Below are 142,395 nucleotides of genomic sequence, written 5' to 3' on the forward strand. Positions count from 1 at the left end.
ACTGGCTGCAGGCAACGCCACCCGCCATTTTGGCTCAACCGGATGACCTCTAGGTTTTTCCTGCAGTCGGTCATTTAGTTATACTTGCAGCCCTCTGCCTGTGCCAAGTCAGCAAACTAACATCCCAGGCCTACTTCCCAAAGCGTTTTCTGAGATTAAACAGCGTTTTGAGCTCATTGTCCACCTCTTGCTATTTACCAACATAGATCCAGTGGATCCAGGGTTGCCCCACCAGCACCTCTGGACTCGGTTCTCCCAACTGTCAGGGTTGCTGTCTCAAAGGAGGGGGAGCTTGAGACTCCAATGGTGATCTTGGTGGTCACTCCCCATGGTTTGGGGACAGGTGATTTAAAACATTTAATATACTTGTGCCAAATTCCTTCCCTTCATATCTTTAATTTTAAGAAACCAAACATTACAAAGAAATAGAATACAAGTCAAAGCAATACAATATAAATGCATAAAAGCTCAGATATAAATGGAATTAAAAAACCATTAAAAATTGCCCACTGCCTAACATACTGATAACCATTGATAAATACTCTCAACGCCTCTTTTACAGGACAGTTCACCAATAACCTATTTGCATATTTGCACAGTAATTGCTCTTCAATTTTTTAATGTTTGGCTTCAAACTTTTAAAATTAAATGGTTATTTTAATAGTTTAAACTTACGAAACAACAGAGTAATTTAGTGCAACTGAAATAAGCATTCATATGAGAACAATGCAACAGCTGAATCATAGAATTTACAGTGCAGAAGGAAGCCATTCGGCCCATCGAGTCTGCATCGGCAATTACCCTAATCAAGCCCACGTATCTACCCTATTCCCATAACCCCCACCTAACCTTTCTGGACACTAAGGGCAATTTAGCATGGCCAATCCACCTAATCCGCACATCTTTGGACTGTGGGAAGAAACCCACGCAGACACGGTAGCATTGTGGATAGCACAATTGCTTCACAGCTCCAGAGTCCCAGGTTTGATTCCGGCTTGGGTCACTGTCTGTGCGGGGTCTGCACATCCTCCCCGTGTGTGCGTGGGTTTCCTCCGGGTGCTCCGGTTTCCTCCCACAGTCCAAAGATGTGCAGGTTAGGTGGATTGGCCATGATAAATTGCCCTTAGTGTCCAAAATTGCCCTTAGTGTTGGGTGGGGTTGCTGGGTTCTGGGGATAGGGTGGAGGTGCTGACCTTGGGTAGGGTGCTCTTTCCAAGAGCCGGTGCAGACTCGATGGGCCGAATGGCCTCCTTCTGCACTGTAAATTCTATGATACTATGATACACGGGGACTACATGCAGACTCCGCACAGTGACCCAGCCGGGGTTCAAACCTGGGACCCTGGAGCTGTGAAGCAACTATGGTAACCACTATGCTATCGTGCTGCCCTAAATAGACACAAATTGCATTTTTAATAGTGTCAAACAACAACTTTAAAGCTACATCCACATCTCATATAAATGAGGAATAGAAAAAGGTAACGCCAGGCTTTAATGTCGGTCACACGCTTACACTGAGATTATGAAGGACTGCAGCCTGCGTTAACTCAGAGATGAAAGTATTAGGAAACCATTTTCTTGAAAAAATTATATTCCAATTCTAATAATTATTTGTTTCCTTCATAACACCTCTTACCAAAGTAGCATCAGAACAAATCATTATATCTTTATCAAATCCCTCCTTACAATAATTAGCAAAGTAACATAACACTCATAACATAACTGCCATGCACTTTTATACTAATTGATTTACACGATTGGCCTTTTCATGGAACTTTGACTCTGATTATTTGTTTAATTTATGAAGGTAGCTAACAGGAAGATTAATCAGAATTTAGATTTCAAGTGCGATTCCACACAGGAATACTTGTTTGCTTTGGAGCCACAGGTTTAGCACAAGAAGCAGAATAGTTAGATGATTTGCTACAAATTTGTTTGGTTTGAAGGCACGCAAAACAAAATTCCACATGACATCTTGTGCAAATAACATATTTGCACATGTCTTCATGCTCTATGAGCACCCCGCATGTAGGACATGCACGGATCTTGGGACACTTCTGAATATTGCTGTAGGGTAAGACCTTTGTGTCACAATTTCGTAAGGTTTCCAGTTGGATGTTGGTGCACCCTTCATTGTCACATCGATCAGAGCGTGGTCCTCTGCCCTTCCACTGCTTCATACATTGCCAGCAGAATTCATAATTCTTTCCGTTGACAGTCTCACAGATTGTACATCTCACAGACAGGTTTGTCAGATCTTCTCGTTCAACACAACTTTTACATCCAGGACACTTTAAACAAAAACATTAAAGTAATTAAGAAAATATTGTTATGGGCCAGGGTTTAGAAAACCCCAAAGTGTATCATGGAGTTCACTTGACCCACAACTTTTAATAGATTGTGGTATGGGGAGCACACGGCCCACTCTACAGGTGTGGTATAGCAAAAATCGAAAAGTATTTTTTAAAGCAAAACAATGTTTATTCTATGAACTCAATTTAACCTTTTTAAAACATGCAATGAACATCTTAGCAACCATCAATTCAAATACAACCCCCAAAGAATACAACACTAAGTAATCCTTAATAACTTCCGAAACAACATCCAGAAGACAAAAGAAACACCTTTTAACAGAAGCACATTAGGTTTACTCTCACTACTGAGAACATTTATAATTCTGAATTCACCAAATGATCAAGGGATAGTCTTTTCATGGCAGAGAGAACAGCAGTACACCTGCTTTGTCTGGCTTCAGCTCCAACACAGAAAACGAAACTAAAACACACCCTGCAGCAAACAGCCTAAAACAAAAGTAAAAAGCTGACAGACAGCCCAGCTCCACTCACACTCTGACATCATGTTAAATACCCATTTTTTAAAGGTACATTTCTTAAACACCCATTTCTTAAAGGTACTCTCACATGATAATATTGAGACAAAAAGTACATTGGAAACATGTCAACATTCGAAGTATCAATTCATTGGGGCCGATTTTGAGCTAGCACTCACCTTCCTCGGGATCGGCGTCATGGCGCAAAATTTCACAAGAATCGGGAAACGCACTTCTTGGCTTTTCCCAATTTTCCATGCCCCTCGTCAGCGATTTCACAAAACTCACACCCATAAGGATGTGAACCTCATTTTAATACATTTACAGGGATTTCAATATTATTAGCCCCCTCCCCGCCACATGTTTCTCCCCTCTCTAAATATTCATACCTCGCCAACATCAGCTTTGACCAGATGTGAGGCAGCCGAGGGGATGCCTCCAGGGACGCAGAAACACGGATAGTCCCCGGGGGTGTGGAGTAGAGAGAATGCCTGGGCAGTGCCCTGGCAGTGCCAAAATGTGCCAGGGGAAGTGCCAGGGGCTGGCCATGGGAGTCCCATTGGGGTAGGGAGATGGTGGTGGGCATTGATATGTGGTGCGGGTGAAGTGATGTTGGTGGAGGGGGGTTAAAATACGTTGAGGATTTTTCAGGAAGGGGAGGGAGCAGAGCGCCAAGAATTGCCGGGGGGGGGGGGGGGGGAGCGAGTGGAATGCCGAGGATTGTCGGGGAAGCCCCAATACCTCCGTGATGCAGACCATTAGGCAGCAGCGCGTTGATCGGGGCACCCTTTAAAGATGGCACCCAGATCCCTTAGAGCTGGCTGCCAGCTCTTTGAGGTAGCCCCATCAAAGTGAAGGCATAAACCATACCCACTCATTTTATTTGTCGAACAGGCTCAAGATTTGACACAAAAACTGGTCTGTGAAACTGGAAAGTTGCACGCTTGTTTTCAGAGTGAGGCTGGCACTTTGCCAAATTCCACCCATTAAGTTTCACAGCATATGTTAAATATTTTCATTTTTACACAATTGTTCCATTCAGGAGACTAAAAATAAACAGAATAATGAAATAAATACAAATGAGTATGTTGGTGGAAACAGTTGTTTGATAACAAAAACAACTTAGCATTCATATCCACTTCTGCAAAATTATATTTTTGCATCATTCCCCTTTTCTCCTACATTCCCAATTTTAAATCTGCAAAAGTTAAAGGATTGCTGCAATTTGGAGATTAAATTATTATAACAGCATTAGAAACTATGCATAATTTCAACAGAGACAAACAAAACCAAGAAAATCCTCCATAACTTTAACAAAATAGGAGGCGTCATTCTCCGACCCGCTGCCGTTGGCCGCCGTGAATCCCACCCCCGCCGATTGCCGAAGTCTCCGGTACCGGAGATTGGGCGGGGGCGGGAATCGGGCCGCGCCGGTTGGCAGGCCCCCCCGCTCGATTCTCCAGCCCGGATGGGCCGAAGTCCCGCCGAGAAATTGCCTGTCCCACCGGCGTAAATTAGAGTACCTATTTACCGGCGGGACAAGGCGGCGTGGGCAGGCTCCGGGTCCAAGGGGGGCGCGGGGCGATCTGACCCCGGGGGGTGCCCCCATGGTGGCCTGGCCCGCAATCGGGGCCCACCGATCCGCGGGCGGGCCTGTGCCGTGGGGGCACTCTTTCCCTTCCGCCTCCGCAACGGTCTCCACCATGGCGGAGGCAGAAGAGACTCTCCCCACTGCGCATGCGCGGGAAACTGTCAGCGGCCGCTGACGCTCCCGCGCATGCGCCGACATGTCATTTCCGCGCCAGCTGGCGGGACAACAAACGCCGTTTCCGCCAATTATCTCTTTTAATAACCCTGGGCGAAATTCTCCCCAAACGGCGCGATGTCCGCCTTTAGGGCGGCGCAATGCCCGTCTGATTGGCGCCGTTTTGGGCGCCAGTTGGCGGACATCGCGCCGTTTGGGGAGAATTTTGCCCAGGGTTATTAAAAGAGATAAAAATCATGAAAGATGTAAGCAGCTTTGAAACTAAGTTCTCCTCGTGTCTGCGTGGGTTTCCTCCGGATGCTCCGGTTTCCTCCCACAGTCCAAAGATGTGCAGGTTAGGTGGATTGGCCATTCTAAATTGCCCTTAAGTGTCCAAACTGGTTCGGTGTGGTTACGGGGATAGGGTGGAGGCATGGGCTTAAGTAGGGTGTTTTTTCCAAGGGCGGGTGTAGACTCGATAGGCCGAATGGCCTCCTTCTGCACTGTAGATTCTATGATATATAAAATCTTATAAAACAACAGATTTAGAATTTCAAATGCAAATTTTACCAAAAAAAGAATAACAGTGAAATCAGGGAAATTTCAAAATTGTTTGGACATAGTACGCAAGTGCAGAATAAGAGCCAATGCAATTTAATGTGGATAAGTGCGGACAGGAAATAAAAATGTTATTGAATTAACTGAGTTTGAAGCTAAATGAGACCTAGGAGTCTTAATTGTCCTGTTTTGGAGCTCAATATATCCAATCAATATGCTAAGCAGCAGCCAACTTACACTACAAAAATGTAAAACCAGCGAACAAAATAGAAGAGTATAAATCAGAGGAAGTCATGATCAAATTGTCTGGTGTCCTCATCAGACCCAACCTGAGTACAACATCCAGTTCTGGTCATCAAGATAGTGGAAGCCCTTCGGTTGACTGCAACTTGTGTTTTAAAATAATTTGCTTGTTGGCCTCGTGAATATTTCACTATTTAAGTGCTGTGACTGTAAAAGATATACAGACAGGTTTTCTTGAAAGTTTTAAAAAAGGAAATTACTGTTTATCGTCTTCTCCAACTCAACACTCACACAAACATCCAAGAGACTCACACACATACACAGAAAAGTTACAAGGAGGACAGGTTAAATTGTTTAAGAATGTCCAAAATAAAGTCAAATCATATCCACATCCTGTAGTTTGATGTGTTAGACGATATTAGGTCTTAGGCGGTGATATTTTTTTTCAGATTCTGCAGAATTGATTTAAAGTCTCAACAAATGATATCTGTCCCGTCCAATGAAGTTGGCAGCTAGTTGGTTTATATTGAAGATGCTGCCTACCTTGTTTGGCTGGTCATACAAAGGCAGGGCACACACTTTCAAACTGCTGGAGAGAGAAACAGAAGCCACAAATTCTCTTCCAGCTGTTAGAGCACATGGGGATGATTTTCAGCCCGCATTCGCCGTCAGAGAGAACAGTGGCACGGGTGGAAAACCTGGAGAGAATCTAGAAGTGCAGTTCTCTCCAGAGAGATCGCTGCCGGGATTCTCCACTCCGGCGTCAACAGTCCCCGATAATCAGGAATGCTCCCCTTCCTAGGGGGCTAGGTCGGCGCCGGAGTGGTCCCTGCAGCTCCAGCCGGCGCGCTACGGCCGGCGTGATTCCGCGCATGCGCGTAGGTTCCCGTCTCCGCGCCAGCCCCCGGGCAATATGGCAGAGCCCTACAGGGGCCTGGTGTGGTGGAACGTAGGCCCCCACGGAACAGGCCCACCCGCCAATCGGTAAGCGCCGATCGCAGCCCAGGCCGCTGTGGAGGCCCCCCGGGGTCGGATTCCACCCCCCACCCCCCGCCCCCCCCCAGGACGGCCCCCACAGATACACCTTCCAGGTCCCGCCGTGTGGGACCAGAGGAACCCATGCCGGTGGAACTCGCCTGAACTTGGCAGCCACTCGGCCCATCGGGGCCCGGAGAATCGCCGGGGGTCAGCTTTCAATGGCGCTAGAGAACCTGTAGGCCGGCGGCGAGACACGATTCTCCAACCAGGGTGTGGGGTCTGAGAATCTGAACCCGTTTTTCCCGATTTTCCCCGCCCGTCACTGCCGCCGACATGAGGTACACGCCCACAAAACAGTGAGAACCCCATTTTAATGCATTTGAATACATTTTAATATGATTACCCAGCCTCCGCTGCCACATGATTCCCCCCCACCCCTCACTGACTACTCAAACCTCACCAATGTGGGGCATCATTCTCCAACCCCCCAGCGGTCGGAGAATGGCCGTTGGCCGCCGTGAATCCCGCCCCCGCCGAAGTCTCCGCAGGGAGAAAAGTCGGCAGGGCGTTAATGGCGCCGCTGACGTCGAAGAATGGCACGGGTCTGCGCAAGGCAGCCGATTTTCGGCCTGCCGATATTCTCCCTTCCGGATGGGCCGAAGTCCCGTCGACGTGATGACCATTCACGTCGACGTAAATCAAACCTCCTTTTCATCGGCGTGAACCTGTGCTCCAGATTCACGCCGACCAGCGTGGAGGTGAGTGACGGCCTGGGGGATTGGCCGCTGGGCAGGCGATGGCGTGGCCGCAGTCTGAATGTGTGGGGAGAGGTGTGTCTCGGGTTGTGTGTGTGTGTGCGGCGGGGGGGGGGAGGGGGTTAGAGTGGGATGGGCTCCGGGGGAGTGCCGGAAGGGGGGTCCGTGCCGGGGAGGGGGGTCCGTGCCGGGGAGGGGGATGGGGGGTCCGTGCCGGGGAGGGGGATGGGGGGTCCGTGCCGGGGAGGGGGATGGGGGGTCCGTGCCGGGGAGGGGGATGGGGGGTCCGTGCCGGGGAGGGGGATGGGGAGTCCGTGCCGGGGAGGGGGATGGGGGGTCCGTGCTGGGGAGGAGGATGGGGGGGGGGGCCCGTGCCGGGGAGGAGGTTGGGGTCCATGCCGGGGAGGGGAATGGGGGGGGTCCGTGCCAGGGAGGGGAATGGGGGAGGGGTCCGTGCCGGGGAGGGGGATGGGGGGGTCCGTGCCGGGGAGGGGGATGGGGGGGGTCCGTGCCGGGGAGGGGGATGGGGGGTCCGTGCCGGGGAGGGGGATGGGGGGTCCGTGCTGGGGAGGAGGATGGGGGGGGGGGGGCCCGTGCCGGGGAGGAGGTTGGGGTCCATGCCGGGGAGGGGAATGGGGGGGTCCGTGCCAGGGAGGGGAATGGGGGAGGGGTCCGTGCCGGGGAGGGGGATGGGGGGGTCCGTGCCGGGGAGGGGGATGGGGGGGGGTCCGTGCCGGGGAGGGGGATGGGGGGTCCGTGCCGGGGAGGGGGATGGGGGGTCCGTGCCGGGGAGGGGGATGGGGAGTCCGTGCCGGGGAGGGGGGGTGCGAGGGCAAGTGAGTTGATCCACCTGGCCAGGTGCCAGCCTCCAACAGGTGGACCCATGCGGTCCATGCCACCCGGCTGGGGGTAGGAGGGGATATGGGCAATGATGACATGTCGTCCGTCCCCCCCCCCCCCCCAACCAGGCCGTCATGTTTTCCGACCATCCAGCGATGTTGGCCGCCGTGGCGGCAGCCGCTAATGTCCATGTTGCCCTGGATGAGGAGGAGGAGCGTGCCAGAGAGGCGGCGCAGGCTGCCGCAGAGGGGCAGGCGGCAGCCGCCCAGGCTGGAGGGACACCTGACCGACAGGACGAGGAGGGGGAGGAGGACGTCGCGGCTCCACGGCAACGGAGGCACCCGAGGGCGCCCCGTGTGTACCGGCCCCGGCAGTCATACCAGGACCTCACGGACCGGGAATGCAGGAGGAGACTCCGGATGAGGCGGGAAACCGTGGCACATATCTGCCACCTGCTGGCACACCTGTCACCGTGGCACTGGCGGGGGATACCCTCTCCCCGTGTCCGTCAAGGTTACGGTGGCCCTGACCTTTTATGCAACGGGGTCATTCCAGGCACCGAGTGGGGACCTGTCCGGCATATCGCAGACATCGGTGCATCCGGGCAGTGACAGATGCCCTATATGCCATGGCGCACCGCTACATCCGCTTCCCTGTGGACCGGGCCAGCCAAGATGCCCGGGCCGTGGGCTTCTCTGCCGTGGCCGGGTTCCCCATGGTCCAGGGCGCGATTGATGGGATGCACGTCGCCGTGAGGCCACCTGCAGATAACAGGGCCGTGTTCACCAATAGGAAGGGGACCTATTCGATGAACGTACAGGTGGTCTGCGACCACCGCATGATGATCCTGCAAGTCTGCGCCCGTTACCCAGGCACTGTACACGACTCATACGTGTTGTCGCGGTCATCCATCCCCAGCATGTACGAGGGACGCCATCCCCGGCTGAGGGGCTGGTTGCTGGGCGACAGGGGCTACCCATTGCGATCGTGGCTGATGACGCCTATACGGAGGCCACGCAATGAGGTGGAGAACCGCTACAATGATGCCCATGTAGCGACAAGGGGAGTGATAGAGAGGTGCTTTGGCGTGCTGAAGATGCGTGTCAGGTGCCTGGACCTCTCTGGGGGCGCCCTCCAGTATCAGTCAGATAGGGTCGGCCGCATCATTGTGGTGTGCTGCGTCCTGCACAACATAGCCCAGCAGAGGGGCGATGTGCCGCAGGCAGAGGAGGGCGGTGTGGAGGAGCAGCAGGAAGAGGCACAGTCCTCCCCAGATGAGGGGGATGGGGGCAATGGTCAGGGCAGACGGGGTAGACATAGGCGGGTGGCTGTCCACCGTTACCGGCTGGCCCAGCGGGCACGGGACAGACTGATAGCCGCCCGCTTCACTGACTAGACGGGCGTGGGAATCGGGTAGTATGGCCACAGACCGCACACCATGGCAACAGCCGTCCACCCACACCCCCCACCCATCCACCCACCCAGCACCCTCACCCCCCTCTCCAACCCCACCCACCCCACCCGCATGCACACCACCCCCCCCATTGCCGATCCACCTGCGGCACAACGGGCCGGGCTCACACAGTTGCGGGTGGACGCGTGTCTATTGCAGGCCATGGAGGATGATGACAACCCGCCCTGCGGTGAGGTCCTGGCTCCACATCGTTGGACTATGTCTGACCCATGGCCACAGTACCATCATCCACCCGGACCATCCCTGCATGCGGCTGTGACACTGCAGCGCACGGTCCCGTCCTCTGCCCGGGGGGATGTTGATGGCGGGCCAGGGGGAAGGGGGCAGACTCACCTGGGGCTGAGGTAAGACCATCCCTCACACACACACTTGCGCTCAACGTACATGACACCCCCACGCGCTTTGGACAGAGCACAAAGGCAGCTTCTGTTGGTGTAACATTGACTTTAATAACCAAACGAGTTCATGCACGTGCCCTAGCCCCTAAAACTCATCTGTGCCCTGCACCCGTGCCAACTTACTCAGTGTCTAATTGTTTGGCCTTACGGGCCCTTTGACTACGTCTACGTGGTTCCCCAGACGGTACAGCAGAACTGGAGGTGGACTCCTGTGATTCCTGCCCTCTGACACTGGATCCCTTTGGCAGCCGTTTCCTGGGGCGTCCTGGCCTAGATGGGCCAGGCTGCGGCCCGGGCGACTGGGATGGCGAGCTGCCAGCCTGTCCTGCCCGTTGCCCACCCGATGCACCTGGGACGGAAGGGGGGGGAGTCCGAGGTTTCGCGGTGTTCCGGGACCTCCCCTACAGGGGGAGCCGGGACGGATCACACCATCTCCTCCTCCCTCGGGGTGCCCGATGGCCCCCAGGCCTCTACATGGGTGGGGGATGCAAACGGACTGGCCATCCGACACCCCCCCGACATCTGGCGCTGCCAGTCCTGGAGGCCCGTGCTGGTATCGACAGGGGTCTGCAGGTTTGCAGCCATGGAGCCCAGGGGGTTGGCAAACCCTGTCTGTGACAGTGCGACACCGGCTCGCACATGGCCACTGGCGCCGATGCCCTCAGCGATGGCCTGCAGAGACTGGGCCATGGCCTGCAGAGACTGGGCTATGGCCTGCTGAGACTGGGCTATGGCCTGCTGTGACTGGGCCATGGCCTGCTGAAACTGGGCCATGGCCTGCTGAAACTGGGCTATGGTGTTGAGCGCCTCTGCCATCTGGCGCTGGCACTGGCTCATGGCCTCCTGTGAGAGGGCAGCCATGTCCTGGGCCACAGACCCCGCCTGCACGGAAAGCCCCAGGCCTCGCAAACCGTTCCCCATGTCTGACACCGTCGCACCCATTGCGTCCACCACGGATGCCACCCGTGCGGTGTCGGCCTGGGTGGCACGCATGATCGGCACCACTCCCAGCTCCTGGACGCGGGTGGACTCCTCCACCTGCGACTGCAGCCGCCGCAAGCCAGCCGTCACCCTCTTCGCTCGTCTCCGGGTCGGTGGTTGCATCGGATCTATGTGTGGGTGTGGTAACTCCAGGAACCCGGGATCCATCTGGGCGGCAGATGTACGCTTGGGCTGGGCTGCCCTCCGACCGCCCAGTCCCTCTGCTGCTCCCACCTCCACCTGCTATACCGGGACGGCTGTGTTGTGCGCACCAGTGAGTGTACCAGACGCCTCATCACTAAAGTGCCCAACCGAGGTGAGTGTTTCTGCAATGGTGGAGGGTGTTGGTGACAGCAGTGGCATTGTGTCGTGCTCTTCGTCCCACTCTGAGTCCATGGCACTTTGGAGTGGGGGTTCGCATGCTGGAGGGTCCGGGTCTCTCTGTCTCCCGTGGCCTCCGAGGGGCATCCTGCGGGCGTCGCATGCTGGAGGGTCCAGGTCTCTGTCTCCCGTGGCCTCCAAGGGGCATCCTGCGGGCGTCGCATGCTGGAGGGTCCGGGTCGCTCTGTCTCCCGTGGCCTCCGAGGGGCATCCTGCGGGCGTCGCATGCTGGAGGGTCCGGGTCTCTCTGTCTCCCGTGGCCTCCGAGGGGCATCCTGCGGGCGGTCTGCATCTGCGGGGATGGGTGCCTGGACGTTTGGTCCTGCGATACACAATGAAGCATGCATGGTTAGACACGCAGGCAGTGATCAGGTGATATGGGGGAGGGGGGATATGGGGACGGGCTGTCGGTGGCTCACTTGCTAGTACGCCCCCGACCTCTGCATCAGCAACCTCCCGGTCGTCAGGTCCGCCAGCCAGTTCCAGGGCCCTTTCCTCGTGTTCGGTCAGTGGTCTCTCATCAGCGGGGCCTCCTCCAGTCCTCACATGCTCCCTATTGTTGTGTGCGCGCTTCTCCTGTGGGGGGGGGGGGGGGGGTGGTGGCAGGGGTAAATGGCAACACTGTTAGGCAGGTATATGAATGCACGCCATCGGTTGCGAGTGCATTGCAGAGGTTAAGATTAGGGCTGGATCACTTGGGGATATGGGGGTGGGGGGATATGGGAGAGGGGCGATATGGGGGGGGGATATGGGGGAGGGGGGATATGGGAAGGGGTATATGGGGGAGGGGGGATATGGGGGAGGTGGGATATGGGGAGGGGGATATGGGGGAGGGGGATATGGGGAGGGGGGATATGGGGGAGGGGGGATATGGGGGAGGGGCGGATATGGGGGAGGGGTGGATATGGGGGAGGGGGGATATGGGGAGGCTCACCCTGCCTGCTCTGACGAGTTTGTTCACCTTCTTGTGGCACTGGGTGCCTGTCCGTGGTGTCAGGGCCACAGCGGTGACAGCCTCTGCCACTTCCCTCCACAGACGCCGGCTGTGGCGTGGGGCAACTCTGCGGCCGTGCCCGGGATACAGGGCATCCCTCCTCTGCTCCACTGCATCCAGGAGCGCCTCCACATCCCGTGACTCGAACCTCGGGGCTGAGCGGCGGCCAGCCATCCGGTCGGGTGTTCCGGTCGGGTGGGGGGAGCAGCGCGGCCTTATGAGCTGTCACGCCGTGCGGCGCGTATGACGCTGCACGGCGTGAACCACTGCGCAAGCGCGGATCCCGTTACGTCGCTGCTAGCCCATTTCGGGCCGGAGACTTTTGACCCATTTTTCCGACGTGACGCAAGTCGGATTTGCGCCGTTTTTTGCGCCGATCGGCGGACTTTGCGCCAATAACGGAGAATTTTGCCCATGATGTCACATCAGCAAGGTTTACAACTGCACTTTAAAAATTAGATTCATTCAAGGGGATCCCTCCAGGGGCACAAAGGTTAAGTATAGCCCTGGGGGGTGGGGGGGGGGGGAAGTGAGACATGCCCAAGCACAGGTTGGCACTGGCAGGTTGGCAGAACCTTGCAGTGCCAACCTATGCCAAGGTGCAGTGTCATGGGCTCAGACCCTCATGAGAGCCCCATTGGAGGTGTGGGGGGTGGTGGGGGGGGGGGGGGGGGGGAGAGAGGCATAGAGGGTTCTAGTTATGTGTGGTGGGAAGAGGGGAAGTGTGGACTGTCAGGGGGAAATGATCAGTCATGGGGAAAGGGAGCGGGCACTGAAGGCGGGGGAACACCAGCAATACATCAGCCAGTAGTGAGGGATTGACCCCGATGATTGTCCTGGGTGGGGAGGGTGTTCCACTTTAGTTCTGATCGGGGCATCCTTTAAAGATGGCACAATTTAAAAGTTCCCTGATTTAAAATATGTAAGTCTTCCGTTTTATCATTTTAACGGAAGGAAGGATGCTGGAAATCAGATTCTAATATCAGACACATGCATCTCTCTCTCTCTCCTTTTCACACAAACACTGATGTCTCACAGTCACACACACAAACACCCTCATATATACACAAAGACCCAGTGTGAAAGATCTGAGTTGCAAGGAAACTCTGAATAAGTTGAATAAGTATGTCTCCTTGATTCAATGAGCTGATTGGTTCCCCCAGCTGAACGGCATATTTAAGAGTAAGATTGAAACTAAACAAATCCACTCCCCCCAATGAGCAGATTTATCAACATTGTGAGCACAGATACAAAGTGACCCCATGCACCCCTCCCCAGCACACACACAATTTTGCCAAATAAAATAGAACACAGAACACTACTGACCGTAAATTGAAGTAGGAAGCCACTGAGCACATTAAGAATTAAATTAGTAGCTAAAACTTTAAGGTAACAGAGAAGGATCTATCATCTGTAGATGGCAATGGCAAATTAACATTAATACTAATTAACCTTAGGGATACCCCAGGGTACATTTCATGGTCCTCAATCAACTGATTCTAATCCTCTTATGAGAAATATCTGTGTGATTCTTAACTTTGTCCATTTTATTGCATTATAAAAATATTTTGCATACTAACTGATGCAGTGAGGAGGAGGATAAGACATGGGTAACATTAACCCCAAAAGACACTTTTTAAAAATTCATTCCTATGATGTGGGCATCTAGGACATTTCAGAGGGCACGTTACTGTGGGTCTGTAATTACATATAGACCAGACAGGTATGGATGGCAGATTTCTTTTTCCAAAGAACTTAAGTGAACCAGGTGGATTTTTGCAAAAATCCAGTAGCTACATCGTCACCACTATTTACAACAGCACTTTTGTTTAAAGTTTAATTTCTTCATTTATCTGGCTGAAATATTCCCCAGCTGCTACAGTGGGATCTGAACTCAAGATTCTGGATTGTTGGCACAAGATTCCTTTCGCCAGAGGTAGATAGATTCTTGATAAGCAAGAAGGTGAAAGGTTATCCGGGGTAGGCGGGAATGTTGAGTTGAGGATACAATCAGATCATCTATGATCTTATTGAATGGTGGAGCGGGCTTGAGAAGCCAAATGGCCTACTCCTGCTCCTAATTCATATGCTCGTATGTATGTTTGTATGTTCATATGTAATTACTGGTCTGTGACCCTCGTGATAAAGGTGCATTGCATAGCATAACACATCTGCTATGTAAAACATAGGATGGAATTTTCCCATCTGGAGTTGAAGTACAGTTGGTGCGATTCCTGTTGGGTGGGAGGGCAGCTGAACAAGTACGACCTTTGGCTTCCAGCTTATTAATTATGCCTGTACAAGAACACAACAAATTTTGTGTCATGGTGAGCAGTAAATCCCCTTCCCCACCATTACCTCATGGGATTGAAGGTGCTAGCACCATTTTTAAAGAACACCTGTACACACACACATTCATTCATTGCAGGCTAGGAGTTTCACGTTACTCCTCCAGTGTCCTTGCAGCCACAACTTGTACTGAAGAAGCTGGCAGCTGTGAGCAGTCACAACCCCGGACATACGAAGGCATATCTGCCGTTGTCTTTTGCTCATCTCTAGGCAAGAGGACAGCTATGATACACCATGGTCAAGGCCAATGCTCACCATTGTAGTGCTCCATGTGCGCCAGCTTGTTAACCTTGCCTCTTGCTACCCAGGCCCTTGCTTCTCATTTCCCTGTGCCAACCGGCGACAAGCTCTCCATATCCTCATCTGGATAAGAACCATTACCAAGACAGGGTTACCTGCAGCCTGAATCATCGTCATCTCAGTGTATGTGTGAGCAAATCGAAATGATACATTTAGTGAATGAGAGTGTGCTTTGCAGGTTTCTCAATGCCAGCAGACAAGTGCTGAGACCTTCACCTGGCCTCCATATAGACACAGAATCCCTACCTCACCCCTTTCAGTTAAAGGACATCCTGCAGAACAAGAGATGGATGTTCTTCCCATTCCTTTATGTATGCATATGAAGACATTGCTCTTTGACCAGGGTGATGAAAGCTATGTGCAAGAAGCTTCACATGGACACTTTTCTGCTTGTCTCCATAACGCTCTGAACTCTATTGAGAGACTATTGCCTTGGCAGAGCAGAAGATAAAACCACATGAACTCTTGACATCCAGAACCATTCACCCGAGAGGATGAAAGTTTGGAGTCACGAGTTGGTTGGCAACCATGCCCTTGGAGGGATCTACCTTGCTCCCCACTTCATCACTGGTCTCTGACTGCAGCCGATGGCAAATAGCATAGAATGAATGTCTGCTCTAGACCTTGCTGGGATCTTGATGTTCTGAGACCCATGTTTTGGTAACAAATCTCCTGCGATGTGGCAATCACCATAGAATGGGGATCACAACTGAACATTGTTCTTATACAGTTTCCCCATAATTACTAGATATCCCTCTAGTCAGCCAATTGTATTGACTTTGAACTCCACCTACCTGAAAAGTTCAAGTTTAAGGTATTGCACTTTTACATTCAATGTGTTGCATTGGTGTGACTGGAAATATGGTGCATATTACTTCCAGACATGCTCCACTATCTTTTACGGTCCCCGTCACCCACTAATTTCCAGCCCATTACCATTGACACAGCCAATGTCACCTTTAATCTCCTTTCTGTCAACCTATTACCCTGGACCATGTTCCCATCCCCCTCCAAATGCCTTCATTCTCCTCAGAGCCCACAACCATGCCCACTCTGACCCTGTCCCCTGTTATCCTTGCCACTTTTCTACTGCCCCTCTGCAAACAAATTCCCCAAATTTCAAATTCTGTGCCCCCAAATCCCGCCACTAATGGGAGTGGAAAATTCCACCCACAAGATTTACTTTCCTACATCTCCTTTACTGAACCCCATAATAATTTGCAAGACTTCAAATAGGTCACCTCTCAGTCTGCTATTTTCAAACAGAAAAGATCCACAGTCTATTCAATCTTCCTCACCATAAAACGTCATGAAAGATAGCCTTTTTCAATTTTTCCTCAAAAAAAGTATTCTTATAGGCAATACCTGAATCAACCATGCTGATTGCCTTACTCTTCTACAACCTCACACCATCCTGACTTGTCGTAGCTTTCTCCGTTCCTGTATTGTCCCCGATTTTTATTATTAACTATAAAGTAAATTGCTGGCATTGAATTACCCATTTGTAATCACAGTATTTTGCAGCAGCGAGTGTGGCAACCTTCTCTTCAAAATACCGCTGTTCCTCATCAGTCAGCAGCGCATGTCTGCGAACCTCGACATAAGACCATTCCGCATTACATTTCTCCTCAGTGTGGCCCTGTGCAGCAGGACAGTGGAATGTGAAATGGCCCTAGAACAGAATTTGAAAATTATATTTTAAAAATATCACTTTTAACAATCACTTAAAAAACGGATTAATTTTGTCCAAGGCACTGACCTGGTCTATTAGGCTCCGACACCATCCAGTGAGTGAATTGGGATCTACAGCATGTCCGCAGGACATTTCTATTCTCAGAACATCTGTGTCATCGTCTCCTGAAATAGACATCTTTCATTAGAAATTTGACCAAGAGAATCTATGGTTTTAAAATGTACAGGTCAGATTTTCCAGTCAGTTGTGAAGACAGGTAACTTGCTGCTGATCTTAAACAAAGGGATCCACAAAGATCTAGCAATCTTGTGATGTGATTTCCCCCATTACCCCACAGCAATTTAAATCTAGTGCCAGGTTAAGGGAATGTCTCAGTGTGCAGCAGCAGTGATGTCAGCAGACAGGTAAGCAGCCTATCAAACTCGGCAAATCAGGAAGTTAAAAGTACCTATTACCCTTCACTTTTATTTCATGTTTTCAGATAACAAATAAATCATTATGTTTGGATTCAGGTAGAAGCTAAAATAAAGTTAAGAATTGCCTCAGGAGAAGCATATGATCATAGGTCTTTAGATTGTCTGATGAATTATGCCTATGTATAGACTCCAGAAGTTGATACAGGTTCACTGGAATAATGACAGCGAATGCAGTCAGTTTCACAGCCATTTACCACTGCAAAGTATGGGCCAAAGAAAATGCTTCCCAAATATTTAAAAACAAACTTTTTATTTGAATTGTTCAAAGAAACTTGATCTAAATTGGGGAATAAACAGTTACAAATGTTGGTGATGAAAGGAGCATTATTTCCAATGGCAACATGACTGATAATTCCTTTTTTCCCATTGCTTCCAAACACCTTCGGCTGGGAATTTCCGTTTCTGAGTCTTTGGGAGGAATTCTCCGCTTGCCGACGCCGAAATCGCATTCGGTGATCGGGCGGAAAATGCCGTCATTTTGCTGTCGGAACCGATTCTCCACCCAATCGCCTTTCCCGATTTTGGCGTTGGCTAACGGAGAATCATGTCCATGATGAAATGATTAATTGGAGTTTATACAGGTATGTCAGTAAATGTTAAGACCATGATGAAAACACTCAGGGCCGGATTCTCCGCCGTCGGGGTGCTCCGTTTTGCCAGCGCCCGGGGGTGTCCCAACGGCGTGGGGCTGCCCCACAATGGGAAACCCCATTGACCGGCCGGCGCAACGGAGAATCCAGCCGGCGGGTCGAGGCTGAAAATTGGCGCGGCGGGACGGAGAATCCAGCCCTCTGTATCTCTATAGCTTTCCAAAAGCAACGGAGTATTTTAACTGAAAGCAACCCCCTTAAAAAATATTAGTATCACCTAATAGGGGGACTATTGGAGCTGCTTTGGGTGTTTGAGCTTTCTCGGGGTACAAATCAAACTACAGACAAGAGTGAGTATTTTGTGGTGTGTCAGCCAGGGGTGGGGGCAGGGGTGGGGGGGCTGACATTCCGTAGGGCAGGGATTCACTTTACGTGGGTGTGCAAGTTGCCCGGGCGTGTGGGGGGCTCCGCAGGTACAACATTTCTAGTTTGGCGGGGAGAGTGAAAGCTGATCTGGCAAGGTGGGATTGTCTCCCTCTGTCACTGGCGGGTCGGGTACAGGCGGTTAAAATTAAAGTGTTGCCGTGATTTCTGTTTATTTTCCAATGCCTGCCAATTTTCCTGCCAAAAGCATTTTTCAGAGAGATTGAAGGAATGATTACCTCGTTCATATGGGGAGGGAAGGTGGCCAGAGTTAGAAAGGTGCTGCTACAGAGGGGAAGGTAGGCAGGGGGTTTGGGTCTTCCGAACCTGGTGTATTACTGCTGGGCGGCAAATGTGGAGAAGGTGCGGAACTGGGTCAGAGGGGTTGATTCCCAGTGGGTCAGAACGGAGGAGAGTTTGCGCAGGGGGTCGGGATTGAAGGCGTAAGCAACAGCGCTGCTCCCGATGGCCCCGGGGAAATACTCAGGGAGTCCGGTAATAATAGCTTCATTGAGAATTTGGAGGCAGTTTCGCCAACACTTCGGGTTGGGGCAGGGTAAAGGGAAATGCCGATTCGGGGGAACCACAGATTTGAGTCAGGGAAGTGGGATGGAAATTTTAGGAAATGGGAGGAGAAGTGGATTAAAACACTAAAATATTTGTTTCTTGGGGGTTGGTTTGCAGGATTGAAGGAGCTGGAAGCGAAGTATGGGCTGGAGCAGGGGGAAATGTTTAGATACATGCAGGTTCGAGATTTTGCCAGAAAGAAGATACAGAGCTTCCCGGTGGAACCGGCCTCCACATTGCTGGAGGGGGTGCTGACGACAGGGGGGCTGGAGAAGGGGGTAGGGTCGGCGATTTACAGAGCTATTTTGGAAGAGAAGAAGGCACCTCTGGGAGCAAAGCAAAGTGGGAGGAAGAGTTGGGAGAGGGTATGGAGGAGGGGTTCTGGTGTGAGGGTATGGAGGAGGGGTTCTGGTGTGAGGTGCTCCGGAGAGTGAACGAGATTGGGCTGATACAGCTGAAGGTGGTATATAGAGCCCACCTCACAAGGGCGAGGATGAGCCGATTCTTTGAAGGGGTAGATGTGCGTGAATGTTGGGGGGGGGGGTGCTAATTACGTTCATATGTTTTGGTCCTGTCCGAAATTGGAAGATTACTGGAAGGAGGTTTTTAGGATAATCTCTAAAGTGGTGCATATGAAACTGGACCAGGGCCCTTGGGAGGCCATATTCGGGGCGTCGGACCAGCTGGAGTTGGAAACAGGTGCGGAGGCAAATGTTGTAGCCTTCGTCTCGTTGATCGCCCGAAGGCGGATCCTGATGGGATGGAGAGCAACCTCTCCACCCTGTGCCCCGCCCGGCGTGGCGGCGGGACCTGTTGGAATTCTTGACTCTTGAGAAGGTTAAGTTAGAACTGAGGGGAAGGATGGAGGGGTTCTACAATTCATGGGCATTATTCATTATGCACTTTCAAGAACTGGATAACATCGAACATTAGTTGGGGGGTGGTTGGGAGGGTTGGGGGAGGGGAACTGTGTGTGTTAATGGTGACTATGGGTGATTCCTGATTCCTTTTTGTCATTTGTTTATGTGAATATGCGGGGTAATGTTTGGGGTTTGGTGGGAGGGTGGGATCGTTGTTACTGATATGGGGATTGACATTATATTCGTTACTGATTATTGTTTATTAATGGTGGGTGCAAATTTGGGAGAAAAAAGGAGAATTAAAATATATAAAAAGAAAATATTAGTATCACCTAAAGTCAATGATAATCTTATTTTTCAATTGCAAACACCTCACTTTGACATTGAAAAGGAAACTAATACATCCAAATGGCAGATGAATGCATATTTGAATGGGCCATCTGTTGCTTGATCGGAGATTCTTTTCCAGAACTAAAAATGGATGGACTATGCTGAATTATATACTTGGAGATGGGTGTCGGGCACCCATCAGTAATAGGTCGGAACTGAGGACAGATTGACAAAGATGTCATGGACATGAGACAAAGGGGCTGTTAATGGTTCCATTAGGGACGGAAGAGTGGTAGGATAGCATAATGTATTCGGAGAATAGAGGTCAGTGCTCAGGTGGAGCAAAACTGAACAACAAGGGACACTGGCCATGTGGGGGAAGATTTAGGACAAACTTGGGGAACAGAATAACAGAAAACAAAAGGGGGGGTCAAGATGGAGAGGAAAGTCCACAGTCTAAAGCTGTTGAACTCAATGTTCAGAAGGCTGTAACGTGCCTAATCGGAGGATTGGGTGTTGTTCTTCCAGTTTGAGTTGGGCATCACTGGAGCATTCAGCAGGCCAAGAACAGACATGTACATATGAAAGCAAGTTGCTGAGTTGAAATGGGAAGCAACAGAAAGGTTGGGGTCAATCTTGTGGACAGACTCAAGATATTCTGCAAGGTGGTCACTCGAAATGTTAGCTCCCTTCTCTCTCCACAGACGCTGTCAGATCTGCTGCCATACTTCAGTATTTCCTGTTTTTGTTGGCCCATGAAGATACCCATCGCCACACCGTTTATTTGCAAAAGTGAGTCAAGTTAAAGGAGAAATTGTTGAGTGACAGAACCAGTTTCAGCGATCTGAATTCCTGCCCCCTCAGCAGTCTGCATGGGCCCCAAGCTCTCGAATTCCCCAAATCCTTTACCCCGCTTTCTGCCCTTAAGACACTCCTTAAATCCGACTTATTTGACAAAAGTTTTATCTGAACCCAATATTTCTGAAAGTGGCCTGGTATGCTTTGTGAAACCACCTTAAACGCTACAGGCACTTACAGTCGATACAAATAAATCTGTGTCTTTATTTTCCAGCTGTAACGCTGCGGCCGCGCACTGATCGGTATTTTACCTGTGATCCCGTCCTTTCTCTTTACAAATTTCAAAGTGGTGTCTTTGGGATCGTAGCGCTTCTCCACAGCTTCCATTCTCCTCCTTCGACGCCTCACCTCCGGCTTCTGAAAAAGAAAACCTCCGCATATAGTTTGAGCAAAACCAGTAAAACGAAAAGGTTATCCTACGGACCAATCGCATCAAACTAGCGACTGTTGCTTTGCCAGACTTTAAGTGTTTCAAAGAAGTCGGTGCTGGTTTCGTTTTCATTTTCTTCTGGCTGGGCACAATGACTTCCTGAAATTGTTGGTTGTTTGCCAAGTTCTGGGACTTTCCAGCTCTCTCACTTGTTTCCAACCACTCCTAAAAAAAATCCAGTGTTAATTCAGACTGGCTCGCAGCACGGAACCACCCTCAACAGAATAATGCGAGAAAACTGTATGTTGCTGTGCTGTTCCACATTGTTTGAACAATCTTCTGGATTTCAGATTAAGTACAGCAATTTTCCTGAGATAGTATTTTTTTTAAATGTTTTTTATTGGGTTTTGTACATGGCCTAACTACAAATATACATACACAAAAACAAAGGAAGAAAAAACAAGTAATGAGAAAGGGATTCTCCCCGCCCTTTTCTTTTTTTTTACAAAACAAAACAGGGTGGGAGGGGCACCTGGGTGGTGCCCCGATGCTGTTTACACTTTTTGGTTCGCTTTTTATCGCTGTACAGTTGTGTAAGCTTAGGCCATGGGTCGTTGCTTCTTCCTGTTCTTTCTCTTTTTGCCTTGCTGTGTTTGTTGTGGCCATTGTCCTCCTCTGTGCTCCCCCCCCCCCCCAGTTTGTGTTCCCTTCTCCTTTCTCCCTTCTGGTTCCCCTCTATTATTTCTCCCCCCTTCTTCCCTGCTACCCCCTTTCTTGCTGGGTTTGGCTACCCCTTCTTGTTCCCCCTGAGTCCTCCCTCACTCCTCTCCTATCATGTCTTGGCTACCTCTTCCCGGCTTCTGACTACTTAGTTGCTGGCCACAAACAACTCCTGGAACTATCGGGTGAATGGCTCCCATGTTTTGTGGAAGCCCTCTTCTGACCCACGGATGGCAAATTTGATTTACTCCATTTGGTGAGATTCTGAGAGGTCGGACGACCAGTCTGCAGCTTTGGGTGGTGCTGCAGACAGCCAGCCGAGCAGGATTGTACGGCGGGCGATCAGGGAAGAAAAGACAAGGGCATCGGCCCTCCTCCCCATGAACAGATCTGGCTGGTCTGATGCCCCGAAGACCGACACTTTTGGGCACGGCTCCACCCTCATCCCCACCACTTTGGACATTGCCTCGAAGAAGGCTGTCCAGTACCCAACAAGTCTGGGGCACATCTGTCCTCCACCTCCGGGAAGAACCAACTCATTCAGGTTCTTGTCAAGTTTTTAGTTGCGTTTGGTTGAGTCTTGCGCACGTGGAGGTGGAGTTGACTCTATGCAGTGCTTCGCTCCAGAATCCCCACACTATTTCAAACCCCAGGACTTCCATTTCCTCCTCGTTGCGTCCAGTACAGTGTCAGCCCTCTCTACCAGTCGTTCATACATGTCGCTACAGTTCCCTCTGCCTAGAATGTCTACGTCCAGTAGGTCTTCTAATAGTGTCTGTCGCGGTGGTCGCGGGTACATCCTTGTCTCCTTTCGAAGGAGGTTTTTAAGCTGCAGATATCTGTATTCGTTGCTAATTGGAATCTCTGCATCAGTTCTTCCAGTGTTGTGACCTAACCGTCAGTGTATAGGTACCTGACTGTCAGTGTCCCCCCGTCTTGTCTCCACCTTTTGAAGGTGGCGTTGGTGAGTGCCGGTATGAACCTGTGGTTATTGCAGATGGGGGCTTTGTCAGACCATTTGGTCAGGCCGAATTGGTTCCAGGTCTGGAGGATAGCTACCACCACTGGGCTGCTGGAGTGTTTTTTGGGTGGGGATGGGAGTGCCGCCATGGCGAGGGCCCGGAGCGAGGTCCCCACACAGGAGGCCTCCTCCACGTGCATCCACTCAGCTTCTGGCTCCTTTATCCATCCCACAACATTTCTGCCGTCGCTGCCCAGTGGTAGCAATGTAGTTTTGTGAGGGCTAGTATCCCCGCTTTGTTTTCTGTAGGACCTTCTTTGGGATCTTAGCATTCTCTCCCACCCCCCCCCCCCCGCCCCCTCCCCCCGATAAAAATGGCATGATTAGTTTGTCCAGTGAGTTGAAAAGGGCCTTGGGGATTTGGATCGGGGTGGATCGAAGTAGGAAGGGTACCTGGGCAGCACGTTCATTTTGATCGTCTGGACTCTCCCCGCGAGGGAGAGTGGGAGTGTGTTCCACCTCTGCAGGTCCTTTTTTATTTCCTCTGTCAGACTGGTCAGAGTCCACTTGTGGATCCCTGTCCAGTCATGAGCGATTTAAATCCCCAGGTAGCGGAATTTGTGTTGGGCTTGTTTAAACGGCAGTCCCACCAGTGCTGCCCCTTCCCTTTGCAGGTTCACCTTGAAGGTCCCGCTTTTGCTCATGCTGAGTTTGTAGCCCGAGAAGGCACCAAACTCTTTCAGGAACGCACTGATTCCTTCCATGTTGCTTTGTGGGTCCGAGATGTGAGGAGCGGGTCATCCGCATAGAGTGAGAATCTGTGCTCTCTGCCTCCTCTTTGGATCCCCCTACAGTTCTTTGCTGTTCTGAGTGCGATCGCTAGGGCAAACAGCAGAGGGACAACGGGCATCCTTGCCTGGTGCCCCTGTGCAGCTCCAAGTATTGGGACCTGGTGGTGTTCGCCATGGGAGCGTTGTACAGGAGCTTCAAACAGAGCCCAAACCGCTCCAGTACCTCTATGAGGTATTTCCATTCAACTCTGTTGAAGGCCTTTTCTGCATCTAGGGAGACGATCACCTCTGGTGTTCTTTCCCCGGATGGGGGTCATGATCACGTTCAGCAGGCGCCTGATGTTTGATGTTAGATGTCTGCCTTTGACAAAGTCCATTTGATCCTCTGCAACCACCTCTGATATGCAGTTCTCCAGCCTTTTGGCTAGGATCTTGGCCAATATTTTGGCGTCTACGTTTAGTAGCAAGATGGGTCTGTATGAACCGCACTCCGTTGGGTCTTTGTCTTTCTTAGGTATTAGTGAGATTGAGGCTTGTGCCAGCGTAAGTGGCAGTGTGCCCCGAGCCAGCGAGTCTGTGAACATCTCCCACAGGGTGCGGGGCCAGTACTGTTGCAAGTTTTTTGCAGCAGTCTGCCAGGAAACTGTCTAGACCCGTCACCTTCCCCGCCTGCATGGAGCTGATACTCTCCATGATCTCTCCCAGTTCTAGTGGTGCTCCCAGGCCCCGTTTTCTGTCCTCCCCCACGACTGGACTGTCCAGTCCATCGAGGAACTGTTTCATCCCCAATTTCCCTGCTGGGGTCTCTGAGGTGTACAGCCCCGGTAAAAGGCCTCAAAGGTTTTGCTGACCTTGTCTGGGTCTGTTTCTAATGTGCCTCTGCTGTCTCTAATTTTCGTGATCTCTCTTTTGGCAGCCTGCTTTTTCAGCTGGTGTGCCAGCAGGCATCTGGCTTTGTCTCTGTATTGTATAGGGTCCCCCATGCCTGGCGGAGTTGGTACACTGTTTTCCTCATGGAGAGCAGATCAAAGTCCATTTGTCGCTTTTTACTCTCCGCCAGGAGCTCTACGGTCGGAGTATTTACGGTTTCCCTCCAGTATGGAGTCAACCAGTTGTTGCCTAGCCGCTCTCTCCCCCCTGTCTCTTTGTGCTTTAAAGACGATAATTTCCCTTCTAACCACGGCCTTTAGCGCCTCGCAGAACGTGAAGGGTGAGACCTCCCCGTTCTGGTTGTTCTCCGTGTACTCTGCTATGGCCTGTGATACTTTCTTGCGAAAGGTCTTGTCGAACCAGCAGTGCACTGTCCAACCTCCATGTGGGCCGTTGGGCACTGCCTGTCTCCAACGTCACATCCATGTAATGTGGAGCGTGGTCGCCGATTACGATTGGGGAATATTCTGCCTTGACCAGCTCTGGAAGCACCGATTACCCCACCACAAAGAAATCGATCCGAGAGTATATGTTATGCACTGGGGAAAAGAAGGAGAACTCCTTCTCCCCTGGGTGGGTGAACCTCCGAAAGTCCACCGCCCCCATCTGTTCCATGAAACGATCAAGTTCCTTCGCCATTTTTGAGGTTTTTCCCACTTTGGGGTTCAACCTGTCTCTGTGGGTCCTGTACACAATTAAAGCCCCCCCCCCCCCCCATGATCAGTCGATGCGTAGCTATGTCGGGGATTTCCCCCATGGTCTTTATTAATGTTGGGAGCGTACATGTTAACGAGGACAACCGGTGCCCCGCTGAGACATCCCATCCCCGCTGGGTCCTTAACCATCTTCGTTGTCTTAAACATCGTCCTCTTATTAATTAGTATGGCTACCACCTGACCCTCGTCCCGTAACAGGAATGGTAGGTCTGTCCCACCCAGCCCTTCCTTACCTGCAGTTGATCCTTGTAGCCACGTAAAATGGCTGCGTTCCGATTAATCTGGCCAAATCCCAGTTTAAAATGGCTAACCCAAAAGACTGCTGGGAAAAGCAGCTAAGAAGACACAAGCAGGCAGCTGCAGACAGTATTGCATATTCGGCTCTGGGAAGTTAGCCCAGATCGATCCTCAGGGCTATCAACAGCCCATCAACCCAGGTATTTGCAGTTGCATTCAGGACTGTTTGCAGCCCATCTATCCAGACATCTGCAGTTAAATCGGCTATCCCCGGGAACAATTGCAACACATTAGCAATTGAATTCCGGGCCAGACCTGTCGCCGCCTGCAGTGGCCGAAACAAAGACAGGTGAGTGACCACCCCCCGATCGAGGAATCGCCTCACCATTGGACACATGGACCCCAGAGATTGGGGACAGATCCAATCACTTGGGACTCAGGGTCAAGGGCCGCCCCGGGAGGCGGGAAGCCCCTGGGCCCTATAAAAGTGAAGGTCCAAGTTCAGATCTCTCTCTCTCTCCTCTTTGCCTGCTCGATACCTTCGCAAGACCAGCCACCGGCAACTGTAAGTTTGAATCCAGCGATCGCTATCCGGTAGAGACACCTAGCCACCGACCTGTAGCAGCCTTTTGAATCCCGCGGGCCAGATCTGATTGGACAAGCCATTCGTTTCCCTGACCTGGTGGGCTCTTCCTAAGTTAAGTATTGGCCAGTAGTGATAGGTTTATTATATAGAAAGTAGTATTAGGGTATTAATATTGCTTGTTGTATATAATAAATGACCGTTGTTTTAATCCTTACTAGGCGGTGTGATGTATTATTAATCATAACCTGAACTTGAACCACGTGGCGGTATGATAAAGATACCTGGCGACTCATGAGCAAAGGTGTCGTAAACAGAGCAAATAGACTAAGGTTAAAAAGAGCAACATAATTGGCGACATCCTGATGGGACCCGACTTAGAAGTGGAAAACCACTCCGGGAGAACCCCAACATTTTGAATTATAATCCAAGCGGAAACAAAACAAAAAAAAAAACCACAAGTGTTCAAGCGGTTCTGGTTAATAATTCACAATCCGGAAGTGTGTGTATGCATGCGTAACTAACAGGGCTATAAGGCAAAACTGATAGATTTTTTGTTGCGTCAAAACTATCGGCAGTCGGTATTTCGGAAATTAGCACAAGCCGTACCCGTATCTACCACACCACCTTAGCCCCCTGTTCCAAATTCAAACGTAACGAGCAGCTAAGAGAGAGCCATGCAGGCAATGCAAGCGATGCAGCGCCTCATGAGCCCCGAAGATTCTGCTGTTGCACCAGTCAGCAGCATAGGAGCGGGACAGTGTCCCGTTTGGGAAGTGGAAATCCGCACATTTCTGCAGGGCAAAGGATGGCCCATGTGGAAGGATTTCTGCAACAACAACGACTCAGGTCCTGGAAGTATAGGGCATACTTGGTGGGAGAACCTGAGTGAGATCCACAAAAAGAGTTCAGCAAAAGCGTGCAAGCCGATGGCAATTGTGTCCTGTCTGGCACAATTGCGAGGCACAGAGGAGGTCGTCAGGACGCTCTGCAAGGAAATAGAAGGCATACATCGGATGAGTAAAACCGATGTATGCGAAATTGAGAAAGAGAACCTGGAGTTAAAAGGGAAATTAGCAGCAAAGGACGAAGAGGTGGCTGACACCAAACGGGGTCACCAATCTTGTCTGGCGCACTTGAGTAGTTTCCAGTCACAGTATGAAAAGGCTTATCAGGACCTGCAGCGTGCAGTTCTGGTAAAGGAAGAAACAGAAAACCAGTTAGAGAAGCTCCAGAAACAATGCAGTGATCTCAAGGCAGCCTTGAGAGCGCTCCACGCCACAACCACGGAACAAAGGCAGAGTACTTTGGACCATGCTAAGTGCCGAAAGCAGGTTGCAGACTTGAAAGCACTGCTTTCTGTCCAAAAGGGATTTCAAGAAACCTTTGGGGAAAATTTAGACCAGGAAGACGGCCCTGATTGGGAAGAACTGCAAGAGACAGCGCAGAGATATGTTCAGGGAGCATGTGCGCAGGGAAAACCCCAAAGGAGGAAAGCACCCCCACCCCCCACACAACAGATAATACAGGCTCCCAGGAACCCTGTAACAACCCACTGCACCGCCACAGCAGACGAGGCGGAGGTCTTATATTCCACCCCCCTCACAGTGACCCAATTACGGGACGCGTGTGCCAAAATCACACCGTTCCTCCCCGCTTCAGACCCACACCATTTCTTTGCCACCGTCAAACACCAGGCGACCATGTACGGCCTGGATGAGAAAGAGCAGGTAAAGCTCACGGTCCTCAGCTTAGACCCATCGGTCGCAGCAGCCCTTCCCAATCCACAGAATGTAGGAGGAGGCACCCTTGCAGAAATGCATGCCGCCATCCTGGATGCGATCGGGTACAAGCGGGGTGACCCCATAGACGGTCTGAATAAATGCAGACAGAAAAAGTCTGAACACCCCACAGCGTTCGCAGGACGCTTGTGGATTCATTTTTAAGCCGTTTTCGGCAACGTAGATCGGGCCCATTTGTCCCCAGACAATATGGCCAAGTGGACCCGCACTCTTATCTCCCATGCCACGGAAGCAGGACAGAATGCTTGTAGCAATTATGACCCCTCGGAGGAGGCTCATAATGAGAAGTGGGTGGTCAAGAGATTGTCCCGCGTTTGGGAACAAGCGGCTCACGGTAAATCAGCCACTAGAACCCCCGAGGAAAACCAAGCCGCCGCAGACGTGCAGGCAGTAAGAACCACTCTTCACAACCCCGCCTGGGTAAACGAGGGAAAGAACAGCCCCCCAGCCAAACCGCAAGAGTGCTACAATTGCAGACAGTTGGGACATTTTGCTACAGAATGCAATGGCCCTAAAAACCCACAGAGTGCCCAACCGACAGGCACTCTCGATAAGAAAAAGGCAGAGCCCATAGCGACCGAGAACTGAGGTGTCCACATGATGATTTAAAGGACACTTGGTGAAAAGTGTTGTCCTTTCTGATGGAACCTGCAGAATGTTTATGTTGTCTGTCTGTTTGTTAAATGTTGTTCGTCCTACAGGAGAATGCTCTCACCGCCCCACACCCATTCACCTGAACTTTTTAGCTCTCTTCCAAACGGACAAGCCAGACGCTTGTTCAGTGGTACCAACTTGTCCACAGATACGTGGTCACCAGACCAGATGCCCGATCATAGCGACTCTTCTGATCTGATGGTAGAATCAGAACAGTAACCCCACCATGATGACTACATTTTTGTCCGTTCTTTGGTCGCTCAGGCAGTGGAGAAACGGCATGAGACCCGCCCTGCCTGGGGACCCCCCCCCCCCCCCGTTGGTCAAAAACGCTCGGGTAGGGAAGATACGGTATTGGTAACCGTCCTACCTGGGGACTCCATCCAAATCTTACCCGTCGCGGCCCACACGCACCTCATTCGAACTTTTCTTTCAAAAACAGTTTTATTTTATCTAGGGAACCTTTGGGTTGCTGCCACATGCTATTTACATCCTGGAACATTTGGATGATAAACCTAGCACTGGTCCACCATTGGGAAGTGTGCCGTGTCCAAACATTTGTTTTGAAAAAAATATGGGGGGAGAGTCACATATTGTGACCAATTATAAGGGTTTAATTGGCCCCAAGAAGGACAGACACACCAACACACCAGATATTAAACCGAAGTATTTACACACACTACGCTTGTCTTACAGAATTCCAGAAGCTCCAAGTCCGGAGAAAACCAGCAAAAACAGGAAAAGGAAAGAAAGAAGACAGCCCTGAGGACTCCTTTCTTTGTGCTCAACATGTTTGTTATGGACTTTTGGTTGCGCGGGAACGCGGACCCCATCACTCCAAACCCCTTTACTGTTAACACTTCACGGCCCAGTAGTACCGAGGGCCCAGTCACCAACCACACCATTATCCTGGTGTGCCAAGTTCATAACTTGGTACTCTCTATCACACATCATTGAGGCACTGTTGACATTGGCTATACTCAGTTGTGCAGGACAGACCATGCACCTCCGCAAGTGGAAAAGGAGAGCGTACCGCGCTTGAACCCCGGTCTATCGGATCCGATCCCCGATATTCGGCTACAACCAGACCCCAGACCCCCGCGACATATGAATAATAAAACATGCAATGGCGGTTTTTCCTGTAAATAAAAAGAGAATGATTGGAAATGTATGATCCTGAGCTTGACTGCCAAGCCAGGAAAGAATATATTAAATGTTGTGATTGTTATTGTATGTTTAGAGAGATAAGATTGTATAATACTTGAAGAATTGTTTAGGTAAAATTAGAGGTTCCCAGTTATTTTTTTTTAGACACATGCCCCTGCCTGACATAGCGCCCTCAAGAATTGTTTAGGTAAATTCTTGTGCATAGCTAGGGTCAGAGTAGTGGCCATGTAGGAGGTACCCCCCCCCCCCCCCCCCCCCCGGTCAGGAAACGAAGAGGACAAAATTTATGTGATCCGTCACGCTTCGCGTTAGGATCACAAGGCGGGAAAGTAGCCACGTAAAATGGCTGCGTTCCGATTAATCTGGCCAAATCCCAGTTTAAAATGGCTAACCCGAAAGACTGCTGGGAAAAGCAGCTAAGAAGACACAAGCAGGCAGCTGCAGACAGTATTGCATATTCGGCTCTGGGAAGTTAGCCCAGATCGATCCTCAGGGCTATCAACAGCCCATCAACCCAGGTATTTGCAGTTGCATTCAGGACTGTTTGCAGCCCATCTATCCAGACATCTGCAGTTAAATCGGCTATCCCGGGAACAATTGCAACACATTAGCAATTGAATTCTGGGCCAGACCTGTCGCTGCCTGCAGTGGCCGAAACAAAGATAGGTGAGTGACCACCCCCCGAACGAGGAATCGCCTCACCATTGGACACATGGACCCCAGAGATTGGGGACAGATCCAATCACTTGGGACTCAGGGTCAAGGGCCGCCCCGGGAGGCGGGAAGCCCCTGGGCCCTATAAAAGTGAAGGTCCAAGTTCAGATCTCTCTCTCTCTCCTCTTTGCCTGCTCGAGACCTTCGCAAGACCAGCCACCGGCAACTGTAAGTTTGAATCCAGCGATCGCTATCCGGTAGAGACACCTAGCCACCGACCTGTAGCAGCCTTTTGAATCCCGCGGGCCAGATCTGATTGGACAAGCCATTCGTTTCCCTGACCTGGTGGGCTCTTCCTAAGTTAAGTATTGGCCAGTAGTGATAGGTTTATTATATAGAAAGTAGTATTAGGGTATTAATATTGCTTGTTGTATATAATAAATGACCGTTGTTTTAATCCTTACTAGGCGGTGTGCTGTATTATTAATCATAACCTGAACTTGAACCACGTGGCGGTATCATAAAGATACCTGACGACTCATGAGCAAAGGTGACGTAAACAGAGCAAATAGACTAAGGTTAAAAAGAGCAACATCCTACTCTCTCAGGTGTGTCTCTTGGTGGAAGACTATGTCGGCTTTCATGTTTCTTAGGTGGGTGAAGACCCTGGATCTATTCACTGGACCATTAAGTCCCCTGACATTCCAGGTGACTATTCTGATGGGGGGGCTTTTGTCCCGTCGCTCCTGTGAAATTAACCTGGTGTTTGCGCCCCTGCCCTCCGGGATTACTCTTTGTTGGGGGCTGTCCAAGATGCCCGCAGTCAATGGTCTCCCCACGCGATCGAGTCCCTGCGCTCCGGGGTCTCCCTCTGTCCAGGGGGCATCCAACAGGGCCACCAACTGTATGTCCACCACATGGGGAGGCCCCTGTACTCCGGGATCTCTCTTTGCCCAGAGGCTATACTGGATGGTTGCTTGCAGTGCTCCTTTGCTCCGGGCCCCTGGTTGCGACCCTTTGTAGACATATTGTTGCTTTCGCTCCACTCCTGTCGTTTTCTCTCTCCGTGTCCTCCTCCCTTCCCAGTCTCCCCCACCCACCTTCCCATTCCCTTTCGCCCCCTTCCCGTGCCCCCCCTACCATTTCCTTCAGCTCTTCCCCCCCCTTTGCTCCCCTGTCGCTCGCTGCTTGTCCCCCCCACCCCCTAGGAGCTGTTGGGGTGTGCCGCGGCCTCTATTTGTTGCAGGCTCCCAGCGCTAGCTTTCCCGCTAGTGTGGTGACCCCCCTCCCAGGATTACTGTCCTGTTTTTTCCTCGAGCATTCTTTCTCCATCTTACCCTGCACTTTTCCCGATTACCACTCCACCTTTCCTCTGCCGCTACTCTCGTTTGCACGAATGGGGCCTTTCAGGTGGTGGCATGCTGCTTGTCGATCAGGATATGTTTGGGGGATCTTTATCATTTCCCCTGTTTTCGCTGTTCCAGTCCACACTCTGCGACAAACCTGTCTGCTTCGGCAGGGGCTGTGAAAAAATGTTCTTTGCCCTGATATGTGACCCAGAGCTTGGCTGGGTCCAGCAAACCATAGCGTACTCCGTTCATGTACAGAGTGGCTTTCGCCCTGTTAAATTCTGCTCGGCGCTTGGCAAGGTCAGCCCCAATGCCCTGGTATATTCTATTTCTGCCTCCTTCCCAACTGCAGTTTTTGGACTGCCTGGTCCAGCGCAGGATTCTTTCCCGGTCCGGGTATCGGTGCAGTTTGGCTATTATCGCCCTTGGTTGTTCCCCGGCTTTGAGTTCCAGTCGCAGCAACCGTGTGCCCTGTATATTTCTGGTGGGTTGGGGAAAATCTCCCTTCCCACCAGGTTGCCCAACATCTGGGCCACGTAGTTCTTGGGATCCCTGCAGGTTTTGCCTCCTTGAGCGGTTTTCCTGATCCTCAACTTTTCCCCTCAGGTTGCCCTGCGTCGCGGCCAACCTCGCCACCTCTCTCTCCAGTGCCACGATCTGGTCACTCTGATCGGTTGCGGCTTTCTCTAAGTCTTTGATGGGTGCTTCTTGGGCTTCCAGCCTCTTTTCCGCTCTGCTCAGGCCAATCTGTATCTGCGCCAAAGTTCCGGCCACTGCGTCCTTCACTGCGGCCTGTATGTCCATTTTTATCTCCTGCCGGTGTTACCTCAGTGCCTCTGAGAGGGATGCCGTCCAGCTCCCCCTCGGTGAGGGAGGGCTTTGGCATGGCTGGTCTGCCCTCCTCGCATCCGGCGAAACTTGCGCTCTGCCGCCTTGTGCGCTCATCGGATCACCTGACTGTCTCCGTTCCAGGCCCCTTCCACTCCTGGTCTCCATTCGGACCCTGGACTGGTATTTTCCAGGCATTTTTCTCTCTCTTTCTTCCCCCGTCCTGCTAAGGTTTGGGGAATGAATTGCCCAGTTTTTTGAAAAGTTTTTGCTAAAAAGTGTTTATATTACGGGTCCTCGGGAGGAGAGCCACCTGACGTGCAACTGCCAGTACATCGTCTTCATCGGAAGTCTTTCTTTAGGTAGTGTAAGGATGCTGCATATTGAACAATACTCCCTGCGTGAACATTGATGCTTGAAACGATGGAAGAAGGTTGGTCACTTATTGTCCCTTAGCTATTATTTTATTGAGTTTTTTTCCCAATTCAGAGGCAATTTAGCATGGCCAATCCAGCTACTCTGCAAATCTTTGGGCTGTGTAGGTGAGACCCACACAGACAGGGGGAGAATGTGCAAGCTCCATACGGACAGTGACCCAGGGCCAGGATTGAACCCGGGTCCTCTGTGCCGTGGGGCTGTAGTGCTGACCACTGTGCCACCTCTCCCTTCGTTATTACTGAGTATACTTTCCGGATTTGATTCCCTAGTGCCGACTCTGCTTGATGAATATGGAAAGCTTGATAGATGCATTTCTCCAAGTTGTGAACAGAAATGAAAGGCAAATGGTGCGATTCAGCGGGCTTGTCGTGTCCGACTTGGTGTCGGGACGAGGCTGTTGAATCTCATAAGATTGCGGAGCTTGAAACGTCTCGCAAGATTTAATGGACTCTTGTGAGATGTTGCAATCTGGATCTCATACTCGCTGGGCGTGACCCAGATCAACATATTTAAATGAGTCATTAGACTTCAAATATGCGGTCCCCAGTTTCTCCCGACGCCCGGGACCTAATGGTCGCGCCTGGGAGACCTCGCCAGGGCGCCGTTTAGAACTGATCCACAGAAGCACGGACCAGTCATAATGGCACCTGGAAGTGGGGGGGTCTTCCAGGCCATTAGAGACACCCGGGTGATCGGGGACTGGCAGGAGGCACCCGGGCACTCACTGGCACATGGGTACTTTCGCACTGCCAATCTGGCACCCTAGCAGTGCAATATGGACATCCGGGAGAGGAACTGCGAGGGTGCCAGGCTGGCAGTACCAGGGTGTTCAGATGCCAGAGTGGCACTGCCAGGGATCGAGCTTGGGGAGGCCATACCAGGTGGAGGGGGGTGAGGGTTTCACAAGATTGGGGAGTAGGGGCAGTCAAAAACAGGGGGAGCCTGAAAGCTGGTTGGGGGGGGATGAGAATCGGGCCAGCCTTCCAAAATGCCGCCCTGACCTGTGAGCATCCTTTCCTGCTGGGCTCACCAGCAGGAAACGCCCCAAGTGAGACCTCGGCGGAGAGAAACTCCCCGAGGCCAGAAAAACTGGCAAAATGCCGTTGAATAGCGGGGCATTTCGTTGTGCAGCAGCGAGAAACACCACGCTAAACGCACCCAAAACCGGACATCAAATTATTTTGGTTGAATAACACCATAAGTGGAAGAGATTTTTCATGGGGTGGAATGTATGAGAAACGCTCTAAGATGCAATGGAGACAGCTGAGTGCAAACAAGGCAGTGCAGCCATGAATGAGCGACAAGAGGATAAATTAGTTTAAAGAATGGAAGAAATGTGGGGGTAAATTTTTAGCTTTACTGCCTGTTATTCAACATGAATTGTGCAGAGTGTAAAAATCAGAATTGGGTAGGGACCATCACACAGCAGTTTCAGGACTTGTGACAATAACATCTTGCAATGATTTCAATAGAGGAAAATCAATCAGGACCTGTTACTTTCTATTCTTTCTTGGGTAAAGACCTTCTACGAGGACTTTGAAAGCACATTCCATGGGGGAGCGGGAAATCACTTACAGCAATGCCTGCATTTCCACATTTATCTGTCCATGTGCAAATCTTCCCTTATATCACCTATGCTTCTTTTGCAAATCACCTTAAGTCGATGCCAGCAAAATCAATGTGGAGCCTCGTCTACGGTCGGCCCAGCCACCCCCAAAGGTGCAGTCCAGGTGGAAGGGTTTGCTGCGTCTGGCAATGCTCACAAAGTCTGACTGCACTCTCTCTCTCTCTCTTTGTTGGTCCCTGGCCACCAGATGTAGCCCCTAGCCAACACTTACATCTTGGTCTGGTCAGGATGCACATTGTGCAACCCTTGGAGAAGTGGTTGTCACCCTGGGGCGGTACTGTCACTTTGCATGCCCACAAAAGAACCCCAACTTCACAGCTAATTTCATCCCTTTGCTGAAAGTAGGACCTGATTTTTTCTGACTTATCAAAATGAGAACTATCCTTTTTACCTTCAATAAAATTGGGTCCCTGTTAATCCATATCTTGATGTAGGCAGACAAAATAGGCAGTGTTGAGAAAATTCAGAGCCAGGACGACCTGCTATGGAGTGGGAGGCTCAGATATCATCTGCTGAACTGGAAGCCAGCTCAAGGCACCGGCATTTGAGATCTGTGCACCTGGTCTGTGTTGAAAAGTACAAAAACACGCAGTCAACTTCAATGCCCATCTCTGCACTCTTACCGATGCTATCAGTGGAACTGATCTATCCTCGTGGAAAAGTCCAAGTAATGGTTTATGGTCTGAGACAATGGTGAAGTGGTCGTCATAAGCATGCTTAATGGAATTTTTTAACAGCACGAATGACTGCCAAACTTTCTTTATCAATCTGTGACTGTTTCCTTTTGCCAGCCAACGATGTTCTGGATGCAAAGGCGACAGGTCTCTTTATGCCATCTTATATGTCATGCAAAAGTGCCGCTCCTATGCCATAAGGCAATGCATCATATGTAACTATAATGGGTTTGTCTTTGTTAAAGTGGACAAGGCTGACGATTGTAGGGCCTGCATCACTTGGTCAAAAGACTTTCCCTGGGAATCTTCCCACTTCCAACGTTGGTGATTCTTCAACAGTTGGTCCAAAATTGTAGACAAGTTGGGTAAAAAACAGATATAATAATTAACCATCCCTAAAAAGGAGTTCAATTCAGTGACACACGTTGGCTCTGGCATCCACTTTATTGTCTTTATCTTGTCCTTGATGTGAGCCTTTTTTATTGACTCTCAGACCTAAATATGTGACCTCGCTAGCCTGAAACGTGCATTTAAACCTCCTGAGGACCTCTTCCTAATTACATTACATAGAACATTACAGTGCAGTACAGGCCTTTCGGATTGGCTCTGGCCTCTTCTGTTGTTGCTCCCGTGACTAGGTCGTCATCTAGATACACAACAACTTTTGGGATTCCCTGTAAAAGGCTCTCATCATGCGTTGAAATACAGCACAGGCAGATGAAATACTAAAGGACAGCATCATATATTGGAATAAGCCTTTGTGTGTATTTATGGTGATGAAATATCTTGATTTTCCTTCCAACTCAAGCTACTGGTGCACATGGCTTAGATCCAAATTAGTGTACTTAAGGCCTCCTGCCAATTTGGCGTAGAGGTCCTCTATCCGAGGAATAAGATATCTATTTACTTTTGCAGTCCTGTTCACAGTCATCTTTTAATTGCCACAAATCCTTACTGTGTGGTCTGGCTTTAACACTGGAACTATTGGTGTCGCCAACTCCAAACACTGTACTGGAATAACTATACTGGAACGGCACTGGGGCTGGTTTAGATGAGTTGGCTAGACAGCTGATTTATGTGCAGAGCAAGGCCAGCAGTGTGGGTTCAATTCTCGTACCAGCTGAGGTTAGCAACCTTGTTCCTCGCCTGAGGTGTGATGATCCTCAGGTTAAATCACCACCAGTCAGCTCCCTCCTTCAAAGCGGAAAGCAGCCGATGGTCATCTGGGACTTTACCTTTTACTGGAATAATAAACCCAGGTCTTACAGATGTTTCAACTCCATTTCAATTTTTGGTGCAGAGCATAAGGCACTGGTCGTGCTCCAAAAAATGTTGGTGTTGCCTGTGGCTCTATGTAGATCTTGGCCTTCACCCCTTTGATGTACCCCAACTGTCTCTGAAAACCTTGTGGTATTTACACAGTACTTCCTGGAAAACTCTGTCCTTAATGCTGAATATCTCTAACCAATTTAGCCTGATTTTCTTAAGCCAATCTCGCCCCATGAGGCTTGCTTTGTGTGCTTTAGCTGCAATTAAGGGCAGCTGGGCGGACTGGTGTTGGTATGATACTGCCGTTGATGTCATTTCCACTATCTTCAGTGCCTCCCCAGTATAGGTGGCTAAAGTGGCCGATGTAGTGCTAAGATTCAAGGGTAGCAGCCCTCCGTAAATACTTAAATGTTTGCTCTCCTACCACCGTGACAACCGCATCTTTATTGGCCGCCATATTTAATGGACGGCAGTTAACAATAGGGACAATTTAAACCATAAATGCCTGAATAAAATGGTTTTTTTTAAAAACCAAAACAATAAGGACAATTTCAATGGGGAGTGTTTTGCTTAACCGTACCATGTTAGCTCATAGACGTCAGAGTTCTCTTTCAGATCTTCCTCAAGCTTGTTCACTGGAGCCGCAACATTTTTTTGGAATTAGGTGCAGTCTGTCTGACTCCATTGCTTGCATATGGTCTTTTTTATTGCAATTGAAACAAATGAATTCCTTACATTTGTGTATGTTTTGGGGACGGCCTCCCCCACAACGATAACAAGTCTCTAAACCATTTGACTGCTGGTCACTCTATTTTTTCAAGCTCTGCTGCACCCTCACTTCGAGGTAGGTACTTTGAGCAACCGTCGTTTCCCGCCAAAACTGATTTACCTCATTTGGCATGCCTTGTAGTTCCAAAGTGCTCAGCACTTTCAGTTGTTTGAGCCAACTCAGCCGTTTTGTCTAAAGATATTTTAGGTTCTCCGAGCAGCTTTGTTGAATATTCAAGTTATTGATACCGCAGACCAACTGGTCACATAACATACCACTAAGAGACAGAACAAATTCACAGTGTGCCGACATCTGCCAAAACCTGGCTACAAACGTGGATACTGTTTCTCCAGGACCCCTAATGGCTGAATGGAATTCATAGCACTGCATCAGAATGGAGGGTCGGAGAGGGTCCCTCACTAGTTGCACTAATTGATCAAAGGACTTGGTGTCTGGAGCCTCTGGAGATGTTAGGCTTCTCACAAGGTTATATATTTCTGGGCCGCAGGGCAGCACGGTGGTGCAGTAGTTAGTCCTGCTGCCTCACGGCGCTGAGATCCCAGGTTCGATCTCGGCTCTGGGTCACTGTCCGTGTGAAGTTTACACATTCTCCCTGTGAGGCGTGGGTTTCACTCCCACAACCCAAAAGATGTGCAGGGTAGGTGGATTGGCCACGCTAAATTGCCCCTTAATTGGAAAAATGAATTGGGTACTCAAATTCAGTGTCCCGTTTGGGAGGTGGAAATCCGCAAATTTCTGGGCCGCAAACTGTAATATATCCTTTTGCTTACTCTTCTGCTGTGATTTTGTTGGCAGTAAAAAGGTATAGAACCCTTTCCACAAATTTGTCCAGATTTTCAACCTCCGGATCAAATGGATCGATTTTCGCAAATAGTGTCATAGCTACTCAATTGCGGTTGCTGTTTTTCCTTTTTGCAGGACACCGTGAGGCCACTCTTTCCCCTTTTCAAAGGTCGTCAACTTTCCTTTCAAGTGGATTGATTTTTTCTCTTCGCCAGTGTTGTAACCCGAAGTAAAACGATGAGGCAATATTAAATCGCAGTGGTGACATATTAACAAAGGAAGAACTTTATCTTGCAGATCAACACAACTCCAACACAGGACTTGGTCCCTTGACTACCAGGCATACTTTGATTATGCCCCTTCCTGGGTCCACACCCTGGCAAACAATAGGCTCAGGTTTTCAAGCTCCGTCCCTATAGGCTCCGGGCAGGTCATCATATCATAGAATCATATAATTTACAGTGCAGAATGAGGCCATTCATCCCATCGAGTCTGGACCTGCCCTTGGAAAGAGCACCCTACCTGAGCCAGAAGCAGCATGGCAGCACAGTGGTTAGCACAGTTGCTTCACAGCTCCAGGGTCTCAGGCTCGATTTCCGGCTTGGGTCACTGTCTGTGCGGCATCTGCACGTTCTCTCATGTGTGCGTGGGTTTCCTCCGGGTGCTCCGGTTTCCTCCCACAGTCCAAAGATGTGCGGGTTAGGTGGATTTACCATGATAAATTGCCCTTAGTGTCCAAACAATGTTAGGTGAGGCTACTGCCTTACAGGGATGGGGTGGAGGTATGGGCTTAAGTAGGGTGCTCTTTCCAAGGGCCAGTGCAGACTTGATGGGCCGAATGGCCTCCTTCTGCATTGTAAATTCTATGATTCTCTGACACACCTCCACCCTATCCCCACAACCCAGTAACCCCACCTAACCCTTTTTGGACAGCATCGGCAATCCACCTAACCTGCACACCTTTGGACTGTGGGAGGGAACCAGAACACCCGGAGGAAACCCACGCACACACAGGGAGAACATGCAGACTCCGCACAAACAGCGACCCAAGCCGGGAATCGAACCTGGGACCCTGGAGTTGTGAAGCATCTGTGCTAACCACTGTGCTACCATGGCCTGTGAAGGACTGCCCCTTAAAGTGCTATGCTACCACCGTCTCGTTATGGTTACAGACTAGTTAGATATGAAGCTCTGCATCTTGATTGATTTCACTAATTAGACATTGGATACCTTGAAGTGAATATGGGTACAATCCATGATGGACTAAAACTGAGGCGAATTCAATGATGGAGGCAACACCCAATACTAGGCCATGTCTCACACTAAAGAAATATGCTGTCCATCTCCACAGAATGGACGACAGTGAGATGCAGTGGTAAGGACTGATTTTTGAGATGACAGTAAGGTCTCAGTTGATCCTTGGAAGGAGGCAGAAGTGAAGAAGTCCAAAGTCATGGCATCTTTGATAGTAACTGCCAGGGCTTGTGACAAGTGCTGCAAAGTGTACGTTTTCAGCAATGCGGGCACAAATGTCTAATGCTAACTGCATGAAGAGTCATAGTTTTCTGTGATGTGGAGATGCCGGCGTTGGACTGGGGTGAGCACAGTAAGAAGTCTTACAACACCAGGTTAAAGTCCAACAGGTTTGTTTCGATATCACTCGGGCTTTTCACAGTAACTTCATTTGAAGCCTACTTGTGACAATAAGCGATTTTCATTCATTTCATTCATTCGGAGCGCTGCACCTTCCTCAGGTGAATGAAGAGGTATGTACCTCTTCACTGGCCTTGCAAGGTGCTGCCTGCTCTCTCCAGCAAGCCCCAACTTGGCTGCATCTGCCTTTGGCACCTGGCAGGCAGCATCTACCTCCTGGAGCGGGTGCCACTAATTAGGCATCCAGCCCAAATAGCACATTGACGTTTCAAAATACTGTTGAGTAAGTAATGCAGTGGCAACGTGGGGTCAGGACCCAGAAATTATCCAGACATTGAGTACCTGACACCATTTTGTAAGTCAAGCCCTTAGTGTCTAACACCTGTCCATCTATTTTGTTGTCATTGGAGGCATATTTGTCAACTATTTGCTGTGCCCACACAAGCACCAGTAAATATGCACCAATCATTGGCCGGTTCGTTCCTGGAGGGGCAGTTTGCCAGTCTAGAGGAATTGAAGGAAATGTTCGGGCACCCGGGTTCAGATTTATTCAGATAACTTCAAGTTCGCAACTTTGCAAAACAGATTTTCCCGACATTCCCCGTGGCGCCATGAACATCACTAATGGAGAGGGTTATTTTGCTCGCAGGGTCGGAGGAGGGGAGTATGTCCGATATTTATGGATGGATTATGTCGGAGGATTTGGTGTCAGAGGAGGGGGCTAACGCCAGGTGGGAGGAGGAGTTGGGCCCATATTACACGAGGTGTAGAGTTAGGCCCTTCACAGAGTGAACCCATCCTCCATCGAGTGGTCAGCATGCCCCTTCTAACAGTTGCCCATACAGGTTCCTTGAGTTCCTCCCACCCAGGTTGCCCGCATCCAACAGTTCCTCAACATTGAATGTTATAACCATTTTAGTATTTGACCAACTAGGGAACAGGTGGGCAGCATAGTAGCACAGCAGTTAGCACTGTGTCACAGCGCCAGGGTCCCTGTTTTGATTCCCGGCTTGCGCCGCTGTCTGTGCAGAGTCTGCACGTTCTCCCCGTGTCTACGTGGGTTTCATCCGGGTGCTCCGGTTTCCTCCCACAAGTCCCGAAATTCATGCTGTTAGGTCATTTGGACTTTCTGGGTGGGATTCTCTGATCCTGAGGCTAAATGTTGATGCCGTCATAAACGCTATCGCGTTTCACAACAGCGTCAACATGCCCTCAGGAGCAGCGATTCCAAGCCCCTCAGTAGGCCAGCACGGCACTGGAGCGACCCACGGCGCGCCAGCTGCCGGTGTCAAATGGGTGTCGCGGATCTGCGCAGGCGCACTGCGACCGGTGCCAATGCGCGCATGCTCAGTTCGACCGGCGCAGTTGCGCGCATGCGCGGTGGCTCCCTTCTCCGCTCCGGCCCCGACGCATCATGGCATAGGGCCACAGGGGAAAAGCGGAGCAAAAGAGGCCCCCAGCCCAAGAGGCCGGCCCGCCGATTGGTAGACCCCGATCACGGGCCACGCCATTGCGGAGGCCCCCCCCCCCCGGGTCGGACCCACCCCCACCCCCCACCAGGCTGCCCCCGGATGGATGCACAGCGAGGTCCTGCCAGGTAAGACCACACGTGGACGGCGCCGGCGGGACTCGGATTTTTTGTGCGGCCGCTCACCCCATCCCGGGCGGAGAACCGTGCCGACCGCGCCGGCGCCAATGGCGCCGATTCTCCGCTCTCCGGAGAATCGGCGGACCGGCGTCGAGGCAGCGTTGTGCAATTCGCACCCGGCCCTGTGATTCTCCGGCCCGGTGTGGGTTGAGAGAATCCCGCCCTCTGTATTCTCCCTCCGTGTACCCGACTCGGGGCTTTTCACAGTAACTTCATTGCAATGTTAATGTAAGCCTACTTGTGACAATAATGATTATTATATTAAATAGACCTCTCCATATTCTCTGTGGAGTAGTCAAGGCAGAGAAGAGGCGATTTTATGTGCGAGGCCATGGGGGAATTTGACAGGATTAGAATGGGGAGCATTCTGGTCGAGTTTTGGACGGTCTCAAGTTCATGGTGGGAGGCCTGCCTCGGAAAACAACCGAACAAGAATGTTTAAACTGGCTAAACCTTACCACGTTTCAAACATCGCACTGGAAATCATTGCTCTTACTACTAAAATACACCAACCTGCAAAAACACTTTCCAAAGTACAAGAGCTATCTATTTCGAATCGCGAGAAAATCTTTCGTGTAAATTATCACTGGGATGAAATTGAAACTAAACCCGAATTGTTGTGACTTGGCAAACACCGCCTACCGCCCCATCCCTCCCATATTAAATCGTTATGCGGAACTTCAATTCGCTGTATCTCCTTTGGTGTGCTGGATCTCAGTTCCGGCGCTTGTTGGATTGTCTTTCTCACTAAACGTTGGATACGTGTTGTGCTGGTGCAGTATGTCAGATTTTGAGCAGGGCAGCGGCAGCTTTGATCCCACAACCACTCCTTTGGTATTTGTGAATAGAAGGGATGAGATCACAGGTAAGAGAATCTGTCTCAGGTGGATATGGAAGGGGAAGCTGTAGGGAACGGGGTGGTGTTTATCCAGGATGAAACTGTCTGTCTGGGGATAGCTAGGAATTAAAGGCATTTCACTGTTAGAGGGGCTTGTCAGGCTGAAACGTCTCACCGTTGGGTGCTGCGTCCTCAAAGTGCGATTGGTCGAGAAATCATTCAGGAGGGCGAGGAGATGTTAACTTCTAGAGACTCCAGTTTGGTCCTGGAGGCGACTTCACTTTATCATTGTTTTTGGTAACTGTGAATAAATTATTTCAGCCTCAGAAAATTCCATGAATTATATCGGCGGAAGTATATGGGGTGGCCTGATGGCACAGTGGTTAGCACGGCGCCAGGGATCTGGGTTCAATTCCAGCCTTGGGTGACTGTGTGGAGTTTGCACTTTCTCCTCGAGTCTGCGTGGATTTCCTCTGGGGGCTCCGGTTTCCTCCCACAGTCCAAAGGTGTGTGGGTTAGGTGGATTGGCCGTGCTAAATTGCCCTTAGTGTTCAAAAGGTTAGGTAGGGTTACTGGATCACAGGAATAGACTGGGGGCGTGGGGTGAGATAAGGTGCTCTTTCCATGAGCCAGTGCAGACTCAGTGGGCCGAATGGCCTCTTACTGCACTGTAGGGATTCTATGATTCTATGAATACATTGTATTTGCATCTCAGTGTGAGGATCAATATTTATTAAACTATGTAAACTAATGCTTTCCAGTAATTAGATTTACCAACAAAGCTTTTAACTGCCCTCTGAAATAGCCAAGAAAGCCACTCATTTCAAGGACAATTAGGGATGGGCAACAAAAGTGAGATAGAGGAGGGGTTAGGATTCCTCCTCCAGTGTGGGGTGTCTAAAGGCTACCAAATGAGGAGTGTGATGATTAAAGTGCTCTCTTCGGACTCAGAGGATACGTGTGGCACAGGAGGGGAAAACACGGTGGAGGGACCTGTGGCGCTGTTGCCCACTCAATGGACAACTGAGAAGTTGGTGGAGTTCCTGACGACAGAATTTAGAAAGCAAAGGCAGACGGTCACAGAGGATCTGGTAAAAGTGACTGAGCCAATTTGGGCAGACGGTCTCAGATCATGAGAATCGGATTGCCTCCTTGGAGGCAGAGGTGATGATGATGGCGGAGGGGCAAAAAATGATGAAGGCGAAGATTGATGCCCTGGAGAATCACTCCAGACGACAATATCTGAGGATCGTTGGGCTGCCTGAGGGAATAGAAAGAGCGAATGCCACTATGTGGCAAGGATGTTTGGGCAACTGGTGGGAGAGAGGGTCTCTTCACGCCCTCCTGAAATAAACCGGGCTCATCGCTCGCTGAGGAAGAGGCCCAGAGCCGGGCGGCCGCCACACGTGGTCATAGTCCGACTCCACGGTACTTAGGCAAAGAAAAGATCCTGAGGTAGACAAACTAAACACAAGAGTGCAGTTGGGAGTGCCACACCGTTAGAATTCACCAAGATTTAACCTAAGGAAAAGTGAAGTGTTCCCAGTGAATGGCTGGGTCAGTGAGCCAGCCTGGGGAGGTGCCATTAAGGTGGCCAGAGACAGTTTTAGATACCTGGGGATTCAGGCGGCGAGGGAATGGACGATGTAACATAAATGGAATCTAACAAAACTGGTGGAGGAGGTCAGGGAGGATCTGAAGAGGTGAGACATGCTGCATTTATCTCTGGCAGGGAGGGTCCAAGTAGTGAAGATGAACGTTTAGCCGAGGTTCCAGTTTCTTTTCCAAACACTTCCAATCTTTGTACCTTCTTTCGAAAACTGGATAGGATTATCTCAGATTTTATATGGGCAGGGAAGGTGCCAAGCATTAGGAGGGCACTGTTATAGAGACAGAGGCAGAAGGGAGGGTTGGCGTTGCCGAATCTGCTGCATTTTTACTGGGCGGCGAAAGTGGAGAAGGTGAGGCGGTGGTGGGAAGGAGAGGGGGAAGAATCTTGTAGGGGATCCAGCTTGGGGGCTATGGTGACGGCGCCGTTGCCAATAGTACCAAGGAAATATGTGAAGAGGCCGGTGGTGCAGCCCACAGTAAAGGTCTGGAACAAGCTGAGGAGGCATTTCAGGATAGAAGTGATGTCGGTGTTGGCGCCGCTGTGCGAAAACCATGGTTTCGAGCTGGGGATGATACACGGTGGTCGGGATTCTCTGATATCCCGGCCAAGTGTTGATGCTGGCATCAAAACCAGAGCGAGTCACACCGGCACCAACGGGCCTCCAGGCCCAGGCATTCATCTCTTCCTGGGGGGATAGAACAACGCCGGAGTGTTATCCGCTGCTCCGGCACCGATAGCTGGCACGCCATGGCCGGTGGGGTTCATGCATGCGCGTGCCACGGCCAGCACGGGTTCGCGCATGCATGCACCACGGCCAGCGTGGGTTTGCGCATGCGTGCCATGCCCGTCTCTGCGCCTGGCAATATGGCGGAGCCCTACAGGGGCCCGGCGTGGAGGAGCATAGGCCCTCCCCCTTGAATGAGCCTGCCCGCCGATCGGTTGCCCCCGATCATGGGCCTGGCAACCGTGGAGCCCCGCCCCCACCTGGATGCCAACGCAGCCAGAGGTCCGAGGTCCCGCCGGGTAGGACCATGCACAAATGACGATGGCGGGACTCAGCGAGCACTCAGCCCGTTGAGTGCAGAGAATCGTCGGGAGGCCGCTTTCAATGGCGCCGCGGCGACCGCACCGGCACGATTGCCGCTGATTCTCCGGTCGCCGGAGAATCGACGGCTGGCGTCGGAGCAGCGTGGCGGGATTCAAAGAACAAAGAACAAAGAAATGTACAGCACAGGAACAGGCCCTTCGGCCCTCCAAGCCCGTGCCGACCATGCTGCCCGACTAAACTACAATCTTCTACACTTCCGGGCTCCGTATCCCTCTATTCCCATCCTATTCATATATTTGTCAAGATGCCCCTTAAATGTCCCTATCATCCCTGCTTCCACTACCTCCTCCGGTAGCGAGTTCCAGGCACCCACTACCCTCTGCGTAAAAAACTTGCCTCGTACATCTACTCTAAACCTTGCCCCTCTCACCTTAAACCTATGCCCCCTAGTAATTGACCCCTCTACCCTGGGGAAAAGCCTCTGACTATCCACTCTGTCTATGCCCCTCATAATTTTGTATACCTCTATCAGGTCTCCCTCAACCTCCTTCGTTCCAGTGAAAACAAACCGAGTTTATTCAATCGCTCCTCATAGCTAATGCCCTCCATACCAGGCAACATTCTGGTAAATCTCTTCTGCACCCTCTCTAAAGCCTCCACATCCTTCTGGTAGTGTGGCGACCAGAATTGAACACTATACTCCAAGTGTGGCCTAACTAAGGTTCTATACAGCTGCAACATGTCTTGCCAATTCTTATACTCAATGCCCCGGCCAATGAAGGCAAGCATGCCGTATGCCTTCTTGACTACCTTCTCCACCTGTGTTGCCCCTTTCAATGACCTGTGGACCTGTACTCCTAGATCTCTTTGACTTTCAATACTCTTGAGGGTTCTACCATTCACTGTATATTCCCTACCTGCATTAGACCTTCCAAAATGCATTACCTCACATTTGTCCGGATTAAACTCCATCTGCCATCTCTCCACCCAAGTCTCCAGGCAATCTAAATCCTGCTGTATCCTCCGACAGTCCTCATCGCTATCCGCAATTCCACCAACCTTTGTGTCGTCTGCAAACTTACTAATCAGACCAGTTACATTTTCCTCCAAATCATTTATATATACTACAAAGAGCAAAGGTCCCAGCACTGATCCCTGTGGAACACCACTGGTCACAGCCCTCCAATTAGAAAAGCATCCCTCCATTGCTACTCTCTGCCTTCTATGGCCTAGCCAGTTCTGTATCCACCTTGCCAGCTCACCCCTGATCCCGTGTGCCTTCACCTTTTGTACTAGTCTACCATGAGGGACCTTGTCAAAGGCCTTACTGAAGTCCATATAGACAACATCTACTGCCCTACCTGCATCAATCATCTTAGTGACCTCCTCGGAAAACTCTATCAAGTTAGTGAGACACGACCTCCCCTTCACAAAACCGTGCTGCCTCTCACTAATACGTCCATTTGCTTCCAAATGGGAGTAGATCCTGTCTCGAAGAATTCTCTCCAGTAATTTCCCTACCACTGAAGTAAGGCTCACCGGCCTGTAGTTCCCGGGATTATCCTTGCTACCCTTCTTAAACAGAGGAACATCATTGGCAATTCTCCAGTCCTCCGGGACATCCCCTGAAGACAGCGAGGATCCAAAGATTCGCGCCGGTCTGTACAGGAAGTGGGATGTGGAGAGAAGTGGGGCTGGAATTTTATAAAAGATTTGCAACGGAGTTGGGGCACATATACTGGGGATGTTTGCTGATTCATTATCCTGTTGGACCACATTGACTCAGGCTTCTATCTCTCTAATCCTAAAGCATGATAAGGATCCAGAGGAGTATGGGTCATATTGGCCCATATTTCTATCGAACGCAATGCAAATTTATTGGCCAAGGTGCTGGCAACTCACTTTGAGGAATATCTGCTGGAGGTAGTTGCTGGCGACCTGACGGGGTTGTGAAGGGCTGACAATTGTTGGTCAATATAAGGAGACTTGAGGTGAATGTGGTGATGTTGCCCCCATCGGGTTCGGAGCCGGAGGTCATAATTTCCATGGACGTGGAGCAAGCGTTCAACCGGATAGAATGGGAGTATCGAGATGCTGAAGCGGTTTGGGTTTGGACCTCGGTTTATCTCATGAATAAGATTGTTGTATAAGACCCCCACTACGAGTGTTCGGACCAATGCATTAAGTTCGGGGGACATTCAACTGTATAGGGGAAAAAGGCAGGAGTTTCCACTTTCTCCGTTACTTTTTCATTGGCAATTGAACCACTGGCTATTGCACTGAGGTCATCAACAGAGCGGTAGGGTGTAAAGAGTGGGGGGGGTATGTAGCAGCGAGTGTACCTATATGCGGATGACTTGCTGTTGTATGCAAAAAATCCTCTTTCCAGTGTAGACAAGATTGTGGAGGTGTTCGGTGAGTTTGGCTCCTTTTCGGGTCACAAACTCAACATGAGGAAGAGTGAGGTGTTTCCGGTGAGTCCTTAGGGACATGGGGCGAAATTCTCCCCAAACGGCGTGATGTCCGCCGACTGGCGCCCAAAACGGAATGCTCCGCATCTTTGCGGGCCGAGCCCCAACATTGAGGGGCTAGGCCGGCGCCGGAGGGATTTCCGCCCCGCCAGCTGGTGGAAATGGCGTTTGGTGCCCCGCCAGCTGGCGGAAATGGCGTTTGTTGCCCCGCCAGCTGGCGCGGAAATGCGGCGCATGCGCGGGAGCGTCAGCGGCCGCTGACAGTTTCCCGCGCATGCGCAGTGGGGAGAGTCACTTCCGCCTCTGCCATGGTGGAGGCCGTTGCGGAGGCGAAGGGAAAGAGTGCCCCCACGGCACGGGCCCGCCCGCGGATCGGTGGGCCCCGATCGCGGGCCAGGCTACCGTGGGGGCACCCCCGGGGTCAGATCGCCCCGCGCCCCCCCCAGGACCCCGGAGCCCGCCCACGCCGCCTGGTCCCGCCGGTAAATACCAGGTTTAATTTGCCATCTCGGCTGGCTAGGTCGGGTTTTAGATATTTGGGAATATAGGTAGCTCATTGTGGTGATACTAATCCACAATGTGACTCCAAAGAAGCGGAAGTTGGTAGTAGGCCGTACTAGTGGACAGTCGCATTAGAAGTAGCTCCAGGAGAATTCAATTATTTGTTACCGTTTGTATTATAGTCTGTTAGTTATCCTTCTGCACGTTAATTTTGTTAATAAACTATATTAGTAGTCAAAGATGTTCTGCGTGCATCTTTACCATGGCCACAACACAGAACATAACACTCATGACTGAGCATTGTTGCATGAGCTGAATTTGACCGGACTGGAGAAAGGGTGAAGGGGAATTTAAGAAGTCGGATGCTTTCCGTTATCGTTGGCAGGGCGTGTTCAAACAGTGAAAATGACAGTCCTTCCATAATTATTATTTATACAGTTTTAAATTCCTTTATCCGAAATGCTTCGGGCCGAGTGTGTATCGAATTTAGGAATTTTTCGGATTTTGGAATATACTGTGCAGGTGTGGTATGCGTTGGGAATTGCGCATGTGTGGCGCGTGTTGGGAAATCTCCTGGGAGCCTTGTGGGATTTCCCACTCGTGACATCGTGCCTGCGTTCGAAAGAAAAGTGTGGATTTCGGACATTTTTGGAATTTCGAATAAGGGATGCTCAACCTGTATCCCAGAGTTCCCTGAACTTTTTACCGACATTTTTTTAAAAACTGTTTTTATTCTCCATTTTCACATTTTCCTTCAAAATTTACACCCCACCAACAAGCAGTAAACGGTAACAAATACAAAGTCAATACCCTTAACATCAACAACGATCCCATCCTCCCACCACTCCACCCAACGGCCCACCTGTCAATATATGCATCAAATAAAACAAACCCTCCCACGGTGGAAAAAACAAAAACAAAACAAAGGCGAAAAAGAGAAAGGAGTCCGGACTCGCCCATGGTCACCATTAACCTATAGAGTCCCCCCCCCCCCGCCCCCGACAACTCTCAATGCCATCCAACCCCCGAAAGAGTACCGTAAATGACACCCAATAGTTGAACCCCCCCCCCTCCCCAACTCCTCCCCTCCACTTCCTGTTGTAAAACTTCTCCCCCCAAACTCGGTTCCTTCCCCCCAATTTTCCACCCCGGCTAGACCCCTCGGACCCTGTTCTACCAGGCTCCGATGGCCGCAGCCCCTCCCCCCACCTCACCCCCGTTCACTGGCCGGCTTAAACTAGCCAGCGTGGAGGCCACCTCCCGGGTCCCTTTCCCCCTTGCCCAGCCCTAGGAAAAACCCAGAAGTACCCTTTAGCACACAAACCCCGCATACGCACCCACATCCCAAAGAACCCTCATTACGACTGAAAGTCCTATTTCTTCCCTTGTCCAAATATATACAACGTTGACTCCTATAGCTCATACACCAGCACGCAGTGAAACAAAAAAGAAAAAATACAGTCATGAGGCTACATCGGTACATGACCATTTCTCAATTCTGCCACAGTCCTTCTGCCTTCGCAAACTCCTCCGCTGCTTCCGCCGTCCCAAAATAAAAGTCCTTGAACTTGTAGGTCACCCTCAGCTTCGCTGGATATACAATGCCGCACTGCACCTTGCTAATATACAGTGCCCTCTTCACCCGGTTGAAGGCAGCCCGCCTCCTCGCCAGCTCCACCGTATACCAGCTCCAGCCCACTGCACCACCCGCTTCTGCTTAGCCCAGCACAGAACCTTCTCCTTTACACTGTACCTATGGAAGCACAGAGTCACTGCCCTTGGCGGCTCACTCGCCTTTGGTACAGGCCTCCACAACCGATGAGCCCGATCCAGTTCATATCGGGAGGGATCCTCCCCCTCCCCCAATAGTTTCGCCAATATCGTGGCAAAATACTCAGTCAGCCTCGGTCCACCACTCCTTCGGGCAGCCCCACAATCCTCAAATTCTGCCGCCTCGCAGATCCTTGTTGATCTCTATCACCTTCCGCATCTCCTTCCCCATCGAGTTAAGTTGATCACTGTGCTGCAGTAATGTCTCTTCCACTTCCTTCAGCGCCTTGCCTTGCTCCCGCACCTCCGCCACTGTGCTCGCCACCGCCATCCTCAGCGGGGTAATCGCCTCCTCCACCAGCACTTTCAAAACCGCCCCAACTCCTTCCTCATTGCCTCCATGTGTTTTGTAAACTGCCTTTCGAATTCCATGGCCATCATCTTAGTTATTTCTTCAGCCGTAAGCCATGCGGCCTCCCCTGGTGCTCCAGTCTCCATTTTCTTTACTGACCCCGCGGTGACCTTTCCACCCCCCCGACGGACTTTCAGCTGCTTTTTTCAGAGCCGTTTCTTTGCTGATCTTCGACATTTCCCTTCCCTGTGCTGCCTCACGACTTTTGCTGCCTCTGCTGCCTTAGGACCGGGCGTTACCCCCCGTCAATGCCTTTCCTGAATGGAGCCCTCCAATGCGCGGCTGCCAACCGCCCGCCATCACCGGAAATCCCCCTTACCGACATCTTTTTGTGTGAAGATTAATAAGCTGATTTCATGGGTGGGCAAGGCACCTCGGGTTCGGAGAGCATTTTTGGAGAGTGACAGACTGTCAGGGGGGCTGGCGTGGCCTAAGCCGATGAATTACTAGTGGCCGATGAATATTGAGAAGGTTCGGAATTGGGTCATGGGGGAAAGGTCGGTTTGGGGACAGATGGAGGAGGCTTCCTGTACAGGGTCATGTTTGAGGGCAATAGTGACGGCTCCTCTTTTGTCACCAGCCAGGTACTCTCGTCAATGGTAATAGCTTGCCTCAGAATATGCAACCAGTTTAAGCAGCATTTTAAGCTGGAGTTGATGTTGTTAAGGGCTCCAATATGTGCGAACCATAGATCTTTCCTGGCGGGAATGGACCCGTCATACAAGGTCTGGCAGGGGTAGAGAGGTTTAGGTGGGGTTGGGGGGTAGGGGGAGGTGTGGGCTTGGGCAGGGTGCTCTTTCCAAGGGCCGGTGTAGACTTGATGGGCCGAATGGCCTCCTTCTGCCCTGTAAATTCTATGAAGGCTGAAATAAAGGCGGCAGTCAAGGTAGCAGTGACAGAGGGCCCTCGACAGTATGGGAAAGAGATTGGAGACCAAGGAGAGCACAATAAAGGATCTGGAGAAAGCCTTGACGGGCCAGAGTGACCGAATCCTCGCCCTGAAGACTGAAATTAAGATGTTGGTGGCGACCCTCGGGAGCCTGAAAGGAAAAATGGAGGACAAAGAAAATCAGTTGAGGCGGCCGAATATGAGAATAGTGGGCCAACCAGAAGGAATCAAGGGCAGGGATCCGACCGACTATGTGGCCCAAATTCTGGGTAACCTAGGGGGTAGAAACAGCTTCCCCAAGCCGCCGGAGATCGACAGGGCCCACAGGTCGGTCCAACCAAAACCCAAGGCGGGGGAGCAACCGAGAGCGGTCATCGCCAAGCTGCACAGATACCAGGGCCGGGAAAGGATCCTTCGCTGGGCCAGACGGACAAAGGCTTGCATCTGGGAGGGACACAAAATCAGAGTCTACCAGGGCATGAATGCGGACCTGGCAAAGCGCAGGCAGAATTTAATCAGGCAAAATCAGCCTGTACAAAAACAAAATTAAATTCGGGATGTTGTACCCAGCCAGACTCTGGGTAACATACCAAGGCAAGGAACATTACTTTATTGCCCTAGTAGAAGCGAATGAGTTCATCAAAAAGAACGGTCTAGACAGACAGCAAGGAGACAGAGATAAAGAAGGCACAGATGAGGCAGAGACGAATCAATGGACAATTGTGCGAGGAACTCCACTGCCTCATTATGAACGGGGCTACCAGTTCGCAGAAAGGAGGGGCGAGTACAGTGGAGCACCAGGAGAGGGTGAGGAAGAGATAGAGAGGACACTAGCAGAGCCGACGAAGGAGGGGGGCAGACCAAACCCAGGAGGAGGGCCACCACACTAGTGGGAAAGCTAGCGGCAGGTGGTATGAGTGAGGGAAGGGGGGATGCGCATGCATCACCAACCAGGGAGAGGAGATGGACACAACACCAAGGGGGGAGAAAGCAGAGGGATAAACAGAAGTGGGAGGGTACAGGAGGGGGGGGGGGGGGGGGCAAGGGGTGTGGGGGAAGCAGGTGTGGGGGGCAACAAAGCCACGTTGGGGGGGGGGGGGAGGGGGAGGACCAGGCTCTAGACTGGCTTTAGAAAGTCACTCTTGGAAATGTGGAACAAGATGGCACCGCAAGTAGCCACTTTGGAGGGTCCCTGAACAAAGGGAAACCCCTGAGTGCAGGTGCCCATTCATGTGGCATACACACAGTTGGCGGCCATTTTGGGTGGTCCCTGGATGAAGGGAAACCCCGGAGCGCAGGGGCTTGGCCTCATGGTGAATACGGTGACCGTGGCCATTTTGGATAGCCCTCTAACAACGGGAAACCCCGTCCGGTGCAGGGGCGCATCCACTAGGTAAGTATGGTTGATCCCACACGAGAGGGAGACAAAAGCCCCCATCAGAATAGTCATCTGGAATGTCAGGGGACTTAACTGTCCAGTGAAAAGATCCAGAGTCTTCATCCACCTAAAAAGTATGAAAGTTTCCTCCCACAGTCCAAAGATGTGCAGGTTAGGTGGATTGGCCATGATAAATTGCCTTTAGTGTCCAAAATTGCCCTTGGTGTTGGGTGGAGGTGTTGAGTTTGGGTAGGGTGCTCTTTCCAAGAGCCGGTGCAGACTCAAAGGGCCGAATGGCCTTCTTCTGCACTGTAAATTCAATGATAATCTATGATTAATCTAGGACAAAGGTTCGGCACAACATCGTGGGCCGAAGGGCCTGTTCTGTGCTGTATTTTCTATGTTCTATGACACACACCTGAGGGAGAAGAAAGTGATGGGCGGGATAGACATACCATTCATGTTACAGGATGAGCACTAGCGGGGGGGGGGGGGTAGTCATACTGATAAGAGGACAGTGTTTACCGCGTTTGCGAACCAAAGGGGATAGCACGTCATGGTCAGCGGTATCCTAAACGGGGCACCGGTGGTCCTGGTGAACGTGTACGCTCCCAACTGGGATGATACAGAAGTTGTAAAGAAGACAATGGTGCAAATTCCTGACATAGATGTGCACCTGATCATGGGGGGGACTTTAGCTGTGTAAATGACCCACTGATGGACAGGTCAAACCCCAGAAAGGGGAAAATGTCAGGCATGGAAAGACAGCCATGGACCCATGGCGGTTCATGCACCGAGGTGAGAAGAAATGTCTTTTTTCTCACAAGTACACACGGTCTATACTTCTTTTTAGTGGGGATGTCGGTGATTCCAGAGATAGTAAGAGTGAAGTACTCTGCAATTATAATCTCCAACCATGCTCCACACTACGTGGATGTGAGGTTGTAGGAGGGCCATGCCCAGTGCCCTACATAGAGTTTGGACATGACCCTCTTGGCCGACAAGGTCTTCCGCCATAAAATATCACAGGCCATAGATGAGTATATTACTAACAACCAGAATGGGGAAGTCTCACCCTCCATGTTCTGGGAGGCACTGAAGACTGTGATTAGAGGAGAAATTACCGGATATAAGGCACTCAGAGACAGGGAAAAGAGGACAGCTAGGCAACAACTGATCGACTCCATTCTGGAGGTCAACAGAAAGTACTCCGAGGCCCTGACCATAGAGCATCCACCAGTAAGGTAGTGCACCAACTTCACCAGGCATGAACACGGAGACAAGACTAGCCACCTCCTGGCTCACTAGCTGAGAAAGGAGGTAGCCACGAGGGAAACAGCACAGGTGAAGGATAGCGGAGGCAGACTCCTCGGTCCAAAAAAGATGGTCAAAGCGTTCGAGGCCTTCTTCTGAGAGCTGTACACCTCTGAGCCCGCCGACAGGGACTCAGGGATGAAACAGTTCCTCGATGGACTGGACATTGGGGACAATTGGCCGAGAGGTCATGGAGAGCATCAACTCCGTGCAGGGCGGGAAAGTTTCGGATCCGGCGGGGCCCCGGCGGACTTCTACAAAGAACTTGCGATGGCACTGGCCCCACACTTGCAAGAGATGTTTGCAGACTTGCTAGCGAGGGGCACCCTGCCTCCAAAACCACCATATCGCTGATATCCAAAAAAAAGACAACAACCCAATGTAATCTAGATCTTACAGACCCATTTCGCTGCTCAATGTGGATGTGAAAATCCTGGCTCAGTGGCTGGACAACTGCATACCAGAGGTGGTTGCAGAGGACCAGACAGGCTTTGCCAAGGGTTGACAGCTAACTGCGAACATCAGACGACTGCTGAAGTGATAATGATCTCCGTGGAGAGAACACCAAAGGTGATCATCTCCCTGGACACAGAAAAGGGTTTTGAACAGTTGAGTGGTAGTATCTCACTGAGGTACTAGAGCATTTGGGCTAGGGATATTGTTCACCTATACAACGCCCCTATGGCGAGCGTACAGACCAATACTACCAGCTCTGAAGATTTACAGCTGCACAGAGGCACAAGGCAGGGATGCCCACTGTCCCCGCTCTTATTCGCCCTGGCAATTGAACCATTGGTGATCACCCTCAGAATGGCGAGAAGCTGGAAGGGAATCCAAAGAGAAGACAGAGAGCACAGAGTCTTGCTCTATGCGGATGACCTGCTCCTCTACATCTCAGATCGTAAAGCAGCAGGAAAGAGATCATGGAGAGTTTTAAGCCTTCTCGGTCTACGAGCTCAACCAGAGCAAGAGTGAAGTCTTCCCCATGAACGCGAGAAGGAGAGGAACAGAGCTGGAGCGACTATCATGTCATGGTATGCAAACATGCAGATAATGATATGCAGACAGGCAGCTAATGGACACATAGAATAGAACACGACCAATGAGCAGTGAGGACACTCAGGGGTGGTATCTCACTATAAAAGGGTGAGGCACTCACACCCCGTCTCTTTCCACTGACCAACATCTACAGAGTGAGACAGGGTGTATCCTCAGCATCACACCCCAGCACGTGGCTTAGAGCAAGGCTGGTTCAGTTAAGGCTGAGTTGCTAAGTTTAGATTAGCAGAGAGTCGAACTCATTCAGAACTGTGTTAAAGGTTCAATAAAACATATTGAACTTACTTCAAAGTCTGGAGCATCTTTTACTCAAAGCTGCATCAAGTTGCAGCCTGTGTTATTCCAGAGTACATAACACAACATACCATTCAAACTGTCCCAGGGAGAGACTTATTCGACGCAATGTCCAAGGTTCTGGGGGTGAGGGTGGAACTGTGCCCGAGATGGCAGTCTTTGGGGTCTCGGACCAGCCAGAACTATTCATGCGGAAGAGTGCCGATGCCCTTGTCTTTGCTTCTCTAATCGCCCGCCGGAGAATCCTGCTTGGCTGGCAATCAGCAGCACCACCCACAGCAAGACTACAAAGAACAGAACCCCAAAGAAACACCAAAAATAGGATGGGGGGTGGGGGGGAGTGGGGACAGGGAAAGCCCCGAATATATGTAAATAGGGGGCAACTGCCCACTGTATAATGAGAGACCTAAGAAAACATCTTAAAACAACAAAATGAGGAGGGTGGGAAGGGGGGTCAATACCAAGGGAAATTTCTTGTATATTGTACCCAATACACACACCTTTGTTTACTGTACAGTGTATAAAATGAAAGATTGCAATAAAAAAACATTTGCGAGTCTGGAGGAACCGGTGGAAAAGTTTCAGCTTCCGGGGGGAAATGGGTATTTACAGGTGAGAGACTTTGTTTCAAAGAAGCTGTGTTTCTTCAGTTGCTATCCCCCTCTCTGATGGTCTTTGCATGAGACAGGGAAAGAGCAGATTTCTGATTTTATTGGCAATTGATGGAGTGGGAGGGGGCTTCGCTAGAGGAGATAAAGAGAAAATGGGAGGAAGAGTTGGGCTGTGCATTTGAAGGGGTGGGGGTGTGGCGTGAGGCCCTACACAGGATAAACTCTACTTCCTCAATGCAAAGATGAGCCCAATACAGTTTAAAGTGGTGCACAGAGCACACATGACTAAACACGCATGGTGGGGGGTTTCTCGGAGGTGGGGGATGGATGCGAGCATTGTTCAAGGGGACACGTGAACCACTCGCACATGTTTTGTTTCTGCCCTAAGTTAAGGAAGTTCTAAGAGTCTTTTTTCGAGACTATGTCAGAGATTTTGGGGGTAAAGGGGGCACGTGCCTGTGAGTGGCGATATTTGGATGAACCGGAGCTGCAGAAGGGAAAAAGGGCTGACATGTTGGCCTTTGCCTCCCTGATAGCCCAGAGAGGATTCTGCTTGGGTAATGGAGACCGGAGCTGCCGAGGGTGACAGCGTGGGTGGGGGATCTATCAGAGTTTCTACATCTGGAGAGAATCAAATACGCCATTAGGGGGTCGGAGGAGGGGTTCTATTCAGGTGGAGGCTGTTCATCTCCTTCAAGAATTGGTAGTCATCAGCAAATGGGGTGGGGGTAGTTGGGGTCTTGCACAAAAGAGGGGCCTATGGGGTGGGTTGTTTGTTTATTATGAAAATTGTATATTGTAAAATGGAAAATGTCCTGAATAAAAATACTTTTGAAAAAAATAGGAACATGGGAACATAGGAACAGTAATAGGCCATTCAGCCCCTCGAGCCTGTCCTGCCATTCAATGAGATCATAGCTGATTTGTGACCTAACTTCTTTTTCGGAATGGCAACCGGTGACGAGTGGTGTCCCGCAGAGTTCAGTGTTGGGGCCACAGCTGTTCTCTTTATATATTAACGATCTAGATGACAGGACTGGGGGCATTCTGGCTAAGTTTTTATTGAGCCTCGTGTGGTAAGATAGCAATCAGATACAGAGCATGTTATCATGGAGTCTGCTAATTCTCCTCTGGAACTTGCACCTAGCACTGACCATTCACAAGTACGTCTTATTACCATCTCAAGCGTCTTCTGAAGATGGTCGGATGTGTCTCCCTTTATATCCGAGTCACAGGTCACATGACCTTGTTCTAGAGATGCATGGTGTGTCTGTACCGCCATCTGCTGGTTGGAGGTTGCACACCATCCAACTATGATATAGCCCATCGGCACATCACCACATTTATCTACCCTGTCTTTCCCTGTTAATATCTTGGAGACTTTGATCAGATCACCCCTTAACCTCCTAAATTTTAGTAAAAACAGGTCCAATTTGAATAATCTCTCCTAGTAACTTAACCTCTGTAGCCCAGGTATTATTTTTGGAGACCTACGTTACACCCCCTCGAAGATCAGAATATCCTTCCTACGGTGTGGTGCCCCAAACTGCTCACAGTACTCCAAGTGGGGTCTAACCAGGGTTTTGTATAGCTGCAGCACGACCTCTGTGTCCTTATATTCCAATCCTCTAGATATAAAGGCTAGCATTCCATTAATGTTAAACTATTTCCTGCACTTGTTCCTGGCATTTTAAGGACCCATGCACCTGTACCTTCAAGCCTCTTTGGACGTCCACTGTACCTAACCTCTTTCCATTTCGAAAGTACCCCGCTCTATGTTCCAAAATGGATAAGCTCATACTTGCTTACATTAAATTCCACCTGCCACAATTTTGCCCATTCACCTAATATGTCAATATCTCCTTGTAATTTTATTCTATCATCTAGGTTGTCTACAATGCCACCTAACTTTGTTTCATCAGCAAATTTGGCTATATGACTTTCTGTGCCATCATCCAATTCATAAATGAATAATGTGAATAATTGAGGCCCCCTCAACACAAGTCCCTGTGGTACGCCACGAGTCACCTCCTACCAAATAGAGTAATTACCCATAATCCCCACTCTCTGTCACCTGTCACTCAACCAATCCAACGCAGAGAGATGTCTGCATCATGGCAGCAGGAGCACCAGAAAGACATTGCAGGCAGGAAGACACTCCCAGATTCGCAGATAATTGCCTATGAGCCCTTGTGGAGGTGGTGACTGCCAGGAGAGACTTCCTGAGGCCGAGGGGTGGAAGGAGGAGACCACCGCACCTCACCAAAAAGACCTGGGCAGCGGTTGCAGCTGAGATCAGTGAGCATGACCTGGTCTAGCATAGGTAGATACCGTGCCGGAAAAGGTTCAGTGATCTTCTGCACTTATCAAGAGTGAGTTCTGAGTTGGCATGTTCAGTGTGTGGAACTGAGGAATGGTGCCATAACTTGGATGCACTTGATTGTGTGGGGATCAGGGAGTCTCTGAACACACCTCTGCTCATGTGTGTTAAAGCTGGAGAGAAGATATGAAGTCCTGAGGCCATCAAAAGGGCAGCACGGTAGCACAAGTGGATAGCACTGTGGCTTCACAGCGCCAGGGTCCCAGCTTCGATTCCCCGCTGGGTCACTGTCTGTGTGGAGCCTGCACCTTCTCCCCATGTCTGCGTGGGTTTCCTCAGGGTGCTCCGGTTTCCTCCCACAGCCCAAAGATGTGCAGTTTAGGTGGATTGGCCATGATAAATTGCCATTAGTGACCAAAAAGGTTAGGAGGGGTTATTGGGTTACGGGGATAGGGTGGAAATGAGGGCTTAAGTAGGTCGGTGCAGACTCGATGAGTTGAATGGCCTTCTGCACTATATGTTCTATGTTCTAAAAGGTCAGGTGTGCAAAAGGGTTGGGAAAATCCATGTCTCACGGGGCTGAAGGGAGGGTGGGGAACAGGGTGGAGGTGGAAGATTGAATATTGAATGGAGCTCTGCACTTACAGGAGAAAAGTAGCCATAACAACTGCCACTGGTGGTGGGGTGCCGAACATGGCGATTCTCACCAGCCATGAGCTGGGACCCTTGAGCTCAAATGTGAGCGAGGAAGAAGGTCCTCAATTCGCAGAGCGGCTAGTGTCTCTGTGGAAGGTAAGATCCCAGTGGCCTGAAGCAAGACAGGTGGGAAGTGAAAAGAATGTAGGGTCATTTCATAAGGATTTCAGTGATGCACCAATCACCGAGCCACTGTAATGCCATTGATACCAATACACTAGGCTGCATATCATGGATATGGATTCTGTGGGATATGACAAATATGAGCCAGATTGGGAGATAATGGAAGATGCACCCGCGGCACCAATCATCAGCGCAGATACTGATACATCGCTAGACAATAATGCATTGGATCAGTTGGTAATGCACAATGGTGAGGGCACATCATGCTCACTTGAGCAGATGGTGGTGGCAGGAAGTGCCCAGGGTTCTGGCAGTTGGAGGAGTGCTGGTGATCAGGACCATGCTGAGTCTAAGCAGATGATGAGCCTCTGGAGTCATCAATAAGGCAGCAAATGCTGGATGGCCAGCAGGATGCACGGGGAGATGTTGCAGAGATCCCTCAGGGTCTGCGTGCCATGGTCTCTGTCATGGAGGAGTCCAAGCCGAGCTGGAGCACTGTGTTGACCTTGTTCTCCGAGTGCGCAGCCTCACCCATTGAGAGAGTGGTGACTCTCAAGGAGCAGCAACAAAATGAGGACTTCCTGCGTTGCGTTCGAACCTGCCAGCCCTCACACAGGCAATAACCTCAGGTGGTACTGTGAGTGTGGGAGAAGGATGTGCCAGCCAGTCCCTCTGATGGATTCCCATCGATCAATGGTGGGCAGGGACTGCCAGACACACCTCACAATGATGGGTGAGCTGCCTGTCATTTCTGTGGACTCTTCTCACAGCACCCCGGATGAGGGCAACATCTCCTCTGCCTCTCAGCCAGTCAATGTGCCATCCTCAGAGTTCACGGTGACTGAGGAGTGCCCAGCCACGTACCTGAACACACTCTCTCAGGGGGAGCCTACTCCAGCCCACTGACCAGAGAACAACAACCAAGGTAATTTATGCCAAGAGTGGGGGGGGTGGGCCAATCCGGGAAGGGGTCAAGGATGGGGTTGTGTTTTTTGAATAGTTACTCTGGGGGGAGAAGTGTTTTTTTCCTCCAACCTTTTCAGAGTAACTATCAGGGCAAAACTGGCAGAACTACCCGAAGTTAGCAATTTGAATCACTTTGGTCAGATGGTTCACAGCCCAGTCCAAATGAAGTTAATACTTCTGAGCAATTGTTAGGTAAACCCTCATATGGGAATGTCCTAGAGGGATTTCCCAGCACGTCATTGGGATACCCCTTAACTGCGACACTGGCGAACCAGGAGGTTATGAGGCTTTTTTTTTTCAAATTCCAATTCAGAGCAATTTAGCATGACCAATCCACCTACCCTGCACATCTTTGGGTTGTGCGAGTGAAACCCACGCAGACACAGGGAGAATGTTGAAACTCTACACGGACAATGCTGAATTTAGGTATGAGTCCCATAGAATGGAAGCATTTAAAAAGCCATGAATATTTTTGCTTTTAAAATGCATTATTTAAATTTAGAGAGTAACACTGTTAGATTGCCTGTAAATGAAAAATGTCGATTTTAGGAGATGATGATCCAACTGTTCTGAGAGTGGAAATGTCCTGTGGCCATGCTGTTGACCCCAAATCACTCACTGCCTGGTGTCGGAGCCTCATGGATCAGGTCAGTGTGACAGTTTTGCACATATTTTCATCTTCTTTTAAATTGCTTTGTCTATTGGTACACATGATATTTTAAAGGTAGTATTCAACCCTAAATATACGAACGCATGTTCACATACTTATCCTTCAGATAATAACTTCCAGTGTTATCTCAAGCTTGGAGATTCCACAACAACATCATGACATTTGTCAGTAAAATTGCTATTATGTGGTTTGCAATCACTCAATCAATTAGCTCAGTCAATGTGTATGTTTGAAGCAGAGATTGATAGATTTCTGATTAACAATAAAATAAAGTGTTATGGGGATAGTGGATGTAAAAGTGTCCGATCAGCCATGATCATATTGAATGGCAGATCAGACTTGACGGGCTGAAAGGCCTACCCCTGTCCTGTGTTCCTATTCGGAATACCAAAGGTATGTGCATCTCTAATTCAGTCCTCACTCCCAGCTTTATATGAATAGTCCCAAGCTGAATGGTTCTTGACACTGAGCTCCATCTCACCCCATTTGCAACACATGCATTTCTTTCACCATTTAGAGTAAATTTTGTTTTAAATAATACCTTATGGTGCAATTTTTAAAACTTCTAGAATCATTTCACATTCCACTGCCCTGCTGCAAAGGAAAACAATACACAGATGTGTAACAAGATATGGTCCTACTTGGAAGTTCGAAGACATGCGTTGTTGGATGATGAGGAGCAGCAATATTTTGAAGAGAGGGTTTCTACACTTGCTGCTGCAAAGTACTGTGAATATAAATGGGTAAACAAACCTCTTGTATTTCATATTTAGGGCTGCAATGATATGCATAAGACATGTTTGTATGTAACGTTATGCACGACCTCCAACCACGAGGTGGCAGTGTAAACCCATCACTTGACTCTGTGGCACGGGAGTTGGGTGTAGGCCGTGCTGGAGGATAGACACGTTTTACAGTAGTTCCACAATAGTTAATTAGTGTCAGTAGTTTATTATTTTATTTATCCTAGTTATCTCATCAAGTAGTTGTTCTACAATAAATTATTTAAACTAGATGTTCTGTAGTTCATCATTCACTTTGGCCAGTCTACAGAACATGACATGGTACCAGGATTGATGGTTTACTAAGAACTAGAAGATTCCGTATGAGAAAATCCGAATTTGAAGGATAAGAAAGAAAATGCATCTTTTTTTTTTCAAATTCCCACTCCAGCAACACCTTCTTCACCAGTGGGGCTTTACGCGCCCACACAAACCCCAAGATCAATGTATTAATCTTCCTTTGAAAAGCCTTTGGAATGAAGATCGGGAGGTTCTGGAACATGAATAAAAACCTTGAGTGAACCGTAACCTTCACAGACTGCACCCGTCCCGCCAATGACAGTGGGAGCACATCCCACCTCTTAAAATCCCCCTTCATTTGCTCCACTAGTCAAGCCAAATTCAATTTATGTAGCTGCTCCCATCCCCACAGATACCCTGGATGCCCAGATACCTGAAACTCACCCGCACTATCTTGAACGACAGCTTCGAATAATCTAACTTCTTGTAGAAGTCCTCGAAAATCCCATTCACCCCACCACGTCTAAGACCCTATTTCCCCTCCTATCTTTCACCTTTCCGATCTCCTCGCCGCCTCCTGCTTCCTCAATAGATGTGCCAATATCCTACTCACCTTTTCCCCATACTCATAGACTGCCCCCCTGGCCCTCCACAACTGCCCTACTTCCTTACCTATAGACACCAGCCCAAACTCTATCTGGAATTTCTGTCACTTTCAGCAGCCCAGCCTCCGGGGCCCCCGAATACCCCCGACCAACCTGCAGGATCTTATCCACCAGACTGGCCACCTCTGCCCACTCCGTCTTGTCCCTATTTGCCCAGATCAATATAAACTCCCCACTGACCACTGACTTAAGCGCTTCCCATAGCTTGGCGGTCGAAACCTCACCCATATCATTCAACTCCACATACCCCCGAATAGCGACCCTCACCCCCTCAGACACCTCCCCATCTGCTAATAGTCCCAGATCTAGCTTCCACTGCGGGCGCTGCAGCCCCCCCCCCTCCCCGGTCGACTTACAAGTCTACCCAGTCTGGTGCGTGGTCCAACACCACAATCGCCAAATATCCCAAGCCGAACACCACCGCCAGCAGAGTCTTATCCATCACGAAGTAATCGATCCGGGAGTACACCCTGTGTACATGGGAGAAGAACGAAAATTACTTCAGCCTAGGCATTCCAAACTTCCATGGGTTCGCTTCCCCCATGCACTCCATAAACCTTTGCAGCTCCCTCGCCATCGCCGGTACCCTCCCTGACCACGGACTCGACCGGTCCAATTTCGGCTCAATAACTATTAAAATGCTGCCCCTATTATCAGCCGGTTCAAGACCAGATCCGGAATCTTCCCCAGCACCCGCCTCATGAATTTGATATTGTCCCAGTTTGGGGCATAGACGTTCACCAGGACCACTGGCATCCACTCCAGTTTCCCATTTACCATCCAAACCTTCTCCCCGAATCTGCCACTAAATTCCCCACCTCAAACACTACCCGCTTATTTATTTGGACCTCCACCCCATGCGTCTTCATATCTAATCCTGAATGAAAGACCTGTCCTACTCACCCTTTCCTGGGCCTAGACTGATCCCCGATCTTCAGGTGCGTTTCCTGTAAAAATTCCACATCTGCCCTTAAGCTCCTCAAATGCGTGAACACGAGCGACCGCTTGACCGGCCCATTCAGTCCTCTCACATTCCATGTGATCAGCCTGGTTCCCCTCCCACTGCCGATCAACCATAGTCCCTCTTGGGCTAGCCCCCAGCCTATGTCACGTGACCCTCCAGGCCCACCCTTGAATGTCCACAGTCACCGACCCCCCTCTTATCGCAGTTCAACAGCACTGACAGCAGTCCCCGCCCCCCAAAAAACACCTTCTAACACTCTAACCACCTGCTCACCCCTCACTATGCTCATGTGAATTAGCCCGCCCAGCTATCCTGGCAGCCCCTGCCCATGGTGTCAAACATCCTACCACCAACTAATTCCCCTCCCTCCCCCGCTCGCACACTTCCATGGTGCAAACAGCAATAACAATAGGAGAAAGAATAAATGGTGCACTCACCCAGCATGATCCTCCAGCATCCCACCAAAGAACCCCACAAGAAAGAAAAACGACCCCGGAATGAAAAGAGGTTCCCCTCTGACCCCCCCTCAAAAGAACAGAACAATAACAACAATAAAAAACCAACAAGGGGGACAGAGAGAACCAGCATCACCTCATGCCTCCTCCAGAGTTCGATGTCCTCCTTCTCCTGCCACTCCATTGCTTCTCTTTTTTTAACAAACATTTTATTAAGGCATTTATGGTTTTATAACAACAAAAGATACAAATACAAATGGAAACATAAATGGAAACATAATTCAGTGCGTAACACCCCCCCAACCAAAAACCATACCACGCCAACTTGGCTTATACACACACTCCCCAAGTCCCTCCATCTCTTCACGCCGTACCCGCCTAAACTGAACTGAACTGAACTAACTCCCCTGCCCCCTTATTCCCTAACCCCCCCCCCCTTTTGTATCTGTTAAACAGTTTAGTTTTTCCCAAAGAAGCCGATAAATGGCTGCCACCTTCGAACAAACCCTAACACTGATCCCCTTAGGCCGAACTTGATTTTCTCAAGCCTGAGAAACCCAGCCATGTTGCTAACCCATACCCCCGATTTTGGGGGCTCCGCCAATAAGATCCGTCCACGCCAATAAGATCCGTCTCCGGGCTACCAAGGAGACAAAGGCCAAAACGCCTGCCACTCTCACCCCCTGGACTCCCGGGTTTTCCGACACTCCAAAGATCGCCTCCCCTGGACTCGGTGCCACCCTCGTTTTTAGCACTGTAGACATGACATCCGCAAATCCCTGCCAGAATCCCCTAAGCTTCGGACATGCCTAAAACATGTGGACATGATTTGCGAGCCCTCCTGCACACCTCAAACACTTGTCCTGTACCCCCAAAAAACTGCTCATCCTGGCCACCGTCAGGTGTGCCTGGTGAACCATCTTGAATTGTATCAGGCTGAGCCTAACACATGATGAGGACGTGTTGACTCTGCTCAGAGCATCCTCCCACAGACCTGCCTCTAACAAATTAACTAACTCACCTTCCCACTTGTTGTTATTACCTCGCCTATCAAGGTTCCCTCCCACTCCATACGTTCTTTGTAGATTTCCGATACCTTCCCCTCCCCACCCCCGTTCTAGAAACTACCTTATCCTGTATCCCTGTGGCAGTAGAAGTGGAAAGGTCGAAACCTGCCTTCGCACAAAATCCTTCACCAGCAGATAACGAAACCCATTCCCTCCCCGGGCAATTCAAACTCCTCTTCCAGGTCCTCCAACAAAAAAAGCTCCCATCAATAAATAGATCTCTCAGCCTCTCAATGCCTGCTCTGTGCCACCTCCGAAACCCCCCATCTAACCTCCCTGGGACAAACAGGTGATAAGCACAAATTGGAGCCCACACCGACGCTCCCTCCACTCCCATATGCTTCCGCCACTGCTCCCAAACTCCCCCCCCCCCCCCCCTGTCTCCGCTCCACAGTCCATTGTTTCTAACAAACACCATTGCCTCCTCCGGTGCTCCTAAATAATGCTGACGACCATTGTGGGTCACCCAGAGGCGGGCCGGGTACAGCATCCCGAACTTCACCCCCTTCTTAAAGTAGGCAGTCTTGACATGGTTGAAATCCGCTCCCCTCTTGGCCAGTTCCACACCCAGGTCCTGGTATTCCCGGAGCTCATTACCCTCCCAAGTACATCTCCTCATCTGACTGGCCCACCTCAAGATCTTCTCCTTATCCAGGAATCGGTGTAACCTCACCACTGCCATAATATACACCAGTATATCATGGTGAAGACACACACTGATGGACACACAGTGGGACCAATCAACACACACAACACCGCAGCCAATCACCAGTGAGAGCACACGCACTATAAAGACAGGGGGCATCAGAGTTCCCGCTCATTCGAGTTGCAGCTAGCAAGGAGGACAGAGCTCACAGCCTGCAACACAGACATTCACCATGTGCTGAGTGCATTGACTGGTTAGGACAAGGCAAAGGTCTTTAGTTAAAGCTAGTATCGTGTTAACCCACAGTCTGAGTTTGTTTAAACAGTTAATGATTCAATAAAATAGTGTTGCACTATTTCAAGTGTTGGTGACCTGTATGTGATCCAGAACACGCAACACATCATAATACCAGGAGTGGTGGGATATTAGCACTTCTTAGACCTACCTGCAAGTAATCTGCCTTCCGCCAGCATTCCGTCATCCTGCAACATGGACAACATCAGCCCGCCGCCGCCGCTCCGCATCGCCGGCAACCTCGGGGCCAACTGGAAGACTTTCAAACAGCGCTTCCAGCTCTTCCTCGAAGCCACGGACAGGGAGGGTGCCTCGGACACCAGAAAGATTGCTCTTCTCCTCTCCACGGCCGGGGACCATGCCATCCACATTTTCAACTTTCTCACCTTTGCAGATGATGAAGATAAAATGAAGTTCAAGGCTGTCCTCCTCAAGTTTGACACTCACTGCAGCGTAGAGGTGAATGAAAGTTTTGAATGCTACGTGTTCCAGCAGCATTTGCAGGGTAAGGCTGAACCTTTCCAATCCTTTCTCACACACCTCTGCATCCTAGCGCAATCTTGTAGCTACAGGCCCACCTCCGACTCCATGATACGCGACCAGATCGTTTTCGGTGTTCAGTCGGACCCCCTACGTCAGCAGCTCCTCAAAGTAAAGCAACTCACCCTCGCGACCGCCATCGAGACCTGTGTCTTACATGAAAACGCCACGAGTCGGTATTCCCATATACAAGCGGCTGAAACGGCGCGGCAAGGTCCCCACGAGGCGGAACGGGTCCAAGTGATTGAGCACCTCCAGGGCCTCAGCCTGGATGAGGGCGGCCATTGCGCACACTTTTCACGGACTCCCGCGCTTGTACGCATCAAACGAGGGGACGGCGACGTTGAGGAACGTAATGCGTAGGCGCGCATCACGCACGACCGCACCGCGCATGCGCGGTGGCGCAGCGAATGTGCTGACGTCACGACGTGCGGCAACTGTGGCTCCGCCCATTTAAAGCGGCAATGACCCGCAAAATCGCGACAATGCCTACGATGTGACAGACTTGGCTACTATGCTGCCATCTGTCGAGCCTGCCAACTCATATCGCTTCAGCCAGCCTCGCAGGAATGTTCGGGCAATTCAACCCACGGTCACCGAGTCCGATGCGGACCTCCCACACAGCAGTGACACCAAGGACCCGAAGGCGCCTTTTCGAGTCGGTGTCGTAACGAAAAACAGGCTGTCCCCGAAGCAAAGACACCAGCCGCTGTCGGTATACAGCATCGATCCAGACAATGAGTGGTGTGCCACCCTGACAGTCAACCGGTCCCAAATACGATTCCGCCTGGACACTGGTGCCTCCGCCAATCTCATGGCATGGTCTGCTTTCCAAAGCCTTCATGTCAAACCTGCCATCCTTCCATCGGCCTGCCAGCTATTGGACTACAATGGCAACATCATCCCTGCTAGCGGCTTGTGCCAACTTGAAGTGACGCACAAGTCATGGAAAGCCATCCTTCCTTTCGAGATCGTGGGCTCCTCGAAGGACTCCCTGCTTGGCGCACAAGCTGTTGAACCTTGTTCAAAGAGTTCACTCTCTCTCTCCTGATGACACGTCTGCCTTCCAGGACGCTGACCTCAGGGCGCAACTCGACGCCATCATCGACCAGCACCGCGATGTCTTCGAAGGCATCGGCACGCTCCCATATACTTACAAGGTCCTACTCAAACAGAACGCCATGCCTGTGATGCATGCACCTCGCAGAGTCCCAGCACCCCTCAAGGACCACCTCAAGCAGCAGCTGCAGGACCTCCAAGACCAAGGAGTGATCTCCAGAGTTACTGACCCAACCGACTGGGTCAGTTCCATGGTGTGCATAAAAATGCCTTCCGGCGAGCTGAGAATTTGCATTGATCCCAAGGATCTGAATCGCAATATCGTGAGGGAGCATTACCCAATCCCCAAGCGCGAAGAGATCACATGCGAGATGGCTCGCGCCAAGCTCTTCACCAAACTTGACGCCTCGAAAGGATTCTGGCAAATCCAGCTCGACAAATCCAGCAGGAAATTGTGTACCTTTAACACCCCCTTTGGCAGATATTGTTACAACAGGATGCCGTTTGGGATCGTATCGGCTTCAGAAGTGTTCCACAGGATCATGGAACAAATAATGGAAGGCATTGAAGGTGTTCGCGTCTATGTCGACGACATAATCATCTGGTCCACCACCCCGCAGGAGCATGTCAGTCGTCTCCAGCGCGTGTTCAAACGCATACGGGAGCAGGGCCTACAGCTCAACAGAGCCAAATGCTCTTTTGGTCAGACGGAACTCAAGTTCCTCGGGGAACACATCTCCCAGTTGGGTGTGCGGCCGGGTGCGGACAAGGTGGCTGCTATCACAGCCATGAAAATGCCAGAGGACAAGAAGGCGATCCTCCGATTTCTGGGCATGGTCAACTTCCTAGAGAGGTTCATCCCTAACCTCGCCTCTCATACCACGGCTCTCAGGAACCTGGTCAGGAAGACGACAGACTTCCAATGGCTTCCTGCCCACGAGCGCGAATGGAGAGAACTCAAAACCAAACTCACCACGGCCCCGGTCTTAGCCTTTTTTGATCCAGCGAAAGAGACAAAAATTTCGACCGATGCCAGCCAATCTGGCATTGGGGCAGTGCTCCTGCAACGCGATGAGGCCTCCTCGTGGGCCCCCGTTGCAAATGCGTCATGCGCCATGACCTCCACGGAACAGCGCTACACGCAGATAAAAAAGGAGAGCCTGGGCCTTTTGTCCGATGTCGTCAAGTTTCATGATTATGTGTACGGCCTTCCCCAATTCACCGTCGAGACCGACCACTGCCCGCTGGTCAATATAATACAGAAAGACTTGAACAACATGACGCCTCGCCTCCAGCATATTCTGCTCAAGCTCCGGCGATAGGACTTCCAGCTGGTATACACCCCGGGCAAAGACCTAATCATTGCCGACGCTCTCTCCAGGGCAGCCAACACTCCGTGTGACCCAGTGGGATTCGTCTGCTAGGTTGACGCCCATGTGGCCTTCGTGGCCTCCAATCTACCTGCCACGGATGAATGCCTCGTCCAAATTCACCGCGAGACAGCGGCTGACCCTTTGCTACAGCATGTCATGCACCACCTAACAGACAGGTGGCTCAAGGGCCAATGCCCGCAGTTCTACAGCATCAGAGACGATCTGGCGGTAGTCGATGGTGTTCTCCTGAAACTGGACCACATTGTCATCCCGCACAGCATGCGCCAGCTCGTCTTGGAACAGCTACACAAGGGCCATCTTGGCATGGAAAAGTGCCGCCGACGGGCCCGAGAGGCAGTGTACTGGCCCGGCATCAATGATGACATCGCCAACACACTGCTCAACTGCCCCACTTGTCAGCGCTTCCAGCCAGCCCAACCACGTGAGACCCCATGAGTTGGTCACGTCCCCTTGGTCCAAGGTCGGCATCGACCTGTTCCACGCGCTGGGCAGGGCCTATGTCTTGATTGTAGACTACTTTTCAAACTACCCGGGGGTGGTACATTTACACAACATCACATCGTCTGCAGTCATCCGTGCCTGCCAGGACACCTTTGCTCGACACGTCATCCCACTCACTGTGATGTCGGACAATGGCCCCTGCTTCGCAAGCCAGGAGTGGTCCAACTTTGCTAGGAGGTACAAATTTGTGCATTTGACATCCAGTCCCCTGTACCCCCAATCCAACGGCAAAGCGGAGAAGGGCGTCCACATAGTCAAACGGCTCCTCTGCAAGGCTGCCGATGCTGGGTCCGATTTCTACCTCGCCTTGCTGGCCTATCGCTCGGCCCCACTGTCCACTGGCCTGTCGCCAGCCCAGCTGCTCATGGGTCGCACCCTGAGGACGACGGTGCCGTCCATTCATGTCCCAGACCTCGACCATGTTCCGGTCCTTCGACGAATGCAACTGTCTCGTGCACAACACAAGGCGGCTCATGACTCCTGTGCAGCTGATCTCCCTGCTCTGGCTCCAGATGACAACGTCCGCATCCATCTTCCGGATGGTGGCTGGTCTGCAACCGCTGTGGTTCTTCGGCAGGTGGCTCCCCGCTCGTTCGTGGTTTATCTACCAGATGGCTCCATTCTACGCCGCAATCGACGTGCCGTTCGTCTCGTTCCGCGCTCGCCACATGATCCTCCACCATTGCCACGCCCTCCTGTTGACCCTGACCTGGACTATGCAGAGATTCCGGTCACTCTGCATCCTCCTCATTCTGACGCCGTCCAGCTCACTCCTCAGCCGGCGGCTCCCGACCCACCCTTGAGGTGGTCAACCAGAATTCGCGCCCATCTCAGAGACTTAATTTGTGAACTTTGTGGACTTATGGACTTTCTGATTTGTTCTGTTCTTCCGTTTAATCGTTCAAGTGGTTTATATATAGTGTTCATCTCGTTATTCTTGTGACACACTGTTTTTCTGCACCAGGCACCTTCCCATTTAAATAGCTTAGTTTTTATGTACATAGTCCTGTAAATATTTCGCACACATGTAGTCTGGAACATTCACCATACACTATTTATTGCCATGCAGGTGTTGCACTATTTCAAATGTTGGTGACCTGTATGTGATCCAGAACACCCAACACATCAACCACCATCGCCCTCAGCGGCTCGTTCGCCTGCGGCTTCATCATTAGCGCACTATGCGCCCGATAAACCTCCGGGGCCAATTAAAGGCCTCCCTCCCCCAACAGCTTCTCCAGCATTTTGGCTAAATAAGAGCCAGCATCCGGGAATGGTTCTCCAGATCCTCTACTTTCTCCTTGACCCACTTCTGAGGATCCCTCAACATCCCAATTTTGTCCGTCAACGAAGTAAGCTGCTCCTCATGCTCCCCCACCTCCTCCTCCATCTTCTGCATCGCCTGACTTGGGGTCTCCAGCCTCAGCTCCACACGGTCGATCCCCGCTCTCAGCGCGTCTACCACCTTCGCCAGATCCTCCAGAGCTTCCCTCCTCTGCTGACAACTTTTAATTCAAAACGTCCACCAACTGCTCCATTGATTATTGGGCTGGTAGGGCCGATCTCTTGCTCTCCGCTATCTTTCCCCGTGTCACACAAAGAGTTTCTTGCTCTTGCACCTCCTTTCTTCTAAATCCACTTCTGGTCTACGAATCTATTCACCGGTGAAGGAGAGACTTTCTCCACCCGTCCTGCACCCTTTTCCTTCAAAACATCCACCTGTTAATCGGAGAAAAGGACCAAAAAGATCGCCTTGAGCGGCAGCTGCCACATGGTCGCCACCGGAAGTCGAAAAGTACTAACGTTGCAAGCTACTGGCATCTGATGCTCAACGCGCGGTAAAGCGTCAAAGCCTGGGATGGAAGGCATCAAGACACCTCAACAGTTTCAGATTACTGGTCATGTAGATGAGAATTGGAGATGTTTAAGCAACAGTTTAAACTCTTATGTTGCAGCCCTTGGTCCGCAGGCACAGCCTGACGAGAGGTGTATCGTATTGCTGCTCACTGTAGCAGGTCCCCAAGCAATTGAAATCGTCAATACTTTTGGATTTGAAAACGAGGCTGACAGCAAAAGCTTTGAAGAAGTGCTTAAACAATTTGATCGCCATTGTTCCCCTAATAAAAATGAAACCTTTGAGCACTATATATTCCATACACGCACCTAGAACGTGGGGGAGGCATTCAATAGGTTCCTCACTGACTTGCGATTGAAGGCGCAGTCGTGCAACTTCAGCACACCCCAGTCATCAATGATATGAGATCAGATTGTTTTTGGAATCTCCAATGATAAAGTGCGTGAGAGGCTTCTGCAGGAAATAGATCTGCAACATGAAAGTGCGGTTCAAATATGTCACACTATAATAATAATATAATAATCTTTATTGTCACAGGTAGGCTTACATTAACACTTCAATGAAGTTACTGTGAAAATCCCAGAGTCGCCACATTCCGGCGCGTGTTCGGGCACACAGAGGGAGAATCCAGAATGTCCAAATTACCGGACAGCATGTCTTTCAGGACTTGTGGGTAGTGAGCTTACTGCAAAGCAGCTCAACATGTTGAATCTCCGTCATTTTGGCACAAAGGCAGAAGTGGCGGCAGGTGCCATTAGTGTGGTGACGCAGCTGAATAAGAAACGTGCTCCCAGTGCGGGCGGCCATTTTGAGCGGCTGACCCGATCCTCCATTTTGTGTCCGCGATGTGGCAAACGGCATTTGCCACGGCAATGCCCTGTTTATGGAAAAACATGTATCATCTGTAATGGCAGGAATCATTTTGCAACCCAATGTTATTCAAGGAAAAGGCCTGAACAAACAAAGAGTATCAGTGCTATTAATGAAGTGTGCCTAGAGGGCACATTCTTTGTAGACAAGATCTCCAGCGAAGACGAGGAGACTCAAGTCATACCAATATGCAGCAATAGTGAATTGAAGGAAGATAATCATAAAGAAATTTGACAGTGCCATTAAAGGTAAATGGCACAGCGATAACAGTCAAGTCTCGACACTTGTGTGAGGGCCAACCTCATCAACCTGTCTGATGTAAAAAAAAGTTGCGAATTCAACCATAAATAGCTACCAGAGCGGTATTGTTAAGAGATTAAAAATTTTGTCGTTAGGAGCATGTGAGCTTGATGTCGATGTCAAAAACAAAATTTACATGCTGAAATTTTCTGTGGTAGCGGCGAACCGTGAGTCTTTAATTGGAGTTGAGGCATGTGAGGAGCTACAGCTCGTCCAATGAGTCTATAGTGCAAACAATGCTGCGACAGGCCCTCATTCCTTAGAAGACTCCACACTGAATGATTTCCCTGAAATTTTCCAAGGTTTTGGTACGTTACCATATATGTACAAGATTTAATTAAAGGAGGATGGGAAGCCTGTGATTCATGCGCCAAGACGTGTGCTTGCCCCATTAAGGGATAAACTAAAGGCAGAGCTGGAGAGACTGCCTTGGGTATCATTAAGCATTTTGAAGCCCCTACCGACTGGGTTAATTCCATGGTCTGTGTAAAGAAGCATAATGGGGACTTAAGAATCTGCATGGATCCAAACGATTTGAATCTCAATATTGAAAGGGAACTCTCCCCTATGTCAAAAGGGAGGAGATAACGTGTGAAATGGCAGGTGTGAAATGACAGGAGCAACCTGTTTCAGCAAATTGGATGCATCACAAGGCTTGTGGCAACTGAAACTAGATAAGGAAAGCACTAAAATGTGCATGTTCAACACACCCTTCGGGAGATATTGCTTTTTAAGAATGTCATTTGGCATCATCTCAGCTTGAGGGAATTCTGGGAGTCCGTGTGTATGTGGATGACATTATTATTTGGGGGTCGACTCAGGAAGAGCATGATAAATGGCTTCTCAGGGTCCTAAAAATAATATAAGAAAACGTCAAGTCGGGGTACATAGCATCACCTTCCTGGGAGACAAGCTGTCCGCATAAGGTGTTCAGCCCGATCAAGACAAGACCACCATCATAGAAGAACCAGGCAATGTGCCTCAATGACTACCGACCAGTGGCCCTGACATCAGTCATAATGAAGTGCTTCGAGAGGTTGATCATGAAGCGCATCAACTCCATACTCCCAGACGCCTTGATCCACTGCAATTCGCATACCGCTGCAACCGGTCCACAGCATATGCCATCTCCCTGGCCCTACACTCATCCCTAGAGCATCTCAACAACAAGGACTCTTACATCAGACTCCTATTTATTGACTACAGCTCCACTTTTAATACCATAATCCCAGCCAAGCTCATATCAAAGCTCCAAAACCTGGGACTTGGCTCCTCACTCTGCAACTAGATCCTCGACTTTCTGATGACTCAAAGACCACAATCAGTAAGAATAAACGACAACATCTTCTCCACAATAGTCCTCAATACCGGGGCCCAGCAAGGCTGTGTACTGAGCCCCCTACTATACTCCCAGTACATACACAACTGCGTGGCAAAATCTGGCTCCATCTACAAGTTTGCTGACGATACGACCATAGTGGGCCGGATCTCGAATAACAATGAGTCAGAATACAGGAGGGAGATAAAGAACCTAGTGGAATGGTGCAGCGACAATAATCTATCCCTCAATGCCAGCAAAACTAAAGAGCTGGTCATTTTCAGGAAGCAAAGTACTGTACACACCCCTGTCAGCATCAATGGGACCGAGGTAAAGATGGATAGCAGCTTCAAATTCCTCGGCGTACACATCACCAAAGGTCTGTCCAGGTCCATCCACGTCGATGCTACCACCAAGAAAGTACAACAACGCCTATACTTCCTTCGGAAACTAAGGAAATTCGGCATGTCCACATTAACTCTTAACAACTTTTACAGATGCACCATAGAAAGCATCTATCTGGCTGCATCACAGCTTGGTTTGGCAACTGCTCAGCCCAAGACCGCAAGAAACTTCAGAGAGTCGTGAACACAGCCCAGTCCATCACAAGAACCTGTCTCCCATCCACTGACTCCATCTACATCTCCCACTGCCTGGGGAAAGCGGGCAGTATAATCAAAGACATCTCCCACCCGGCTTACTCACCCTTCCAACCTCTTCCATCAGGCAGGAGATACAAAAGTCTGAGAACATGCACAAACAGATTAAAAAATAGCTTCTTCTCCGCTGTTACCCGACTTCTAAATGACCCTCTTATGGACTCACCTCATTAATACTACACTCCCGTATGCTTCACCCAATGCCGGTGTTATGTCGTTACATTGTGTACCTTGTGGTGCCATATAATGTATTTTCTTTTATTTTGTTTTCTTTTCATGTACTTAATGATCTGTTGAGCTGCTCACAGAAAAATACTTTTCACTGTACCTCGGTACACATGACAATAAACAAATCCAATCCAATCCAGTCTACTGCACCCAATTGAAGAGCAGGTGATAGACATCATGGCAGGGTCGCATCAAGACTGTGGTGTCTGGCCAGACAAGAGGTCAAGCTTATACTATTTTTTTCTTCCTTTCCTTCTCACTTAAATCTAATCTGTACACACAGCACAAGAGGATGAGTGGCTGCTGTTCTCAGTAGCCACCCATCCTTTTGTGCTTCTCCAAGCCAGCAAAAGACAACCCTTGCTCCCAATCTCCAGACCCACAGTAATGTAGCTGACTCTTAAATGCCCTCTGACGTGGCCTAGCAAGCCACTCAGTTAGTACTGTGGATGTCATGGACTGTAGTGATTCAAGAAGGAGCTCACCACCTTCGCAAGGACAATTGAGGATGGCTAATTAATGCTGACTGAGCTAGGAAAGCCCACATCCCTTGATTGAATATTTTTTCAAAACGCAAAATAAGTCTCCTTTTACACCATCATGTGTACTGTTTCTCCAGTCCGACATTAACCCTTTCCGCCCTCAACATAGTGATACTGCAGGTATCTCACAGGACTCTGTCTGTGCAGTCTGAAATGCCTGCACGTCAAAGAATCCAGCAAAATAGATAAATCCCAATGCTCTTTCTCTCTGATTTTTACCCTCCATGAAGAAGTTAATAAACTGTTGTCTCCTTGCGAACAGTGTTCAGTGACTGGCTGGATTATTGAGCACAGAGAATGCATAGGGGAGGTGGTGGCGTAGTGGTATTGTCAATGGGCTAGTAACCACCAACCCAGGGTAATGCTCTGGTGATCAAGGTTCAAATCCCGCCACTGCAGATGGTGAAATTTGAATTCAATAAAAATCTGTAATTAAAAGTCTAATGGTGACCATGAAACCGCTGTTGTAAAAATAAACCCATCTGGTTCACTAATGTCCCACCTGGTCTGGCCTAAATGTGACTCCAAATGCCCCCTCAAGCGCAATAAATGCTGGCCCAGCCTGAGATGCCCACTTGAATGAATTTTTAAAAACTTGCTTATGTTACCAGAAGCATTTTGAAAGATCCAAAGGCATAAAAGTTTAGAACCATGGTGATTTTCACTGCTAAAGGCAGTTTATGACAATTTTTGCTTCAACAGGTAAAGGCAGGTAAGTGACCATTTTCCTTTGAAATGCAGGTGTCTTACTGCACCTCTTATTAAGCCCATCATGTCAGTCATGTGACTATCCATATGCAGTCTTGCATGGCCTGGACAGTGTATGAGCTGCAGCTGAAATACATCATTTAGCCAGAGTTTTATAATTTTCTGGAAATACAGTTAAAGTAAACTATGAAAGAAAAAGGGTAGGTCCTGCAAATCCTGATATCTTTTCAATACTTTTTCTGTCTGAATAGTTCTTTTTTTTTTAAGTGCCCTGGATGTGGAAGTTGTGTGGAACGAAAGAATCTGACAAGCCTCCATGTTAGATGTACAATCTGTCAGGCTGAGAAAGGAAAGAATTATGAATTCTGCTGGCAATGTATGAAGCAATGGAAGGGCAAAGCACAACGCTCTGATCGATGTGACAATGAAGGGTGCACCAACATCCAACTTGAAACCTTACGAAACTGTGACGCAAAGGTTATAACGTATGGCAACTGTGGCATTCAAGATTGTCCTAAAATTCGTGCGTGCCCTACATGCGGGATGCTCATAGAGCATAAAGATATGTGCAAATATGTCATATGCACCAAGTGTCGTGTAGAATTTTGCTTTGCATGCCTTGAGACTAAAAAAAATTGTTCCAGATCTTCTGGTTCTTCTGCTGCTTGTGCGAAACCTGTGGCTCCAAAGCAAACAGCAATTCCTGTGTGGAATCGTAATTCAGATTTAAACAGTTAACCAGAGTTTTTTGCCAAATGGTTTCATTGTGAATGTTTTACTGAGTTCCAAGACACATTCCAGTTGGAGGTTGTTCGCACTTTTGAAAAGGAGAGGATGAGCTTAGTTTGATTGACAGATTTCTTAGCTTGCAATAACTAATTTTTATCTTTCATTGAAGTTGTTCTTCAATGCCTGTATTATTCTTTAGACAAGGTTAAGAGGTGTAGATTAGAGGTTTCTTCACTGGCTATATTTGATTGACAGTTTTATGAGATTCCAAGACATGTATTTTTTTCAAAGGGGATGTTGAATGTCTGATTGTTGCCACCTCAGACCTGCATGGGAGGTGGTGGGCCCGATTCCAGCCAGCACCAAACTCCCAGAAATTACCAGATGACTGGGCTGCCTTTTAGAATTCAGGGCCACAACATCAGAAAATGGCCCAAATCGGGGGCAGCATGGTGGAATAGTGGTTAGCACTGCTGCCTCACGGCTCCGAGGACCCAGGTTTGATCCTGGCCTTGGGTCACTGTCCATGTGGTGTTTGCACATTCTCCCTGCGTCTGCGTGGGTCTCATCCCCACAACCCAAATATGTGCAGGGTAGGTGAATTGGCCACGCTAAATTGCTCTTTAATTGGGGAAAAAATGAATGGGGTACTTTAAATTTAAAAAAAAGAAAATTACCCAAATCGTGGTTCCCAACTCGTGATGAAAATATGGCCCAATGTCATTCTTCCTTCTTGATAACACTGTTTGGTTTTGATGCTTTGCACCAGTTCAGTAGGTTTTAATTTAAAACATGGGTCGGGATTCTCTGATCCTGAGGCTAAGTGTGCCGTTTTCGACGGCGTTGATGTACCATCAATGACAACAGACGAGAGTCGGAAGAGTAAACTGTGGCTTTAATCAGCTAAAAGACATCTGCTGGCAGCCGGTCCCAGAATGAGAGCAGGGCTGGAGGTTAGCTATCTTTATACTTGAGCCCGAGGGGCGGAGACAGCAGGGACAAACCCAGACATGTAACAAACAGTAAGAACAGTAAGTACAATATAATACAGTGGTTCACCACATTCACCCCCTGTTAAAAAAGAGTCGGGCGGGGGTGAAGTGCATGGGTTAAATTAGAGATCGAGTCTTTCGGGGGCTCTGACCTTCCGCTGTGATCGCCTCAGTCCCGGCTGTGTTGCGGACACTGGTGTCGGATGAAGTGTTGAGGCCTCCGTATCCAGGAGCGTGCCGTCTTCCAGATAAGTAGCAACGGAGGGAGACAGTGTAGAGTCGTGAGTACCAACAGAGGGAGACAGTGTAGAGTCGGGGGTAGCGGTGATGTTCGCTGGGGAACCTGCGGGTGCCAAGTCCCGAAGGGAGACTGTGTCCTCCCGCCTGTCATGGTGTGCCACGTAGGCATATTGGGGGTTAGCATGGAGGAGAAGGACCCGTTCGACCAGGGGATCCGACTTGTGACTCCTCGCATGCTTCCGGAAGCATGCCCTGGAACCGTCAGACAGGACGGGAGCTAGACCCCTGAGGTGGACTTCCTGGGGAAGACAAACATCCTTTCTTGAGGGGTCACCATTGGTGGCGGTACACAGGAGAGACCGGATGGAGTGGAGCGCATTGGGAAGGACCTCCTGCCAGCGGGAGACAGGGAGACTTCTAGACCGTAGGGCAAGAAGGATGGCCTTCTGGACCGTAGCGTTTTCCCTCTCCACCTGCCCATTTCCCCGGGGGTTGTAGCTGGTAGTCCTGCTTGAGGCGATGCCTTTGCTAAGCAGGAACTGACGCAGCTCATCACTCACGAAGGAGGAACGCCGATCGCTATGGATGTAAGTGGGGAAACCGAACAAGGTGAAGAGGCCGTGTAGGGCCTTGATGACTGTGGCAGAGGTCATGTCAGGGTATGGTATGGCGAAAGGGAAACGTGAGTACTCATCAATGATGTTGAGAAAGTACACATTACGGTCAGTGGAGGGGAGGGGCCCTTTGAAATCGATGCTGAGGCGCTCAAAGGGGAGGGAGGCCTTTACCAGGTGTGCTCTATCCGGCGGATAGAAGTGCGGTTTGCACTCCACGCAGACCTGGCAGACCCTGGTCATGGTCCTGGTTGCGGGCCTTGATAAAATGGAAAAAACGGGTGACAGAGGTCATTGTGGAGGGCCCGAAGTCGGTCTACATGTGCGCTGGCACATGTACCGCGGGATAGGGCATCTGGGGGCTCAATGAGCTTCCCAGGTCAATACAAGATATCATAATTATAAGTGGAGAGTTCGATCCTCCACCTTAGGATCTTGTCATTCTTTATCTTACTCCGCTGCGTATTGTTAATCATGAAGGCAACCGACCGTTGGTCAGTGAGGAGAGTGAATCGCCTGCCGGCCAGGTAATGCCTCCAATGTCGCACAGCTTCCACAATGGCCTGGGCTTCCTTTTCGACGGAGGAGTGTCGAATTTCGGAGCCCTGGAGGGTACGGGAGAAGAAAGCCACGGGCCTGCCCGCCTGGTTGAGGGTAGCAGCCAGAGCAAAGTCAGACGCATCGCTCTCCACTTGGAACGGGATGGACTCGTCTACTGCGTGCATCGTGGCTTTAGCAATATCTGTCTTGATGCGGTTGAAGCCAGGCGGGCCTCAGCTGTCAGGGGAAAAATGGTGGATTTAATGAGTGGGCGGGCCTTGTCCGCATAATTGGGGACCCACTGGGCATAATAGGAAAAGAACCCCAGGCATCTCTTCAGGGCATTGGGCAGTGGGGGAGTGGAAGTTCCAGGAGGGGGCGCATGCGGACGGGATCGAGCCCTCGGACTCCGTTTTCCACAACGTAGCCAAGGATGGCTAGGCGGGTTATGCGGAAAACGCATTTCTCCTTATTGTGTGTTAGGTTAAGGAGCTTGGCGGTGTGGAGGAAATGTTGGAGGTTAGCGTCATGGTCCTGCTGGTCATGGCCGCAGATGGTGACATTATCCAGATACGGGAACGTGGCCCGCAGCCCATACTGGTCAACCATTCGGTCCATCTCCCGTTGGAAGACCGAGACTCTATAGGTGACGCCAAAGGGGACCCTGAGGAAGTGGTAGAGGCGGCCATCTGCCTCAAAGGCAGTGTATTGGCGGTCCTCCGGGTGGATAGGGAGCTGGTGGTACGCAGACTTCAAGTCAATAGTGGAGAAGACTCGGTACTGCGCAATTTGATTGACCATGTCAGACACGCGGGGGAGAGGGTACGCATCAAGCTGCATGTACTGGTTGATGGTCTGACTGTAGTCGATGACCATCCAGTGCTTCTCCCCAGTTTTGATGACCACCACTTGGGCTCTCCAGGGGCTAGTACTGGCCTCTATGATCTCTTCCCGCAGGAGTCGCTGGACCTCCAACCTGATAAAGGCCTTGTGCCGAGCACTGTATCGTCTGCTCCTAGTGGCGACGGGCTTACAGTCTGGGGTAAGGTGAGCAAAGAGCGGGGGTGGGTGTAGAAGCTAGTGGGGCAACCTTAAGGGTCGAGAGGCTACAGACAGTGAGAGGGGGCAGGGGTCCATCGAACTCCAAGGTAAGACTTTTGAGGTGGCATTGGAAATCTAGGCCAAGTAGTAGGACAGCGCAGAGTTGGGGGAGGACGTAGAGCTTGATATTTTTGTACTCGACGCCCCGTACTGTAAGGGTTGCGACACAGTACCCACGGACTTCCACGGAATGTGATTCGGAAGCCAGGGAGATTTTCTGGGTCACGGGTAAAATTGGGAGGGAGCAGCGCCGTACTGTATCTGGATGAATGAAACTCTCCGTTCCCCCGGAGTCGAAGCGGCAGGTCGTCTCGTGGCCATTGATCCGGACGGCCATCATGGATTTAGTGAGGTGATGAGGTCGAGATTGGTCGAGGGTGATGGAGGCGAGCTTCGGAAGGTAGGTGGGCTGATCGAGGGTAGCGGAGGCCAGCATACAATCTGGTGAGCAGGGGTTCCGGGAGGCGGCGGGGTGATTCCCGCACGTGGCAGATGACATGGAAGAAGGGGGCGGTCCCTGCGGGCTACACGCAGCGCTGCTGGGTTTAGAAACAGGTCGGGCCTGGCAGACTTTAGAGAAGCAGCCCTTCTTTCCGCACCCGTTGCAGATCGCGCTCCTCACTGGGCAGCGTTGTCTGGGGTGCTTACCCTGGCCACAGAAGTAACATTTCGGGCCTCCGGAGTTGGCGGGTCGCTGCGCGGCACAGGCTTGCGGCACCCCTGGGTCGGGTGATGGCGGCACCCACGACATCCACGAGGGTGCCGCGTGGTCGGAGGTGTAGACATCCATGTTATGGAAGGCCACTTCCAACGAGTCCGAGAGTTGTACTGTGTCTTGGAGGTCGAGTGTGCCCCCTTCTAGTAGGTGCTGGCGGATGTAATTAGACATAGGTGTCCCGGATCAGCAATTCGGTGCGCTTGACAGCCGATACCGCCTTACAACTGCAGTTCCGGCCGAGTACCCGCAAGGCGCACAGAAATTCAGCTTGAGATTCTCCGGGGCGCTGTCGCCTCGTGGCAAGGAGATGCCTAGCGTACACCTCGTTGACTTGCTTAACATACTGCCCCTTCAACAGCGTTATCGCATCCTCGAACAAGGCAACGTCTCTGGTAAGAAGGAAAACTTGCGGGCTCACCCAGGAGTTGAGGACTCGCAGCTTGTGGGTCTCAGCGACGGCGGCGGCGGAGGAATCAATGTAAGATTCGAAGCAGCTTAGCCAGTGTTCAAACGTGGCAGTGGCGTCGGCTGCTTTGGGGTCCAGCTCCAGGCAATCAGGCTTGAGTGATGGATCCATCTTAAAATTTTAGCTGATTAAATTGATGTACCATCAATGACGACAGACGAGAGTCGGAAGAGTAAACTGTGGCTTTAATCAGGTAAAAGATACCTGCTGGCAGCCGGTCCCAGAATGAGTGCAGGGCTGGAGGTTAGCTATCTTTGTACTTGAGCCGGAGGGGCGGAGCCACAGGCTGAGCCAGCAGGGACAAACCCAGACATGTAACAAACAGTAAGAACAGTAAGTACCATAAGTAAGAACAGTATGTACAATATAATGCAGTGGTTCACCACATGCATCACCATGGCCTCAGGATCAGCACGGCACTGGAGCGGCCCACGCCACTCCAACTGCTGATCCTGGCGTCAACTGGGTGCCGCTGGATCCGCGCATGCGCAGTGGCTCCCTTTTCCACACCAGCCCCTGATTCAACATTGCTTAGGGCTAAAGGGGCTGGCGCAGAAGGAAAGAGACATCCAGCCCGAGAGGCCGGCCCGCCGATCGGTGAGCCCCGATTGCGGGCCAGGCCACAACGGAAGCAACCCCGGGGTCGATCCCCCCCCCTCCCACCCTGAGGTCCCGCCGGCTGAGAGTAGGTGTGAATGGCGCCGGTGGGACTTGGGTATTTTGCGCTGGCCGCTCGGCCCATCCCGGGCCGGGAATCGGCGGAGAGGGCCGCTGCTGGCGCCGCGCCGACCACCCCGCCGATTCTCCACGCGTCCCGGCGTCGGGGCGGCGTGGCGCAATTCGGGCGGGGATTTTCCGGCCCGGCCCCGGGCTGAGAGAATCCCACCCAAGCTTTCCTCCCTTCAGCCCTGATCCTAACTTCCCAAACCATGCTGGGTGAATGTCCAGCTTGAATGTCAACAAAGGGCTTCCCTTAGGAATCTTACACCTTTGGGCTAATTATTATTGGAAAGATTTTGATAAGATAACCACACGATGGTAATAAATAATTGTTGTTGACATTTCATATTGCTAAGAAAACTATTTCATTATGCCTTCATTTCTGAATTAATATGAACAGCAGTATTTGTTCTTCATAATCTCAGTGTAAATGTTTGACAGACACCAAAGCCTGTTTCTTTCTTTTCTTTTTGTTCACTTATATATGGATGTCTGTGAAATTTTATACCTGTCATTTACAGCAGTTCAAATTCAAATTCAATTTTCAACTATTGTTTTGTTCTCATGAATGTTTAATAGAGTTGTGCAAAATTCTACTCCTGGGCTTTTTTAATGTTAAACCATTTAAAATAAAGATTTAATTTTAAACATATTAAAGTGAAGGGGCATGACTTTACAAATATTCCTAAAAATGCTGTCATTGCTTTGTCCTGTAGAAGAGGTGTTGAGAATGTACATCAGTACTTAGCTATGCTAAGAAGTATACATTGTAGATTTTGTGTTTTTCGAAGAAGTTCAAGTTATTTCTAATCTATTAATGTATTTTGTCAGTATATTGTTCCAACTTGAATTCTATTTATTAGTTTTCATTTCTTGAAATAAAGGCTGCAAAATATAGTAATTACTGTAAACAAGCGTGAATATTGTGATTCACTATTTACCCACATCCTTCACTTCCTTCCGGTGCAGGCATTGTACAAACTTTGTTGCTGCCGGCTCATTTAACTGATTGTTGCATGCAGCCAGCGCTAAGCACGCTCTTGCAAAGCTGCAGGCCTCAGCAGGAGGTGCAAACCTGTGAAAGGCTAGCACAAGGCCAGCTTTAAAGTGAGGCTGCAGCATCTAAACCTCATAGATGTTTGGGATATTTTGGCTGGAGCAGGTGCTAGACATCAATGTACATGGGATTGACCTTAGCAAGACACATGGATGATCCAACATGGCAAATGATGGAGAAATTGGTGCGAAGATGGAGAGTTGGAGAAATGTCACATATCCATAAGGTGCTAGGTGGCTCTCCAGGCCAACGTTGAAATGAACAGTGGGAGCAGATAGCCCCTGTGAGTCAATGACAGCAGTCTAGCCCCAAGAAACTGGATGCAATGCTGCAAAAGCTCAATATTTTCACAGCCAAATTTGGACTCCCCGAGCCTTACTAATCTGGCAAAGAGGGTAAACCTGGAGCTGTTGATGTTCAACCTATCCAGCCGAGTCACCTCCCCACGTTGAAATGTTTTTCTTTTCTGGACCACGAGCAGAGTTGGGTAATTCACAATGCCTCTGTGGGCGTTTGGATGTTTTTGACCGTGGTATGGAGACCTGGAATCAGTACGCAGAGTAAACGTGATACTTCTTTAGAGCCAATAATATCACAGAAAACGAGCACCAGACCGTAATTCTGCTGGTGGCCTGCGGAACGCACGCGTTTGGAGTGACCCGGGGCTTCACATTTCCGGTGATGCCGAACATGATGTCATTTGACCAGCTCGTTGTGTTGGTGGGACAGCATTACAACCCAACCCCGGCTATCATTGTTTAGTGATTCAGGTTCAATACTGTGGAGAGGTCCATCGGGGGTCCATTGCAGAATTGATTTCAAGACTTCGGAAAATTGTTGAAACTGTGAGCATATGGTAATGTTTTAGCAGATATGCTCTGCGACCGTCTGCAGGGTAAACGACAATGACACTCAGAAGAAACGCCTGGCCAGGGCGGCATGGTGGTGCAGTGGTTAGCACTGCTGCCTCATGGCACCAAGGACCCGGGTTCGGACCCGACTCCGAATCACTGTCCATGTGGAGTTTGCACATTCTCGCTGTGTCTGCGTGGGTCTCACCCCCACAACCCAAAGTTGTGCAGGGTAGGTGGATTGGCCACGCTAAATTCCCCCCTAATTGGGAAAAAAAGAATTGGATACTCTAAATTTCTAGCTAAAAAAAATTACCTGGGGTTAGAAGAATCCCAACAGTGCAGAAGGAGGCCATTCGGCCCATTAAGTCTGCACCAACCCTTCCATAAAACACTCTGGAATTGGGGGCGGCACGATGGTGCAGTGGTTAGCATTGCTGCCTCACAGCACCAAGGACCCGGGTTCGATCTCGATCCTGGGTCACTGTCCGTGTGGAGTTTGCACATTCTCCCCATGTCTGCGCGGGTCTCAACCCCACAAATCCAAAATATGTGCCGGGTAGTTGGATTGGCCATTCTCAGTTGCCCTTTAATTGGCAAAAACGAATTGGGCGCAATAAATTTATTTTAAAAAAAGGACACTCTGGGAATGAGAGTCAAAACCTTAAAGGAAATAACTTGATGGGACAATATTTGGTAGTGGGGCTCTAAAGTGGAATACACCCTTGCATATTAGTCATGCTGCATTTTGTTATTATTGCAGTTCTCGTTATCATATAGCAAGCTTTTGCAATGATATGTTAAAAGATGGAAAAAGGCAAAAGAAGTTTGATTAAATGTGGCATTGGTAATGAGACATAGGAATTGTTTTTTAAATATGTAATTGTAAGGAAAGTGTGTATCTCAGACTCACTCTGGGAAATAGGGTTGTTCAAACTAATGATCCCATGCGTTTACACTTATGGGAACACAGAGGGGAACGTAGTCAGGCTGACAAGGCATATAGGCCAGGAGCAGGAACTGTCAAATGAGGCCCTGACTGGAATCAATACTGATTGTCTGCAAGTCAACTCAAACTCATTATCACTGTATGGACTTTGTAATTACCCACTTACGTTGGCACAAATGTTATGAATATGTAACAAACTTCCAGACACAGGTGATCAACTCTGCAGCAGGACGAAGGACAGACAAAAGAAGCCATCTGACTCCATATTGAGCTGTTGGCTGGTCAGCAGAGGGTGTTTCAGAGGAAATGGGTCTTGATTGAATCACTCTGGATAAACAGGAGGATCCTGCTTTTCCCATTAACACGTTGAGTCTGGATGGGACAATGGCCAGTTGTGGGTGTATACATATGACTCAATGCTAGCAGACCAGTATAAAGAAAGGAACATTAGAAGAGGACATTCAGCGATAACCTGTGAGTCCCCAGGCACAACCCCGGGCAAGAAGAAAGGACCCCACATTTTGTGTTGTTCTCTGCCTTGCTCTTTCTGGATGGCTTCGATGTGTAGTGTTGATCAGAGAACAACGAGTCTTGTAACCAACAAAACTTTTATTAAACATTACTAACTGAATTTGACACTTACCTCTAAGAAACAAGCTGTTGATTGATCACACAAAAACTATACTCACTATACTCATCTACATCTAACTCACCAACAGATTAAACTATTCTCTTGCTCTCTCACTATCTTCAGTCTTCCCAGCCAGCCCCTGATCCTACCACCTACTCCAACCTTCTGTCCCACAAGGCTCAGTGTCATCCCTTATATACTTCTAGGATTAGCTCCCTCTAGGGGCTGTCTGTTTACATTTCATTAACCCTTACATTATCCTCATGTATGATAATTTCGCAGGTTTCGAAGCCCAGAGAAGATATCCACATTGAGTGATTGAAGCCTCGCCAGCTTCCTTCTCTAAGTGCGGGTAAAACCTCAAGCTCAGCAGTGAGTCTGAGGCATACTCTGTTGAGTGAGAGAATTTTGAATAAAATTGTGTTAAACCGTGAAGCTGTTTTGCCTTTGTCCTTTGTTCATCTCGCAAATAAGGGCACCTGGGTAAAACTTTAATTAATATACTGGTCTAATTATCTGAGGTTTTCTCTCGGCGGTGTGTGTCATTCCCTGGCAGCAGGATTCTATCCCCCCACCGTTTGTCAGTGGGGTTTCCCATTAAAGCTACACCACACCACCGGAAAACCTATGGGTGAGTGGGTGGGGTGCGTTGCCGGCGGGAAAAGTGAATCACAATGGCTGGAGTATTCCGGCCAGTATCTCATATTTGTATAAGCTTTGAATTTAGATGCAGAAAGTTCAACCCACTACAATTCAAATGATCATCTCAAGCAACGAAAGCCAAACATTTCTCCACACAAGCACAGAATATTTAATTAACATTATTCAGAAATAGCACTGAAATTAATTTAATCATGAAATTAATATCTTCATTATTGAAGTCTTTTCTTAGATTTTCATAACCCTGTAATGTTTCCAGACATCAAATTAATGGAGCTCAAAGATCAAAACATTATAAAAACAAATTACTGCGATTGCTGGAATCTGAAACCAAAGAGAAAATGCTGGAAAATCTCAGCAGGTCTGGCAGCATCTGTAGGGAGAGAAAAGAGCTCACTTTTCGAGTCCAGATGACCCTTTGTCAAAGCTAAAGACAGAGGAAGTGGGAAATATTTATACTGTGGAGTGAGAATGAAAGTTGAGTCATAGCCACAGAAACCCTGGGAAACCGGATGCTAATAGCTGCAGAAACCAAGGGGAAAGAGTACTAATGGCAGTCCCCAGGGTGGGCAGAAGGTGTGAAAGGTCAAACAGCAGAGAAACTAACATCAGAGGGTAAACTATGACAGATGTAGATGTGGGGGAGGGGGAAGCAAAGGGGAGAAAGGGTAAGAAAAGGTGGATAAGATGGGGGGGGGGAGGTAAATATATATAAAGAAAGACAAGAGACAAAGAAATGGTAAAAGACAGTTCAAATGAAATGGGTGAAAACAAAGGGGTCGAGGTAGGGTAGAACTAATCATCGGAAGTTGTTGAATTCGATGTTGAGACCGGAAGACTGTAGCGTGCCTAACCGGAAGATGAGAACTTGTTCCTCCAGTTTGCGTTGAACAAACATTATAAGGTAGTTGGGATAAGGGCAGAAATCGGCCCAATTTACCACACTACTGGGTTGAACTCATTGGGTGGTATTCAATGGGATCAATGGAGATCTTGCTCACAGGCTGGAGAGTCAGAGTCATGCATCGTAACTTTGAAGGAGGGCCTGGTGTATTCAGTGCCATTCAGGCACTTACCTGGACAGTGGGAGGCCTTTCCTGGGATCAAAGGCCCAAGGGATGGGCAATCCCACCTAGTGGGAGTTTCTGACCAATCAGAGGCTGGAAGCACTATTAAACAGCAATGCCAGCAGGGTGGCAGTGTCTGCTCCCAATACACCCAAGGCCCAGGAGACCAGGCCACAGGTGAATGATGGTGAGAGGGTGTCACAGGTGGGTGCAGGATAGGGAGTCAGCAACCAAGTCCCTCGATCAGGCTCTGAGCGTAATTGAATGAAGGATCCCCTCCCCCAGTATCCTGCAAAAAATACTGCTCATGTTTGCTTGTCCCTGCACGGCAAAGCGGCCCACCAGTCATTTGCCGGGATTCTCTGTTGCCAATCTGTCTCAATTGCCCTGTTACTGCAGGAGAGGAATTTAACGCGCCATTCGTTGTCGGCGGGATTCTCTATTCCCACCGCTTGTCAGTGGTATTTCGCATTGAAGCCACCCCACGTCGCCGGGAAACCTATGGGTGGGGGTGCACTACGATGGGACCAGAGAATCCTGCCACCAGCGATCAGCAAGAGAATTGAGCTAGTAGCAGTGGTGACGAGATGAGCCCCTCATAGGGAAAGGCATTAAATTTAACCCATTGACTTTCATGTAACATCATTGTGAGCACCATGTGTAATATATTTTGGGAGAACCAATTCAATTCCAGTTTGGAATTTAGGTTTGCTTAGTGCAATCTCTTTGGCACAAGGACCAAACCATGACCCTTGTCTGGTTGTCTGGCATATCAGCGTGATCTCAAGACAAGCAAAGCAAATTCAACCTGACACCTACAACATCTAATATTTTTACATTCTGTTTTGGTTGTGTTCAAGCAGTGAAATAAGGCATGCCCAAATAGAAGGACAGTTTTTCACTGCAGTTTCTGGAAGTTAATGACTGGGCAGCTGACTAATGTATCCAATTCTACGTTGGTGCAACCTTAATTGTTACATTGGTCAGAACCTGGCCCAGGTCCCTTCCATGCTGTCAGGCATTGATCATAGATTTTACAGTGCAGAAGGAGGCCATTCGGTCCATCGAGTCTGCACCGGCTCTTGGAAAGAGCACCTTACCTAAGGCCCACACCTCCACCCTACCCCCATAACCCAGCAACCCCACCCAACACCAAGGACAATTTTGGACACTAAGGGCAATTTAACATGGCCAATCCACCTAACCTGCACATGTTTGGACTGTGGGAGGAAACCGGAGCACCCGGAGGAAACCCACTCAGACACGGGGAGGGTGTGCCAGCAGAACTCGGAAACACTCCCTTTCTCAGCGGCACAGATGATGCAGTGAACAGTCCGGTTATTCATGTCTGGTTATTCAAGTCTGCGTTCAAAAAATGTTCCACATCGTGGACACTGTAAGTAAGAAGTCAAGCATTTAGTGAGCTCAATAACTTACACATCAATAACCTGAATCACAATAGGCAATTCTGGCAAGTTAGCCTTGTAACACCAGTCATAAAATTATTTAATTCTGAAGTAGATTGATACTAATTAACACTAGTCTAAGCCATGAGCTCGCAACAGCAGTGATGTCAAGTAGGATAGATAGCCAACAATTTTAAAGTATTCACGCACAGCAAACCAGGAAGTTAAAAGTACTTCTTTTTCTTGTTTTATAAATTTAGAGTATCCAATTCTTTCTTTTCCATTTAAAGGCAATTTAGCATGGTCAATTCACCTACCCTGCACATCTTTTTTGGGTTGTGGCGTGAGACCCACAAAAGTACTTCTCTTTGACTTCAAACTTTGTCTCATAAAAAGTTAAAGATTGTGATTAAATTAATATAGAACGAATATCAATATTTTTTTTAACTCTTAAGAAATTGAAAACAAGTTCTTTTTAAATATGTGCTTTTATAATGGAGAAATTGAACATTCCACAAATATAAAATTAACTTTTCAAGGCTGGTCAGGATGTTTATTCCTCGGGAGTAATTAAGTACACCTTTCAAAATCCAGTTCCACTTGTTCAACAGGATGTGGGATTTTTCAATGCTTTTTAAATTAAGAATAAAATTTTATGTGAGTTTTTATCTAGTACATTGCTTTCCATTTATTGCTGTCTGGAGTGCCTCAATAGTGCACCATCTGGAAAAGAATAAAATCACAGAGTAAATTTTGGATTGGCAGAAAGGACCATATCACTCAGTTACAACTTTGTTCACTGTTTTCCCAACTCTATCACTCATTGCCCAGTTATTTCGTTCAATAGCCAACTCACTCACTCAATGAGCAGCTCCCTCACTTCATAACTGAACTCACTGTTCAACTCCATAAGTCAGTCCCAAACTCTGAAGGCCAACAAGCCCCTGTAGCCTGTTGGCAGCTACTCCAGATCTCATCCTATCTCAATTTGCATTCGACCACAGTGAGAATGGCGGGCCCATGCCACATGGGATGATCCTGGTGGGCTCCCTGGGTGTTGGGGGTGTACCCTGAAGGTTGGCGTCATGGTCCTGCTAATCATGGCCGCAGATGGTAACATTGTTCAAGTACGGGTAAGTAGCCCGCAAACCATACTGGTCCACCATTCGGTCCATCGTTCTCTGAAAGACCGAGACCCCGTTAGTGACGCCGAAGGGGACCCTGAGGAAGTGGAAGAGTCGGCCGGCTGCTTTGAAGGCACTGTAGTGGCGCTCTTCCGGGTGGATCGGGAGTTGGTGGTACGCCTACTTCAGATCGCCGTTGAGAACACACGGTACTGTGCGATCTGGTTGACCATCTTCGCTATGCGGGGGAGGGGGTACGCATCCAGTTGCGTGAACCGGTTAATGGTCTGGCTGTAGTCCACAACCATCCGGTTCTTGCGCTCTCCAGGGGCTGTTGCTGGCCTCGATGATCCCTTCACTCAACAGTCGCTGGACCTCCGACTTGAGAAAAGTCATGTCAAGGGAAGTGTACTGCCTGCTCCTGGTGGTGATGGGCTTCCAGTCGGGAGTGAGGTTTGGAAAGAGTGAAGGGGGGAGACCTTGAGGGTCGCGAGGCTGCATACCGTGAGGGGGGGCAAGGGTCCGCTGAACTGTAGGGTCAGGCTTTGGTGACTACATTGGAAGTCTAATCCGAGCAGTAGGGGGGGGCGTACAGCTTAAAACGAGCATACACTGCGCCCTGCATCGCGAGATTGCCGATACTGTACCCCCGGATCTGGACTGAATGGGAACCGGAGGCAAGGGAGATTGTTTGTGATGCGGGGTCGGTATGGAGGGAGCAGCGCCTTACCGTGTTGGGGTGGATGAAGTGCTCCGTGCTCCCGAAGTCGAAAAGACAGTGGGTCTTGTGCCCGTTGAACTGGACGACCATCATTGAGTTTTTCAGGTGCTTTGGCTGCGACTGGTCGAGGGTGACTGCGCCTAGCTGCGGGTAGCCTGTGTGGTCGGCGGTATCACAAGATGGTGGCCCCCATGAGTCGCACGTGTTGGGCTGGGGCGAAGATGGCGACCAAGATGGCCGCCCCCATCGGTCGCATGTGTTGGTCGGTGCCGGAGCCGGCAGCCAAGATGGCGGCCCCCACGAGTCGCACGTGTCGGCCGGTGTTGGACCCGGCTGCCAAGGTGGCGGCCCCCACGAGCCGCACGAGGCTGCCGACGCGTCTGGGAAGGATGCCTGTCTGTTTTGGGGGCAGGAGGGGGGAGGGGGTGGGGGGCAGGAGAGAGGGAGGGGAGGGGGCAGGAGGGGGAGGGGGTGGGGGCAGGAGATGGGGAGGGGGTGGGGGAGGCAGGAGGGGGATGGGGTGGGGGCAGGAAGGGCGGAGGGTGTGGGGGGAAGGGGGGAGGAGTTGAGGGCAGGAGAGGGGGTTGTGGGGGGCAGGAGGGGGGAGGGGGTGAGGGGGTGCAGGAGGATGTGCGCTGGCTCGGATGCTGGGGGTTTCACTTTCTTATTCACTTTTGTCTCCGATGTGCAGTTGGTATTTTCATTGTATCATTGTCTGTCTTGTGTTTTCTCTGTTTGCTCTTTGTCTTTTTGAACAATGGAACTATTGTTGGGCTGAACTGTGCCCCCCCTTTGGAGGGATGGGATGTTCTCTCTCTTCCATTGTGCTCCGTGTCGGAAAGGTCTTTTCCGGTGGACTGTGCTGCTCGTTCTCCCACACACACACACTCTTACCCGCATGCAGGCGTTCACTCACACATTCTCTCTCACACACACACACACACACTCTCACTGGTGTACACACACTGACTTTCATACACAGGCATTAGTCGCCTTTCCACTGATGCGGGTCTGCTGCTGGGGCCGGGGGGTGGTGAGCGTGCGCTTGCTCGGATGCTGGAGGTTCCATTTTCTCACTGTTCTGTATTTTGCTGTGTCTTTTTGTATGATGGAACTGTTATTAAACTAAAATATACCCGAGTGGATTTCCTTGCATAGACTTGCCATGTCGCATGCGAGTGATACTGCCCAGCATCCCAATCAGGCTGTGAGGCCTGGACACTTCGTCTGAATTCCAGCGACATCAACACCACAGAGGCAGCAGCCAACAATCAAACACCCAAGAACTAGGCCTCAGCACTGGGGACATCCCCGCGACCAGAGGGTGTATGTGTGAACCAGGGAGGGAACCAGCGCCTGGGCCAGGTAACATTTCCAGTGGGTGTGTGGGGTACAGTGCCCAGGGTCCCTTGCTGAAGTCAGGGGTGCGTGTGCAAGGTGTGTTGGATGGCACCCTGAGGGGTGGCAGGGGTGTGAGGGTGGGGAAGGCCTGGGGGACCTCTCGGTACCGGGGTAGAAGCCATAGCTGATTGTCAGTCTCTCATCCTCTCCAATTCCTGACAGATATCACATGATGGAGGATATCGTTGACTCTGCATAAACTGACCTTTCGGTGACTTTGGCAGGCCAGGCGCTGGAGAAGGCAGCATTGACAGAGGCTCAAGGTGCTGACCATGTGCAGGGCACTGCCCCACACCCTGAGGACCCGCATGCTGATCAGGCCAGGGAGGGACCCAGACGGGGAGGTTGGTGACGGCCCAAGATGGACAGGCATTGCTCGTCTTTTGAACCAATGGCAGACAGCATGTGTCGCAGGACGCCTCCACGGTGCGCCACCTGTGCCATGTCCTTGTAGGCTTGGCACCACATGGAGGAGGAGGATACCCACTCCCGGTAGCCGTCAAGATCACCCCAGCCCTCGAGGGCTCGAACTGGGACTTGTGTGGTATTTACCAACCAACAGCCCACAAGAGCATCTGTGAAGTCATTGATGCCCCATATACCCGGGCAACTGACTCCATCGAGTTTGACCTGGATCAGGCACATCATGATGCCCCAGCAGCAGCATTCTCTGTCATCGTTGGGATGCCTCAGGTCAAGGGAGTAATAGATGACACGCATGTCGCCTTGTGCGCACCGGGCTGTCCGGGAGCACCCTTCATCAACAGGAAGGACTTCCACTCCCTAAGTGTCCAACTTGTATGCAATCACCACCTGAAGATCATGCACGTGTGTGCACATTTCCCTGGGAGTGTGCACGACAGCTACAGCCTGGTGCAGTCGCAGATACTCGGTGTCTTCAAGGAACACCCCAGGATGACCAGCTGTTCTTGGGGAACACGGGGTACTCGCTTAGGTCCTAGATCAGATGCCAGTACGGAGCCCGGAGACCGATGCGGACACCCGCTAAACTGAGGCCCATGTGGCCACCCGGGCTGTCATTGAGCGGCGCCTCGACCACTCTGGTGATGCACTGCAGTACACCCCCCGGAGGGTCACCCACTTTGTGGTGGTCTGTTGTGCCCTCCACAAACTGGCACAGAAGCTGGGCGATATGCTGGACTGGGCTAGTTCTCTAGAATGTGTTAAAAAACCATCTGGAGAGCAGCACAGTGGCGCAGTGGATTAGCCCTGCTGTCTCACGACGCCGAGGTCCCAGGTTCGATTCCAACTCTGGGTCACTGTCCGTGTGGAGTTTGCACATTCTCCCCGTGTTTGCGTGGGTTTCGCCCCCACAACCCAAAGATGTGCAGGCTAGGTGGATTGGCCACGCTAAATTGCCCCTTAATTGGAAAAAAAAATGAATTGGGTATTCTAATTTTTTTTTTGAAATAAGAAAAAAAACATCTGGAGATCTTCGAATCTGCATAGATCCAAATTATCTGAACAGAAATATTCGTAGGGAACATTATCCTATCCCTATGCGTGAAGAGATCACATGCGAAATGGCGAATGCTCGCATTTTCTTTTTAAAAATAAATTTAGTGTACCCAATTAATTTTTTTCCAATTACGGGCAATTTAGTGTGGCTAATCCCTCTAACCTGCACATCTTTGGGCTGTGGGGACAAAACCTGCGCAAACACGGGGATAATGTGCAAATTCCACACGGACAGTGACCCAGAGCCGGGATAGAACCTGGGGCCTCGATACCATGAGGCAGCAAGGCTAACCCACTGCGCCACCGTGCTGAATATCCGACGCTTCGCAACGATTCTGACAGATGCAACTTGATGATTCAAGAAGATTGCTGTGCACATTCAATACGCCATTTGGACACTTCTGCTTTAACCGCATGCCTTTTGGGATCATCTCCGCTTCAGCGATTTTCCATAGGATAATGGAGTAGATGACTGAGGGTATCGATGGTGTAAGAGCTTAGGCCGATGACATAATTATATGGTCCACAACAAAAGAAGGCACATTTTCGTTTGAAAAAAGTCTTTCAAAGAATCCATCAGTACGGATTGAAGCTAAACTACTCAAAGTGCACATTTGCACAAACATCTTTAAATTTCTTGGGAGATACAATATCATTTCAAGGTATCAGACCAGATAATGTGAAAATTTCTGCAATCCAGAACGTGAAAAAGCCACATGATAAAAAGGCTGTGTTAAGGTTTCTGGACTTTGTAAACTTCTCAGGAAAGTTTATCTCAAACATGTCAATGAGGAAGTCAGCTCTACGCAATTTGATAAAGAAGACCACTGATTTTGAATGGACACAACATCACCAAGATGAATAGATGGATCTCAAACATCAACTGATGACAGCACCAATTCTTACCTTTTTTGACCCAACTAGAACTACCAAAATCTCCACCGACGCCAGTCAAGACGGGATAGGCGCAATTCTTCTACAACAAAACGTTCAATCGGATTGGGTTCCAGTTGCATATGCTTCCAGGGTTATGACTGCAACAGAGTGCAGATATGCACAGATAGAAAAGGAATGTCTTGGATAACTTACGGGAATACTGAAATTCCACGACTATGTATATGGGCTTCCTACATTTATAGTGGAAATGGATCACAGACCTTTAGTTTACATGATAGATAAGAATTTGAATGACACATCTCCTTGCCGACAATGCATAATAATGAAGGTATGGAGGTATGATTTCACCTTAGTATACACTCCAGGAAAAGAGTCGTCATTGCTGATACGTTATCAAGATCAATTGACACTGAAAGTTCATCACCAGAGTACATTAGCAACATCGAAGCTCAAACGCACTTATGCACGGAGAATCTTCCAGCATCTGATGAGAAGCTACAACAGATTTGTCAAAAAACGAAGAAAGATGCAACTTTGCTAAGAGTGAGGCACCATCTCCAGCATGGTTGGCCAAAGGGACGATCTCCATAATATCAGAACATTCAGACTGAGTTAACAGTAGTCGATGGATGATTGTTACGCAATGACCAAATTGTAATTCCACTGAGTCTACGATCAGAGATGCTACACAAGTTTCATGAGGGACATCTTGGAATCGAGAAATGTAAGAGGAGAGCACGACAGGCAGTTTACTGGCCTGGCATCATCAAAGAAATAACTGACATAATCATGACATGTGACATTTGTCAGAAACATCAACCGGCACAGTGTAAAGAGACACTTCAGCAACATGAGTTAACAACGTCACCGTGGACAAAAGTAGGCATCGATTTGTTTCATGCTATGGGTCGTGACTATGTCCTCATCATGGACTACTACTCAAATTTTACTGAGGGTCTGAAACTTCCAGATCTTACGTCTTCATCTGTAATAAAGGCTTGTAAGCAAACATTTTCGAGAGATGGGATTCCATCACGGTAATGTCCGATAATGGTCCCTGCTTCGCGAGTTGGGAATGGACAGAGTTTTCCAAAAACTACAACTTTCGCCATGTGACATTTAGTCCACACTACCCACAATCTAATGGGAAAGTTGAGAAAGGTGTGTCCATCGTCAAGCAACTCATTAGCAAGGCAAATGATTCACAATCCAACATTCACTTGGCCTTGTTATCGTACCGAGCAACTCCATTAAGATCAGGACTATCACCAGCTCATGTGATTTTGAACAGACGTCAGAGCAACGTTGTCTGCAAATCAACTCAAGGATCCTGGTCATTTGTATATTCTCAATAAAATCAAAGAGCAACAAGCTAAACAAAGGGAATACTATGATCAGCATGCAATTCAGCTTAAACCACTGATGAAAGATGACACCGTCAGACTGAAAAATCCAGAAGGAGGATGGTCTGCTCCAGCCACAGCATTCAGGCAAGTAGCACCGCGGTCCTACATCGTAAAGTCTGCAGAGGGAGTGCTTTTTAGACGTAATGGGCGAGACCTACAGAAGATCCAACTTCAGACACCAGTTTTTCCTACGTTGAATCTGCATGAATCACTTATTAGTCAGAACTTAATTCACAACAAGATGACAGACGACGCGCACAAAGACACCAAAACATCCACAACACCACTTCAGTTCAGAAGATCCAATAGAAGAAGGAGGAAAACCAACTGACTAAATGTATAAAGATTGGACTCTTTAATAAAATATTAATTGGCTTTGTATAATTATCAATATCGTTACAACTTGTACAGATATTCACATCATCGTTTCTTATTGTACAATTTTCTTTAAACAGGTCAGAAAATATGTAAAAGCAAAAGGGGAGATGCAGTGATCTGCATATCTGTATGTATACAAGGGGTTAATGTATAGACATAACAGCTAAGTGATCACTAGATGCAGCATTAGAAAGTGGTATAAAAGACAGACTCCAGCTGAGTTCCCGCCTCTTCGTGTGCATAGTGACTAGTGACCAGAGGTAGAGAAAGATTTCTCAGAGTGCAGGTGTAGTTAATCATAGTTTATTCTTATTCAATCTTGTTTATTTAATATCTACTATAAGTATTGGAGAGAGAACAAACTCACAGTTTATTTGTTTAAGTTACTCAATAAATGATTTGCTTTAATTGGAAGACTACGAGTGTTAATCAACATCGAGTTTAAGAGTGTTGCTATATTTATTTGGTTATAAATATGGCAGTTAATATGGTCGCCTTTCTTAATCCTAATTATGTGTACTTTCAGAGTCGCCAGGTATCTCTCGATACCGCCACAAGGTTCAACCCGAATACCGATCAAAGAGCCAATACACCAATTAGTTAGTTCAAAGTCAATACTATTTATTTACACACACAGTAATATCTACCCATGCACACAGCACTACAAACTAAACTATCTCTAACGCTAACGCCTATACTTAACTTCGGGTGCCCACTTAGTCAGAGGAACAATGGCCGTTGTTCGGATCTGAGGTTGTTGAGTTCGAAGAGGTAACAGGAGAACAGCTGAGGTCGTCCGTCTGGTAGCGAGCGTTGACCTTGAACTTACTTGCTTCTGGTGGTGCTGGTGGATGAGTCTCTCCGCTTGAGAGCCAATTCCAAGAGAGCAAATCTCTCGTGGGGGTTCCTTCTTATACTTGGAGGGGCTTTGTGCGCTTTTAGGCGGGCCTTAAACTTGGTCCTAATTAATTGGGCAGCTTCTCGATCATTGTTATCAATCTTAACTAATAAAAGGGGTGGGTGCCCTGATGGCTAGGTGTGTCTTAGGTGGCCGTTGGCCTTGCTTTGTTTGTGTCTTTCGGTTGGGGTACTGGCGCCGTGATGTCTGCGACAGTATCAACTACCTGAGTGTTAGTCCTTTGTTCCTCGGAGATGGCGCATCTTTAGCATGCCAATGCACTACTCAATGACACTTGGTCACTGAATGGGCATCATTTTAGCGGTTCTCCACGTCGGTCTTGGGTCTCCGGACAGACGTCATTAGCCACGACTGCAGCGGATGACCCCTGTCACCCTCGGATAACCCATGTCACCCAAGAGCCAACCCCTCACCCGAGAGAGCGCGTCGAAGGTGTCGGGCACCATCGAGTACACCAGTAGAAATGCTTCTTGGATAGCATGTGCAGATGTGCATGATGTGCAGCCGGTGGTCACACACCAACTGCACATTCAAGGTTAGTGAATAAGTTATCAGTGGTCAAAGGTCAGAAAACATAGACTCCTAGACCGAAAGAGACACATACTTTAATAAAGGCGACAAGCTGAATTAGAAGATAGCTATTTAACAAACACGTATTTACAAGAGAACTGGTTAAACCTCACCGAGTCCTATCTCTCTGTCAGCTGGTTGCACACTGGCTGACATTTTACACAATGGTCTCATCAAGGGTTAGTGTTATGACCCACCCCCTGGGGAGTAAGATAGTGTGCACCACCTGATTCCCATTAACTCATAATGAGTACGAACTCCCCCGATAATTGGGGGAAGAACTTCCCTCGTAACAGGGAAGGTTCCACAGTATAAGAACCCCGGCCTGGGTGCAGGTCATGGAGGGTGACCCTTCAGGGCGTTGGAGTTTCATCGTGTATCTTAATAAATCTCTTTCTTTGTATCCTATCATAGGTCCTGTGAGTGTTTCTCGCCCGTCGGATTCTACAGGTAGCAACCCCTTCTCGGCAGGCGAGCTCATATTCATCGAGTAACATGGGGAAAACAATCATCTCCGCCCCGTGTGTCCCATGCAGCTTATCACACTTACATTTGATGAAAATCTAAACTTGAAGTTGGACATGGTAATTATCTGCTAACTTCATTTCTGTTATTGCTCCAACTTGATAAAATGTCTTCCAATCTTTTAAAATGGCTGCCAAAATTCTCAATGAAAATACACTCCTGAATTCTCTCGGCATTCTTGGTTGTAATTTCTACAACGTGCCATTGGACGGCTGGCAGTCCTACATTTAGTCACGGTGGGTGGGTGGAGGGCAGCAATCCAGGATTATCCTGGAGTCTCTTGGAATGAAGACATATCTCCTGGACATTGCTGCATCAACAGCCTGGAGAAAAATCAAAGGGCATTGAAAAAAATGATTTCTCCTGACTTCTTGCCCACTTTTGTTTATTAGTTATAACACTTGTTCCTTTATTTTCCAGGTACAGTGGATCATTGTTTAATACAGTCGATACTCTCACTGAATGGGTAATTGTGGCTTCCACAATTCAAAATCCTTCATTGGAATTTTATTATCATTCCTTTAAAATGCTAATTGATTTGAAACTAAATACAAATCAAACTTCTAATTTCCGCAGTATGCGCTGAGTTTCAGTGTTTAGTTTGTCATTTTGAATTCGAGCTTTTCTTAATCCCACCCTCTAAAAAGCAGCAAGAGCAACATATCTGCACAGTTTGATCCAACTTCTCAATAGATATCTGGGATTGTGGACTACAATGCATCATGATTCCACTCGCAAAGTGAAACTTGGAAATGAAATAAAAATGTTTAAATCTTGCGTGTACAAGACAAAACACAGATGTGTTTAATTGGTTCACTAATCTATCTGTATATCAGTAAAATAATTCCATTTGCCCTAAAGCAATTCAGCTCATAGTCAGATAAAGTCAGGCCACTTTAGAAAGCACATTGGCAAGTCATGCTGCAGCTGTATAGAACCTTAGTTAGGCCACACTTGGAGTATCGTGTTCAATTCTGATTGACACACTACCAGAAGGATGTGGAGGCTTTGGAGAAGGTGCAGAAGAGATTTACCAGAATGTTGCCTGGTATGGAGGGCATTAGCTATGAGGAGCGGTTGAATAAACTCGTTTTGTTCTCACTGGAACGACAGAGGTTGAGGGGCGACCTGATAGAGGTCTACAAAATTATGAGGGGCATAGACAGAGTGGATAGTCAGAGGCTTTTCTCCAGGGTAGAGGGGTCAATTACTAGGGGGCATAGGTTTAAGGTGCGAGGGGCAAAGTTTAGAGCAGATGTACGAGGCAAGGTTTTTACACAGAGGGTAGTGGGTGCCTGGAACTCGCTGCTGGAGGAGGTGGTGGAAGCAGGGACGATAGTGACATTTAAGGGGCATCTTGACAAATACATGAATAGGATGGGAACAGAGGGATACGGACCCAGGAAGTGCAGAAGATTTTAGTTTAGACGGGCAGCATGGTCGGCACAGGCTTGGAGGGCTGAAAGGCCTGTTCCTGTGCTGTACTTTTCTTTGTTCTTAACAATGTACACCCAAAGAAAAATCTTCCAAGAGCCCTATAAAAAAAATCATGTATCATGCTAATCCATGGCTAGCGTTTTTGTAGTAGGCAAAGGCAGTAATTTCTGCTGTTGGTTTAAAACACATGTAACAGAACATCCAGATTTGCATTTCCTTCCTTTTCACAAACGTCAGGGTACGACCGTCTGGATCATAACGCTTTTCCGTTTGCTGCTGTTCTGTTGACATCTTGCAAACTGTAAAATATCACAATCTTTGTGCTAAAACGCGAAACATAAAATTAACTGGAAAGTCCCTTCAGCAGCATATTCCCGGAAATATACCAATCTCCACTATCAGTTTTGCACATTGCGGCTGCAGGCACAGTTAGTAGGTGATAAAGTCAATCTAACATATAAGTCACACCCTGTCACACCATAAATATAATAATTCATTGTACTAAATAGCAGTGAACTAGCAATAGGAAATTATTTCAGCATGACGACTGTTACACAAGCTCAGTGACAACTTTTGATTGTTTTAAAGTATTAGATCTTGGGATATGTGGCAAACCGCATTAATTCCCCATCACTGGTTAGGCTGAAGTTGGGGATGATGGGCCTTTTCAATCTGCAGTTCTCAATAGGTTGGTACTCCCAAAATAGCCTTAATTTCCATGATACTGGCTCAATGACGTTAAATAAATGGTCATACTCCTCCACATCAATATTATGTGTGACTTGGAGGGAAATATAGAAGTGATGGTGGCTCAGCGATTTAGGACTTGTGTCTTCCTGAATGGCAGAGGTCACTCAGGAGGGTGATGCTTTCATTGTGTGAGAAATGAACATTCTGCGTTGTTTTAGTGTTGTTTTTACATGTATATACTCTGGTTCACAGTTAAGATGTCAACAATGAAGCATGATGGGAAAATTAACATGTCAAGTTCTGAGTAAGCTACAGTGAGCGAATTATTATAACGATGTACCAGAATGACCTTCGGGAAAGAACGGAATGAACAATAACAGAGATTGCTAAGCAAGGGGGAGATAGCAGGTGCAAGCAAAGGGCCTCATTCTTATCTTTAACTGCCGGTCCAAGGATGTACCAGGAGCGGACAGAAATCACTATGCAAGGGAGAGACCAAATAAGGGATCACTGATAAGGGAACTGCCCTTTCTATAGTTTGTGGGATGTGTTTCTCAGGGATGGTTTCCCACGGATTGTATTTTCATGGATTGTATATAACAAAGTGATACTGTGTGAATTCTTTGTGTCTCTGCTGTTGCTTACTGGAGGCACCCGCTCTTGCAAGATCGATTTGAAATAAATACTTCTTCAGAATTTGACTAAGTGTAAATCTTTTATTAAGTGAACAGTGTTTCTCACAATTGTAACCACAGTGAATGGCTGCACTGCATCCTGTAGGATGACCATGAATACTGCAACCATATTACACTGTTGATTTCAAGAATGGCTTTTGTTCAGGTGATATGGGTGAAAATTAAATACATCTTGTGAGGATTATGGTATTGAGCTTCTCGAGCATTGATGGAGACATACCCATCCAGTTGGGTTGTCTCTTGCTCTCCTGCCTGGATTCTTCCAAATGATGAAAAGGCTTAGAGGCACCAGGAGGTGAGTCTCTCATTATAGAGTACTCCATTTCTATGCTCCACTTGAAGCTACTGTTTTCATATGGCTGCTAAAGTTAAGCTTTTAGTCAATGATGACTTCCAAAATGTTAATGGTAGGAGATTCAGTGACCTTGCTGCTGTTGAAAGCCAAGGGAAATAATTGCTTTTTCACATGTTTAAGGTGGTCATCACCTCAGACTTACATGGCAAGAATGTTAACTTCCTTCTTATCCCTATATCTCTTGATTCATATCTCTTATCCCTCCTTAGGTAATGAGACCAATGTACACAGTACTCTAGGTGTGATCACACTAAAACCCTATGTAAGTACAACAATCCTTACTTGTACTTAAGACTACAACTCCCTTGCAATAAAGGTATAAATACTATTTGCCTTCTTCATTGCCTGCTTTATCTGCATTGTAATTTCTCATGTACACGAACTCTCAAATCCCTCGGAATACGAACACTGTTTTCCCACCTTGTATAAGGTATTCTCCTTCTGCAGTCTGGATAACTTCACACATCCCACATCAAATTCTATCTGCCCAAACATATTACCAGTTGACATGTCTTTGCACGCTCTTTACATCCACCTCTCAATATTCCCACCCACAGGGACACAAACACTACAGGGCCACTGTCATACCAAGCTAGTCAGGATTTTTATTTCATTTTGCAGCATGCCAATAAAGGTTCTAGATTGAGCAGTGAGGCTTCAAGTAGTCCAACAAAGACTCAGAAATAGAGAAATGTTAAGAGTCATGTGGAGGGGGAGGGGGGGGAGGGGCGAGTGGAGGAATTAGGGAGGGTAACTGGTACAGTAAGTTCATCGCCTAGTGATTTGAGGACTGTTATTACAGCATAACAAGCACATGTTGATATAAATTTATTTCATTTTAATTATTAATTTTGACATAATTGACATAAAATTGTTTCTTTTAAAAAATTGGACAATCAAAAACTAAGGAAAATGTGGAAAGTAATTTTGCACCACATGCAAGATTTAATATATAAGGTAGAGGATATATGTTCAACAATTAGCAAAAGCTATTGTTACTTTGTTTCAAAGTGTATTATCTTAATGAAATAATTAAAACTCTCTCCCATATTAGATAGATCAGCATCATTTTATGACAGTTGTTGCAAGCGACATTGTTCAAAGTAATGCTGTTGTAACTTGTTTACAAGAATGCAAACAAAATTCAAATAGCCTTTTCATAAAGACATGCGCTTAATAATGTTCTTGTTATGCAATATTTCTTTAAGTCAAGGAACAGCTGCATTGTTTTGTTTCTGTTTCATTTCTCGGTCGGAGCTGGGGATTTACAGGAATAGAGTTTGTTTATGAAAACAATGCCTTTAGAGTCTTTTTTCACAATTCCATTCTTCCTGCTTCTGATTACCTCCTGAACTTTGCTCGCTGGGAAAAACTAAATTACAGGGCACGAGCGGGAAATACATGAAGTTTCCCAACAGCTGATCCAGCGAGGTTGTCACAGGTATCTAACGTTAATCAGACCCCACAGACCTCACGCCGCAAATGACCGCCCCAACAGCTGATTCGCTGGGATCATGCACAGCAGCTCCCCGCTAATGAAGGGGAGCAGCAATTAAACCGGTCCCACAGAGCAAACCCAAGACAGCACGCAGCCATGCCGCCAAGGAGACCAGTACCACGATTCGGGGATGGCTCATTCAACCTGGCCAGGTTCATGGATGAGGTGGACAACCTGTTCCTCTGAGGGGTCAGGGGGTCAGCCACAGAGCAGCCAGTGAGGCCTTAGAGGCAGTGACAGGGGCCATCAGCTCAGGAGTGTGAGCAGGGAGACTGCCACACAGAGCCACAAGAAGCTCAACGACCTCCACCGGGGTGCACAGGTGAGTTGGCACCGACCCCCTAGCACGACCCCACCTGCTACCTCCGGGTGCCCCGTCAATGCCCCTTGCTTGCCCGCCACCCAACACCACACCACCCCACCCCCCAGCACTGCCCACCCATGCCCACCAGTAGTGCACCCGCTTGCCCCACGCCAACCCCAACCCCGCCCACCCGTGATGCTTGAATCATGCGACTTGCGATGCCCTCTCCCTGTCACCGCAGAAGAGGTTGGTCCACAACAGACATAGGAAGGCCCAGGTGGGCAGCTGGGCGCCGGACCCCAGGGTCCTCAACAGCTTTGAGGAACGGATCCTGGAGTTGGCGGGTGTGTCCGACGACAGATTCGTCACCAACGTCGAGATCACCAGCCCCCATCCAGATGACTGGTCAGACATGAGTTGTTTATGCCAGGATGATGATCCTTCCCTCCAACAGGCACACGTGTTCATTCTCCCGCAGGTTCACAACCCGGCAGTACTGGCCTATCCAGGGTGGGCACCCTCCTGGGAGGGCCCCCCCCACGGTTCCCAGGAAAACGCCTCGGAGGTTAGCTCCAAGTATGCAACCATCATCCCATCACGACAATCACACCCATCCTCCACCAGTGCAGAGACACACACCTCAGTGGACGAAAGTAGTGGACAGGCTTCTGGGGCACAATCTGAGCCTCTGGATTAGGCTATCCCAGAGCTGATGCAGTCGGTGGAGTGCGACCGTGAGATTCAGGGGGGACTGTCAGCGATACCCCGGCCACTCCAGAGCCGATTGGAGGAATCCCAAAGGCTAAGGGCGCAGGAAATAGCACTGGCAATGCGTGGCACTGAGGCCAATACTGCTCGGGTGGCGACTGCTGTGAATGGAAATGGAAATCGCTTCTTGTCACTAGTAGACTTCAAATGAAGTCACTGTGAAAAGCCCCTCGTCGCCACATTCTGGCACCTGTTCGGGGTGGTTCGTACAGTGAAGAGCCTGGAGCACGATATGAGCATGGTGGTGGTGTCCAAGGCATTGCCCAGTGACGGCCATGGCTGAGTATCTCGACAGCATGTCTCAGATGCTGGGGGACATGTTATTGACGTAGGTGCATCTTAGCGAGGGGCTGAGCTGCATATCCCAGTCTCAGGTGGGCATTGCCGAGGTGCTCCTGAGGACCATGTCCCAGACGCAGCTGGACATTGACGGGCACTGCAGAACGTAGCTGGTTACAGAGCAGCATCACTGAGGGCCGGTATGGTGGCACAGTGATTAGCACTGCTGCCTCACAGCGCCAGGAACCCGGGTTCTAATCCGGCCTTGGGCGACTGTCTGTGTGGAGTTTGTGCGTTCACCTCGTGTCTTCATGGAATTCTGGGAACTCCGGTTTCCTCCCAAAGATGTACAAGTGCCATGCTAAATTACCCCTTTGTGTCCAAAATGTTAGATAGGGTTACTGGGTTATGGGGATGGGGTGTGGGTGTGGGCTAAGATAAAGTGCTCTTTCAGAGGGTTGGTGCAGACTCGATGGGCCAAATAGCCTCCTTCTGCACTGAATTCTATGATTCCATGAGGGTATTGACACCATTGTGCGGACATTGAGGAGCAGCTAGGGCTGGCTGAGCCATGTGACGCAGGGGCAGCCAGGGGTCAATCGAGCTGCCTCTCCGTCATAAGGTGACCTCCAGGGCCCTAGGGCACTGATCGGGAGGAGGAAGCTCTGGAGGCCGAAACAGAGACCTCTACAGGGAGATGTCAGCAGTAAGCAGCTTTGGGGGCTAGGGGTCACTATTGTACTTGATGCACTATCAATTACGACGAGACGAGAGTAGGGTGTAATCGAGGCTTTATTACGCAGAGATGTGTAGCCTCCCGCAGCTGCTGCCGAAATGGCTGCAGCTCGGAGAGCCCACATATTTATACTCCGTCTACTGGGCGTGGTCAGCAGGCAGGGATCTACCCCCCGTACCTGTAGTATAGGGGCCTCACTGTAATACACCTCATATGCGATATAGACAATACAACAGTGGTGACGACCACAGTACTTGTAAACCATTAAACAGACGTTATACACGAGACATGTGGAGCATCTGTCACATTATTCTGCATTGCGGCTGGTCTGCGTGCCCCCCCCCCCCCCCGCCCCCCCCCCACACACACACACAATTTGCCCTCTGCCATGCCCTGGTCCAGGCCCCCTGCTATGGGGTGTGCCCACCGCCCACCCCTAAGGTATAGCACATGCAGGTGATGGGAGTGAGCATGCACTCAGCAGACAGACGTCAGACTATGGCATAGATTGAGGAGCACCAGAGCTCAGCTCACAGCGGGTTATCATTAGTCTCCTGCCTTGTATATTGACCCACTGACAGTGCCGCAGACCCTGGGAGGGTGGAACAGGGCGATGTGTGGCTCGGGGGCGGAGGGGGAGGCAGGGGCAGATTGGAAGGAATGATGGACGAAGCCACATCTTATCAGAAGCGGGCGTGGATGAGGGCCTCCCTGGCCCTCAGATCGTGCTGGACTGGCGCCACCGTGCCTGTCCTCTGTCCTCCGGCTGGTCCCATGGGTCCACACCAGGCTGTCCTCAAGCACTTCCTGGTCCTCCTCCTCCTCCTCCTGGTGGCTGCATATTCCTCCTCCTCCATCTCCAGCACATCGCCCCACTGCTGTGCCATGTTGTGGAAGGCACAGCAGACCACCACGAAGCGGGTGGCCCTCCTGGTGGCCTTCCAGAGGATCCAATTCGACTCTTTCTCTTCGGTTGCCGCACTGCAGATCTCTCGGTCTGCTGTTTCGGTTCATTGGTTGTCTCATTGGGTTCGCTGTCGGACTCTTGTGGTCCCGGAGCCTCATTCGCCTGATGAATTCCTCCGTGTCTGCCGCGAGACTGATGGGGTGCATTATGGTGGTGGTAGAGGTAGTGTCGATGAAGACGTACATCTTGCCAAGGTCATCCTCACACCCCCACTACTTGCCTTCAAACAACCACGCAACCTCAAACAACCCATTGTTTGCAGCAATCTACTCAGCCTTCAGAGCAGTGACCACGACACCACACAACCCTGTCATGGCAATCTCTGCAAGGCGTGCCAGATCATCGACATGGATACCACCCACCAGGTACGCGGTACCTACTCGTGTGACTCGGCCAACGTTGTCTACCTCATACGCTGCAGGAAAGGATGTCCCGAAGCGAGGTACATTGGCGAGACCATGCAGACGCAGTGACAATGGATGAACAGACATCGCGCGACAATTGGCAGGCAGGAATGTTCCCTTCCAGTCCGGAAACACTTCAGCAGTCAAGGGCATTCAGCCTCTGACATCCGGGTAAGCGTTCTCCAAGGTGGCCTTCAGGACTCTCGACAATGCAGAATCGCCGAACAGAAACTTATAGCCAAGTTCCGCACACATGAGTACGGCCTCAACCAGGACCTTGGATTCCTGGTTGGAGGCCAGGGTAGGTGGATTGGCCACACTAAATTGCTCCTTAATTGGAAAAAATGAATTGGGTATTCTAAATTTTTTTTTTTTAAAATTATGACACCACTCAAGTACAATATTATTTTATAGGTTTCCTCTCCTCATGATTTTTCAATGCACTATAGTAGCCTTAGATTTAATGAGATATTACACAGTGCTGGCGTAGCCGGGAGAGGGGGGCTGGCGGAGGGGGTAGGTAGGCAGGGAGGGGAGGTGGTGGGGATTTAGAGAGGTAGGAGGGGAGCACGGGAAGGTGGAGGAGAGTGCGGGAGTGGAGGAGGGGGAGGGGTGATGTGGAGGGTCTGAAGGGGGAGGGGAGGTGAATAGAATGTGGAGGACAAGGAGAGTGGGAAGGAGAGGGTCATGGGGGGAGGGAAGGGGGAGTCGTTGTAGACGGCAGGCACCACCTTTCAACAGAGACAGCCCTTGCCCCACAGGATTGTCCTCCATGGGGCAAGGGATGCTTGACCTGCAGGGTACACCCCCAACACCCAGCAAGGCCACCAGAATAATCATGGTAGCATCCCATGTGGCATGGGGCCCTCATTCTCACTGTGGTCGAATGCAAATTGAGATAGGATGAGATCTGGAGTAGCTGCCAACAGGTTACAGGGGCTTGTTGGCCTTCAGAGTTTGGGACTGACTAACGGAGCTGAACAGTGAGTTCAGTTATGGAGTGAGGGAGCTGCTCATTGAGTGAGTGGGTCTCACCCCACAACCCAAAAAAGATGTGCAGGGTAGGTGAATTGGCAATGCTAAATTGCCCCTTCATTGAAAAAGAAAGAATTGGATACTCTAAATTTATTTTTAAAAAGGTGAAGTACTTTTAACGTCCTAATTTGCTGTGCGTGAATACTTTAAATTGTTCGCGATCTATCCTACTTGACATCACTACTGTTGCTAATCCCCTTGGATTAGGTCCAATTTTAAATTGTCAGGAAAGGGGAAAACCACAGCACAAATATTGCTCAATCTTTGGGCCCAACTTTCTTCAAAGTCTGTGGTGAACTCTCTTTCTTTGCTGTTGACCGCAAAACTTAGGCTTAACGATTTTCTAAAGCAGATGCTAATACATCAGCACTGATTAAGTCTAAAAATGTAATTTGAGGCTATAATATTGCTGTGAGCCAATGTGAAATAAAGGGTAGTTTAAAATAGTTCTATATATTGACGATTTATGCACTTTTAACTTTTGAACTAACCCATTTACCACAGTTGTTGTGTGAGAGAGTTCATGGCTTAGATTAGTGTTAATTAGCTTCAATCTACCTCAGAATTAAATAATTTTATGACTGGTGCTACAAGGGTAACTTGCCAGAATTGCCTATTGTGATCCAGGTTATTGATGTGTAAGTTATTGAGCTCACTAAGTGCTTGACTTCTAACTTATAGTGTCCAGGATGTGGAAGATTGGGCTGGCGAGGATACATAATGCTCTTTGTCCTGTGGAACTGTTATCATTCACTGGTGAAGTACTCCCTAGAATCTCCCATGTATGTTTCCCATTCAATGCCTTGATATCAATAATTCTTGTCTCCCTGACTAACTCTGCTGCCGTAATTAACTGATATTATTTATACCAGTTTGCAACTTAACCCAGTTAATGGTTGTTCAGGAATGTGGCTAATTCAGCTGAAGGCCATTTTGTGTCTTTAATATTTCTAACTTAGTTAACAGGCATTTTGTGTCACGTCTTTTAATTGTATGTCTGTCCTTTCTGATATTAGTAATCCTTAGGTTATAAAATCACAAGCATTGTTTATACACTATCTATTCCTACAAATTGCCTCTTATACAGGCATCTAAGCCAGGGTACCTTTATCTAAAATCTTCTTTCTAAATCTGACTTCAACACTGGTCTGCGAGCATTGAGTCATAGGTATATGCCCACAACTGACCATTGTCCCATCCAGGTTTTTTTGCACTGAGTGCTGAATTTGGTGCATTTGAGTGCTATAGTGAGAGTTTGGTGATTGAGGGAGTATAAGGCTTCATTTTTATCTAAAGTCTAGTCTTTCTTTTATTTAGTTAATTAACTTAAAAGTTGCTGTTTGGTTTAGAAGAAGGTGAATTTTCAATCAGCTTTAAACAAAGCTTCTACTTGTAGGCACTTGCAGCTGAAGCTTGTTAATTAGTTAATTGGATTAGGCCAGTTTTCAGAGGCTAGATTCACAGTATAAAAGTGATCCCCTACAGTGCAGACTTTGTTTGCACTGAGTGCTGAATTTGCTGCATTTGAGTGCTATAGTGAGAGTTTGGTGACTGAGGGAGTGCTGAATTTGGTGCATTTGAGTGCTATAGTGAGAGTTTGGTGACTGAGGGAGTGCTGAATTTGGTGCATTTGAGTGCTTTAGTGAGAGTTTGGTGACTGAGGGAGTTAGGTGAGGAGGGTGTAAGGTGCTCCTTTCATTTTGTTTCCTACATTTCCGCAAAGAGTGAGAAGAGAGCCAGGAGTTTACAGAGAGTGCAGCTGACTGGGAGCAGAGTCGGAGGGCGGAGATCCAGTTGGTCCACAGGGCAGCTATATTCTGTAAGGTAAGAGGGGATGGAGGCTAGGCCAGTTACATGCTCCTCCTGTAGGATGTGGGTGGTGAGGGACACCACCGGTGTACCCGCTGACTATACCTGCGGGAAGTGCACCCAACTCCAGCTCCTCAAAGACCGTGTTAGGGAACTGGAGCTGGATGAACTCCCGCCGTGTGGGACCATGTCCGTTTCACGCTGGCGGGACTGGCCAGGAACTGACGGCCGCTCGGCCCATCGGGGCCTGGAGAATTGCCGGGGGGGCCATTGCCAACGGCCCCCGACCGGCGTGGCATAAACCCCGCCCCCACCTGAATACCGGTGCCGGCGTCAGAGCGGCGGGGCAGGATTCACGCCGCCCCCCGGGGATTCCCCGACCCGGTGGGGGGTCGGCGAATCCCGCCATATGTGTTTGTGGCTATGTGCTGCTCCCTGTTTGAGAGCCGTGCAGATTGCTGGTGATATTTTGTGTTCTTTGTGGGGTGGGGAATTGTATGTTTGACATTGTGTTACTGTCGTTTATTGTAGCTTGCCTGGAGGCTGTGTGTTAGCCCCTCCTGTCTCTGTGGCCTGGGGTTCACTGCCAGTGCTGGAGAAGCGGAGGGTGTATTCCCTCTCTCTTTCCCTTCCGCTATGCTCCATGATGGTGTGACCTTCCAATGGTTAATTAAAAACGAGGCTCTCCATTAATGTGGGTCTACTGTAAGGGCTGCGGGATGTGGGGGGGGGAGAGAGAGAGATTTTTTTGCGATGTTGGCTGTGTATTGTTTGTTGTCTGAAGGCTGTGTTTTTGTCTGCTGCTTCTCTGGCCTGGTGTCCATAACCAGCCAACGCTGCTGGTGAAGGGGAGTGGTGTTCTCTCTCTCTCTCTCTCTCTGTCTCTCTCTCCCGCCATGCGCCATATCAGTGTGTCCTTTTCCGGTGGACTGTGATGCTCATTCTCAGACACTCACACTTTCACAGACATGCACACACTGACATTCACACACACTATACACGCTTTACTATACACGCATTCGGTGCCTTTCCATTGATATAGGTCTTCTGTTGGTGCTGTGGGGTGTGGGGGAGGCAAGAGGGTGTGCGCTGGCTCGGATGCTGTTTTGCCTGTTTTGTGTTTTCTGCGTTTGCTCTGTATTATACTCTTTGTCTTTTTGAACAATGGAACTATTGTTGGGCTGAACTGTGCCCCCCCTTTGGAGGGATGGGATGTTCTCTCTCTTCCATTGTGCTCCGTGTCGGCAAGGCCTTTTCCGGTGGACTGTGCTGCTCGTTCTCTCACACGCACACACTCTTACTGAATGCGCATGCAGGCGTTCACTCACATATTCTCTCTCACACACACACTCTTACCCGCATGCAGGCGTTCACTCACACATTCTCTCTCACACACACACACACTCTCACTGGTGTACACACACTGACTTTCATACACAGGCATTAGTCGCCTTTCCACTGATGCGGGTCTGCTGCTGGGGCCGGGGGGTGGTGAGCGTGCGCTTGCTCGGATGCTGGAGGTTCCATTTTCTCACTGTTCTGTATTTTGCTGTGTCTTTTTGTATGATGGAACTGTTATTAAACTAAAATATACCCGAGTGGATTCCCTTGCATAGATGTGCCATGTCGCATGCGAGTGATACTGCCCAGCATCCCAATCAGGCTGTGAGACCTGGACACTTCATCTGAACTCCAGCAACATCAACACCACAGAGGCAGCAGCCAACAATCAAGCACCCAAGAACTAGGCCTCAGCACTGGGGACATCCCCGTGACCAGAGGGTGTATGTGTGAACCAGGGAGGGAACCAGCGCCTGGGCCAGGTAACATTTCCAGTGGGTGTATGGGGTACAGTGCCCAGGGTCCCTTGCTGAAGTCAGGGGTGCGTGTGCAAGGTGTGTTGGATGGCACCATGAGGGGTGGCAGGGGATGTGAGAGTGGGGAAGGCCTGGGGGACCTCTCGGTACCGAGGTAGAAGCCATAGCTGATTGTCAGTCTCTCATCCTCTCCATTTCCTGACAGATATCACATGATGGAGGATATTGTTGACCCTGCATAGGCTGACCTTTCGGTGACGTTGGCAGGCCAGGCGGCCAGACGCTGGAGAAGGCAGCATTGACAGAGGCTTGAGGCGGTGACCATGTGCAGGGCACCGCCCCACACCCTGAGGACGCTGCTGCCGATCAGGCCTGGGAGGAACCCAGAGGGGGAGGTTGGCAACGGCCCAAGGTGTACAGGCGTCACTAGTCTTTCGAACCAATGCCAGACAGCATGTGTCACAGGACGCCTCCACGGTGCACCACCTGCGCCATGTCCTTGTAGACTTGGCACCACGTGGAGGAGGAGGATACCCACTCCCGGTAGCCGTCAAGATCACCCCAGCCCTCGAGGGCTCGAACTGGGACTTGTGTGGTATTTACCAACCAACAGCCCACAAGAGCATCTGCAAAGTCATTGATGCCCCATATACCCGGGCAACTGACTCCATCCAGTTTGACCTGGATCAGGCACATCATGATGCCCCAGCAGCAGCATTCTCTGCCATCGTTGGGATGCCTCAGGTCAAGGGAGTAATAGATGACACGCATGTCGCCTTGTGCGCACCGGGCTGTCCGGGAGCACCCTTCGTCAACAGGAAGGACTTCCACTCCCTAAATGTCCAACTTGTATGTGATCAGCACCTGAAGATCATGCACGTGTGTGCACATTTCCCTGGGAGTGTGCACAACAGCTACATCCTGGGGCAGTCGGAGATACTCGGCATCTTCAAGGGACACCCCAGGATGACTGGTTGCTTCTTGAGGAATACGGGGCACCCACTTAGGTCCTAGATAAGATGCCAGTACGGAGCCCGGAGACTGATGTGGACACCCGCTAAACTGAGACCCATGTGGCCACCCGGGCTGTCATTGAGCGGTGCATCAGACTGCTTAAAATGCGGTTCCGATGCCTCGACCACTCTGGTGGTGCACTGCAGTACACCACCCGGAGGGTCACCCACTTTGTGGTGATCTGTGCCCTCCACAACCTGGCACAGTGGGGGTGGGGGGGGGGGGGGAATGCTGGGATTGGAGGAGGAGGAACATACAGCCAGGTCAGAGGTGGAGAACGAGGAGGAGCTAGACCAGGAGGGGCTGGAGGACTAGCTCAGCGAGGACCCCAGGGACCAGGTGAAAGATTGAGGATAGGCAGCCAGGGTCCGGCCTGCCCGAAGGACCAGGGAGACCCTCATACTCGCCCGCTTCCCATAGGAAATAGCTTCGTCCATCCCCTTACCCCCTCACCAGACACTTCCCCCCTCTCTTCCCCCCACATTACCCGCTACCTTCCACCACCACCGCCATTGCCTTCTTCCAATCTCCCAGGGTTTGTGTTCCGTTACTCCAGCATGATGGGCGTGTGGTGACACTGTCAGTGGGTCAATATACAAGGCCAGAGTGTGATGATAATCTGCTGTGAGTTGAGCTCTGGTGCTCCTCTGCTGAATGTGCGCTTGCACCCATCACCTGCATATGGTATGCTTTGGATGGGGGGGGGGGGGGGGGGGGGGGGCCCAAGTCTAGGACCAGGGAGTCAGCGGGGCTTACGCTGGGGGAGGATGGTGCAGGTTGCGGCCTAACAGGACAGAGACTTTAATGTTGTACAAACATGACCCCAAATGTCCCAGGCTCCCAATGGTGCCTCCCATGGGGACTCGTGAGAGCTGGTCACCACCGTCTTCACCCCGTAGTGAAGCTCCCCGTCGGCCTCCAGCCCTCCTTCCTCCTGTTGGTGCCCATAGGATGCTGGGGGTCACCCCGGACAGAGGGGCAGCTGGATTGAGCTCTGATACCCCTGCATCATCTGGCTCTGCGAGCCCTGGCGGTCCCCATTGTCTCACCATGGTGTTGATGCCCTAACAGATGACCCTCTGAGTGGGCCATGCTCTGCATTGCCTCGCCAATGTCTGGGACATGTCCTCGGCGACCGGGGCATGCTCCCGAGTTCCTCAGCATGCCCACCTGAGACTGGGACATGCTCTACAGCGCATTGGCAAGGGCCACCTGCGTCAGGGACATGTCCCTCAGCAACAGGGACCGCCGCCTCAAGCCTCTGTCAACAGTGCTGCCGCCACCATCTCCACCGCATGGCCGCCTGGCCTGCCAGCAGCACCGCAAGGGCAGCCTCTGCTGGTTCACAATTTCATCCATAATGTAATGACTGCTGGAATTGGAGAGGGCGGGAGACAGACAATCAGCTATGGTTTCCACCCCGGGCCCCCCAGTCCTCCTCCACACTCACATCCCCTGCCATCCCTCATAGTGCCATCCAGCGCCGTGCACATGCTCCCCTGGGGAATGGCCCCTGACCCCGGACCCTAGACACCCAATGGAAATGTTACCTGGACCGGGCCCTGGTTCCCTTCCCGGAACACACACACACCTTCTGGTTGCGAGATGTTTCTGCTGCTGTGGCCCAACCCCTGGATGTTTGAATGTTGCCTTCTGCCTCTGAGATGTAGTTGCCTGCGGGGTTCAGGCAATGTGTCCAGACCTCACTGGCTAAATGCTGGGCTTTAACAACCGCCTTCTTCTGGGCACACCTATCCACGGGACTCTACTTGGGAGCTGTTGTGAAGTGCTCACATTGCTAGAATTGCCAATTGCCCATTAACAATAGCCTGCAGTCACTCGGCCAGCGATCACAAGAGTCAGTGGGAGGTAAAGTGACCAATACCGTCTTATAACGCATAGCGCTCCGTCACGAGGCTGTTCGGTGGGACAGACAGGCAGCGGCTTGAGCAACAGGAGCGGGCCGGGTAGGTCGGATACCAGTCGGTGCCCGGCATGGTTCCCGATTTCAGCCTCTCCCGCTATCTAATCAGCCTGCCCTCTCTTTCGCCCAGCGGGATGTGGCCGGTAGGTTGCACCCACAGTGTCTTATACATTTCCTCTTCATTTCTACCCTACATTCTCCTCTTTTAAAGGTAGTGTTGAGGGAAAAATTATACAGCTATTTGACTGTAGTGCACTTCACCCTCATTCTCATGAGAGACCAGACAAAGACACTTGGAGTTAAAAACTATATTTACAGGCTATAGCGAGGGCTCTCGGCATTTTAATTAGGACATCAAAAAGCCCAGATTCAAGAATAGTGCAGACAGTTATACTTTGAGATTCGATTACAAGAAATTAGCATACACCAATCCTTTGTTACTAGTTATCTATGTCCAGTCATGACTGTCGATTAAGGTTACATCATGCCTAGTACAGGAGAATACTTAACCAATCACATTAAAGCCCCGCGTGCTTAATTAAACTACCCAATCATTTCGAAGGCACGTGTGTCTTCTTGCAATTAGTGATATTGGTGGTCTCGGGAGGACTGTCATATTCACAGTCTGTACCCTCCCCGCCAATGACACCAGGAGCATGCCCCATCTTCGGCAGTCTCCTTTCATCTGCTCTATTAACTTGCCCAAATTTAGTTTGTGAAGCTGACCCCAGTCCCGAGCCACTTGAATACCCAGGTGCCTAAAACTCCCTCCTACCATCTTGAACGCTATTTCCCTCAATCTCCTCTCATGCCACCTTGCCTGGATCGTAAAAACTTCGCTCTTGCCCATATTCAATTTATAACACCCCCCCCCCCCCCCCCGCCCCAAACGGGTCTGTTAAAAAAAGGAGCAAATTGTCCGCATTGAGCAAGACCCTATGTTCCATCCCCCCTCTCACTATCCCCGCCAGGTGTTCAATGTTGGCAGCGCCATTGCCAACGGCCCTATGGCCAGAGCAAACAGTAGTGGGGAGAATGAACATCCCTGTCTCGTCCCCTGACACAGGCTAAAATATTCCGATCGCACCCGATTCGTCCTTACATTTGCAACCGTTGCCTGATATACAACTGGACCCCATCCACAATTCCCTGCCCGAACCAAAACCTTCCCAGGATTTCCACAGATATTTCCGCTCCACCCGATCAAAGGCCTTTTCTGCATCCATGACCACCATCACCTCGACCTCCTGCCCCTCCGCAGGCATCATTATTACATTAAGGAGCCACCTAATGTTGGATGCCAGTGTCACCCCTTAACAAGTCCCGTCTGGTCCTCCCCTATTACCCCCGGAACACAGTACTCTATCCGTGTGGCCAAGATCTTTGTCAGCAATTTTGTATCTACATTTAGCAGGGAGATTGGCCTATACAATCCACAGATTTCCGGATCTTTATCCCGTTTCAAGATAAAGGAAATCGATGCCTGCGATAACGTTGGGGGGAGTTCTCCCAACTCCTTTGACTCATTGAAAGCCTTTACCAAAAGTGGCCCCAACAGCCCAGAAAACTTCTTATAGAACTCCACCGGGTATCCATCTGGACCCGGGGCTTTGCCCGATTGCATCGCCCCCAGTGCCAATATTATTATTTTTTTTTTTTTTTTAATATATTTTATTGAAATTTTTCAAACAAAAATTTTCCATTTTACAACTTAATAAAGAAATATACATTAAACGTTATTTAAATAATATATTACACTAACAACAATGAAAAGAGAGATAAACAAAAAGCCAATATGAACAACTGGCGAAAAACAAAAACCCGGAATAATACTCCCCCCCCCCCCCCCCCCCCTCCCCGGGTTGCTGCTGCTGTCCTTTCTGTTTTTTTTACCTTATCGTTCCGCAAGATAATCAAGGAACCAGGTCCACCGCCTGGTGAACCCTTGAGCCGATCCTCTTAACGCATACTTTATTCGCTCCAGTCTTATGAACCCTGCCATGTCGTTTATCCAGGCCTCCACGCCCGGGGGCTTCGCTTCCTTCCACATCAGTAAAATCCTTCGCCGGGCTACTAGGGACGCAAAGGCCAAGACGTCGGCCTCTTTCGCCTCCTGCACTCCCGGTTCTTCTGCAACCCCAAATATAGCTGACCCCCAGCCTGGTTTGACCCTGACCCCCACCACCTTTGAAATCACCCTTGCCACACCCTACCAGAACTCATGCAGTGTCGGACACGACCAGAACATGTGAGTGTGGTTCACCGAGCTTACTGAGCACCTTCCATATCTATCCTCCACCCCGAAAAGCCTGCTCAGTCTTGCTCCCGTCATATGCGCTCTGTGTAGAACCTTAAATTGAATCAGGCTAAGCCTGGCACAAGAGGACGATGCCCTACTTAGGGCATCTGCCCACAGCCCCTCCTCGATCTCTTCCCCCAGCTCCTCCTCCCATTTTCCCTTCAGCTCCTCGACCATCGCCTCCCCCTCGTCTCTCATCTCCCTGTATATTTCGGACACTTTACCTTCTCCAACCCATGCCCCCGAAATCACTCTATCCTGGATCCCTTACGTCGGGAGCTGTGGAAATTCCCTCACCTGTTGCCCCGTAAATGCCCTCACTTGCATGTATCGGAAGGCATTCCCTGGTGGCAACTTATATTTTTCTTCCAGCGCTCCCAGACTCGCAAACGTCCCGTCTACAAACAGGTCCTTCAGCTTCCTAATTCCTACTCGCTGCCAACATTGAAATCCCCCATCTATCCTCCCCGGGACGAACCTGTGGTTATTCCTTATCGGGGACCACACCGAGGCACCCGTCACTCCCCTGTGTCGTCTCCACTGCCCCCAGATCTTCAAGGTCGCCACCACCACTGGGTTTGTGGTGTACCTTTTCGGGAAGAACGGCAGCAGCGCCGTCACCAGCGCTTTTAGACTCGTTCCCTTACAGGATGCCATCTCTAGCTTTTTCCACGCCACACCTTCTTCTTCCCTCATCCACTTACAGACCATCGACACATTGGCGGCCCAGTAGTAGTCACTCAGACTCGGCAGTGCCAATCCCCCTCTGTCCCTACTGCGCTGCAGGAACCCCCTCTTTACTCTCAGGGTCTTTCCCGCCCACACGAAGCTCATAATACTCCTGTCTATTTTTTTTAAAAAGGCCTTTGTGATCAGGATGGGGAGGCACTGAAACACGAAAAGAAACCTCGGGAGGACCACCATTTTAACCGCCTGTACTCTGCCCGCCAATGACAGGGGCACCATATCCTACCTCTTAAAGTCCTCCTCCATCTGCTCTACCAGTCGCATCAGGTTAAGTTTATGAAGGGTTCCCCAGTTCCTGGCCACCTGAATCCCCAGGTATCGAAAATTCCTTGCCACTCTCCTCAGCGGCAGAGCATCTATCCCCCTGCCCTGTTCCCCGGGGTGCATCACAAAAAGCTCACTCTTTCCCATATTTAATTTGTATCCCGAGAACTCTCCAAACTCCCTGAGTATCTGCATTACCTCTGGCATCCCCTCTACCGGGTCCGCCACATATCGCAGTAAATCATCTGCATATAGTGACACTCGATGTTCCTCTCCCCCTCTAAGCACCCCCCTCCATTTCTTAGCATCCCTCAGCGCTATGGCCAATGGTTCAATTGCCAACGCGAACAATAACGGGGATAGGGGGCACCCTTGTCTTGTACCCCTATGTAGTCGAAAGTATCCCGATCTTTGTCTATTTGTAACGATGCTTGCCACCGGGGCCCCGTACAAGAGTCTAACCCATCTGATGAACCCCTCCCCGAACCCAAATCTCTTCAGCACCTCCCACAGATAGTCCCACTCCACTCTATCGAATGCCTTCTCTGCATCCATCACCACCACTATCTCTGCCTCCCCCTCCAGTGGTGGCATCATCATCACCCCCAGCAACCTTTGTACATTGGCATTCAGTTGTCTCCCCTTTACAAACCCTGTCTGGTCGTCATGTACCACCCCTGGGACACAATCCTCTATCCTTGTTGCCATCACTTTGGCCAGCAGTTTGGCGTCTACATTTAGGAGGGAGATGGGCCTGTATGACCCGCACTGCAGCGGGTCTTTATCTCGTTTCAGGATTAGCGATATCGTCGCCTCCGATATTGTCGGAGGTAATGTCCCCCTTTCCTTAGCCTCATTAAAGGTTCTCGCCAAAAGCGGGGCCAGCAGGTCCATATACTTCCTATAAAATTCCACCGGGAACCCATCTGGTCCCGGGGCCTTCCCTGCTTGCATGTTCCCTATTCCTTTGATCACCTCATCCACCTCAACCTGCGCCCCCAGACCTGCCGCCTCCTGCCCCTGCACCCTCAGGAACTCTAGCTGATCCAAAAAGTGTATCATTCCTTCTGTCCCCTCCGGGGGTTGGGACTTGTGCAGCCTCGCATAAAATGTCTTGAACACCTCGTTCACTTTCCCTGCTCTCTGCTCCATCTTTCCCGTTTCGTCCCTAACTCCCCAATCTCTCTCGCCGCCCCCCTCTTCCGAAGTTGTTGGGCCAGCAGCCGGCTCGCCTTTTCCCCATATTGATATTGTATCCCCTGTGCCTTCCTCCACTGTGTCTCTGCCTCTCCCGTGGTCAGCAGGTCAAACTCCGCCTGTAATCTTCGTCTTTCCCTATATAGCCCTTCATCTGGGGCCTCCGCATACATCTTACCCACCCTCAAAATTTCCCCCACTAATCTCTCCCTTTCTTTACCCTCTTGTTTCCCCTTGTGGGCTCTGATGGAAATCAGCTCTCCTCTAACCACCGCCTTCAGCGCTTCCCATACTACCCCCACCTGGACCTCCCCATCGTCATTGACCTCCAGGTATCTTTCGATACATCCCCTCACCCTTCCGCATACCCCCTCGTCCGCCAGTAGTCCCATGTCTAATCGCCAGAGTGGGCGCTGCTCCCTTTCCTCTCCTAGCTCCAGATCCACCCAATGCTGAAATGGCTATGGCCGAGTACTCCGTTCCTACCACCTTCGGGATCAGTGCCCTTCCCAAAACAGAAAAGTCTCGCCGGGAGTATACCTTATCTACATGGGAGAAAAAGGAAAACTCTTTACCCATCGGTCTGGCAAATCTCCACGGATCTACTCCCCCCATTTGTTCCATAAATCCCTTAAGCACCTTGGCCGCTGCCGGCCTTCTCCCGGTCCTGGATCTGGACCGGTCCAGCACTGTGTTGAAGTCCCCCCCCCATTAACAAGTTTCCCACTTCCAGGTCCGGGATACGTCCCAGCATTCGCTTCATGAATTCCGCGTCATCCCAGTTCGGGGCATATACATTCACCAGCACAACCGCCTCACCCTGCAATCTGCCACTCACCATCACATATCGGCCCCCACTATCCACCACTATGGTCTTAGCCTCGAACGATACACGTTTCCCCACCAGTATTGCGACCCCTCTGTTTTTCGTGTCTAACCCTGAGTGGAATACCTGTCCCACCCATCCTTTCCTTAGTCTAACCTGATCCGCCAACTTCAGGTGCGTCCCCTGGAGCAAAACTACGTCCGCCTTCAGTCTCTTTAAGTGCATAAACACCCTTGCCCTCTTAGTCGGCTCATTTAAACCTCTCACATTCCACGTGATCAGCCGAATTGGGGGGCCAATTAACCCCCCCCCTCGTCGACTAGCCATCCCCCTTTTTAAGCCATCTCCTCACCCAGGTCTCACGCACCCGTCTGTCCCCCAGACGGCGCCCTCCCGTCCCGACCGCCTCGTCTCGTATCAGCTCCCCCTCACCCTCAGCAGCAGCAACCCAGTTAATCCCCCCCCCTCCCCCTCCCCCCCGCTAGATCCCCCTCTAGCTTAATGACTCCCCCCATATTGCTTCCGGAAGTCAGCTAACTCTGGCTGACCTCGGCTTCCCCCGTTCATTCTTTGACCTCCCCACGTGTGAGGCTCCCTTCCTTCCTGCGCCCCCTTTACCGCTATAATTTCCATAGCGCGGGAAAATACCCGCACTTTCCTCTCGGCCCCGCCCCTAGTGGCACAGCTCCCTCATTCCCCTTCCCTGTCCCCTTTTCCACCGGCGCCAACATTTCTTCGTGTCCCCCCCCATTGGGGTGGGAAAAATTCCCCGTCCAACATTATTATACAGTAGCCCTCCCCACTCCCCATTTTACATTTCCGTACCACCAACTCGCTATCTCGCTCCGGACATCAATTTCTCAACTCTAGTCCAATTTCTCTTCTTGAATAAATGTCCATGCCTCCTCTGCCGTCTCGAAGTAGTGGTGTTTGCCCTGATGCGTGACCCACAATCTCGCTGGCTGCAGCATCCCAAATTTGACTTTCTTCCTATGGAGCACCGCCTTGGCCCGGTTGAAACTCGCCCTCCTTCTCGCCACCTCCGCACTCCAGTCTTGATACACGCGTAGCACCGCGTTCTCCCACTTGCTACTCCGTGTCTTCTTAGCCCAGCTCAGAACCATCTCCCTGTCCCTGTAGCGATGGAACTTCACCACTATTGCTCTTGGTGTTTCCCCTGCCTTTGGCCTTCTCACGAGGGCCCGGTACGCTCCCTCCACCTCCAGGGGGCCCGTTGGGGCCTCAGTTCCCATTAGTGTATGGAGCATTGTACTCACATACGCCCCAGCATCAGCTCCCTCTGTTCCTTCGGGGAGACCTAAAATTGGTAGGTTCTTCCTCCTCGAGCTGTTCTCCAGGGCTTCCAGCCTTTCTATGCACCTTTTATGTAATGCTTCCTGCGTCTCCGTTTTTACCACCAGGCCCTATATCTCATCTTCGTTCTCGGCTGCCTTTGCCTTTACTCCACGGAGCTCCATCGCCTGGACCTTTTGTGTTTCCTTTAGTCCCTCGATTGCCAGTAACATCGGCGCCAGCACCTCTTTCTTGAGCTCCTCCACACATCGTCGGAGGAACTCCTGCTGTTCCGGGCCCCATACCATCTGGGCTCCCTCGGCCGCCATCTTGCTTCTCCCTTCTCTTCTCTGCCGCTGCTCCAACGGATCCTCCGCAATCTGGCCACTACCGCCGCTCCTTTCCATCCACCCCCGGGGGGGACTCCTTACTTTGTCACCTCACACTGGGTTAGCCGAAAAAAAAATTTCCGGTGGGGCTCCCGATAAGAGCCCAAAAGTCCGTTGAAACGGGAGGTGCCGAAACGTGCGGCTTAGCAATGCATCGCCGCACCCGGAAGTCCCAGTGACAATGTTATTAATACGATGGGAATATGTTATCTCACTGTCCAAGTTAAAGACATCAAGATGCCAATACAATTTGAGATTGTGGGACCGAAACATTCATCATTATTAGCTGTACAGAGAACATCACATCCACCACCTGGGGATTCCCTTCCCAAGTCACTCACCACCCTGACTTGGAAATATATACCATTCCTTCACTGTTGGGTCAAAATCCTGAAATGTCCACCTTAACAGCACTGTGGGTGTACCTACACCTCAGGGATTGCAGCGGTTCAAGAAGACAGCTCACCACCACCCTCTCAAAGGCAATTAGGAATGGGCAACATATATTGGCCACGTCAGCGGTGTCCACATCCCATAAATGGAAAAACAAAAGCCATCTCTCCATTCAGACTGTTTTGTTCAATAATTTTGAAAGGAGCATCTTTTGATGGATTCATTTGGTTTGCTGATGTCTGGTGTACGAGGAGGGACTTGTGGATGTGAGGGTGTGATTTGGATGCAGTTGCTAATGATCGGTATGAGTGGCAAGTTGGTTTTCGAGAAAGTTTTGGTGAAAAAAATATTGGAAGGCGAGGTGAGTCCAACAGCAAAGTTGCCCTGGCTGAACGAATTACTAGAAATCCTGCATGTAATAATAATAATTTTTATTAGTGTCACAAGTAGGCTGCAATGAGTACTGTTGCAATAAAGATACTAATTTGACTTCAAATGTTTTGCAGGTCTCTGCACCAATATAGTGGTGCTGGAATGGATGAATTGAGTAGGTGTACATGTTCATTATTATGTCTGTCATCAGGGGACAATGGGTCTTGATTGAATCACCCTGGATAAACAGGAGGCGCCGGAATGTGGCGACTAGGGGCTTTTCACAGTAACTTCATTTGAAGCCTACTCGTGACAATAAATGATTTTCATTTCATTTCATTAACGCAATGGCCGGGGTCGTCGATGGCGCTGCTCATTAAGTCTTCCCAAGCCTACATGAAAGAGGCAGGAGACACGGACGCAGCGCAGCATCACTGGCTGAAATCTTTCCTCGCTGGACTCCAGAGGGAACAGCGGGGCCCGCGCATCTCTACTCCCTCTGAGCACTAAAAAGGTGAAGGTGGCCATTTAATGCTGACATGGAGGTGGCCATAGCCAGCCTCAACATCAACAGCAGCAGGGACGCACTTCGCAGGTTCCAGAACTTCTCAGTCCTCCGGGACGGGAAGTATGCGGCGTGCTTCCTGCAAGAAACCCACACCGCTCCGGGAGCCAAAGCCTTGTGGCTGCTGGAGTGTCGAGGGGGGGGGCCTACTTGAGTCACCTGACCTCACATTTGGGCGGGGTGGCTATCTTGTTGGCCCAGCATTTTCAGCCATAGACCTTGGGGGTCATCAGGCTGGTTGCTGCACCTGAGGTAAGTCACCAGTCCGCGAGGGGGGTGAGTTACTTCACTTTGTGAATGTCTACGCTCCCCAGGCTGGCCAGCAGCAGACAACTTTCTTCAAGCTGGATGGACTGACCGTGGAGTTCGTCAGGGCATTCTGGGACATCCTGGAGAGCGACTATGCGGTGGTCCTGGGGAAAGTATCGCGACCGGGAAGATACCCCTCTCATGGTGCAGAGCCACCCTTACCTTGCTGCCAAAGAAGGGGGATCTCTGCCACCTTAAAAACTGGTGACCGGTCTCCCCCCTCAGCACGGACTACAAGATCTTCACCAAGGCGATGTGTTTGCTCTTTGGCACGGCGCTGGACAACATGATCCACCCTGACCACTCATACATGGTCCCGGGCCGTACAATCCATGACAACATCCATCTGATCCGGGACCTGGTCCATCATTCCCAGAGGGCTGGTCTGTTGAGCGCCTTCCTGTCCCTTGATCAGGGGAAGGCGTTCGACAGGGTGGATCACGGATATTTATTTGGGATTCTGCAAGCATTCGGGTTTGGGATGGTTGTAGATGTTTCAATAAGATTAGGGAGGGTGGTAAAAGAGGTGGGGGGGGGGGGGGGTGGCATTGTTAATTAGAGATAGTATAACAGCTGCAGAAAGGCAGTTCGAGGAGTATCTGCCTACTGAGGTAGTATGGGTTGAAGTCAGAAATAGGAAAGGAGCAGTCACCTTGTTGGGAGTTTTCTATAGGCCCCCCAATAGTAGCAGAGATGTGGAGGAACAGACTGGGAAACTGATTTTGGAAAGGTGCAGAAGTCACAGGGTAGTAGTCATGGGTGACTTCAACTTCCCAAACATTGAGTGGAAACTCTATAGATCAAATAGTTTGGATGGGGTGGTGTTTGTGCAGTGTGTCCAGGAAGCTTTTCTAACACAGTATGTAGATTGTCCGACCAGAGGGGAGGCCATATTGGATTTGGCACTTGGTAATGAACCAGGGCAAGTGATAGATTTGTTAGTGGGGGAGCATTTTGGAGATCGTGACCACAATTCTGTGACTTTCACTTTAGTAATGGAGAGGGATAGGTGCGTGCAACAGGGCAAGGTTTACAATTGGGGGAAGGGTGTTGCTAACTTTTGGTTGGCTCTTAATTCGTAATTTGCTCTATTTGTTTAACCTTTGCTCTAGAGTCGCCAGGTATCTTTATGATATTGCCACGAGGTTCAGGTTCAAGTAATGATCAATAACTCAACACACCAATTAGTAAGATTCAAACCAAAACACATTTATTATACACAGTAAATCACTACTCATGCATAAACTCTACTTTCTAGACTATTACCATTACTAAAATGCCTATACTTAGCTTCGGAATTGGCGCACCAGGTCAGGGGAACAAATGGCCTTTCGTTCAGCTCCTGAGTCTGCAGGATTCAAAAGCTGGTATGGACTTGTAGCTAGGAGCGTCTATCTCGTAGCGAGCGTTGACTGGAGACTTACTTGGTTGATGTGGCAGCTTAGACAGGTCACTCTCACGGGTTGATTAAAGTTGCTGAGTGACCCTGCCACGAAGGACGATTTGAACTTGGGGGCTTTACTTTATAAGCCCCAGGGGCTTCCCGCCCTTTGGGGCAGACCCCGTACCTGGTTCCAAATGATTGGACTGCGTTCCGATCATTTGGATCGATTTCTCCAATACTGGAGTTGTTCCCTGATCGCTGGGCGGTCCCTAAATGTCCGTTGGCCTTCCTTTGTCTTGGCTCCTGCTGCCGCCGAGGAGTCTGGTTTGGCCTTATTCACCTTAACTGTTGCAATTGTGCCTTGGAATTGCTCATTACTGTGAAGATGGCTGCTGGTTTCAGTGCTGTCTGTTTTTTTGCAGGTTTCAATACACATGATTTCTGTACTTGCTAGTCTTTGCCTGTGTTGGCTGAATTTCCCTTCAGCCTTTGCGGTTCTCCATTTCAAGTCGGGAAGTGGCCAACCCAGGTGGCTACACTCCCCCCTTGTGATCCCTAACGCGAAGCGTGAAGGATCACATAACTGCATTGTCTTCATTCCCTGACCCGGCGAGCACTCTTCCATGGCCTCTACACTGACCATAACTATGCAATGAAAATTTGTAACTAACATTCTAAGTGGCGCTATGTGAAAACAGGGACATGCATTACAAAATTTAAAAAACGGTACCTCTAACTGTCCTCAATAAACTCCACTCACTAAACATTCAGTCATATTAACTTCTTAAACAATACAAAATAATACCAGAACTTACATTTTTCCTGGCTTGGCAGTCAAGCACAGGGGTGTACAATATTTCCATTTCTTTATTTACAAAATATGCAACACAAATGGTCTTTATTGTAGATCAAGGGGTTCGGGGGCCTGGTGAAAACCGGAAATAGGGGGTCTCATTCTGTATACCAGGGTGCTAGCGCGGTAGACTCTCCTTTGCCATTTCCTCATGCGGATAGTCTGCACGATGCTGCAGAGTATCGCCAATGCTAATAGGGATTCGACTACGTAGGAAAGGGAGTACCACGTTGTGAGCTTATCACACCATGATGGTGTATCGGAGACTATCTCGGGATTCTGTGTGCTATGGGGAAGTGAATCATTAACGGCCAGGGGGGGTTGGGGTCAGGGGGTTCGCGTTCGCACACAACCGAATACACATTGCAATAACGACGAAATAAACGTATGACATCTTCATTGTTGTCTTCTTTCCTTTTTGTCTCTTCCTTTCCGTTTCGTCTCTTTTCCTGGAGCTTCTGGAGTTCTGTGGGATCAAGCATAGTATCTGTTACTGTCTTGGTTAATATCTCGTGCGTTAGTATGTCTGTCCTTTCGTGCCAATTCTCCCTTTACAATTTCTCACCATGTGTGACTCCCTCATTTTTTAAAAAAACCGAATATTCAGGACAAGACACACTTAAAAATACTGAAACACTGCGAGCCGTCTAGCAGGCTGTGTGATTTACCATCCAAATGTTTCAGGATGTAAATAGCATAGGGATGGCAACCTAAGGGTTGCCCGAAAACAAAACAAAACTTTTTGAACCAAGAGTGCCAAAATGAGGTGCGTATGGGCCGCGACGGTTAAGATTTGGATGGAATCCCCAGGTAGGACGGTGACCAATGACGTGTGTGCTCTACCCGAGCGTAGCTGACCAGAGGGGGGTCCTCAGGCAGGGCGGAGGCCAATGCCGTTTCTCCACTGCCTGAGCAACAGACAAGAACGGGCAAGAAATGTAGTCATCGTGGGGGATTGCCGTATTGGTTCTTCCTTCGAACCAGAAGAGCAGTTATGAACGGGGGTCTGGCAAGCTCTCAGCGGTTTCTGCCGATGAGCGTGCTGGTAAGTTTTCCCAGGTTTCGGCCGACAAATATGGCGTGTGGCCGTGGAACTTCCGAATGTACAAACAACATTAAACAACATGCTGCAGGTTCCATCAGAAAGGACACTGTTTCTCCCAAGCGGTTCCTTGGTAAAACATCATCTGGACACCTCAGTTATCAGTTGCGAACAGGGTCGCAAAGGGGTTTTCGCTTTGAGAGTCAGACTCAAAGTCGTCATCTTCTCCCGGATGCCATACTCTCGAATGTATAAGGGCTGATAGGGCTGCATGGTGCGATTTGGGGTCCATCTCGTCGTTCCGGACGAGCCTGAATGAATTATTGCGGTGCCAAAAGGTGGTGTCTAGTTCTGTGGGGACGGAATCGTCTTCGTAGGGCGGTGGTCTTTGGTGGGGTTTGTTGTGGAATGTGATGAGGAAGGGTGATGCACGATCAATTGCACAAAGACTAAAGTTGGGTACAACTGTGGCTTTATTACAGTCAGATGCGAGGCCTCCTGCTGCAGCTGGCGAAAGGGCAGGGCACTGGAGGTCATGCATATTTATACAGTTCTCTCTGGGCGGAGCCAGCCGGTAGGAGCTACCGGCGAACCTGTAGTGCAGGTCCTAACTTACATCTCCTAATACAGTGGTTCACCACAGAGGGATCACTCGAATCGTGGTCAGATTTGCTGGGTGTGGGTCCTGTTGCATGGGGATAGTAGGGAGGCATGCTGTGGCTATTGTCTGAGCATCAGTCGCTGTCGTTGCTGCTGCTGTCTGTGGGCATTCCGAGGCAGAGTCTAGAGGTCGGGGGTGGAGTCGAGGGCGAGTCCGTGGATGGGGTGGGTGTGTTAGGTGAGGGTAGGGATACGTTGGCTGTGGGCGGGGTGTGGTCTGCTGCGTCGAGCATGACGTGGTGTGCGTGGTTGGACTGTGGGCCAGATGCCTTAAGCTGGTTAATATGGAACCACGCAGTCTTTCCGTTGGGGTATTTAATTTTATAGATGGAGGGGCTTACTTTGTTCGCAATGGAGTACGGACCCGAATACTTCGGTGACAGGAATGTGCTGGGGTTGTAAATTGAGAGCATGACCTGCTGTCCCACCTCAAACTCAGTCGCATGCACTGTCTTGTCGAAACAGGCCTTGCTCTGTTTCTTCTGTGAGCCTAATCTTACTGCGGCTGCTAGCTGAGCCGTTTTCACATTCTCCACTAACTGTTTCACCGCGTTCTCGTGTGTGAGGGCCGTCACTTCGGGGCTGGTCAAGTCCAATCCTAATAAAAATTCTGTGCTTTTCATGGGGCGTCCGGTCATGAGAGTGTGTGGGGTGTAACCTGTGGATGTTGAGACAGTATTTCTCAAAAACATCAGCGCAAAAGGGAGGACTGAATCCCAAGTGGTGTTGTTCTGTTGGACCATTTTTCTGAGGGTGGCTTTTAGGGTCCGATTCATGCGCTCCACGATACCACTTGACTGTGGGTGGTATGCGATGTGGAATTTTTGGGTGATGCCAAATATCGTGAGGACGTTCTTCATGACACGTCCCGTAAAATGGGAACCTTGGTCGGATTCAATGCTGCGGAGGAGTCCCCATCTCGTAAAGATGTGTTGGGTTAAGATCTTGGCTGTGGTCTTTGCCGTGTTAGTTCTGGATGGGAATGCCTCTACCCATTTCGTAAAAGTGTCTATGACAACTAATACGTACTTGTAACCATTCCTGCAAGGGGGCTTTGGTCCTATAAAATCGATCTGGAGGTTAGTCCATGGGCCGTTAACGGGGTGGGTGTGACTAAACTGAGCCTTCTTTGCGTATCTGTCCGGATTGTTCTGGCCACAGATAAGGCAATTCTCAACGTAGTGCGTTACGTCTTCTTTTAAACTTGGCCACCAACAGAGCTGCCTGAGGTGGGCTGTAGTGGGATCAATTCCCTGATGCCCATGACTGTCATGGAATAAACAAATAAGTTGATTCCTGTCCTGTTCAGGAACCACATAAAGGGTGTCTTTTAACACCACACCGTCATGTGTGGTCAGTGCATTTTTAAATCTAACGTAAGGTGCTGGAAATTGTCCTTTCAAAATCTCCCTGAGATTGCTGTGCTGCTTCTGGGCCTGCACTAAATCCTCGATATTAGTCTGCGAGACCTGAACTGCACTCACTGGTGCGCTTTCGGGGGGTGTCCAAAAATATCCATGCCTGGAACCTGCTTTGGCCAGTGCGTCGGCTTTTACATTTCCAGGGGGAGAGGAACGGTGGTGACTGCGAACTTTAACAATACCAAAGGTCCTGTCCTGTGCTTTCTCTAAAATGTGGCGGAGCAATGGGGCTCAAGGGAGGGGTTTTCCGTCTGCGGAAACTAATCCTCCTGCTTTCCACAGGGGTAGGAATTCTGTAAGGCTATTGCAGACTTAAAGGCTGTCCGAGTATATGTCTGCTGGGCTGGGGAAGGAATCTGGGTGATCTATAATATACACAACGGCTGCTAGTTCTGCCGCTTGTGCGCCTAAATGGCCTGGTTGCTTTAAGGAGATCTCTTCTTGGGCGCGTCCCTGCGCGTCCTCGACATATATGCCGCATCCTGTAATGTGCTTCCCTTCTAATACTGTGGAAGAACCATCCACATATATCCTTAAAGGTGCGCAAGTGTCTGTGTGCTGGGGGCTCTGGGGTGAACTACCTATCTTTCTGGGGGGTGTTTTTGCAATAAAGGGGCCTGTGTTGTGGTGCGGTGAGATGATTTCACATTCATGGGGGGTGCCTGGGTACTGAAGGTTATCGGCTAAGAAAGTGTGGGTCTTGGTCCTTTTAACAGTGATGTCCCATCCCTGCAAAAGAAGTGTCCATCGAGCTGTTCTAATTTGGCTAACTGTACCGTCCTTAAGTCGTCCGTCAAGTAAAAGTTGGGTGGGGGTGTGTTCCGTGAAGATCGTGATGGGGTTTAGTCCGGTTATGTAAGAAAAATATTGAACTGCCCAGAAAACAGCGAGCAGGTGTCTTTCACAGGCCGAAAATCCCTGCTCCACAGGATCTGAAAGTCTGGAGGCATAAGCCACGGGTCTTAACTGTTCGTGCTGTTCCTGGAGGAGCACGGCCGAAAGGGTGGGGTAGGTGCTAGCTATCTCTATAGCGTAAGGGGAAAGCGGGTCTGGAATTTATAGTGCGGGGGCTGCAATGAGGGCGGTTTTCAAAGCATCCACAGCATCCATATGTTTCAGCTGTATAGAACCTTAGTTAGGCCACACTTGGAGTATAGTGTTCAATTCTGGTCGCCACACTACCAGAAGGATGTGGAGGCTTTAGAGAGGGTGCAGAAGAGATTTACCAGAATGTTGTCTGTTATGGAGGGCATTAGCTATGAGGAGCGGTTGAATAAACTCGGTTTGTTCTCACTGGAACGAAGGAGGTTGAGGGGAGACCTGATAGAGGTATACAAAATGATGAGGGGCATAGACAGAGTGGATAGTCAGAGGCTTTTCCCCAGGGTAGAGGGGTCAATTACTAGGGGGCATAGGTTTAAGGTGAGAGGGGCAAGGTTTAGAGTAGATGTACGAGGCAAGTTTTTTACGCAGAGGGTAGTGGGTGCCTGGAACTCGCTACCGGAGGAGGTGGTGGAAGCAGGGACGATAGTGACATTTAAGGGGCATCTTGACAAATACATGAATAGGATGGGAATAGAGGGATACGGACCCAGGAAGTGTAGAAGATTGTAGTTTAGTTGGGCAGCATGGTCGGCATGGGCTTGGAGGGCCGAAGGGCCTGTTCCTTGTGCTGTACATTTCTTTGTTCTTTGTTCTAAGCCATTCCCAAGGGGCTCCTTTCTTTCGGAGTTCCGAGAGGGGTGCTGCCTTGCTGCCGAAACCGTCAATATGGTTTCGGCAGTAGCCAACCAGTCTTAAAAACGACCGGAGGGCTGAAACATTCTGGGGAAGGGGCAATTTGGCAATCGAGACAATTCTTTTGTGCTCCATCTCGCGTTTACCGTGCGTGATAATTGTATCCAAATATATCACTTTGTTTTCCAAATTCTGGGCCTTTTTGGGGTTTACTTTGCAGCCAATCTGTTGTAGGAGTTTCAGGAGTTCGGCCAGAAGCTCGATGTGCTCTGCCTTGGTGTCTGTCTGCAGTAGTAGGTCGTCCACAGACTGGACCAGACATTCGGGGCGAGAAAATTTCGATAATCCATTTGCCAGCTGTCGGTGGAAAATGGAGGGGGAGTTGTGGAATCCTTGTGGAAGGCATGTCCACGTGTACTGCTGATTTTTAAAAGTGAAGGCAAATTTGTATTGGCACGCCTTTGCCAATGGAATGGACCAGAATCCATTACTGATGTCCAAAACCGTAAAGTATTGTGCGTTGAGTCCCTGTTTGAGCCTGGTCTCAGGACTTGTGGCTACCGTGGAGGCTGCTGCGGGGGTGACTTTGTTGAGTTCCCGGTAATCGATGGTCAGTCGCCATGATCCATTGGGCTTTCTCTCTGGCCAAATCGGGGCATTATTAGTGGAGGCTACTGATCTGAGTACGCCCTGCTCTAATAAGCTGTCGATAACTTTTGCGATTTCTCCCTCTGCCTCTTGGGGAAATCCGTATTGCTTGTGGGGTCTAGGGTCAGGTCCTGTGATTTGAACGGAACCAGTCATCCGGCCACAGTTGTGTTTGTGGGTCGCGAATGCTGTCCTGTGCTTCTGCAGAACTGCCCTAACCTGCTTGTCTGTGCTAATTGTGGTCGGGTCAAACCAGAAATCGCCGACTGCGCTAATTTTGTTGGCGTATTCATCTATTGTGAGCGTTGCGGGGGCTCTTGCGGATTTTGCCATTTTCCAGACACACTGGTTTACTGGATCAAAGGACAGGTTGTGGGAATTCATAAAGTCAATTCCCAAAATGTGTTCTGCTGTGTGGGGTAGATCGACTAAAACTATGGGGTGTTTTGTCGTTATATTGCCAATCTGAATGCGTACAGGGGCTGTGATGTGTCTGTAGCGCACAATGACTTACGCAAGACGAGAAGCGATGAAGTCGATCTAGGCTTTATTAAGCGAGACTTGTCCCCAGCAGCTCAGCAACAGAATGAGGCTGCGGGGAGAAGCTCGGGCTCTTATACTCCGCCTTCAGGGCGGAGCCAGAAGTCGGCAGATCCAACCAGGACCCGGGACCTGTCAGCCAATAGCCTCTCGGCTTCACAGGTACCACATGACCCCTAATACATACCACCACATTCACCCCTTGTTAAAAAGGAACCTGGCGGGGTGGTGGTTCGCATGGTGGTAGGGGTTTACAAGGCTGGCCCTGGAACAAATTTCGGACTGTGTTAATACAGCTTTAGCCCTACACTGGGCTATGTACAAGTTTGTGAGAACTATTTACAATACGAGCAAAAAAAATTTTTTGTTACAACAACATTCTTGCTTTTCTTGGTGTCACGCGGATTCCACGAGTCGAGCGGGCGGTCTGGTCTTCCTCGTCGATCGCCTCAGCCCCGGTGGTGGTGCAGGTGCTTGCTCGGGCGTTGTCGTCTCCGGGAGCATTTCGCTGTTTGTTCCTGTTTTACTCCTGGGCGGGCACGGGAGGAGGATCGATCCCCCCGGGAAGGGGGCGGTCGCGGGGTGCGCCGGTGGCAGGGAGGGGGTGATTGGTGTCGGGGGTGTGTGTGTGTTGCCGGCGGGCGCCAGGCCCCGCAGGGAGACCGTGTCCTGTCGGCCGGCGGGATACGCCACATAGGCATACTGCGGGTTCGCGTGGAGAAGGTGAACCCTCTCGACCAATGGGTCCGATTTGTGCGCCCGCACATGTTTCCGGAGCAAGATGGGTCCTGGGGCCGCCAGCCAGGTCGGCAGCGACGTTCCGGAGGAGGACTTCCTGGGGAAGACAAGGAGGCGCTCATGAGCCGTTTGGTTAGTGGTGGTACACAGCAGCGACCGGATGGAGTGGAGAGCGTCCGGGTGGACCTCCTGCCACCGGGAGACTGGGAGATCCCTGGACCGTAGGGCCAGTAGGACGGTCTTCCAGGCCGTTCCGTTCTCCCTCTCTACTTGCCCGTTCCCCCGGGTGTTGTAGCTGGTCGTCCTGCTTGAGACTATGCCCTTGCTGAGCAGGAACTGGCGCAGCTCGTCACTCATGAAGGAGGACCCCCTGTCGCTATGGATATACGCGGGGCAACCGAACAGTGTGAATATGGTGCCAAGGGCTTTAATGACTGTGGCTGCTGTCATGTCGGGGCAGGGGATGGCGAAGGGGAAACAGGAGTACTCGTCCACCACGTTCAGGAAGTATGCGTTGCGGTCGGTGGAGGGGAGGGGCCCTTTGAAATCCAAACTGAGGCGTTCAAAGGGGCGGGAAGCCTTGATCAGGTGTGCTCTATCCAGCCTGAAAAAGTGCGGTTTGCACTCTGCGCAGATGTGGCAGTTCCTGGTGACTGTACGGACCTCCTCCACAGAGTAGGGGAGGTTGCGGGACTTTACGAAATGGTAGAATCGAGTGACCCCCGGGTGGCAGAGGTCCTCGTGGAGGGCTTGGAGGCGGTCTATTTGTGCGTTGGCACATGTGCCGCGGGATAGGGCATCAGACGGCTCATTCAGCTTTCCGGGACGATACAAGATCTCATAATTGTAGGTGGAGAGTTCGATCCTCCACCTTAAGATCTTGCCATTCTTAATTTTGCCCCGCTGTGCATTATCGAACATAAAGGCTACCGACCGTTGGTCGGTGAGGAGAGTGAATCTCCTGCCGGCCAGGTAATGCCTCCAATGTCGCACAGCATCCACTATGGCTTGGGCTTCCTTTTCCACTGAGGAGTGACGGATTTCTGAGGTGTGGAGGGTCCGGGAGAAAAAGGCCACGGGTCTGCCCGCTTGGTTAAGGGTGGCCGCCAGAGCTACATCGGATGCGTCGCTCTCGACCTGGAAGGGAAGGGACTCATCGATGGCGCGCATCGTGACCTTTGCGATATCCGCTTTGATGCGGCTGAAGGCCTGGCGAGCCTCTGTCGACAGGGGGAAGGTAGTGGACTGTATAAGCGGGCGGGCCTTGTCTGTGTACTGGGGGACCCACTGGGCGTAATATGAAAAGAAGCCCAGGCAACGTTTCAGGGATTTGGAGCAGTGGGGGAGGGGAAATTCCATAAGGGGGCGCATGCGTTCGGGGTCGGGGCCTATTACTCCATTGCGCACTACGTATACCAGGATGGCCGAACGGTTTGTGCTAAAAACGCATTTTTCCTCGTTATATGTGAGGTTCAGGGCGTTAGCGGTCTGGAGGAACTTTTGGAGGTTGGCGTCGTGGTCCTGCTGATCATGGCCGCAGATGGTTACGTTGTCGAGATACGGGAACGTGGCCTGCAACCCCTGCGTCAGGGGCAGCACGGTAGCCTTGTGGATAGCACAATTGCTTCACAGCTCCAGGGTCCCAGGTTCGATTCCAGCTTGGGTCACTGTCTGTGCGGAGTCTGCACATCCTCCCCGTGTGTGCGTGGGTTTCCTCCGGGTGCTCCGGTTTCCTCCCACAGTCCAAAGATGTGCAGGTTAGGTGGATTGGCCATGATAAATTGCCCTTAGTGTCCAAACTTGCCCTTAGTGTTGGGTGGGGTTACTGGGTTATGGGGATAGGGTGGCGTTGTTGACCTTGGATAGGGTGCTCTTTCCAAGAGCCGGTGCAGACTCGATGGGCCGAATGGCCTCCTTCTGCACTGTAAATTCTATGAAACCCGTGCTGGTCAACCATTCGGTCCATCTCTCGTTGGAAGACCGAGACCCCGTTCGTGACGCCAAATGGGACTCTTAGGAAGTGGTATAGCCGCCCGTCTGCCTCGAAGGCTGTGTACTTGCGGTCACCTGGGTGGATGGGGAGCTGGTTGTAGGCGGACTTGAGGTCCACGGTGGAAAAGACCTTATACTGGGCAATCCGATTGACCATGTCGGATATCCGGGGGAGAGGGTACGCATCTAGCTGCGTGTACCTGTTGATGGTCTGACTATAGTCTACGACCATCCTTTGCTTCTCCCAGGTCTTTACGACTACCACCTGGGCTCTCCAGGGACTATTGCTGGCCTGGATTATGCCTTCCTTCAGCAACCGCTGGACTTCAGACCGAATAAATATCCGGTCCTGGGCGCTGTACTGTCTGCTCCTAGTGGCGACGGGTTTGCAATCCGGGGTGAGGTTTGCAAACAAGGACGGCGGTTCAACCTTGAGAGTTGCAAGGCTGCAGATAGTGAGTGGGGGTATTGGGCTGCCGAATTGGAATGTTAGGCTCTGAAGGTTACATTGGAAGTCTAATCCCAGTAATGTGGGCGCGCAGAGTTGGGCAGGACGTAGAGCCTGTAGTTTTTAAACTCCCTCCCTTGCACCGTTAGGTTTGCGATGCAGAACCCTTTGATCTCTATGGAATGGGATCCTGCAGCTAGGGAAATCTTTTGCGTGCTTGGATGGATGGTCAGAAAACAGCGTCATACCGTGTCTGGGTGAATAAAACTTTCAGTGCTCCCGGAGTCGATCAGGCATGGTGTCTCGTATCCGTTGACCAGAACCGTTGTTGTCGTCGTCTGGAGCGTCTGGGGCCGCGATTGATCCAGTGTCACCGAAGCCAGTCATGGTAGTAGTGTCGCGGCATCTTCTTTGGACCCCGTAGAGCCGTCGATGCTGGGGTCCTTTGTTGTCAACCAAGATGGTGGCGTCCATGAATCGCACGCGGCCGGGGGTGGACAAAATGGCCGCCCCATGGGTCGCACGTGGTCGGGGGTGGACAAAATGGCCGCCCCCATGAATCGCACGTGGCTGGGGGGTCACAAGATGGCGGCGCCCATCCTCCCCTCGTGGTGCCCGGGACCCAAAATGGCGGCACCCGTGGGTCGCACATTGGGCGCTTGGGGGGGGAGGGGGTTGGGGGGTGTTTGGGATGTGCTGTCCTCGTTCTTCTCCGGGGATTGCGGCGACCCCCTGGGACCGGCACACTGCCGCGTAATGGCCCTTTTTGCCGCAGCTTTTACAAGTAGCTGCGCGGGCCGGGCACCGCTGCCGGGGGTGTTTCGCTTGTCCGCAAAAATAGCAGCGGGCCCCCCCGGGATGGTCTGGCGCTTTAACCGCGCAAGCTTGCAAGGGGGGGGGTGCCAGGGAGTTAGTCGCGACGGGGGTCCACGGAGCCCAAGGGGCTGCCGCGCGGTCGGGGCCGTAGGTGCGGGCGTTTTGAGAGGCCACATCAAGGGAGGCTGCAAGGGCCCGTGCCTCTGAGAGTCCTAGCGACACTCTTTCTAAAAGTCTTTGACGAATTTGGGGAGAGTTCATACCTGCCACAAATGCATCACGAATTAACAGGTCCGTGTGTTCGATCGCGTTCACCGGCGGGCAGCTGCAGCCTCGTCCCAAAATTAGCACCGCGCCGTAGAATTCCTCGAGCGATTCTCTGGGACTTTGCCGTCTCGTCGCGAGTTGCCGCGCGTAGACCTGGTTTACGGGCCGAACGTAGATGCCCTTCAGCAATGCGAGCGCCGTCGGGAATTCCTCTGCGTCTTCTATTAGAGAGTAAATTTCCGGGCTTACCCTCGAATGCAGGACCTGCATTTTCTGCTCTTCCGTGATCCGGCCGGGGGCCGTTCGGAGGTAGCCTTCAAAGCATGCTTACCAGTGTTTGAATATGGCCGCTGAGTTTGCTGCGTGGGGGCTGATCCCCAGGCACTCCGGGGCGATCCGGAGCTCCATAGTCTTTTAAGCTCGCTTAATAAATTGTAGCGCACAATGACTTACGCGAGACGAGAAGCGATGAAGTCGATCTAGGCTTTATTAAGCGAGACTTGTCCCCAGCAGCTCAGCAAAAGAATGAGGCTGCTGGGAGAAGCTCGGGCTCTTATACTCCGCCTTCAGTCGGCAGATCCAACCAGGACCCGGGACCTGTCAGCCAATAGCCTCTCGGCTTCACAGGTACCACATGACCCCTAATACATACCACCACAGTGTCCCTGCTGTGAGTGGCCTGTGAGGCCGCTGAGGGTGATGGTGGCTGTAGTGGGCCACGTGTCTTTCTGGAATATGGTGGAGGAATTGATTGTGGTGCGGGACCCTCCTGTGTCCCAGAGAAATTCGATGGGCTGTCTCCGTATCTTTGCTGCAACTACTGGTCGGCCGGACCTATCACAAAGGGTGTCACAGACCCAACTGGGGGAGCCCAAACACCGTCAGTCCGTTCCGTTCAGGTCCGTCTGAACGGGTGCTCACACCATGTATGGGCTCTGTCCTATTCTTGTTCAGAGTGCCTGTCTGCTAGGCTCTCTGTGGCTTTCGTGGGGCATTGCATTCTCGTGCAAAGTGTCCTAACTGTCCACAGTTGTAACACTCCTGTGGCTTTTGTGGGGGGCTGTTCCTGCCTTCGTTCACCCATGCGGGGTTCTGGTGCGTTTTCACAGCTTGGATGTCTGCTTCTGCCTGCTGTTCCTCGGGTTTCCTAACTGCGGGTTTGTTTTGTACAGACTGCTCCCAGGCACGGGACAATCTTTTTAAAACCCATTTCTCATTGTGGGCTTCCTCTGAGGGATCATAATTCGTACAGGCCTTTTGTCCTGCCTCTGTGGCATGGGAGATAAGGGTGCGGGTCCATTTGGCCATACCGTCTTGGGACAATTGGGCACGTTCTAAATTACCGGAAACTGCTGTGAAATGAATCCACAGGCGTCCAGCAAACGCTGTGGGGTGTTCTGTCTTTTTCTGCCTGCACTTATTCAGGCCTTCTATGGGGTCACCTCTGTTGTAGCCGATCGCGTCTAGGATCGCTGCGTGCATTTCTGCAAGAGTGCTTCCTCCTACATTCTGTGGGTCGGGAAGGGCTGCTACGACCGAAGGGTCTAAACTCAAAACTGTGAGCTTCACGTGCTCATGCTCATCCAGGCTGTACATGGTCGCCTGCTGCTTTACTCTGGCGAAGAAGTGGTGGAGGTCTGAGGTGTGGAGGAACGGTGTGATTTTCTCGCACGCGTCCCGTAATTGGGTCACGGTTAAGGGGGTGGTATAAAGAAATTCTGTATCTCTGTCCGATGTGACTGTGCAGTGGGTGGCTACTGGATTCATTGGTGCCTGAACTATCTGCGATGTGGGGGGTTGGGGCGCTTTTCTTTTCTGGGGCTTTCCTTGCGCACATGTTCCCTGAACATATCTATGCGCGGTCTCATTTAATTCTTCCCAATCCGGGCATCTTCTGCATCTAACTGGGATGCAAAGGTGCTCTGGAATCCATTCTGAACTGAACGCAAAGACTGCAGTTCTGCAATCTGCTTCCGGCACTTTGCATGATCTAGTGAGCTCTGTCTGTGCTCCGTGGTGGTAGCATGGAGTGCTCGTAATGCTGCTTTCAGGTCGCTACATTGCCTTTGCAATGCCTCTACCTGTTTCTCTGTTTCCTCTCTTACCAGGACTGTGCGTTGCGTGTCCTGATAGGCCTTTTCGTACTATGTCTGGAAGCTGCCTAAATGCGCCAGACAAGACTGGTGTGCCCACTTGGCATCATCCACCTCTCCGTCCTTTGCTGCTAACTTCCTTCTCAACTCTATGTTCTCTTTCTCAACCTCACTTACATCGACCTTGCTCATTTGATGTACTCCTTCTATCTCTTTACGGAGCGTCCGAACGACCTCCTCTGTGTCTCGCAATTGTGCCAAACAGGACACGATTGCCATCGGCTTGCGAGCTTTTCCAAAGCTTTTCTTATGAATCTTTGACAGGTTCTCCCACCAAGTGTGTCCTATACTCCCGGGTCCTGTTTCCTCATTGTCACAGAATTCACTCCAAAGGGGCCATCCTTTCCCTTTGAGATATTTCCTGATTTCCTCTTCCCAAACGGGACACTGACATACTCTGCTGCTGGTCGCTGCGACCACGAATTCTTCAGGGTTCAGGAGGCGTTGCATTGCCTGCATTGCCATCTTTCCTCTCTAAATACTATCTTAAAATTTGGAACGAGGAGTACTAATGTGGTGCTATAATTACGGGTACGGCTTTCGCAATTTTCCAGAATACAAACTCCCAACAGTTTTTTCGCAACAAAAATCTATCAGTTTTACCTTATAACCCTGTTAGTTACGCATGCATTAACACACTTCCGAATTATGAGGATTGATCAGAACTGCTTGGACACGTGTGGTTTTTCTGTTCCCAATTGGATTTCTAATTCAAATTTTGGGTTCTCCAGGAGTGGTTAAGCCACTTCTAAGTCGGGACCCGTCAGGATGTCACCAGCAATATGTTGCTAACTTTTGGTTGGCTCTTAATTCGTAATTTGCTCTGTTTGTTTAACCTTTGCTCTAGAGTCGCCAGGTATCTTTATGATGCCGCCACGAGGTTCAAGTTCAAAGTAATGATCAATAACTCAACACACCAATTAGTAAGATTCAAATCAAAACACATTTATAAGACACCGTAAATCACTACTCATGCATAAACTCTACTTTCTAGACTATTCCTATCACTAAAAGGACTATACTTAGCTTCAGAATTGGCCCACCAGGTCAGGGGAACAAATGGCCTTTTGTTCAAGTCCTGAGTCTGCAGGATTCAAAAGCTGGTATGGACTTGTAGCTAGGAGCGCCTATCTCGTAGCGAGCGTTGACTGGAGACTTACTTGGTTGATGTGGCAGCTTAGACAGGTCACTCTCACGAGTTGATTCAAGTTGCTGAGTGACCCAGCCAAGAAGGACGATTTGAACTTGGGGACTTTACTTTATAGTCCCCAGGGGCTTCCCGCCCTTCGGGGCGGACCCCGTACCTGGTTCCAAATGATTGGACTGCGTTCCGATCATTTGGATCGATTTCTCCAATACTGGAGTTGTTCCCTGATCGCTGGGCGGTCCCTAAATGTCCGTTGGCCTTCCTTTGTCTTGGCTCCTGCTGCCGCCGAGGAGTCTGGTTTGGCCTTATTCACCTTAACTGTTGCAATTGTGCCTTGGAATTGCTCATTACTGTGAAGATGGCTGCTGGTTTCAGTGCTGTCTGGTTTTTTGCAGGTTTCAATACACATGATTTCTGTACTTGCTAGTCTTTGCCTGTGTTGGCTGAATTTCCCTTCAGCCTTTGCTGTTCTCCATTTTAAGTCGGGAAGTGGCCAACCCAGGTGGCTACAAGGGTAAATACGATCTTGTCAGACAAGAATTGAAGTGCATAAGTTGGGAACATAGGCTGTCAGGGAAGGACACAAGTGAAATGTGGAACTTGTTCAAGGAACAGGTACGACGTGTCCTTGATATGTATGTCCCTGTCAGGCAGGGAAGAGATAGTCAAGTGAGGGAACCATGGTTGACAAGAGAGGCTGAATGTCTTGTTAAGAGGAAGAAGGAGACTTATGTAAGGCTGAGGAAACACGGTTCAGACAGGGCACTGGAGGGATACAAGATAGCCAGGAGGGAACTGAAGAAAGGGATTAGGAGAGCTAAGAGAGGGCATGAACAATCTTTGGCGGGTAGGATCAAGGAAAACCCCAAGGCCTTTTACACATGTGAGAAATATGAGAATGACTAGAGCGAGGGTAGGTCCGATCAAGGACAGTAGCGGGAGATTGTATATTGAGTCTGAAGAGATAGGAGAGGTCTTGAACGAGTACTTTTCTTCAGTATTTACAAATGAGAGGGGCCATATTGTTGGAGAGGACAGTGTGAAACAGACTGGTAAGCTTGAGGAAATACTTGTTCGGAAGGAAGATGTGTTGGGCATTTTGAAAAACTTGAGGATAGGCAAGTCCCCTGGGCCTGACGGGATATATCCAAGGATTCTATGGGAAGCAAGAGATGAAATTGCAGCGCCGTTGGCAATGATCTTTTCGTCCTCACTGTCAACAGGGGTGGTACCAGGGGATTGGAGAGTGGCGAATGTCGTGCCCCTGTTCAAAAAAGGGAATAGGGATAACCCTGGGAATTACAGGCCAGTTAGTCTTACTTCGGTGGTCAGCAAAGTAATGGAAAGGGTACTGAGGGATAGGATTTCTGAGCATCTGGAAAGACACTGCTTGATTAGGGATAGTCAGCACGGATTTGTGAGGGGTAGGTCTTGCCTTACAAATCTTATTGAATTCTTTGAGGTGACCAAGTATGTGGATGAAGGTAAAGCAGTGGATGTAGTGTACATGGATTTTAGTAAGGCATTTGATAAGGTTCCCCATGGTAGGCTTATGCAGAAAGTAAGGAGGCATGGGATAGTGGGAAATTTGGCCAGTTGGATAACGAACTGGCTAACCGATAGAAGTCAGAGAGTGGTGGTGGATGGCAAATATTCAGCCTGGATCCCAGTTACCAGTGGCGTACCGCAGGGATCAGTTCTGGGTCCTCTGCTGATTGCGATTTTCATTAATGACTTGGATGAGGGAGTTGAAGGGTGGGTCAGTAAATTTGCAGACGATACGAAGATTGGTGGAGTTGTGGATAATGAGGAGGGCTGTTGTCGGCTGCAAACAGACATAGATAGGATGCAGAGCTGGGCTGAGAAGTGGCAGATGGAGTTTAACCCTGAAAAGTCTGAAGTTCTCCATTTTGGAAGGACAAATATGAATGCGGAATACAGGGTTAACGGTCGGGTTCTTGGCAATGTGGATGAGCAGAGAGATCTTGGGGTCTATGTTCATACATCTTTGAAAGTTGCCACTCAAGTGGATAGAGCTGTGAAGAAGGCCTATGGTGTGCTAGCGTTCATTAACAGAGGGATTGAATTTAAGAGCCGTGAGGTGATGATGCAGCTGTACAAAACCTTGGTAAGGCCACATTTGGAGTACTGTGTACAGTTCTGGTCGCCTCATTTTGGGAAGGACGTGGAAGCTTTGGAAAAGGTGCAAAGGAGATTTACCAGGATGTTGCCTGGAATGGAGAGTAGGTCTTACAAGGAAATGTTGAGGGTGCTCGGCCTTTTCTCATTAGAACGGAGAAGGATGAGGGGCGACTTGATAGAGGTTTATAAAATGATCAGGGGAATAGATAGAGTAGACAGTCAGAGACTTTTTCCCCGGGTGGAACAAACCATTACAAGGGGACATAAATTTAAGGTGAATGGTGGAAGATATAGGGGGATGTCAGAGGTAGGTTCTTTACCCAGAGAGTAGTGGGGGCATGTAATGCACTGCCTGTGGAAGTAGTTGAGTCGGAAACATTAGGGACCTTCAAGCAGCTATTGGATAGGTACATGGATCATGGTAGAATGATATAGTGTAGATTAATTTGTTCTTAAGGGCAGCACGGTAGCATTGTGGATAGCACAATTGCTTCACAGCTCCAGGGTCCCAGGTTCGATTCCGGCTTGGGTCACTGTCTGTGCGGACTCTGCACATCCTCCCCGTGTGTGTGTGGGTTTCCTCCGGGTGCTCCGGTTTCCTCCCACAGTCCAAAGATGTGCAGGTTAGGTGGATTGGCCATGATAAATTGCCCTTAGTGTCCAAAATTGCCCTTAGTGTTGGGTGGGTTATGGGGATGGGGTGGAGGTGTTGACCTTGGGTGGGGTGCTCTTTCCAGGGGCCGGTGTGGACCCGATGGGCCGAATGGCCTCCTCCTGCACTGTAAATTCTATGATAATCTATGATTAATCTAGGACAAAGGTTTGGCACAACATAGTGGGCCGAAGGGCCTGTTGTGAGCTGTATTTTTCTATTTTCTATTTTCACCTGGAGTAGGACAAGCCTCCTCTATTTGGGAGTCCATCTTTGCCCAGCTGTGGAATCCTGGCTGGCTAACTGGCAGGAACTGGAGACCAAGGTCACCGCTCACTTGAGACGCTGGACAGGTCTGCTCTGAGTGCTGTCTTACAGGGGTCGAGTTCTCGTCATAAGCCAGCTCCATGTGGTGGTACCGGCTCGTCACTTTGACTGCTCCCCTGACTTTGTCATGAAGATCCAGAGAATGCTTGTAGAGTTCTTCTGGGACAAGAGACTGCACTGGGTCGCTGCTGAGGCTCTGAGTCACTCGCTTAGGGAGGGCAGCTAGGCGCTGATGTGTTCAGACCCTACAGAGATACCTTTACGTTGAGCCCCCTCCACGATGGTGTGCCCTGGCAACCCAGTTCTTCCGCCAGGTGCACGGCCTGAATTATGATGTGCAGCTCCTGTTCATAGATCTGCAGGGTCTTCGTTACCTTCTTTTACCAGGACCTGCTCAAAATCTGGAACATGATCGCCTCGCACCGCAGCTCCCCCCCCCTCCCCCTCCCCGTCGAGATGAGTGGCTGTCGTCAGGGAGTTCATGGACACCCAAGAAGCCTGCCATGTTGCGGCCTTGTGGAGTCTATGTTTATGTTACGTGTTGCAGGCTGCACTCCCTTGTAACCAATCTTTTGCTGGAGTTTTGTTTGCACTTCAGTCCCAGGCTACTGATCTATGGGCACCCGATGCGAAGGGTGAACCTGCTCCTGGGCCTGGCCAAGTGCGCAATTTATAGGTCCAGGCAGTGGGCGACTGAGGGGGTTGTCCGACCAGTCTGTCTGCCCCTTTTCCATGGCTACATTTGCAGCCGGGTGTCCCTAGAAAGGGAGCATGGTGTCCACTGGCACCATCGAGGCCCTCCGTGCCAGGTTGGCACTGTAGGCGTTGAGGTACTTTATTGACCCCTTTAATTGCACTCTTGGTTGATGTTTTTAAGCTTCCATTGACCTTTGTTATATTCGGGCAGCACCCCTAAAAGGAGCGGGCCTTTTTGCTTTGTCTCCATTTGTTTCCTTTCTTCTATATTGTTGGTGGACCTCAAAAGAGTGGCCAATCCACCGAACCTGCACATCTTTGTGACCGTGGGAGGAAACCGGAGCACCCGGAGGAAACCCACGCAGCAGACACAGGGAGAAAGTGCAAACTCCACACGGTCACCCGAGGCCAGAATTGAACTCATGTCCCTGGAGCTGAGAGGCAGCAGTGCTAACCACTGTGCTACTGTGCCGCCCAGCATCATGTTCTGGAGCTGAGTTGATTGACCTCCAACTACCAGGGCAGCACGGTAGCACAAGTGCCAGGGTCCCAGGTTCGATTCCCCGCTGGGTCACTGTCTGTGCGGAGTCTGTACATTCTCCCTGTGTCTGCGTGGGTTTCCTCCGGGTGCTCCGGTTTCCTCCCACAGTCCAAAGATGTGCAGGTTAGGTGGATTGGCCATGATAAATTGCCCTTAGTGACCAAAAAAAGACTGGATGGGGTTATTGGGTTACGGGGATAGGGTGGAAGTGAGGGATTAAGGGGGTTGGTGCAAACTTGATGGGCCGAATGGCCTCCTTCTACACTATGTTCTACCACAATCATCTTCTTTTGTGCTAGGTATGACTCCAACCAGTGGAG

General features: G+C 50.1%; 2 protein-coding genes across 4 annotated transcripts; one reads left to right on the plus strand and one right to left on the minus strand.

Annotated features, from left to right (window-relative positions):
- Positions 1-380: 380 nt before the first annotated feature.
- Positions 381-41,833, minus strand: LOC140389934 (E3 ubiquitin-protein ligase DDB_G0292642). Of its 3 annotated transcripts, none has more exons than XM_072474592.1 (5): positions 41,779-41,833; positions 20,873-20,978; positions 16,584-16,681; positions 16,323-16,496; positions 381-2,290 (listed from the first exon to the last, which is right to left on the minus strand). In XM_072474592.1, the coding sequence occupies exons 2-5, from the start codon at positions 20,946-20,948 to the stop codon at positions 1,841-1,843; spliced, it is 798 nt and encodes a 265-aa protein (XP_072330693.1). In that variant the 5' UTR covers positions 20,949-20,978; positions 41,779-41,833; the 3' UTR covers positions 381-1,840. The 3 variants fall into 3 exon arrangements, with proteins under 3 accessions (XP_072330693.1, XP_072330694.1, XP_072330692.1); XM_072474593.1 differs by lacking the exon at positions 41,779-41,833 and adding an exon at positions 34,840-34,959; XM_072474591.1 differs by lacking the exon at positions 41,779-41,833 and having other exon boundaries at positions 20,873-21,196.
- A 145-nt stretch (positions 41,834-41,978) lies between these two features.
- On the plus strand, positions 41,979-82,324 carry LOC140389935 (uncharacterized). Its single transcript, XM_072474594.1, has 4 exons — positions 41,979-42,130; positions 60,117-60,214; positions 60,807-60,980; positions 75,592-82,324. The coding sequence occupies exons 1-4, from the start codon at positions 42,046-42,048 to the stop codon at positions 76,060-76,062; spliced, it is 828 nt and encodes a 275-aa protein (XP_072330695.1). The 5' UTR covers positions 41,979-42,045; the 3' UTR covers positions 76,063-82,324.
- The last annotated feature ends 60,071 nt before the right edge of the window (positions 82,325-142,395 follow it).

Source organism: Scyliorhinus torazame, chromosome 14, assembly GCF_047496885.1.
Source record: "Scyliorhinus torazame isolate Kashiwa2021f chromosome 14, sScyTor2.1, whole genome shotgun sequence".
NCBI classification, from domain to species: domain Eukaryota; kingdom Metazoa; phylum Chordata; class Chondrichthyes; order Carcharhiniformes; family Scyliorhinidae; genus Scyliorhinus; species Scyliorhinus torazame.

Coding starts and splice junctions, on each gene's coding strand:
- LOC140389934 (XM_072474592.1), bottom strand. CDS start 20,948: ATGGAAGCTGTGGAGAAGCGCTACGATCCCAAAGACACCACTTTGAAA. Junction 16,682..20,872: donor GAGAAAGGACGGGATCACAG/GTAAAATACCGA, acceptor TGTCTATTTCAG/GAGACGATGACACAGATGTT. Junction 16,497..16,583: donor GTCGGAGCCTAATAGACCAG/GTCAGTGCCTTG, acceptor ATTCTGTTCTAG/GGCCATTTCACATTCCACTG.
- LOC140389935 (XM_072474594.1), top strand. CDS start 42,046: ATGTCAGATTTTGAGCAGGGCAGCGGCAGCTTTGATCCCACAACCACT. Junction 42,131..60,116: donor TAGAAGGGATGAGATCACAG/GTAAGAGAATCT, acceptor TGTCGATTTTAG/GAGATGATGATCCAACTGTT. Junction 60,215..60,806: donor GTCGGAGCCTCATGGATCAG/GTCAGTGTGACA, acceptor TAAAACTTCTAG/AATCATTTCACATTCCACTG.